General features: G+C 42.9%; 1 protein-coding gene across 1 annotated transcript; it reads right to left on the bottom strand.

Moving 5' to 3' along the window:
• Positions 1–20,789: 20,789 nt before the first annotated feature.
• LOC124607128 lies at positions 20,790–82,839 on the bottom strand. Its single transcript, XM_047139335.1, has 4 exons — positions 82,687–82,839; positions 75,313–75,592; positions 46,985–47,087; positions 20,790–21,445 (listed from the first exon to the last, which is right to left on the bottom strand). Exons 2-4 carry the CDS (start codon positions 75,516–75,518, stop codon positions 21,227–21,229), a joined length of 528 nt encoding a protein of 175 aa, XP_046995291.1. The 5' UTR covers positions 75,519–75,592; positions 82,687–82,839; the 3' UTR covers positions 20,790–21,226.
• Positions 82,840–107,775: the final 24,936 nt, after the last annotated feature.

Genomic DNA, 107,775 nt, shown 5'->3' with positions numbered 1-107,775 from the left:
TTGATGAAGAGGCTTACACAGAACAGACTACAGTGGAACGCTGTATCAACACAGTCTTCGGGTTGAAGACCACAACAAACAAATAGACGAATTGTATTCTTGTTAACGCAGTCCTGCAGCAGCCTTTGATTAACTAGATTTCCAGATTGTTTTATTTAATTTAGCAGCTGGAACGTATCACTTGTGAAGTATTTGTGTATACTTTCCTCTTACTGCAAACAGTCTTATGCTAGGAAAAAAGTTCGAGAGTCCGCGGATTCTAACGGTGCATAGAATATTGTATTTGGCTTTTTGTGCCAAGCTGTTTCGCAAGGATGCGATCAGGGATGTACAGTCATTTGGTAAAAGAAGCTGACTTATCAGAGGCTACATATCCTGCCTGTAAAGAATACTTTAGCAATGCTGTAAGGAATCATTGGCTAGCTGGTGTTATTACATGTTGTTCTAAATTAATCTAAATGTTGCAAATAAACAAAGTTTTTAAGGCAAAATGAAATAATTAATACTTTTTAGTATGTACCAATTATATCTTATGACATACCAGTAAATTGGTTTTTGTTTAAGCTATGTAGGTCAACATAGAACAGCGTAAATATTAACGTGTTCCATGTCACTGCCCTTCTCATTTCACATGCTGTTGAATGGCGATTAAAAGGTACATCGACCTATTGTAAAAAAACTATAGTTGGTTCCATATCTCAGTAGATAATGTTTCGCGTATTTACCGTATGACAAAAAACGTGACTCTTCGTGAGCTAATATTTGCAAAATACCACGTTTCGGTAACCTGAACCATTTACGAAATTTGATTCTTTTACAACCACGTGATTTACGACGAGCAGGGCGACCCGCAACGGGATACCGCGCAACCCGTACGCCGACTTATCATCCAATACCTCCAGAACGGTGATAGCTATCGTTTTGCTCTCAACTTTAAAAGAATTTCGATATGTTAGCTAAATTTCATACACAATAATGTGTTACCTAAAATGAAAACTTAAACCAACTTCCACTAGGGACAACACACACACGCACACACACACACACACACACACATGCTCGAGGGAGGACTCGAACCTCCAACGGGCGTAGCCGCGCGAACCGTGGCAAGGCGCCGCAGACCACGCGGCTATCCCGCGCGGCTTTAGTGGTTCACTCGAAAGTGATACAGCAAGTAACCATGACGAAAAATGAAAAGAAATTCAGTCCTTCGTCGGGCGAAGATATCAGACTGTAAGATGCGAAAGAATCAAATTTTTTGACCGAATAGTTTCTTTAAAATGGGATGATAAGTATTCCATAGCTTCGGCGCAAGTTCCTACGGCCAGGGGTTGTGTACCTGATGTCTCGGTCAACGCTTTCCGTGACTGGCGGACGTGGGCAAACCGTGACGCAGAGCCGGCTATGCCGCGCCAATGACGACGTTTCCATGGCAACCAACACACTGCCACTCGGTTTTGACGCGCGGCAACCCTAGTGGGAACCGGCCTAGGGATACAGCGTCACGGGAAGAAAACGAAGTTATGTACACTCGGTGTGCATCCCAGATGGAATTGTCCTCCAGATGAAAGAGGTCGTCCCAGTTGCAATTAAGGTCACAGGCTGCAGTGAGCTGCAGATCGTCGCTCATGTCGGCACCAACGGTGTTTGAAATAATTCTCAATTCTTCCCAGATACAGTGAGAAATGTTGAAGACAGCGAGTCCCACTCATGAGGTCTCTACGCAGTTGTCATTTGCAGCATCATTCCAAATCATCTGTGGATTCCTGGACCTAGGCCACACGGTAGAGACTTGTAAAATCGTCCTGAATAGACAGGAGTGCACTGTAACCAGTAAATGGGCACTAGGGTGGAAAAGTATGTGTTATATTCACGTGTGCTTTCTTTTATATTAGGTGAAACACTGAGACATCCAGTAGAAAAATCAGCACAAGATACACCAATTACTTTAACAGACCGGAGAAGTAGGAAAAGCGAAATCACAAAGCGCATATTTCTCGTAAAAAGCAGTCGTCCCCTCATCATGGCAACAACTGGGGGTTGCTTGGAACTCGAAGCAGAGAGTAGGTAAGTTTTCACCAACGCGCGGAAGACATACTAGGAAGATATATTCTCCATGAGGAGAAGGAGCAGGAGAAGGAGAAGGAGGAGGAAGAGCAGAAGTTTAACAGCGACATCCAGAAGTAATAGGACTATGGAGGACCAAAATGAATACAGTTGCAAACTTATGAGGGGTGTTCAGTAGGTAATGCAACAAATTTTTTTTCTGGAAGCAGATTAGTTTTATTCAGAATTCCAGTGCACCTTATTATTTCCAACTCTTTTGGATACAAAACCTTATTTTTCAACACAATTTCCGTTCAATGCGATGGCCTTACGCCATATTACTGTGAGGGTCTGTTTGCCCATGTGGTACCACTCTCTACTGGTCGACGTCGGGGCCAAGGTCTTGCTGCATCAATAACCTCCCCATCATCCATGTACGGCTTCCCACGGAGTGCATCCTTCATTGGACCAAACAGTTAGAAGTCAGAAGTTGCGAGATCCGGGCTGTAGAGTGGGTGAGGAAGAACATTGCAATGAAGTTTTGTGAGCTCTTCTCGAGTGTCCAGTCTTGGGTGAGGCCTCGCGTTATCATGAAGAAGGAGAAGTTGCATGTCATTCTCAATGGTCTTCTGAAGTAAGAGCGATTTCAGGTGCGCCACAGGGGAGTGTCGTAGGACCGTTGCTCGGAAGTTCACTGAGGCTATTTGCGGATGATGCTGTAGTATATCGAGAGGTTGTAACAATGAAAAATTGTACTGAAATGCAGGATATCTGCAACGAATTGACGCATGGTGCAGGGAATGGCAAATGAATCTCAATGTAGACACTTGTAATGTGCTACAAATACATAGAAAGAAAGAAACTTTATCATTTGGCTACAATGTAGCAGGTCAGCAACTGCAAACAGTTAATTCCATAAATTATCTGGGAGTAGGCATTAGGAATGATTTAAAATGGAATTACCATATAAAATTAATCGTCCGTAAGGCAGCGCCAGACTGAGATTCATTGGAAGAACCCTAAGGAAACGCAGTTCCAAAACAAAGGAAGTATGTTACAGTACGCTTGTTCGCCCACTGCTTGAATACTGATGACCGATGTGGGATCAGTACCAGATAGAGTTGATAGAAGAGATAGAGAAGATCCAACAGAGAGCGGTGCGCTTCGTTACAGGATCATTTAGTAATCGCGAAAGCGTTACGGAGATGGTAGATAAACTCCAGTGGAAGACTTTGCAAGAGAGACGCTCAGTAGCTCGGTACGGGCTTTCGTTGAAGTTCCGAGAACATACCTTCACCGAGGAGTCAAGCAGTATATTGCTCCCTCCTACGTATATCTCGCGAAGAGACCATGCGGATAAAATCAGAGAGATTAGAACCCACACAGAGGCATACCGACAATCTTTCTTTCCACGAACAATAAGAGACTGGAATAGAAGCGAGAACGGACAGAGATACTCAAGGTACCCTCAGCCACACACTGTCAGGTGGCTTGCGGAGTATGGATGTAGATGTAGATGTAGAAGTTCGTTTCCATTTTTGTGGTGACGAACACGCTGAAGTCATTTCTTCAGTTTCCTGAGGGTAGGACAATATACTTCAGAGCTGATCGTTGCACCATGAGGGAGGATACCAAACATAAGATCCCCTTTAGAGTCCCATGACTTTACCGGTTGAGGGTGCGGCTTTAAACGTTTTCTTCGGAGGAGAGATGGTGTGGCGCAACTCCATGGATTGCCGTTTTGTTTCCGATTCGAATTCATGTACCCATGTTTCATCGCCTGTGACGATGTTCGACAAAACACCGTCACGCTCAGCCTCGTAACGCGCAAGCAATTCCACACAGATGGTCCTTCGTAGCTCTTTATGGTCTTCTGTTAGGTGGCAAGAAACCAAGTGATGTACGAGTGTGTCCGCACTACCAACAGAGACGTCGAGTTGAGTAGCAGGGTATTTGATTGTAATCCGTCGATCACCTCGAATGAGTGTCCAGACGTTCCAACATTGCAGGAGTCACAGCTGTGTGTAGCCGGCCAGCACGCGGGAGATGGAATATGTTTCTCTTGCATAAATCATCCAATTTTTCTGAAACTGTAATTTTATCATACATCACATCCTCCGATTTCTGTCCAATTCGGACCTTTTTTTCTTTTCTTGTAGTGTAAGTTTAAAAGTGTTCATATGGTTTTGCTAATTTGGCAGCTCATCATGCCTGACAAGGATTTTTCTCTGTTCCCAACACCAGTCCTAAGCAACCAAGGACGCTCAACTCCCTCTCGACTCTGTTAAAGAGATTAATTAATGAAAACGCAGCACAACAATGTTGTCGTAGACATTCGGACTACGCCATGCACCCCACACCGACTACATCAGCACGAAAGCTTGAATCCTCCTCTGCACTTATGTTTTAGCTGACAGTAAGAATATAGAAATTGTAATTTCGTGCTGTGGGCGAATTCTGAGACTAATAACAGGAAATTTGTGAAAGTACAGCGCCAGCTTGAGGCAGAAGAGGGGACTCAGATTTCGACCATATCAGAACTAGGAGTCCCATTACTCTGTGTGGTAAATCGGTGGTACGTTCCAGTTGGAACTTCGAATTATTCGCTTTTGTGCCCTCAACACTTGTGAAAAATTCACTGATAAGACACAGTGTGTACAGTTTATTCAGCGGTTTCGCGGGTTTTACCAATTTCTTGATTGCTTTTCTGAGAACTTGTATTATTTACAATTGTGGATGCTGGTCGAGTTTTTGTTTCGTGCCGGCCGCGGTGGTCTAGCGGTTCTAGGAGCGCAGTCCGGAATCGCGCGACTGCTACGGCCGCAGGTTCGAATCCTGCCTCGGGCATGGATGTGTGTGATGTCCTTAGGTTAGTTAGGTTTAAGTAGTTCTAAGTTCTAGGGGACTGATGACCACAGTAGTTAAGTCCCATAGTGCTCAGAGCCATCAGACAATCCTAAGAAGTGCTCATACATAGAGTCGTGGACTGGTACAAACCTTCCATTCATTTTCTCGTGTATTGGTTTGGTGTTAGAAGTGAAGATATCAGACAGAAAGCAGAAATGTAAAAACCCGTGTTACACATGTATTCAACCATGAGGATACCACCGTATCAATGTTTAACACTTAAATGAATTAGACAATTAAGACTACTTAAAATGGACAACGCACCAGGCCCTAATGGAATTCCAGTTAGATTTCAAATGGAATACACCACGGAATTAGCTCTTTTTATAGCTGGTACTTATCTGGAACTCCTGCGCAATAAACAGTCCAGTATGACTAGAAAAATTGCAGGTGACTCCTGCTCACAAAAAGAATAAAAGTTCGGATACACAGAAAATCAAGACCAACATCACTGACATTCGTCTGTTGGAGGATCCTAGAGCTCATTATCAGCTCAAACGTTATGACCTTCTTGGATGAAATCAAGTTTCTATCAATAATTTAGCACGGATCCACGGAAAACTACTCATATGAAAATCAATCTGCTTCATTCGTACACGATATATTGCAGCTAATAGATGCAAGTGAAATAGTAAATAAATTCTGTCTTCCTAGGTTTCTGAAAGGTGTTCGACACTGAACCACACCACTGGAAACTATCAACTACAGATCATAAATAGCATCTTCGCAAATGTTGTTGTTGTGGTCTTCACAACAACATTTGCGAAGATGCTATGTATGATCTGTAGCTGATAGTTTCCAATGATGTGGTTCAGTGTCGAACACCGTTCCGAAACCTAGGAAGACAGAATTTATTTACCACTTCACTTTCATAGCATCTTCGCAAATAGTTTGCCTTTTTTATGAACATTTGACTAACAGGGCTAAGAATATGATATACTGGACTTGACAGATCAGGTCAGCAGCACTACAAGGTTATTCTCTCATATTACTGTTCTCTGCAAAAAAAGTATGGAGCCCATTCATAGAATTTGGGAAATTATCTTCAGCGGATAGCTCAGAACGTTTCTCTCCAGAATTAACATCCAGTTAGATCTATATACGGTACACACTGTCCCACCCTACATGTCAGTTAGCGTCAGTGCTGGTAATGTGTTCCCGCCGTGGCAGAGCATGTGCAAAACTGAAAAATAGCCAAGCGCAACCTCACAGCGACACAGAGAGTGACAATGTGTGATACCAGAGAGTAGTCTGTGGTGGTGTAAGGAAATGGCAACGACTTGGAGCGAGCGCTAGCTGCTGTGGGCAGCAGCGGCAGGACGAGATTTTGCATGTGGCCGTGGATGATGGGTAGTCTGGTCTTGTTTACGTCCTGGAATGGCTGACTGCGTGACGACAAGTGGCTGTTGGCTGCTGGAAGCCAGTGATAGCTCCATGACTTGGTAGCTAAAGGGTACGGACGATCCGCAGGAATCCATCGAGGAAGCACAACAAGTGGGCAGGCAAAATGGGGTCAGATGTATAGAGAAAGTGGCAAATTTAAGTGACCAGCAGAGGAGGCAGTGTGATGGAGTCTGGACCTGAGCTAGCAAGCGACTTATAACAAAACGAGGCATAGGTTCCTGTTCCAGGGAAGCGGACGGTGTCTGTTGCCTACACCACCAGAGAAGGTCGTTGACGAGACTCAAGTCAGGCAGAGACAGTGAGGCGAGCGTAACGCTGCTGTTGTGCGCTACGCCGGTGATGCTGACTACAAGCGGAGAAGTCGTGCCTGAGCTGCTGGCAGTCGCAAATTGAGCACAATTGTCATTGACGTTGTTTTTAGTATGAGAGCATAATTTATCGTCGTTTTTTCACGCCGCAGAGTGGACAAACGCAAGAAAGCAGGCCGGGCTAAAGACGCCTCAGCAAAGGGCCCATCAATGGCTCTGCTCAGTGAACTCACTGATCGACTACAAAGCAGTAAGAAGACCTGTTCCTCTTCTGTACATCCAGCACAAAGGTACAGGATGTACAGCACTATACGATCTGATGGCGGACTGCTGTAAGCACGAAGTCGGCGTCGAGCCCGTCGACTCACACATCATCTACATTTACATCCACGCTCCGCAAGCCACCTGACGGTGTGTGGCGGAGGGTACCTGGAGTACCTCTATCGGTTCTCCCTTCTATTCCAGTCTCGTATTGTTCGTGGAAACGATTGTCGGTATGCTTCTGTGTCGGCTCTAATCTCTCTGATTTTATTCCCATGGTCTCTTCGCGAGATATACGTAGGAGGGAGCAATATACTGCTTGACTCCTCGGTGAAGGCATGTTCTCGAAACTTCAACGAAAGCCCGTACCGAGCTACTGAGCGTCTCTCCTGCAGAGTCTTCCACTGGAGTTTATCTACCATCTCCGTAACGCTTTCGCAATTACTAAATGATCCTGTAACGAAGCACGCTGCTATGTTGGATCTTCTCTATCTCTTCTATCAACCCTATCTGGTACGGATCCCACACTGCTGAGCAGTAATCAAGCAGTGGGCGAACAAGCGTACTGTAACCTACTTCCTTTGTTTGTGGATTGCATTTCTTTAGGATTCTTCCAATGAATCTCAGTCTGGCATCTGCTTTACCAACGTTATATAATCATTCAATTTTAAATCACTCCTAATGCCTACTCCCAGATAATTTATGGAATTAACTGCTTCCAGTTGCTGACCTGCTATATTGTAGCTAAATGATAAAAGATCTTTCTTTCTATGTATTCGCAGCACATTACACTTGTCTACATTGAGATTCAATTGCCATTCCCTGCACCATGCGTCAATTCGCTGCAGATCCTCCTGCATTTCAGTACAATATTCCATTGTTACAACCTCTCGATTTACCACAGCATCATCCGCAAGAAGCCTCAGTGAACTTCCGATGTCACCCACAAGGTCGTTTATGTATATTGTGAATAGCAACGGTCCTACGACACTCCCCTGCGGCACACCTGAAATCAGTCTTACTTCGGAAGACTTCTCTCCATTGAGAATGATAGACCTGATGGCTGCGAATATCGGCACGCAAGGGGCGCTTAACGGCACTATGGCTACCCACACCGTCGCTGTGTCCCTGACGAAGAAGCCACAGCAGCGAAGGAAGCCCACCAAGGCGCTCCTCAGGAGGCTGCCCTTGCTTCTCGACGAAGCAACGGTCCAGAAAGGACTACGAAGTGCTCAAGCCGCGCAACAGGACGAACAAGAAGAAGCCATCCGTGTTTACCGTCGACCTACAAGCGGCAGACGGCCCTGACTGCATCTTCGAGCTGCCCTGTGAAGGGAGAAGCTCTATAGGCCGATCTGGTTCAAATGGCTCTAAGCACTATGGGACTTAACTTCTGAGGTCATCAGTCCCCTAGAACTTAGAAGTGTTGTTGTTGTTGTTGTGGTCTTCAGTCCTGAGACTGGTTTGATGCAGCTCTCCATGCTACGCTATCCTGTGCAAGCTTTTTCATCTCCCAATACTTACTGCAACCTACATCCTTCTGAATCTGCTTAATGTATTCATCTCTTGGTCTCCCTCTACGATTTTCACCCTCCACGCTGCCATCCAATGCTAAATTTGTGATCCCTTGATGCCTCAGAACATGCCGTACCAACCGGTCCCTTCTTCTTGTCAAGTTGTGCCACAAACTCCACTTCTCCCCAATTCTATTCAATACCTCCTCATTAGTTATGTGATCCACCCATCTAATATTCAGCATTCTTCTGTAGCACCACATTTCGAAAGCTTCTATTCCCTTCCTGTCCAAACTATTTATTGTCCGTGTTTCACTTCCATACATGGCTACACTCCGTACAAATACTTTCAGAAACGTCTTCCTGACACTTAAATCAATACTCGATGTTAACAAATTTCTCTTCTTCAGAAACGCTTTGCTTACCATTGCCAATCTACGTTTTATATCCTCTCTACTTCGACCATCATCAGTTATTTTCTCCCCAAATAGCAAAGCTCCTTTACTACTTTAAGTGTCTCATTTCCTAACCTAATTCCCTCAGCATCACCCGACTTAATTCGACTACATTCCATTATCCTCGTTTTGCTTTTGTTGATGTTCATCTTATACCCTCCTTTCAAGACACTGTCCATTCCATTCAACTCCTCTTCCAAGTCCTTTGCTGTCCCTGACAGAATTACAATGTCATCGGCGAACCTCAAAGTTTTTATTTCTTCTCCATGGATTTTAATTCCTACTCCGAATTTATCTTTTGTTTCGTTTACTGCTTGCTCAATATACAGATTGAATAACATCGGCGAGAGGCTACGACCCTGTCTCACTCTCTTCCAAACCACTGCTTCCCTTTCATGCCCCTCCACTCTTATATCTGCCATCTGGTTCCTGTACAAATTGTAAATAGCCTTTCGCTCCCTGTATTTTACCCCTGCCACCTTTAGAATTTGAAAGAGAGTATTCCAGTCAACATTGTCAAATGCTCTCTCTAAGTCTACAAATGTTGAAAAGTGCCGGCCGGAGTGGCAGTGCGGTTCTAGGCGCTACAGTCTGGAACCGAGCGACCGCTACGGTCGCAGGTTCGAATCCTGCCTCGGGCATGGATGTGTGTGATGTCCTTAGGTTAGTTAGGTTTAATTAGTTCTAAGTTCTAGGCGACTGATGACCTCAGAAGTTAAGTCGCATAGTGCTCAGAGCCAACTGAACTATTTTTTGTTAGAAAAGTAGGTTTGCCTTTCCTTAATCTTTCTTCTAAGATAAGGGGTAAGGTCGGTATTGCCTCACGTGTTCCAACAGTTCTACGGAATCCAAACTGATCTTCCCCGAGGTCGACTTCTACCAGTTTTTCCATTCGTCTGTAAAGAATTCGTGTTAGTATTTTGCAGCTGTGACTTACTAAACTGATAGTTCGGTAATTTTCACATCTGTCAACACCTGCTTTCTTTGGGATTCGAATTATTATATTCTTCTTGAAGTCTGAGGGTATTTCGCCTGTCTCATACATCTTGCTCACCAGGTGGTAGAGTTTTGTCAGGACTGGCTCTCCCAAAGCTGTCAGTAGTTCTAATGGAATGTTGTCTACTCCCGGGGCCTTGTTTCGACTCAGGTCTTTTAGTGTTCTGTCAAATTCTTCGCGCAATATCGTATCACCCATTTCATCTTCATCTACATCCTCTTCCATTTCCATAATATTGTCCTCAAGTACATCGCCCTTGTATAGACCCTCTATATACTCCTTCCACCTTTCTGCTTTCCCTTCTTTGCTTAGAACTGGGTTTCCATCTGAGCTCTTGATATTCATACAAGTGGTTCTCTTTTCTCCAAAGGTCTCTTTAATTTTCCTGTAGGCAGTATCTATCTTACCCCTAGTGAGATAAGCTTCTACATCCTTACATTTGTCCTCTAGCCATCCCTGCTTAGCAGTTTTGCACTTCCTGCCGATGTCATTTTTGAGACGTTTGTATTCCTTTTTGCCTGCTTCATTTACTGCATTTTTATATTTTCTCCTTTCATCGATTAAATTCAATATTTCTTCTGTTACCCAAGGATTTCTACCAGCCCTCGTCTTAGAACTACTTAAACGTAACTAATCTAAGGACATCACACACATCCATGCCCGAGGCAGGATTGGAGCCTGCGACCGTAGCGGTCGCGCGGTTCCAGACTGAAGGGCCTAGAACCACTCGGCCACAGCGGCCGACTAGCCCGACCTGGACCGAAAGCCCCAGTTCTTCTGGTGTCAGGATGAAGGCCGTATGGCCGCAATGCCGCGAGGTGTGTCAAACGCACAGGGGAGCATGACAGTCGCACCGGCGGTAGAGGTAGAGAGGAAACGCCAACGTGCGCCCTTTGTGTAGTACCACATGTAGCCAACTGACGAGGCTGGTCAGCCTTCACGAGCAGTAGCCAGATCCTAGGCGAAGTGACGACACCGGCCGCAGAGGTGCACCACCGTCCGACCAAACTGAAGACGACTCCACTAAACGAAGATTCACCGGTAGCTCCCGCTGCCAGCAGGTGGCCAGAATTTCCCGTCAATGTCGCAAACGGGGGAACGGGAGCAGCTGCCCGATCCTAGGAAGAGGCAGCAGCAGACGACGAACGACGTGAGAGCCGCAATGCTTGACATAGTTCCTGAGGTAACTGCGGCCCTCAAAACAGTTAAGAGGTACATAGCGGCCGTCCTTGCTGCAGAGAAGGTGGAGGGCTGCCGCCAGCCGTGGCAGCTGCTTGCAGAACTTGCTCCCTACCTCCGAGCGGAAGTAGGCGTGCCAGCGCCACGGAAGGAGAACAACGGTGCTGCCAAGCAGGCAGCCTTCCCCCCAGCAAACGCAGAAATGCGAGAAGCCGCCTGCGTGACCCCTGACGAGAAGAAGGAAGCAGACGAACGGGCGAAAGGTTAGCAGCTTCTGCCTCCCACTGAAGAGGCTCTCGCAGGCAAGAGTTAACATCGACGACCCTCAAAATGGTTAAAATGGCTCTGAGCACTATGGGACTTAACTTCTGAGGTCATCAGTCCCCTAGAACTTAGAACTACGTAAACCTAACTAACCTAAGGACATCACGCACATCCATGCCCGAGACAGGATTCGAGCCTGCGACCGTAGCGGTCGCGCGGTTCCAGACTGTAGCGCCTAGAACCGCTCGGCCACGAGGCTCTCACCAAACGGTTGGACCACGCAGTAGATTTTTTATTATTATTTGTCGTATGATGATACAAAGCTTGGATCAAATACATAATTTTAAGAGTATACAGTGTAAGAAATGACTAGCAAAATACATGTACAGAATCAAATGTTCAAAGTACACTACTGGCCTTTACAATTGCTACACCAAGAAGAAATGCAGATGATAAACGGGTATTCATTGGACAAATATATTATACTAGAACTGACATGTGATTGCATTTCGCAATTTCGCAATTTCGGTGCATAGATCCTGAGAAATCAGTACCCAGAACAACCACCTCTGGCCGTAATAACGGACTTGATACGCCTGGGCATTGAGTCAAACAGAGCTTGGATGGCGTGTACAGGTACAGCTGCCCATGCAGCTTCAACACGATACCACAGTTCATCAAGAGTAGTAACTGGCGTATTCTGACGAGCCACTTGCTCGGCCACCATTGACCAGACGTTTTCAATTGGTGAGAGATCTGGAGAATGTGCTGGCCAGGGCAGCAGTCGAACATTTTCTGTACCCAGAGAGGCCCGTACAGGACCTGCAACATGCGGTCGTGCATTATCCTGTTGAAATGTAGGGTTCCGCAGGGAATGAAGGGCAGAGCCACGGGTCGTAACACATCTGAAATGTAACGTCCACTGTTCAAAGTGCCGCCAATGCGAACAAGAGGTGACTGAGACATGTAACGAATGGCACCCCATACCATCAAGCCGGGTGATACGCCAGTATGGCGATGACGAATCCTCGCTTCCAATGTGCGTTCATCGCGATGTCGCCAAACACAGGTGCGACCATCATGACGCTGTAAACAGAAAAAATGACGTTTTACCACTCGTGCACCCAGGTTCGTCGTTGAGTACACCATCGCAGGCGCTCCAGTCCGTGATGCGGCGTCAAGGGTAACCGCAGCCACAGTCTCCGAGCTGATAGTCCGTACTGCTGCAAACGTCGTCGAACTGTTGGTGCAGATTGTTGTTTTCTTGCAAACGTCCCCATCTGTTGACTCAGGGATCGAGGCGTGGCTGCACGGTCCGTTACAGCCATGCGGATGAGATGCCTGTCATCTCGACTGCTAGTGATACGAGGCCGTTGGGATCCAGCACGGCGTCCCATATTACCCTCCTGAACCCACCGATTCCTTATTCTGCTAACAGTCATTGGATCTCGACGAAAGCGAGCAGCAATGTCGCGATGCGATAAACCGCAATCGCGATAGGCTGCAATCCGACCTTTGTCAAAGTCGGAAACGTGATGGTATGCATTTCTCCTCCTTACACGAGGCATCACAACAACGTTTCACCAGGCAGCACCGGTCAACTGCTGTTTGTGTATGAGAAATCGGTTGGAAACTTTCCTCATGTCAGTACGTTGTAGATGTCGCCACCGACGCCATCCTTGTGTGAATGCTCTGAGAAGCTAATCATTTGCGTATCACAGCATCTTCTTCCTGTCGGTTAAATATCGCGTCTGTAGCATGTCATCTTCGTGGTGTAGCAATTTTAATGGCCAGTAGTGTATTATGCTAAATTATCTACACATTACGCAAGTTCTTGTATTTATAAGTCCAATCTGTTGATCCAGTTGAGCCCTTCAGGTGATGCATGGTGGATGTCATTTATTGATCCTCCGAAGGCTCGTTTCGGGCATTCATCAACAAATTGATTAATTGTTTGAAGGGTGGCTCCACAGTCACAATCTGGAGATTGGGCAAGGTTACTCGCGTCCGTGACATACCCTAAGTCACACGTGACTCCTGGGTGGTGCCAAATGAGTAACGACAACAGGATGAGACCAAACTGCCCAAAAAGGCCTCCCGGTCATAGAATGCAATGAAGGCTACAGTGCTTGAGCCTCACCGCCTGACATGCTACTATGGCCCGCAGCTGTAAGAAGACGACGCTGGGGGACGAAGCTGCAGCCAATCTGGGCCTGCTGCTGCGCCAAATAACTGACACAACACTGCAGAGGGGGCCCACAGCAGCATATTGCACTCTCGCACAGATTCGGACTGATCTCTTTAAGTGAGCAGATGACTATGACAATGCTATCGAACTACATGATACCGACTACTGACTTAGCCTACCCTTGCGTGGTCTGTCGCAGATAGCAAGAATTCCGCTACTGCTGTTACTACCCTTCAAGATAGTCGTGGAGGTTTTTTTCCCCATGGCGCTTGCCATGGCACTTTCTCCCGTCTGCCCGCTATTCTTCAAACGTTTTTCTCCACTTTCTATACTGCGATAGACCAGCTTCAACGGGTAATCGTAGCCAGACCCAAAGACAACATCTCACTCCTGTATTCTGTGATGCCCATATTCAAAAAACTAGCAAACGCAGAGGTGATAGAACTTTTGTGATGCTCGCCATATTAGTGCGGGCTTGGAGGAATTCCACTCTTTTGAAGAGACTCAAGTAGAGTTTGACTGTTGTGTGTGCTCTCGAAAGGCGATGCACAAGAAGAGTGGCATAACGGTTGTGAAAGGCGGAGATACTTGTGCACAGACGACTGCTTCTGACAGCGTTTCAGATTTAGCTGTGCCAGTTGTTGCATTGTCATAGAGGCGGGGTCGCTGTAAGACTTACTATTGTTATCTGAAATAAGACTGACAAGGAGAAGGTACTAGGCGAATTGGACCCTGTATCTTATTTTATTGTCAGGTGTGCTTGACTGATTTACCTTTCTGATATATAAACTACCATGTTTTTGAGTTTCAGGTCCGATTTGTTTGGTGGCTTCGCCAGCTCTGGTTACGCTTCTTCTGTGTGCTCTAATTATCTTTATCATTTAATTATGTATTTATCGTTTAGCGGAATTTGTATTAGTTTCGGTCGTTTGTGCGTCTTCTGTAGCTGGTTTATTTGGTATTTTCTGTTCTAAGCTAGAGCACTGCAATATCAATGATTCTGTTATTCCTTTCAGCTTGTATGGTTATTATTGCGCCGCGCGGAGTGGCCGTGCGTTTTGAGGCGCCATGTCACGGATTGCCCGACCCCTCTCGCCGGGCCGACCGGTGTGGCCGAGCCCACGGTCGCAGGTTCGAATCCTGCCTCGGGCATGGATGTGTGTTATGTCCTTAGGTTAGTTAGGTTTAAGTATTTCTAAGTTTTAGGGGACTGATGACCTCAGAAGTTAAGTCCCATAGTGCTCAGAGCCATTTGAACCCTCCCGCCGGAGATTCGAGTCTTCTCTCGGGCATGGGTGTGTGTGTGTGTGTGTGTGTGTTGTTCTTAGAATAAGTTTAAGTAGTGCGTAAGTCTAGGGACCGATGACCTTAGCAGAAACTCACACACATTTTAACATTTTTTTGTTATTATTGCTCGGGTTGTCTATTGTTTTGTGCCCTCCTTGTTATTGTAAAGCTACGTGTATTTGAGGGGTTTTGAGGGGCATGTTATGTTAGATAAGACACAATGTGTATTTATTGGATTGTGTTTTAATTTTGCTCCTGTGCTCTGACTTGCTCAGTCATGTTGTTGATAAATGCGTCTAAAACATATTAAGTATTTACGCCAACAGAGCCCCTAGTCACTTTCCACTCCCACGTTTCCTCTGTCACAAAGTACTTGTTGTCGGTAGCGTAGGTTTTCACAGAGGTGTGACGTGGGCGATAAACACACAGGAAGAAGAAAACAGAAGCTTTTGAAATGTGCTGCAACAGACTAATGCTAAGGATTAGTTCAGTCAATCTGAAAACTAATCAGAAGGTGCTGGATAGAATTAGGGAAAAAATATATGTCACAACTGGATTAAAAGAAGGGATCGGTTGATAGGTCACATCCTGAAGAATCAACTGATCGTCGCTTTGTCAATGGAGAGAAGTGTGCGGGGTAAAAACTGTAGGGGGAGACCAAGGAACGATTACAAAAAGCGGACACAAATGCACCTCCAGAAAAGAAAAATTAGTACACTCTTTTAGAGATTTCCATTTCACTCAAGATGTATTGTTGCAACAGTGCATATGGAGTACATGAAAATAATTACATTTACAGATCAATAGCACAAGTGGTTCTGAGGTACCAGGTATCGACACACGGTGAAACACCCCTATTAGTATGCGTCGTAGTCTCCACGGGCGGCAGTGCAGGCACTGAGTCTGACATCCGCTCAATTGTACAGATGGCGAATACTGTTCTGGGATACATTACGCCATGCCTGTTCGACCCGTTCATGTAGTTCTGTAAGAGTTGTTGGTTGACGAGTCTCATGAGTCGTTTCTTGTCCCAACATATCCCACACGTATTCGATCGCAGCCAAGTCTGGAGGCTGTGCTGTCCAGGAAAGTTGCCGCTCGTCTTGCTGAGCTCGTTGAGTTTCACGGGCAGTTATGGGGAACATTAGTATGCAGGGTGATTCACGAAGATATGCAAATATTTTAATATATTGTTCTACAAGTGAAACTAAAGAAAAAAGTTCATACAAACATAGATCCGTAAATGTTTAGTTTTGGAGTTACGGCTAATAAAAGATTTTGCCTGAAATTTAGGAACTTCGCTAGCATGAAGCCACCACAAAACTGTACGAGATTAAAGTAAAGCATGATTTACATTTTTTGTTGTTGTTATTGATCAGGGGGATCTAATAAAACATGTCCCAGACGTGTATCTACAGTAGTTTGCCAGAGTATCCAGAGAAGCAAAGAAGTAATTTCGTAAATTTTTTAATTTATTAACTACTTGGCCCAATTCGTTTTTTAAATTCCAGGCAATTGCACAAAGTTTTCAACTGAAGTTGTAGGGAATTTAATTGTGGAAAAATGACGGTAATAACGTTAACTGGAACTGTATGAATGTGTCAGGTAATCTGCTTTTATTAATAGCATAGCACACGTGAATTCATGCTAAACCGGCGAAAACGAAGCTCAGTGTTAAGGAAGTTATACAGTGTACATAGCGTTTCTCAATACATTCACAGCAAATGTTCAAAAATCTCTCCACCGAGTTCAATGCATTTAGCTGCACGTGTATGTACAGATTTTGTTGCTCGTTTCAGTTTCACAGCGTTGTCCTTAATTTCGTTTGTTGCATTCATAATGCGAGCAAGTGATGCCTCACGTGTATTGACTTTGTCCTCATAAACTATGTCTTCCATCCATCCCCACACACAAAAATCCATTGCTGTCAAATCGGGCAATCTGGGTGGCCACAGACGTGTATCACCACGACCAATCCATTTCTGGGGAAAATGTTCATTTAAATGTATAGTAAAGGCGTTGGTGAAATGTGGAGGCGCGCCGTCATATTGAAACTACGTTTGCAATCGCGTAGCAAGTGGAACATCTTGGAGCAAGCGGGCCATTTCTTCTTGAAGGAATTGTAAGTACGTCTCGCCAGTTAGACGCCCTAGGAAAATGAATGGTCCAATAAAGTGTGTGTTGATTGTACCACAACACACATTTATGCTAAATCGTTGCTGGAAATTGCATTGCACTGTTGCATGTGGGTTTGCTTCAGACCACACGTACTCATTAAGTAAATTCTTCATACCTTCTCGAGTAAACAGTGCCTCATCAGTAAATGAAATGCATTTGTGTAACTGCCGATTAGTATTTAACCAGTTGCACAATTCCATGCGGAGGGCAGGATCTCCCGGATGTAAATGACGCACTTTTTGTTTATGGTAAGGATACAGGTTATTATACTCTAAGCCGTACGTTAGACTGTGAAATGCCTAATCCTTGAGAGATGCGTCATGTACTGGTATCCGGGCTGCGTTGAACAGCATCCATAATATCGTCATCATCAAATTCACGTATCGAGCGCTCGTACTGAATATGAACGCTAGGTGGATAACCTGTCTCCCGTAACATTCGAAATACTCCACTAATGGTTCGTGCAGTCCGAATCCTCCGAGTTGGATAACGTACGCGATATTCGTTAACTGCAGCCGTTGCATTATCATCACACTTGCCGTAAATAAACGCCATATCAGGGTATTCCTCTGACGTAAATTTGAAAGGCATCCCTATTCCATAATTAATCTACACTCTACAACAGTTACTATGTGGTTTCACTTAAATACACTGTTGTTATTATGTTCTTTCACTGAACAATACAGAAAACTAACTCGTTACAAGGTTAGGAAACGACTGAAACAACTCACCAACGGTTGCCAACAATGACATAAGCGTTTTTACATTCTTAATGGAAAGTAAACAAATTTGCTTGTATAATAATCTTTGCTTCTCTGGATGTTCTGGAAAACTACTGCACATACACGTCTGACACGTTTTATTAGATTCACCAGACCAATAAGAACGAAATAAATGGAAATCGTGCTTTATTTTAACCTCGTACAGTTTTTGTGATGGCTTCATATTAGCGAAGTTGCTAAATTTCAGGCAAAATCTTTTACCAATCGTAACTCCGAAACTAAACATTTGCGTTCCTATGTTTATATGTATTTTTTCCTTTAGTTCTACTTGTAGAATAACATATTAAAATATTTGCATATCTTCGTGCATCTCCTTGTATTGGAACAACACATCACATGCCTGTTGCGAAAACACAAAAGAACGGACCTAACAACATTCTGCACGTAGCGAGCGCTGTTAGCTTCTCCTTTAGAAACACCAAAGGTGAGCGAGACTTGTAACTTATCGCATGCCAGACCATAAGGCCTGGGGTGGGGCCACTGTATCTTGGATTAAAGCACTCTGCGAGACAGCGCTCACCAGTTCTACGTCGTGCGCACAAACTACCATCACTTGCGTGTAGGAAAACTCTACTTTCATTACTGAAGACCACTGCGCGCCATTTCACTTTCCACGTGATCCTCTGATGGCATCAGTTAAGCGTACACGTCGATGCTACAGCATGAATGGAAGACGGGTTGGAGGTGTGCGTGCCCGTAGTCCCATGCCTAATAACCAAATGGTTCAAATAGCTCTGAGCACTACAGGACTTAACATCTGAGGTCATCAATCCCCTAGAACTTAGAACTACTTAAACGTAACTAACCTAAGGCCATCACACTCATCCAATACCGAGGCAGGATTCGAACCTGCGACCGCAGCAGTCGCGCGGTTCCGGACTGAAGCGCCTAGAACCGCTCGGTCACAGCGGCCGGCACCTAATAACCGGTTCGCAACAGTTCGTGTTGACACGTCTCAAGTCCTCTTATCTGTGATATGGTAGCTGTACGGTCTGCCACTGCTGATCTTACAATTCGATTATCCTGGCGGGCGTCTGTGCTGCGTGGAACGTCAGAACATCGTCTGGAGGTGTGCGAATGTTCTCGTGATCAGCAATACCAGGATCGCTGCACAACTGACGCAGCACGTCTAACTTGTGTGGCAATTCTTTAGAAGGACCAACCTGCCATTCTGATGGCCACAATTTGATCTCTTTCATACACGCTAAGCTGGCTGTCGGAAGCACGAGTGGCATGGTTGCTTGCTTCGCACATTTGGACCATAGTGAGCCTTCTGGGTGTGAGGATTCCCTACAAAAAGGTTAGGCCAACATGGCGCTCTGGTAGCTATTCCACTACGCAGTCTGTTCGCGGACGACGTTGAAACCATTTTCACTACATCTACTATCCCCCGAGTGGCATATACCGTCATCGGATCTAAATCGATGTCGTCTATCGCAATGTACCAATATTTTCCGGCATTGTAGAGACAGGTTGAATTAGTTATGCAGAGATGAAGAAATTTTCATAAGAGGAGCATCAAATCAGACTTCGGATTGATAACGGCAACAAAAACAAGAGACTATTTGGATTGTGTTGTGTAATGTAACACTCAAGTCCGGAGATAGGAAACTTGTCCTATGTAAATATTACTGTAACAACATTAACCCATTTCTTCCCAGTCTTGCGAAAACGCGACACGAAGTTTTCAGTAATTTATTTTTCTCACCAAGATTGATACTAATAGTGAAATATAAAAAACAGAGAGAACTTGTGAATGCCTTTTCAAAGAGGTATGATGAGTTTTGTATAATAGGCTCACTTTGACTGCATTTTGAGAAAACAACACTGGGTTAACTGAAGTGGTCTGCACTCTGTCAAGCTTCTCGCATCTTCTGATGTGCTAGTGGTTGCATCTGCAGAGTGATGATGATAGTAACGCTTTGTGAAAATTCCGTGAGCTGAAAAAAAATGACAGATCAAAAATAAAATGAACAAAATTCAATTAGAGGAAGAAGGCAGAATTAAAATCAAACTACTTGGTATTTGGAAATTGCAAATAAATTTAATATCCAACTGAGCGTTGGAGAGTCTATTTACACTAATGTATAAATATAGAACCTGTTGTGCAGTTTTACTTTAGCGTGTGAGCGGAACACATTCTTAAGGACACAATAACCTAATTCGGATACATTAGAATACGAGGTACAGCTTAAGTTCTTTCCATGCTGATCAGATTAGCTCCATTAACAGCTGTAGTTTCACAGACAGAACAGCCGTTGACAATCAGCGGTTAAGGAGGGTAGGACGTCAAACGGGCCGACTTGAAGCAGGAGAGGCACCAAAGGACATTTTAATTTCCACTGTCTATACTTTTACAAATAAATTCATAAAACTTTAACAGCATGACCAGGAAGGATTCGGGATTCATACCGATAGCATTGGAAGCTCAAAAACGTAACAAAACACTTTTTTTTTACATGTGAAATTTCATCATTTTTTTCACCTACTACTGGCTGCATTTGTTGCTATAGGTACACTTCTCTTCCAAAGTAAGAGAGATTCTTCGATGACTTTTGCACAGCATACAAGCCATAGTTACAGGTGTATGAAACTCTAAAAGTTATTTAATTTATGAAAAAATGAATGAACTGTTACATTTTAAACTTCATGTTTAGAAAAAACTCAAGTTTTATAGTTAATTATCTCTATTTTTTCCACAGTTTTGTAATAGATTTGGAAAATTCTAGAGTTTCATATACCTGTAACTGCTGTTTGTATGCTATGAAAAATTCATCGAAGAATCTCTCTTACTTAGGAAGGAAAGTGTACCTATAGGAACAAATGCAGCCAGTAATAAGAGAAAAAATGATGAAATTTCACATGTAAAAAAAAGGTATTTTGCTACATTTTTGAACTTCCACTGCGATGAGTGTGAGTCCTCAACCGTTCCTGGTCATGGTGACAAAGTTTTATGAATTTATTTGTAAAAGTATAGACAGTAGAAATTAAAACGTCCTGTGGTGACTCTCCTGCTCCAAGTCGGCACGTTTGACGTCCTACCCCCCCTTAAAGAACAGGCAAGTAGATGTCCAGGGTGATGGTGATGGAATCTCTACTTCACTGGATCTCTGCAGCTAAAATTAAACAAGTATTAGCGCAAAGCGGCGACGTTAACTTCATATGCGCTCAGTAGCTCCGACTATGAGAATTCTGGTGTGAACATCACGGAAAGAGCCCATTCACTAGACACACAACGACATTGTAATTCATCGTTTGTTTTTTAATAGTCCCAGGATGTTTAGTAGAGATTTCGAGGCAGTGAGTAGCTGAAGCAAACTTCGCGACAGAGTGACAACAGAGGGACGTTAGTAATTGGCAGCACCACATAGCATTTAGCCCAGCATAGCGACTGCTTCAGTGAAGTCAGAACGGTTCTCTGGTTCGGCAGCGTTGGACTGGGCTGTCCGGAGGTGGTTAGAAGTAGGGCTGGAAGTGGACGTCCTGGAAGACGGTGACGGGCCCGGAGCGGGGGTGCAGGGCGGTGGCGAGGCAGCGGTAGAGGCCCACGTCGAGCGGCGAGGCGCGGTCCACCAGCAGGGCTGAGCCGCCGGGCAGCGGGCGCGGCCACAGGTGGCCCTGGCTGTGGATGCGGCTCGAGCTGCCCGACCTGTCCACTCTGGTCCACACCACGTTCTGCAACACGCAGTTACGTCCAATATGAAATACACACATCAAAAAAAGTTTTGCATCACCCCGGTTCCCAGAACTCTTAAAGATAGACGTTGACTGTGGATATTGTATCACAGACACAGTCCCTTTCACTGTTTAGAGATGTCACTAAACCCACCCAAAGATGCAAACGACCATGCATGAGCGGCGCTTATGAGATGGAGGGGGTCCGAAATCCGATCAATTCAAGTCGTTCCACCAGGAAGGACGTACACGGCTCGTTTGTAGTTCAACCATGCCTAGACGGTCAGTACCGCGGCTCTATCACGTCCGCATTGTTACTTTCTACCAGGAAGGTCTCTCAACAGGGGAAGTGTGCAGGCGTCTCGGAGTGAACGAAAGCGGTGTTGTTCGGACATCGAGGAGATACAGAGAGACGAACTGTCGATGACATGCCTCTCTCAGGCCGCCCGAGGGCTACTACTGCAATGGATGACCGCTACCTACGGATTATGGCTCGGAGGAACCCTGACAGCAACGCCACCATGTTGAATAACGCGTTTCGTGCAGCCACAGGACGTCGTGTTACGACTCAAACTGTGCGCAATAGGCTGCATGATGCGCAACTTCACTCCCGACGTCCATGGCGAGGTCCATCTTTGCAACGACGACACCATGCAGCGCGGTACAGATGGGCCCAACAACATGCCGAATGGACATCTCAGGGTTGGCATCACGTTTTCACCGATGAGTGTCGCATATGCCTTCAACCAGACAATCGTCGGAGATGTGTTTGGAGGCAACCCGGTCTGAACGCCTTAGACACATTGTCCAGCGAGTGAAGCAAAGTGGAGGTTCCCTGATGTTTTGGGGTGGCATTATGTGGGGCCGAAGTACACCACTGGAGGTCATGGAAATCACCGTAACAGCTGTACGACACGTGAATGCCGCCCTCCACCCGATAGTGCAACCATATCGGCAGCATATTGGCGAGGCATTCGTCTTCATGGACGAGAATTCGCGTCCCCATCGTGCACATCTTGTGGATGACTTCCATTAGGATAACGACATCGTTCGACTAGAGTGGCCAGCATGTTCTCCAGACATGAACCCTATTGAAAAGGTCTAGCTAGGATGGACTGAAAAAGGCTGTCTATGGACGACGTGACCCACCAACCACTTTGAGCGACCTACGCCGAACCGCCGTTGACAATCTGGACCAACAGTGCTTGATGAACTTGTGGACAGTATGCCACGACGAATACAGGCACGCATCAATGCAAGAAGACGTGCTGCTGGGTATTAGAGGTACTGGTGTGTATAGCAATCTGGATACCACCTCTGCAGGTCTCGCTGTATGGTGGTACAACATGCAATATGTGGTTTTCATGAGCAATAAAAAGGGCGGAAATGATGTTTATATTGATCTCTATTCCAATTTTCTGTATAGGTTTCGGAACTCTCAGCAGAGCGGTGACGCAAAACTTTTTTTGATGTGTGTATTACACGTCATTACTACACTGAAGCGCCAAAGGAACTGGTATAGGTGTGCGTATTCAAATACACAGATATGTAAACAGGCCGAATACGGCGGTGCTATCGGTAACGCATATCTAAGGTAACAAGTTTCTGGCGCAGTTCTTAGATCGGTTACTGTTGCTACAATGCCAGGTTTTCAAGGTTTAAGTGAGTTTGAACGTGGTGTTACAGTCGGCGCATGAGCGATGGGACACGGCATCTCCGAGGTAGCGATGAAGTGGGGATTTTCCCGAACGACCGTTTCACGAGTGTACCGTGAATATCAGGAATCTGCTAAAACATCAAATCTCCGACATCGCTGCGGCCGGAAAAAGATCCTGCAAGAACGAGACCAACGACGACTGAAGAGAATCGCTCAACGTGACAGAAATGCAACCCTACCGCAAACTGCTACAGCTTTCAAAGCTTGACCATCAACAAGTGTCAGTGTACGAACCATTCAGCGAAACGTCATCGATACTGGCTCTCGGAGCCGAAGACCCACTCGTGTATCCTTGACTACTGCACGACATAAAGCTTTACGCCTCGCCTGGGCCCGTCAACACCGACCTTGGACTGCTGATGACTGGAAATATGTTGCCTGATCGGACGAGTCTCGTTTCAAATTGTATCGAGCGGATGGACGTGTACGGGTATGCAGACAACCTCATGAATCCATGGACCCTCCATGTCGGCAGGGGACTGTTCAAGCTGGTGGAGGCTCTGTACTGGGTTGGGGCGTGTGCAGTTGGAGTGATATGGGACCCCTGACACTACTGTGACAGGTGACATGTACGTAAGTGTCCTGTCTGATCACCTGCATCCATTCGTGTCCATTATGCATTCCGACGAACTTGGGCAATTCCAGCAGGACAATGCGACACCCCACACGTCCAGAATTGCTACAGAGTGGCTCCAGGAACATTCTTCTGAGTTCAAACGCTTCCGCTGGTCACCAGACACCCTAGACATGAACATTATTGAGCATATCTGGTATGCCTTGCAACGCGCTGTTCAGACGAGATCTCTACCCCCTCATACTCTTACGGATTTATGGAAAGCGCTGCAGGATTCATGATGTCATTTCGCTCCAACACTACTTCAGACATTAGTCCATGCCATATCGTGTTGTGGCACTTCTGCGTGCTCGCGGGGTCCCTACACGATAGTAGGCAAGTGTAACAGTTTCCTTGGCTCTTCAGTGTATAACATCCCATGTTTACTTTAAAGACTCCAATGTAGGAAACGTAGTTTTATTGCGATATACGAGGTATGGCTAGGAAATAGCTGGACTGAGGCTGTCACAGAGTAAGTACGCATCCAGCAAAGATGAAAGACCGATAATTGTTAAGAGTGAAGTCTTCTCATCCGAATGCGGGATCTCTGGCGTCTGAAGACAAATCACTATGGCCGTGGCTTTCGTTTGTGTAAGAGGTGTTATTGTAATAATACAGCAACGAATTGGCGCTAAGTTTCACATGACACTTGCAAAACTGCTACTGAAACCTATCTGTTACTAAAAGAAGAATATGGAGAAGACTGATTATCACCTACGCGAGTTTTTGAGTGGTTTAAGCTTTTCCTAGGTGGCCGAGAAGACGTTGAAGATGACTCACGTCCAGGACACCCTTCAACACCAAAAGTGCGTGAAAATATCGAAAATGTAGGTTATTTGATTCGATCTGACCGTCGGCTGAGTGTCGATCGAATGCTGTAACTGAAGGAGCTGAGAAAGAATGCGTGAAGCAAATTTCACATAACCAGTTTAACATTGGAAAAGCGTGTGCGAAACTGGTGCCGAAAATTCTCGCAATCAAGCAAAAAGAAGCACTTGAAAATATTTGAATACCATTGAAAATCATCCTAATTTCTTGGAAAGAGTGATAACATGTGACGAATCTTCGTTTTTCAGTTATGATCCAGAAACTAAGCACCAATCCATGCGCTGTAAGGGTCCTAGTTCACCGAGAGCGAAAAAAGCTCGAATGAGCAAATCACGATCTAAAGCTATGTTGATTTTTTTTTCGATATTCATGCAGTTGTGTATCTTCACCGGGTTCCTGAAGGTCAAATTATTAATCAATATTACTACCTTGGAGTTCCTACTGAACTCCAGCTCAACTCCGCGAAAAAATAAGAAAAAAACTACCCGAATTGTGGAAGAATAAGTCATGGGTTCTGCATCAAGACGACGCACCGGCTTATACCGCATTCTATGTTAAGAGTTTTCTACTGTTGTTTCCTACTGTTGGATCACCCACCGTATTCGCATGACATAACACCAAGTGACTTTTAGCTATTTCCGTAGGTCAAATCTGTATTAAAAGGGAAAAGATTTCAGTCTCTTGAAGCAGTGAAAGAAAAGCATCATGTGTCATCATCGAGCTCACAGGGGAAGATTTCCAACACCGTTTCCATCAATGGAAAATTCACATGTAGCGTTGTAGGGATAGAAGAGGGGAGTTTGTTAATGGTGACAATAACTAAACATGTACGTTTTTGAAATAAAATGGTTTACAGCAACAGTCCTGTTGTTTTATAGCCACACCTGGTTTTTCAACATACTGCCCTCTGTGATTCTTAGCAAGGCAGCGATGTACATCTCTGATCGAACAGTTTTCATCCTCTCTTTGAACTCGCTGACGATTTCAGAGATTAGTTCTGGATAATTATTTGTAGCATATTGATGCTTCTTGCAATAATCTCGGCCGCCATTTTGTGGAAGAATAATTGGATTAGTTATTACTGCGACTTCTAATGAATTTAGCATATAAAACTAGCATATATGAGTGCATGCTGGCAATCGAAAATTTACAATGTGTGAAAGAATAATAAAAAATACAAAAAAGTTAACTAACTCTTTATCATTGAATAGTCACTACTAATCCCCACAGATTTTCGTGTTCGTAGAACAAGCTGCCGGACAAGGATGATGTTGGTGAAAAAGCAAACTGTTGCCGTATTTCGTAATTTCAACAGATACGCTCATAATAAGAACATCAAACGGACTTTATATTCAACACAACATTCAACGAGATACGAGACCGTACGCGGTGTTTAAAAAAATAAGTCTGCCTACTGTTATAGGAGACAGTATAGTGTGTTCATAAAAGAATTACCCAGTTATCAATTTTAATAGTACTTTCATTTGTGTGCCCATATTATCCATAGTTGTTTCGTGCTTTACACTTATTGAGCGTATTTGAATTCCGACTTTGCGACTACAGTCATTCATGGTAGGGTTTTACAAGTCAGGTTATCTTTGTACCATTTACTGCTTTTTTTCAAATGGCTCTGCTCTACCCAGTTGCATTATTTTGTACTAAAAGTAACAGTTTTATTACCGATATCATTTCTAGTTAGTATTTCAATTGTATTTCCAACTTTCTACAAGCTCTTAGGTTTGTGATTATCTGTTAATTGCGTTGGCTATGAAGAGAACTTCTGCTATAAACAGTGATCAAGGTGGTGTCAAATGTTTTTTTTATTCCAGTCTTTGATCACAATATAAATTCCTTTGGTGATGACCGGTTTCAGTCAGTAATGACCAGCTTCAGATCTGTTCTACACCATGTTCCTAATGTGATAAAGCCGTAATGGCATCATCAAAACATATAAATACACTCAGAAAAGCATCTCCACGTAGGACTAAAATATGGTGTAAAATAGGCCACATCGTCCACAAAGTCATTTTCCAACTGGCTCCCACACGGAGAGAGGACAGTTGTAAGTCTCAGGACTGTTGGATATGAAGTCCAGGTTTCCCCTCTCTAGTGGCGAAACGCCGGATCTTGACTGGCATTGGCAGTAGCTTGTGCAAAATTCTCTGCAAGCGTCCGAGCGATGTCTCTGGGTGTTATTTGGAGACACCCTTGTTTCAGCACTGCTGCTAATTGTAAACGACTGCGTTTACTAGAAATCCTCCTGATGGCTTCCCATAGTTTCGTATAACACGCGAAACGGTTGATTGAGTCCAGAAACGCTTGCCATGACCTTTTCTTGCTCTCCTTAATTATACGTCGAGCCCCTGCTATCGCGACCCGAAAGGCTTTAAGGTTGTCTGGTGTAGAGCAGCGTTTAAATCGTTGAAGAGCCGCACGCCTGTGCCGAATGGCTGAACTCATCTGTCCACCAAGGTACAGGTCGCCTCCTAAGATGACCTGAGGACTTTGGGATGGATAAGTCAGCAGCTTGATGCATCACTCGCATGATGTGGTCCACTCATTCCTGGACGTTGTTGCGATGTTCAAACACAGTCACCTGGCTGAACAGCGTCCAGTTACCCCTGCTTACCATTCATGTTGGTGGCTTCTCTTCAGGTTGTGCTCCAGTCAGTGGTGAATGCGAAGTGGCCACTAGAATGCACATCATCAATGACCTCCCATTGAACACAGTTGGCGAGGGCTGGAGAGCAGAAAGAGAGGTCAATGGCGGAGAATGACCCAGTAGCAGTGCACAGAGTTGGAGTACCTGTATTGAGGGTGCACAACTGGTGAGATGTCGTGAGGCTCTCCAAAACCCGACCCTGAGGCCAAGTAGATGTCGAGTCCCACAAGCCGTGATGGGCATTGAAGTCTCCCAGGCGCAGAAATGGTCGAGGGAGTTTTTCTATAAGACTTGTGAGAGTCTCACAGTCTGTTGCATCTTGCGGATGTAAATACAGCCAGCAAACAGTGATTCTCCGACAATAACTTCAACTGCAACTGCTTGCACGTCAGTAGCCAGGGGAAGAGCAGAAGAGTGGTGTGCGTTAGTGACAGCAACCCCTCCCTTGGCTCTTTCCGCCGATAGTTCATCCTTGTGGTACAGCATATGGCCCCATAGCACAGGGACGTCAATATCTTTAAAATGTGTTTCTTGTAAATGCAAGCACAAGGGGTGAGCCTATGCTGGGAGTTTCAGTTCCTCCTCCTGAACCCATTCATGTTCCACTGTAGTATGGGAGCCCTTTTATTGGTATGGTTTTCATCTACCCCTATCTTTGCACCGGGAAGGTGGAATGGGGGGGGGGGGGGGGGGAGAGACTGGAGGGACTGCATGGATCCTAAGCATCTAACGCCATTATGTCCTCCTCATCAGTCAGACGTGCCAGAATAATGTCTGACAGCACCTGGGACAGCTTTTGACCCGAACGTCATGATCCTTTCCCTACATCCTGTTCCTTCGAGGATAAGGGGAAAGGGGGCGTTGAGAGGCACTCTGCATTTCGTGTGTCTTGTTGATGGCCACTACGGAACTGGCGCTGGTGTTGGCCGCTGCTTTCATTGCTTTATCCTCACTCGCTTTGTCTTGAGATATACACAGTCAGGTGGGTAGTGGCACGATAGACGTCGTCATGTCGAGGCGTCCACGTTGGGAACAGATTTCTGTACCATGGAAGAATAAGAAGCGGCAAAGACAAGGGATTTCATCGCCTTCTTTTTTGGCTTCGGCAAAGGGGATCCACTTGGTCACTTTTATTTCCTGTATTTTGCGTTCCTCAGCAAAAACAGAACAGTCTCGGCTCCAGATTGGGTGGCTCCCAGAACGGTTGATGGAGGTCGCCGGCGATGGGCAGTCATCCCAGCCTCATGGGCTGCTTTTCTGCACTTTCCGCAGGTAGCTTCACCTCCGCAGCTTATGCTTGTATGGCCAAAACACTGGCATTTATAGCACTGCATAGGGCTTAGTATGTAAGGACCTTGCCATAATATGTTCAGGCAGCGTCGGAGAGATGAATGTGACCATGAAAGTTGCAGTTTTTTCAGTTTCTCCATCATTCCATCGTGCTCGTTGCTCCACATCAACTATCCGCCCATTCTTGCTTCAGTTCCACTATGTCCATGTCCATGATATTGCGGCACGTGACCACGCCCTTGCTGGAGTTAACAGAGGTAGCATCTCGACAACGATATCATATTCACCCAATCTGTGCGATTTCTGAAGAAGTTCAACCTGCAGTGATCAGTCAGTTTCGGCTAGCAAGGAACCATTATGTAAGTGTTCAATAAACTTTAACGTGCCAGCAAGTCCTTCCAAACCTTTATGGATATAGAAACGGGACACTTTTTAAAATGTCCCCTCCTTCCTCTTAATCAACCGAAACACATTGTTATTTATGACTCCGTGAGCCCTGTTACTTTAGTCAAAATTATTATTATTATCAGGATGGCTATCCTCTCTCTTTCTTTTAGATGAATGGATGTGAGTACTCGCAGGGGGTACAGCCATCACTCTAGGAGGAGAACAGGAAGATTTTGAGGATTCCATCTCGGTCCCACGAGCAGCTAAGGAAATAAGGGTCCACTCAGACACTTCAGATAGAACATACCCGAGTGCCGCAGTCTACGTTGTTGTCATTGGCCTCTAGTTATGTGCTTCGAGGTAGAACCGTGTGTGTTAGACCTAGAATTACAACTAGATGTCCTTGCATGTCTCCTTCTCTTTACCATGTAGTTATTTTAGTCGTATGTGACACATTTAGTGGTTATGCACCCGTCTTCAATTTCACATGGGTTTGCAATTACCCTCACTTGGGTTTCGCTGGACATGACTTGTGGCATTGTCAGTGTTTTTGTTGTAACAGCGTACGTATTGTCAACTCATAGATTGCCGTCACGTGTTCATAGCCGCACGTTAAATACACTCCTGGAAATGGAAAAAAGAACACATTGACACCGGTGTGTCAGACCCACCATACTTGCTCCGGACACTGCGAGAGGGCTGTACAAGCAATGATCACACGCACGGCACAGCGGACACACCAGGAACCGCGGTGTTGGCCGTCGAATGGCGCTAGCTGCGCAGCATTTGTGCACCGCCGCCGTCAGTGTCAGCCAGTTTGCCGTGGCATACGGAGCTCCATCGCAGTCTTTAACACTGGTAGCATGCCGCGACAGCGTGGACGTGAACCGTATGTGCAGTTGACGGACTTTGAGCGAGGGCGTATAGTGGGCATGCGGGAGGCCGGGTGGACGTACCGCCGAATTGCTCAACATGTGGGGCGTGAGGTCTCCACAGTACATCGATGTTGTCGCCAGTGGTCGGCGGAAGGTGCACGCGCCCGTCGACCTGGGACCGGACCGCAGCGACGCACGGATGCACGCCAAGACCGTAGGATCCTACGCAGTGCCGTAGGGGACCGCACCGCCACTTCCCAGCAAATTAGGGACACTGTTGGTCCTGGGGTATCGGCGAGGACCATTCGCAACCGTCTCCATGAAGCTGGGATACGGTCCCGCACACCGTTAGGCCGTCTTCCGCTCACGCCCCAACATCGTGCAGCCCGCCTCCAGTGGTGTCGCGTCAGGCGTGAATGGAGGGACGAATGGAGACGTGTCGTCTTCAGCGATGAGAGTCGCTTCTGCCTTGGTGCCAATGATGGTCGTATGCGTGTTTGGCGCCGTGCAGGTGAGCGCCACAATCAGGACTGCATACGACCGAGGCACACAGGGCCAACACCCGGCATCATGGTGTGGGGAGCGATCTCCTACACTGGCCGTACACCACTGGTGATCGTCGAGGGGACACTGAATAGTGCACGGTACATCCAAACCGTCATCGAACCCATCGTTCTACCATTCCTAGACCGACAAGGGAACTTGCTGTTCCAACAGGACAATGCACGTCCGCATGTATCCCGTGCCACCCATCGTGCTCTAGAAGGTGTAAGTCAACTACCCTGGCCAGCAAGATCTCCGGATCTGTCCCCCATTGAGCATGTTTGGGACTGGATGAAGCGTCGTCTCACGCGGTCTGCACGTCCAGCACGAAAGCTGGTCCAACTGAGGCGCCAGGTGGAAATGGCATGGCAAGCCGTTCCACAGGACTACATCCAGCATCTCTACGATCGTCTCCATGGGAGAATAGCAGCCTGCATTGCTGCGAAAGGTGGATATACACTGTACTAGTGCCGACATTGTGCATGCTCTGTTGCCTGTGTCTATGTGCCTGTGGTTCTGTCAGTGTGATCATGTGATGTATCTGACCCCAGGAATGTGTCAATAAAGTTTCCCCTTCCTGGGACAATGAATTCACGGTGTTCTTATTTCAATTTCCAGGAGTGTATATATGTTGGATTTATTTATGTAGCCTGTTGCGTAGTCTTGTCACTGGTCAATTAATAATGTGGTTTGTCTTTTAGGCGATATGTATGGCCAATATCTTTCTTTTGATATTTTGATTGCATGGATGTAATGGCTATTGGTTTCAATGTGGTTGGAAGACCAAGATGTGTACTGGATACGGTACATTTATTCATAAGTATATGTAATTTTAAATTCATTTTTTTTGTGTGTGTGTTCATTTGTGTTTAATGCATATGAGTACTTTTGAGTGGTTTGTTAGTCAGCAAGCTTTTCTGACACTTCATGAATAGATACTGTTGAGTTATCATTTATGGTGTACTGCATCCCTGAGTGCTAGTTAGATAGTTGTTGTCCTCGTATGTTATTATTTCACGGCAGTACATGATGTATGGATACTTTGGTACATGAATATCGTTCACCATGAATAGTTTCTTGTGGGGGTTTTTCAAATATTCTGCATATGTTACGATTATAGGTGGTGTCCTACATTTGGTCCTCTGACACGTCTTGGACGTTCATTTTATGTGTATGACATTAAGTATGCCCTTCAATAGTTTACACCTCAGCATTTTATACTTTGGCATGACACACAGATGTATTTATATTGTCATATTGACAGCTTACCATACTGACATTTAGATTTTTGTGAGGTTGTCTTTCAGCAAGGGCTACTTTCTCACAGATGTGTAGATGCTTTTCATCCTGAACATTACCTTGAGTTCTACATATTCAGTGTATGATATGACATAGGTGGTTCTCAACATTTGGTATCTTGACACGTTCTTGGACGTTCATTTTATATATATGACACAAATATGCCTACATTCGGTTTTCAGCTTAGCATTTTATAACTCTGATATGATGCTGTCCTTGTGTAAGGATACTAGCGCACAGATGCATGTTTCTTCGGTTTACTTATTTCTGAGGTTGTAGTTTCTTCCATACACTTACAATTTTCTACAATTATTTTTGTCGTTTAGTAGGTTATTTCAGGATTGTGCAGTAAAAATCATGGAATATTTAATTAATGAAGTTATTAATAAATAGCCTATTTGTATAATGTATAGAATGGGAATTCGTTATGGTATACCTGAGGTATGTGACAATGGATGTATCTGTTTGTTTTATCAAATGATTACTGAAAATTCACTTATAGTCTTGTCCTTGATTCTTATTCTGTTTTTAATCTGTCTCGGTAGTGGATAGTTGATAAGGTGATGATGGTATCATTACTGTTTATGCATACAGGCCTGAAGATGAGGCACTGAAGCACGGAATTTGGTACCCATTTAATAAATGACATCATAAGGACGGCTGTAGGTGTTCCATTTTATTACGTAACTGAACGGTAGAAGTTCCACAGCCCTCCAATCATAAGGATGGACATGCAAAAACATTTTCTATTTATCTTCAAAATCGCGTTAATCAAGGGAAACACACAGAAACAGAATGCGCCAGCATTACATGAAACTTTTTTTTACGTCAAATGTTCAAAAACACTCTTTTGTAATTGTTAGGTTCACCGCCAGTGTTTTTTGTTCCATATGAACGAAGGTAATGTTGACAGGTGGCTCACTCCACTGCTTGCCTTTACATGCGACCAATTTCATTGTTCCGCTAGCATAAAAATCGTAGTATCAACTGTTTACTACAGTGAAATGGAAGTGTACTCAAAAGAGGAGTCAGCAGATGCCATTTGCTGTGTGCTGACTAGCAGATTGTATTGGCTGTGGCGCTCTGCGTTTGTATCGGGAAAGATTTCCAGAACGACATTGCCCCTACAGAAGGACATTCGAAACAACTGATCATCGTCTTAGGGAGCGTAGGACTTTCAAGCTTACTACCCGCGACTCTAAGGTCGTTGACACCTCAACTCAAGGAAGAACCTCTTCGTGCAGTTGACGACGACAGCGTAAGGCAGTTAGCTGCAACCAGTAATATTTATCACATGACTGGAGAGTGCTACACAAGAACCTGCTGTATCTGCACAATGTATAGTGCGTTAGGGCACTATCAGCAGCTGATTTTCGTGCTCAGCTACACTTCTGTGAATGGTTCAATCAACAGTCTGTTAACCCTCACTTTAGAACAAATGTGTTGTTCACGGATGAGGCTTCGTTTCAATCTAGATGATTAATGTGTTCAAGAATTTTATTAACTGAGCTCTAACATGGAGAGCGGTTCTAGGCGCTACAGTCTGGAACCGCGCGACCGCTACGGTCGCAGGTTCAAATCCTGCCTCGGGCATGGATGTGTGTGATGTCCGTAGGTTAGTTAGGTTTAAGTAGTTCTAAGTTCTAGGGGACTGATGACCTCAGAAGTTAAGTCCCATAGTGCTCAGAGCCATTTCTAACATGGAAATAAATGTGTCCGGACCCATGTTTATATACTATATTTTCTTCTTCTACATTTGAAGAATGTTTCCCCAAAGTTTGGTCATACCTTTTTATTACACCCTGTTTATAGCATTTAAGTGATGGTTGTACATTCTTTGCTTTGCTTATGTTTGTATTAGTAAGCACAATAACATTTTACGGTAGCACCAGACAATGGGATAACAAATAATCAGTGGAGTAGTTACATATACAAAGGTAAGTCAATTATTATCCGCAATTTAGTTATATTTTTGTTTATTTTGGTAGTACTGTCGTTTAACGTTGATTACGCATGCTTTGTTTATTTGTTGTTATATCTTTGCAATTTTCAAGCTGCTAGGTTAGTTTCGTTATCGCTGCCGCGCTGTTAATCACGGCTGCTCCGCTGTCTATTTGCACCAAAGAAGAGCAACGTTCAGTGATCCGTTTTTTGTGATCGAAAGGCGTATCAGGGGCCGAAATTAATCGAAGACTTTCGGTACAGTACGGGAACAGTGTTTTGCCACGACGGAGTGTCTACGAATAGATTAAAAAATTCCGGAATGGTCGCACAAGTGTTACGTACGATGAAGCAGCCGGACGACCGTTTTCCGCCACAAATGAAGGAACCATTGAGCGTTCGCGTGAAATTATTCTCTTAAACAGACGATTAACTACTGACGAAGCGGCACATCGTCTGCAAATTAGTCACGGTTCTGCCTACGAAATTATCCACAACAGACTTGGGTTTCATAAATTTTGAGCAAGATGGGTCCCGTGGTCTAGGGGTAACGTCTTTGACTCATGATCAAAAACGTCTTCGGTGCCGGGTTCGATCCCCACCACTGCCTAAATTTTGATAAATAATCAGTATTGGCGGCCGAAGACTTCCGGGATAAGAAGTCAGCCTCATTCTACCAACGGCCTTGTCAAAGAGAACGGAGGAGCGGATAGAGGTTCAGGGCACTCTCTTGTCCTAGGGGTGGGAAATTGCCCCTAAAGGCGGAAGAATCAGCAATGATCAACGACATGAGGATGCAGAAGGCAATGGAAACCACTGCATTAAAGACACGTAACGTGTATCCACAGGACATGTGGCCTGTAATTGAAGAAGTGTCATGATGATCTCTCCATTGGCAAAAGATTCCGGAATAGTTTCCCATTCGGATCTCCGGAGGAGATTGCCAAGGGCGAGGTTACCATGAGAAAAAGATTGAACAATCAACGAAAGGATAACGTTCTACGAGTCGGGGCGTGGAATGTCAGAAGCTTGAACGTGAAAAGGGAAATGCAAAGGCTCAATCTAGATATAGTAGGGGTCAGTGAAGTGAAGTGGAAAGAAGACAAGGATTTCTGGTCAGATGAGTATCGGGTAATATCAACAGCAGCAGAAAATGGTATAACAGTTGTAGGATTCGTTATGAATAGGTAGGTAGGGCAGAGGGTGTGTTACTGTGAACAGTTCAGTGACCAGGTTGTTCTAATCAGAACCGACAGCAGACCAACACCGACAACGATAGTTCAGGTATACATGCCGACGTCGCAAGCTGAAGATGAACAGATAGAGAAAGTGTATGAGGATATTGGAAGGGTAATGCAGTATGTAAAGGGGGACGAAAATCTAATAGTCATGGGCGACTGGAATGCAGTTGTAGGGGAAGGAGTAGAGGAAAAGGTTACAGGAGAATATGGGCTTGGGACAAGGAATGAAAGAGGAGAAAGACTAATTGAGTTCTGTAACCAGTTTCAGCTAGTAATAGCGAATACCCTGTTCAAGAATCACAAGAGGAGCAGGTATACTTGGAAAAGGCCAGGGAAGATTTCAATTAGATTACATCATGGTCAGACAGAGATTCCGAAATCAGATACTGGATTGTAAGGAGTACCCAGGAGCAGATATAGACTCAGATCACAATATAGTAGTGATGAAGAGTAGGCTGAAGTTCAAGACATTAGTCAGGAAGAATCAATACGCAAAGAAGTGGGATACGGAAGTACTAAGGAACGACGAGATACGTTTGAAGTTCTCGAACGCTATAGATACAGCAATAAGGAATAGCGCAGTAGGCAGTACAGTTGAAGAGGAATGGACATCTCTAAAAAGGGCCATCACAGAAGTTGGGAAGGAAAACATAGGTACAAAGAAGGTAGCTGCGAAGAAACCATGGGTACCAGAAGAAATACTTCAGTTGATTGATGAAAGGAGGAAGTACAAACATGTTCCGGGAAAATCAGGAATACAGAAATACAAGTCGCTGAGGAATGAAATAAATAGGAAGTGCAGGGAAGCTAAGACGAAATGGCTGCAGGAAAAATGTGAGGACATCGAAAAAGATATGATTGTCGGAAGGACAGACTCAGCATACAGGAAAGTCAAAACAACCTTTGGTGACATTAAAAGCAACGGTGGTAACATTAAGACTGCAACGGGAATTCCACTGTTAAATGCAGAGGAGAGAGCAGATAGGTGGAAAGAATACATTGAAAGCCTCTATGAGGGTGAAGATTTGTCTGATGTGTTAGAAGAAGAAACAGGAGTCGATTTAGAAGAGATAGGGGATCCAGTATTAGAATCGGAATTTAAAAGAGCTTTGGAGGACTTACGGTCAAATAAGGCAGAAGGGATAGATAACATTCCATCAGAATTTCTAAAATCATTGGGGGAAGTGGCAACAAAACGACTATTCACGTTGGTGTGTAGAATATATGAGTCTGGCGACATACCATCTGACTTTCGGAAAAGCATCATCCACACAATTCCCAAGATGGCAAGAGCTGACAAGTGCGAGAAGCTGCTTACAAGAATAATATACAGAAGAATGGAAAAGAAAATTGAGAATGCGCTAGGTGACGATCAGTTTGGCTTTAGGAAAAGTAAAGGGACGAGAGAGGCAATTCTGACGTTACGGCTAATAATGGAAGCAAGGCTAAAGAAAAATCAAGACACTTTCTTAGGATTTGTCGACCTGGAAAAAGCGTTCGGCAATATAAAATGGTGCAAGCTGTTCGAGATTCTGAAAAAAGTAGGGGTAAGCTATAGGAAGAGACGGGTCATATACAATATGTACAACAACCAAGAGGGAATAATAAGAGTGGACGATCAAGAACGAAGTGCTCGCATTAAGAAGAATGTAAGACAAGGCTGTAGCCTTTCGCCCCTACTCTACATCGAGGAAGCAATGATGGAAATAAAAGAAAGGTTCAGGAGTGGAATTAAAATACAAGGTGAAAGGATATCAGTGACACGATTCGCTGATGACATTGCTATCCTGAGTGAAAGTGAAGAAGAATTAAATGATCTGCTGAACGGAATGAACAGTCTAATGAGTATACAGAATGGTTTGAGAGTAAATCGGAGAAAGACGAAGGTAATGAGAAGTAGTAGAAATGAGAACAGCGAGAAACTTAACATCAGGATTGATGGTCACGAAGTCAATGAAGTTAAAGAATTCTGCTACCTAGGCAGTAAAATAACCAATGACGGACGGAGCAAGGAGGACATCAAAAGTAGACTCGCTATGGCAAAAGAGGCATTTCTGGCCAAGAGAAGTCTACTAATATCAACCGGCCTTAATTTGAGGAAGAAATTTCTGAGGATGTACGTCTGGAGTACAGCATTGTATGGTAGTGAAACATGGACTGTGGGAAAACCGGAACAGAAGAGAATCGAAGCATTTGAGATGTGGTGCTATAGACGAATGTTGAAAATGAGGTGGACTGATAAGGTAAGGAATGAGGAGGTTCTACGCAGAATCGGAGAGGAAAGGAATATGTGGAAAACACTGATAAGGAGGAGGGACAGGATGATAGGACATCTGCTAAGACATGAGGGAATGAGTTCCATGGTACTAGAGGGAGCTGTAGAGGGCAAAAACTGTAGAGGAAGACTGAGACTGGAATACGTCAAGCAAATAATTGAGGACGTAGGTTGCAAGTGCTACTCTGAGATGAAGAGGTTAGCACAGGAAAGGAATTCGTGGCGGGCCGCATTAAACCAGTCAGTAGACTGATGACCAAGAAAAAAAAAGAATGGGTCCCAAAAACAACTCACACAGTTGCATAAGCAAACGCGCTTGGACATCTGCAAAAAACATTTGGATCGCTTTGGTAACGAAGGGGACAACTTCTTAGACAGGATCATTATTGGTGACGAAACATGGATCCATCATTACGAGCCGGAGAGTAAACGGCAGAGTACGGAATGGAAACATCCAAATTCGCCGTGCAAGAAAAAGTTCAAGACCCAACCGTCTGCAGGCAAAAGGGGAAAGGGGCACAACAATGAACAGTGTACGTTACAGTGAGATGCTTACTGCGAGGCTATAAAGCCTGGAATTCGAAGCAAACGCCGAGGATTGCTGGCAAAAGGTGTTGTATAGTTGCACGACAATGCCCGTCCGCATACTGCTGCCCACACTACTGAAACGCTTTGAAGTACTGGATCATCCTCCATATAGTCCCGATCTTGCCCCTTCTATCACTTGTTTGGTCCTCAAACAGGCATTAAAAGGCTCTCGATTTGCCAAGGACGAAGCAGTGAAAAAAGCGGTGCATTCTTGGCTCGCAGCTCAACCGAGAACCTTCTCTTTTATGATGGCATCAGGAAGCTTGTACAACTATGGACCAAGTGCGTTGAAACGCAAGAAGACTACGTCGAAAAATGATGTTCTTGTACGTTTCCTATTTGATTACAATAAAATTTTATAACTACTTTGAGGATAATAATTGACTTACCCACGTAGTAAAACGTACATTTAAACCGCATGTGTTAGTAGCTGTATTTTCGCAAGCTTTACTGTAGCGAAAATCATTGGAGACCAGATGAAGTTAAGTGCGTAGAAAGAAAACACTCGTGTGGGCCGATCCTTGTTTCTGGAGTTTATTTATCGTCGTGGAAGCATGGATGCCTTTACAAGAACGGACATCCATGCGGGCAACTTGAGCCCAGACACAGCAGTGTTGCCATTAATTCGCGTGACATTCACCGCCACGTTCAGTATTTGCAGGGAAATGTCAAAGATCTCGAGTGAGGTCTAGCATAGCGATGTTCCGACCTTTGCAATAGGTTGAGCCGTTCATCTATTACACGGGCCGCCGATCCTTTACTTGTTAATGGTCGATCCTTGTCCTATCATTTTCAGTGCAGTTCTTTGCCGCATATAATGAACTACGTAAATAATCCATAAGTACTATGAAAATGAATGTGTGTGTGTGTCTCTCTCTCTCTCTCTCTCTCTCTCTCTCTCTCTCTCTCTGTGTGTGTGTGTGTGTGTGTGTGTGGGTGTGTGTGTGTGTGTGTGTGTGTGTGTTTTCCGCGTCTTCTCCTTGCTTGAAAGTGGGTGTTCCATTTTCAATGTTTAAAGTTATATATAAAGGTGGTCGAAACATGATGACTATTGCTCACAGCGTAATTGAATGGCCGATGGTAGCATTGTGGCTACGTGACGCGCTAAGAAAAATATAAACGAGTAAGCGGACCAGAGACGAATGGTGCAAAAAAATGTTCAAATGTGTGTGAAATCTTATGGGACTTAACTGCTAAGGTCATCAGTCTCTAAGCTTACACACTACTTAACCTAAATTATCCTAAGGACAAACACACACACCCATGCCCGAGGGAGGACTCGAACCTCCGCCGGGACCATCCGCACAGTCCATGACTGCAGAGCCTTAGACCGCTCGGCTAATACCGCGCAGCACGAATGGTGCAATCATCCCAGCGACAATAAAGGGCGCAAATGGGGAAAACCACTGACAGCCTGCATTCGCCGAGGCAGATGGAAATCCGCCTTAAAATCCATCCACAGGCTGGCCGGCACACCGGACCTCGACGCTAATCCGCCGGGCAGATTCGAGCTGGGGACCGGCACGCCTTCCCGCTCGGGAAGCAGCGCGTTAGACCGCGCGGCTAGCGGGTCGGACCTCGACAAGGGAAGATTGTTATGGTGTGTCGCCTGGAAACGAGCATCTCGAAAAGGCCGAAGCTGATTGATTGTTCGCGTGCCACTGACTGAGCTTCTGTGGACAGTCGCTGAAGGACGGTGAATCACGAGAAAGCGACTTGATGATGGACGCCCATGCCTCGTCACGGAACATAGAGTTCGGATGCTTGCCTGCTCTATAAAGCAGCATTGGTAGCGATCTAACGACAAGTGTTATGGTCATACAGTTCAGTGCACACTGTCAACTTCGGACCAGATGACTCCTACGTGTTTTCTTGTCGACCCAACGACACTGACAATTATGACTGCAGTTGGTACGGGACCATTGAGATTGGGTCATGTATAAATGGAAAGGTGTTGCCTGGTGAGATGGATTAGGGTTCTTGTTTCACGACGTTGATAATTGTTTCTAGATACGCCGTCATTCAAGCGAATGGCTGCTGCACAGCCCCACGGACGGAAACCTCGGTTTCCACGAGACCTTTGGTTGTAATCAAAGGTGTCATAATAGCAGTGTACTACGTGACATTATTATAAGACCATCTGCGTCTCTTCATGCTTGATGTCTTCCCAAACGGCGACGCCATCTTGCAGCAGATAGCCCATGTTTGAAATACAGAATCGTGCTGCAGTGATTTGAGGAATATGTTAGTGAATTCACATTGTTGTCATGCCCACCGGACAAGCCTGATCTGAACTCAATGAAACACATTTGAGGCGCTTTCTGGCGTGTCCACAAAGCACGGTCCCGTAATTTATGGGTATTGCGCGACCAGTCGTAGATATCTGGTGTCACATACTTCCGTAAGCCTACCAAGGAATTTTCAAATCCATGCTACGGAGTGTAGCAGCTGCACTGCGTTCCAAAGATTATTGTCATTAAGTATAAGGGGGCGTTTAAAAAGAAACGAGCCGGAGGCATAATTACAGAAACCAATACCTGTATGTTAGAAGTATTGACCCTGGCTGTTGAGACACTTGTCTCCCTGTGACACAAGGCGGTGAATGGCTGTCTCATAAAAATCCCGGGGCTGCGATATTAACTAGTTCCGCACGTACAGCTGGACGTCGCAGTCCGAGGTGAATCATTTGCCCCTAAGAGCCTTTTTAAGGGGACCAAAAATTGCGTAATCACAGGGAGAGAGGTCCGGACTGTATGTAGGGTGGCCGAGAACCTCCCATTTGAATTTCTGCAGGAGTGACGCGACTGTGTTGGCCGTATGAAGCTTTGCATTGTCGTGGAGCAGAGTCGCCCCACGGGTGAGATTGCCTGGTCGTTTTGATTGGATCGCTTGGCGAAGGGTGGTCAAGGCTTGCGACTAACGCTGGGCATTCACTGATGCCCGAGCTGAATCAGAATCTTGCTCAAAGAAGGGGGCCATCTTGGTCGGCATAACCTTTCCTGTACTCGTGTGGATGGCCTTGGGTTTTTTTGGTGGTGGTGACCCTGGATGCTTCCACTGTCGTTTTGATTCTGGTTCAAAGTGATGACACCATGACATTTCCGGCCACCACTCGTGCCAGGAACGCATTTCCTTCCTGAGCATAGCGCTGCAGATGAGCAAGACAGTGGGCCATTCGACATGCTTCCTGGTGTGGTTGAAGACTGTGGAGCACGCATTGGGCACACACTTTGCGCATATGCAGTCGTTCCTTCATGATGGTGTGAACACTTCCGACGCTCAATCCGACTAAGGCGACTATGGCTTTCACTGTCACTCGGCGGTCCTGGGTAATTAATGCATCCACCAGCTGGACGATGTCATCGGTAATGCAGTGTGGTGCTCCAGACCGTGCATCATCGGCTAACGACACCCGTCCTTCCCTGAAGGGCTTGTGCCACGCCTTGACCCTTACAAGGAACATTCAGTGTTCGCCGTACACTTGTGACATTCGTCGATGAATGTCTATTCCTCCTACTCCTCCCGCTCTCAGAAAACGAACAACACCTCTTTGCTCTTCTGTTGACATCTCCATGTCACTGTTTGCAATGCGACTGCTAGCTCTGTATAGTCACGTGACTTGCACGCGTGCCCTCGAGCGACGGGTTGTGAACTTCCACGCTCTGATCGGAACCACACCTCGTTACACACGCCACGATATTACCCTCCTGTCACCAGTTTGCTCATTCCTGACTCCGGCTAGTTTCTTTTTGAACGCCCCTTATAGATAGTCATAATGTTTTGCCTCGTCAATGTACGGGGGGAGGGGGGTGGTAAAAAAGTAACGTGAATTTTTTTTTAATTTCGCGAGCTTCAAACATCCGATTTTCAATTATTTTTTATCTTGTTGGTACACATGTTCCTGATGTATGCTTGCATTTTCAGCTGCTTTTAGTTTATTGTTGCCAGTCGAAAAGTTCATACTTGTTTTCGAGTGCTCAGAGAAATTTTACTTTCGAGAAAGATGTATCAAAGAATCTGCATTAAATAAAGTGCAGCAGTGCATTCGAAATGTTGGCTGTAGCTTCTGGCGAATCTGCTATGAGTAAGACAAGAGTTTACGAGTGGTGTAAACGTTTCAGAGAGGGTCGAGAAAACTTCGAAGACGACGACCGTCTTGGGCGTCCCAACACATCCATTACTGACGCCAATGTTGAAGAATTAAAGAAAATGGTCCTCGAAAATCACTGAATCACCATCAGAGAGGTTGCTGACGATTCCATCATAACCTTTAGCTTATTCCAAGCAATTTTTCAGACGTTTTGACATGAAACGTGTAGCAGCGAAATTTGTTCCGAAACTGTTGAATTTCTGTCAAAACCGATGTGGCATAGGCATCACTCGGGAAATGCTTAATGAGGTCGATAACGATCCAGAACTTCTAAAGACGGTTATAACAGGTGACGAAACACGGGTAGATGGGTATGATGTCGTCCCACTGGAAACTCCCTGAAGAGCCAAGACCGAAAAAATTCGAGAAGTTCGATCGCATGTGAAGGATCTCCTCAGTATTTTCTTCGATTATAATGGATTTTGCATCATGAGTTCCTGCCTGAGTAGGCTCAATAAGGAATACTACCTGGGAGTTACGCGCCGTTTGCGTGGAGCAATGCGAAGAAAACGTCCAGAATTGTTGCAACACTACTCGTGGAAATTGCATCCTAATAATGTTCTCGCCCACATTTCAATTCTTATTCGTGATTTTCTGGCAAAAACAATACCGTTACGTTACCTCAGCCACCGTATTCGTCGCACATGACCCCCTGAAACTTCTTTTAATTCCCGAGGTTGAAAAGAATCATGAAAGGACGTCGTTTTGCCACCATTGAGGGGATAAAAACAGAATCGCTGAAGGAGCTGAAGACCAAAACAAGAGGGAGTTCCAGAAGGGCTTCCACGATTGGAAAAGACGCTGGTACAAGTGCATTAAATCTAAGGAGGATTGTTCTGAAAGGGACAAAGCTGATGTTGATGAATAAATAAATATTCTTTAAGAAAAACAAGAATTCCCGTTACTTTTTGATGACACCTCATATGTTCAATTTATTGTTATTTTTACGTTGTTTATTGACAACTGGTGATTCGGAAGGGTGTTAAGTGTTCACACTTTTCAATGTTTGGTGAAGCAATGAATCATTAAAAAATTGTGAGCAGTAAACTGTTTGGCCACGGTCAATGTGTAGATCATTATCGATGAAATTTGTCAAAGCATAAGCACACAGATCACGCCCTCAGAGTGATATCTTTAGGAATTCAAAAAGTTTCGTATCTTTTGCTTAGTGATATCACGCCTGCGTGTTTCAAAACGTTAACTTGAAAGATGTACGTTTATTTGAGGACATCTTTTGTTAGAGTATATTCTATCAATTAGGTACGGCATTTTAACATTTTTATTTGCCATCTTCATCATATTCTACGCGAACCACTGTCTATACGAAGTGATCTGTAGGGTATGTGTTCTATTTTATCCTAACTTTCCCTCTGAAATCAATAGCCTCTGTTTCATGGACACTCTCTGGCTTGCTTTAAATCCACTCTGTTAGTTTGGCTATGGGATAAGATGAATTTTCTGCTGTCCCCGAGCTTAGAACATGAAGTCTGAATTGTTGGAATGCTCAGGACGACAGCGGAGGTGAGGACTGGAGAACAAGGAGAGAATTAGTGGCAGATGACCCTATCCCGCTCTGTCTTGCAGTACGTGACTTGGAGCGCGTAGGTGGAATGAGATTTTCCGTCGAATTCATGAGCGAGTGTTTTCTTTGGTTGCTGGAAGTTTGTGGTAGAAGCTTCGACATCTTGCTAGAAAATCTGTAAGTTAAAACGGGCGAACAAGGGATCTGCAGATCGTGATTTTAAAACGATCAGATTGGACCGTTGTATTGCACCCGGAACCTAAGCCGTTGACTGGCCGGAACGTGCGTCAAAAAAGTGTGTCCTTCTGGGGTGTTGAGGAACGAACGGTCGGTAGTGGAGACGGAAGGAGCTGCGGTTTCGACGCGTTGGAGGTGCTATACCACGAGGCAATAACGGTGAGACGCAGTGCAACTGTTTGCTGGCGTACTGTTACTTAGGTCGCAATTACAGCATGTTAGTAGTCACAATTCTGTGTACCAAATTCTTTCCTAATTGCTGAAATCTTTGCCACATGTGTCTTAAGCTAAATTCTTTACACCGCCCTGTTTCAGGCTGACCAATTTGTTCGTTCTCTCTTTTCAATAACAGTGATTAACGCCAGTTTTTCTCTCGCTCTGCAAGTCGGTTAACGAAATTGTAAGTTTATCAAAAACGCGAATCTCTGTGAATGAGTAAAAGTAACTATCTCTCTTGTTCTTTGCCCTTAGCAACACTTTTCTGTTGCACCATGTTGGATCACGCAAAAGCTTGTAAAATCCTTTCTCTTGTTCCCATAGAGGTACCCCGCATGCCGACCACTTTGCCTGATACGTTACTGTCAGGTCTTCATTTGGTGAGGAACAGTACCATTTAAGAACATTGACTGATACGCAATTCAAATTTCCATCATGTAAAAGTAACCGGTTAATACATCCAAAGGTTTTAATTCCATGTTTTACCATATCATTTTCATATGGATCAGACAATAGATTAGAAAATACATGAAGTACGGCTAAACGGTGCATTTGTCTCCATAAGGCGATACTGTGATGCTTCTGTCCGTTGCATTAGATCAAAGAAATTGTTTTGATTGTTTTAAGGGCAGAAATTCAATTTACACTCATGCTCATAAATTAAGGATAATGCTGGTACATGGTGAAACAACGCTCTGGTGGGCAGTGTGCGGGTTTACATCACCTTGGGGTATGTCTATGCGGTGCATTTGACCTGCGGTCGTCGCACGGAGGCACTGGCAGCAATCCACATATGCAGAGGTGTGTTGGTGCATGTCAATGTAAGGTGCAGCGAGTAAGTGTGCAGAAGTTTTCAGACGTGCTAACGGTAACTGTGTGTTGAAAATGGCTCAAAAACACATATTGATGACGTTATGAGGGGTAGAATACTAGGGCGATTCGAGGCTGGTCAAACACAGCAGGTCGTAGCACGGGCCCTCCGTGTGCCTCTGTGGTGTGCGTACTGTAAGACCTCCGGTACACACACCATCAGATTATTTGACTTGTCGCTCTAACGAAGTAGGCGAGTGTCAGCAATAGGTCTCGTGGTCTTGTCGTGGCGTGTTTATCTTCTGCCGTTAGGTCAGACGATAGAAATGCCACTTGCACGCTTAGAGTAGCAGATTAACGGTGACCAACTCTAAACAGAACTTGATTAATTTTCACACACATTTATTAAAATAATAACAATCATAAACCTGACTTAACTTGATTCTGGATGCTATTTACAATTGACAATCTGAAGTTCCTTTGGTCTTGGTACGTTAATCTTATTCTCACATATCTCTGATACTCGACAAAGTGTCTATACATTTCTCTTCATGGCTATGTACAGGAATATGACAATCTTATTAGGCGCAGACTGAAACTTGACTGCAGACTAATGCAAGCTAACGCAGACTGATGCAGACTGACTAATCGGAGGTCTGTACACTCGAGCGTTCAGGTATCACTGCGCGAGTGTGATCCGCGAGGAGAAAAGGTTCTACGTTAGCAGCAATCTCATTGGCTGCGTTACATGTTAATACGCAGATCGGCGGGAGCAGAATTTGGTCCGTCTCTATGACAGTGCCATCTCGTAGAGCGGAGACGGACGAGCGCTGCGCCTGCGCTGCTCTGGTTAGCGGGACGCGCTCTAGTGGGAAAGTTGTGTACGCGTTGACTACGCGGAACTATGTACACAACAGCCTCAAAGTGTGATCTCAAAATCATGGCAACGATTTCAGCAGACTGAAACTTGTCCAGGTGCTACAGTACGGGACGTCCACGGTGTGCAACACCGCAAGAAGACCGATATCTCACCATCAGTGTCCGCAGACGGCAGACGGCCACGGAGTACTGCAGGTAGCCTTTCTCGGAACATTACCGCAGCCACTGGAACAGTTGTCTCCAGACACACAGTCCACAGACAACTGAACAGACATGGTTTATTCGCCCGGAGACCTTTAAGGTGCATTCCACTGACCCCTGGTCACAGAAAAGCCTGTAAAGCCTGGTGTCAAGAACACAGTACATGGTCATTGGAACAGTGGTCCCAGGTTTTGTTCACGGGCGAGTCCAGGTATAGTCTGAACAGTGATTCTCGCCGGGTTTTCATCTGGCGTGAAGTAGTTACCAGGTACCAACCCCTTAATATCCTTGAAAGAGACCTGTATGGAGGTCGTGGTTTGATGGTGTGGGGTGGGATTATGTCTTTGACAGAGGAACTGTAACAGGTCAGGTGTATCGGGACGTCATTTTGCACCAGCATGTCCCCTTTTTCAGGGGTGCAGTGGGTCCCATTTTTCTCCTGATAGATGATAACGCACGGCCCCACCGAACTGCGATCGTGGAGGAGTAACTTGAAACAGAAGATATTAGGCGAATGGAGTGGCCTGCCTTTTCTCCAGATCTAAACCCCATCGAGCACGTCTGGGATGCTCTCGGTCGACATATCACTGGACGTCTTCAAACCCCAAGGATACTTCAGGAGCTCCGACAGGCAATGGTGCAATAATGGGAGGCTATACCCAAGCAGCTGCTGGACCACCTGATCCAGAGTATACCAACCCGTTGAGCGGCCTGTGTACGTGTGCATGGTGATCATATCCCATATTGATGTTGGGGTACATGCGCAGGAAACAGTGGCGTTTTGTAGCACATGTGGTTCTGGTCGGTTTTCTTAACTTATCACCAATACCGTGGACTTACAGATCTGTGTCGTGTGTGTTCCCTATGTGCCTATGCTATTAGAGCCAGTTTTGTGTAGTGCCACATTGTGTGGCACAACATTCTGCAATTATCCTTAATTTATGAGCATGAGTGTACTTTAATCAACCACATTGTGGCCAATGCACTTACGGTATACGACACCATCATCAGTGGATGTGTTAGAAGAGCAATAGGAACTAGTGATTAAGTGTGTTACTGTCACACTTTTGCCTATTTCCAACCAAAAATACGGATTAAGGTCACTAGTTTATCATCGGGTCACTCCACGCTACCAAACATAAAATCGCAGCCGGCACCTTACACGCTTTTAATTAAGTTTTTTCGCGATATTAAACTGATCCCTGTAAAAGTTACCTGCAGCTGAATACATAAGCAATTAAGTAACCAATCAGGGAAGCACTCACCGAGAGCAGCGGCACTGGGAACAGGCAGTGCAGCTCCGCGGCGCCTCCAGGCAGCGCCCGCCAGCCGCCGTTTCCCATCCGCACGCGTGACTTGGCTGCCCACCTGCACACACACACCACATTTGCCGCCTCAACAGAGATGCAAGGGGACGTTTTCTCCCTGCGTTCTTCGTTCACACGACTGCACCTAATAGCCTTCCGCAGCTTGTGCTACATCACTCCGCAGTCCTTTGTTCTGTTCTCGATTCGGTAGTTGCGATCTGTACCAGTTGTGATGATACAGCTTAAAACAATAAAAAAATCTAGACAGGAGGGATTTAAAGACATTAGCTGCCAGCGGGAATTGATTTGTAGCAATCGGGAAAAAGTTGAAAATTTGTTCCAGGCAGGGATTCGAACCTGGATCTGCTGCTGACTATGCAGATGCGCTGATCAGTATGTCATCTGGACACAGTGGTCGCCACAGCCACAAGGACTGTTCTAGCGGTCCTCCAGTCAGACCCAAATTCTCATCTCATGTACCGCTGTAGTGCCCCTACTCATTAGCCTCATTACACATGGCATCTCACCGATTCCCATAAGAGTTCAAGCTTGTTGTCATCTGCATTTAAGGGATCACTGGCCATCAGCTCCTTGATTATACATGTGACGACTGTTCTTTAGACACTTAAATAATTTAGGCGATGACAGCAAATGATCCCTTCAGTGCAGATGCACACCAAGCTCGAATTCTTAAGGAAATCGGCGAAATGACGCGAGTAATGAAGCTAATGGGCAGGGGCATTACATCAGTAATGTGTGGTAAAAGTTGAAAGTTTGAGTCTGATGGGAGGCGTGCTACAGTAGTTGTGTGGGTGTGGTGAGACCTGTGTCTGGAAGGTGTAGTGGCGCCGGCCGCTGTGGTCGAGCAGTTCTAGGCGCTTCAGTCCGGAACCAAGTGGCTGCTACGGTCGCAGGTTCGAATCCTGCCTCGGACATCGATGTGTTGAAACACGTATGTAACATAGCAGCGATGGTGAGGCACGTTAAAATCTTTGACCAGAGAGCCTATTATCGTGGTTAGTATGCGCTTGACCGCGCGAGTGTTACGAGCAGTCTGTTAGTAGTAGTCGTGCAGTACAGTTGCGAGCAGTTCTCTGTCAGTAGTCGTTGCGACTAGTAGTCGTCATGCAGAGCGGTCGGTCAGTAGTAGCAGCCCAGTGCGGTTGTGTGATGTAGTCTGTCGGCAACACTGGTCAAGATGCTGAATGAGGTATACTGTTACTTAAGATAATCATCGGATAATGTAAAGTTTATTTACTGTAATTAATTTTCAACAAGTGCCCCCAATAATAATTTTGATTTCAAAAGCAATTTTACATAAAAATTTTATTTAATTGAAGTAACTATTTCGTTCCACTTCCCTTAAAGTAAAGTTTCAGTTTTCAGTTAAATTACAAAAAAAAAAAGGAATATTATTATTTGCAATGCAGTTCCTCCAAGCCGTGCGCAAGAATAAGAGCAGAAATTTGACTAGCAGTTACAATGAGGTAAGAATTTAATTTTGATTTTTGCACAGGGCCAAAGACCGATATTTCGGTTTAATTGAATTATCATTATTACTGAGATTGTTTTATCACTGAATTGACTTTCATTTTTTTTTTTTTTTTGAAGAACTTATACTTGGGTCAGATTGCGATTATCAGTTTTATTGTCATTAAATTTAATTGCTAGGGAGGTTACGTTTGGGTCTCATTCATTTATTATTTCTGTCTTTAAAATTTCAGTGGAGAGGTTACACTTAGCGCTATGTCCATTAGCACTCTTAAATAATATTCTGTCTTTTAAAATTTTTGTGGGGAGGTTACACTTGGCGACACCCAGTCCAGGATCGTATTTCGTTGAGAATCTTTTGAACAACAGTCAGATATCTGCTCTTATTTGCTTAAACATAATTAGGATTTGGCGCAACGCTTTTATTAACTTGTGACTTTCTTTCTACAGGTCAACGGCAATTCGTTGCTCTGTTGTATTTGTGTTGCTTTTGCATTGTGCTTATTTGTTTTGTGATTAATTGTGACTATTGCAAAAATGCCGCGAAAGACTGTGAATAGTGTATCGCGAAGTATTGTGAATGAAATTACCGACTTAAACAACGTGACCGATAGTAATTGTGATACGCAGCGTAATGATGACAATCCTGCGTTCACTAACCATCAGTGCATTCCAACCATTAATGATGACTTTTATCTTAGTGATGAACAAACGAACTCAATTGTCTCCTCTGTTAATTTGACGACAATTGATGACGCGGGACGCTCTATTGTAATGAGCGCTGTCGAGCTTAACACACCCGATTTAGAAAATTCACGTGACGAACAGACAAATATTTTTAATGAAAATGAACAGGATACCCAAAGTAGGACGGATTTATATAATTCCGAAATAGTGTCAGACACTGTACATCCGACTGACAAACCTTTTTGTAAATTACAGAATGACCAAATGGTCACACAGAACGTGATAATGGCAGATACACCGTCAAACAGTACAGAGAATAGAGCAGGTAATGCTACTGAGGCTCAAATTATAGCATTTTTGCAACAAATGTTTAAACAACTTAATGAAAAACTTGATGAACGGAACAAACAATTTCGCGAAATAATTAATGAAAGTTTCAAACTGACGAAAGAAAAACAAGACAACCTTAACGAACGGAACAGACAAGTTAGTGAACAGAATACAGCTGTTACCGTGCAATGCCAGGACATTAAAGAACAATTACGTGTGAATACTAAGACTTGTGCTAATAACAGTAATGAAAAGGTTGGCACTGTTGCACAAGAATTAAATAGTACACGTGTAAGCACAACAGAATTACATAAAGACGAAGTTAATGCAGTCACTGAACAATGTTCAGCAAACGCAACACAGATACACGAAATTAATGCAGTCACTGAACAATGCCCTAAAAACGCAGTACAGATTCGCGACGAAGTTAATTTAGAGTCAGTGGAAGTTTCACACACTGTGAATACGGAAATTGTTAATAAAAGTGAACGACACAACAACCAAATTGACGAAAGTATTAAAGTAACAGAGTTTAAAACTATTTCAGTCACCAATACGTCACAGAATCCGCCACATTGCGAACATTTGTCTGACTCACGCAGCGTGTATAATGTGAACAATTTACAGAGACTACGCGAATTAAAATCCGAAAAGCTACGCGAATTAAAATCTGAAAAGCTACGCGACTTGAAGTACGAAATGACACAGACGAACAGATTCACATACAAACCCGATCGTGTTTACAAATTCAATGACGAGAACGTAGATTACGAGCAATTTTTATCCGCAAGAAAATGTAAAGAATTTAATAATGACAGCGTACAGGTACACGCTTTGCACTGTATACGACAATTTATCTTTGTACTTTCACCGCTATTACCTGTAATGCAGAAACTAGCTTTGAACCAGAGGCGACAATTTGCTATTGTATTTTCATCAGCATTACGTATTATGCAGAAACTGGAATTAGCAAGAATACAGCGATTTACTTTTGGAATTTTACCGCTATTGCTTGCAACGCAAAAGCTAAAACTTATTTGCAGTGCGTAAATGACCTCAGGGGATTCATTACGCTTTAATGAATATGTGCCGTAGCGAGCATAGGGCCCCGAGCTGTAGTAGTGCTGTTTCATCTTTAGTTTTCTGCACTGCTGCCTTCTCTTCTACTATCCTTTATATCTATCAAAACTGCTCTTTAACTATTGCTCTACCTAGTATTAAGAAACGAGTAATGAAAACCGGATATGACAAATATTTTACCGAATGTGACAATTTTCAGTAGGCACTCCCGTAATGACAACTACCGCCGTAATTTTAATTACAGATAAAATCGTGATCATCAGTATGTGTAAAATTATTAGTAACAGGAACCACATTTTAGTAACAATAGATGTTTTTCACTACAATAGCATGAAAGTCAGCCGCTTAGCATACGTAACCAACAATGCAGTCTACAAGGTCAACCAAACTTTAATGTTTCGCCGCGTACACGTATAGTCCCAGCTCCAACAAATAGTAACGCATGGCAGCAAAGAAATAACTACGTGCAGACAACGCACCATTTCAACTCGTATCGCAATGAGCCGTATAGAAATTACTATCAGGACAGACGTAAAAAGAATGATGAGCACAATTTTCAGCGTACATTTAATAGCAATCGATCTTATGAGCAGCAACAACATCAGCAACAACATATTATGATGAGTGAAACAGACAATAGGTAACATCTATAGCGTGACACGTCAGTAAGAAATAACAGAGCAGTTCAAATAGTGGATATGCCACAGCATCCTCCCGTAAATAATAGCACGTACGACAGAATTTGACCAGACACAGTACAGATTGCATATTCCAGTAACGTAAGCACTACTTTAGACACGCAGAATGTTATTCACGAAAATGTAATTACTTTTGACGACATACGAGACACTCTTTTACAGGAAAGATCATTTATTCAGAAAACTATTTCACATCCTGTTATCGAAATTAAAATTGGTTCATCGAAATTCTCAGCAGTAATCGATTCCGGATCACCTATATCAGTAATAAATGAGGAGACTTTCAACGAGTGCAACAAAGAGAATACGTATCCGACATTACCATTAGGCAAAACAAAAGTGAAAGGAGCAGTACCGAGTAAAGGGGCAGACGTTAATTTGCAGACGCATTTATCATTTTGTATTGCAGGTCATACTTTTCACTCTAATTTTTGGATTGTTCCTTTATTGACAACAGACGTAATTTTAGGTACTAATTTCCTCGTACAACACGATGCAGTGGTTGATTTTCAAAATTCTTATTTAATGTTAAAGGATGAAAATATACAATTTGCTATAGAATTTCAGTACTCACTATCTGCGGAAGAACAAACAATTAACCGCACAGAGGTCATTTCCGCAACACGCAACATAGACGGTAATTCTGCATTGTTCACGGATACATACGTACATAACTATAATATTCCAGACGAAACTGACTACGACGTAATGCAGATGATTTCCGATAAGGTTAAACAAAGCAGTGCAAATACAGACGACGAACGAACTCAGTTACACAAAATTCGTTTACAGCAAGCTCCAGTTTTCGACAACATTCCTGGTACTATGTCCGGTTTTATGTATGAATTTCAAGTCAAACAGCACGATACATTTAAAGCTAAGCATTATCCTATTCCGTATATTCATAGAGAACAAGTTAAAAAAGAATTGCAGGATATGCTCGATCAAGGAATTATAGAACCGGCAGTTAGTCCGTACATAAACCCGCTGCATATTGTTAAGAAAAAAGATGGCTCACTTCGCCTTGTACTTGATTCACGTCACATTAATGACATTATTATTAATGAAACAGATCGACCACAGACATTAGAGGAACTTCTACAGAAATTTCATGGTACTGCTATTTATTCTACACTAGATTTGAAATCGGGATTTTGGCAAATTCAACTTCATCCGAATTGTAGAAAATATACAGCTTTTCTTTGTTTTGGCGACTGTTATCAGTTTTGCAAATTACCGTTCGGCTTAACTATTTCTTCAGCAGCCTTTATTCGCGGTTTGAACACAATACTTCCGACAGAACTTAAGGACAGAATTACGACGTATGTAGACGACATTCTTATCGCAGAAGCTAACTGGTCTGAACACAATCTGATTCTTGAACAACTGTTGCAAACTTTTCATGCACAAGGACTTACAGTTAACCTTAGTAAATCGCATTTTGGCAAAACTTCTATAAAATTTCTTGGACACGTAATTTCAGCAGAAGGTATTGCATCTGATCCGGAAAAACTTCAGGCTCTACGTGACATTAGTGTTCCTACGACGAAGAAACAACTACGCAGTTTTTTGGGCTTAATTAACTTTTTTCGTAAATTTATTCATCACTCTGCTTTAGACACACCCAGATTATGCCAATTAACAGGTAAAAACAGTATTTGGTCTTGGGATAAGCAAGCACATTCTGAATTCATGAACCTGAAAAATGCTTTGTTGAATGCTCCACTTTTATCGCACCCAGATCTTACCAGAAATTTTTCCATTGCCACTGACAGTTCCAACACCGCTTTAGGCGTACACATTTTCCAGGAAATTGAAGAAGATGGTTCTACAGTAATTAAAAACATCGCATTTGCAAGTCGCATTTTGTCACCTGCAGAACGAAATTATTCTGTTACAGAACTTGAAACATTATGTGTTGTATGGGCTTTCACGAGATTTAGGCACTTTCTTTACGGCAGACATACCACCGTTTACACAGACCACAGAGCGATACAATTTTTGCTTTCAGCTAAATTTACTCACGACAGATTAAGTAGATGGAAACTTTATTTACAGGAATTTAATTTTACAATAGTTCACATTCCCGGCACACAAAATGTTATAGCAGACGCACTATCGCGTTCTCTCGGCAACAATCAGCAAGACGTAGCAACCAACTTCTGCAAAACAAATTTCAGTGTCATGTACATTCAGCAAGTTGCATTTGAAAACTTTATTTCATCGTCATTACAGGACATAGCACAAGAACAAAATAAAGACAATGTGTGGAAAGAAATTAAACACCTTTGGCAAGATAGGAAAAATGTTACGATTAGAAACCATTACACTGTACGCAATGACATTCTGTTTCGCCGCTCTCATCCTGACAGCAACAATTGGTTATTATGCATTCCTGACGAACTGGTCAACAAATTAATCTGGTACACTCATTTAAGTTACGCACATTACGGAGCACGAAAATGTTTTCTTATACTGAGACAGAACTGTTATTTTACCAACATGGAGAAACGTATACGACGAGTTTTAGCGTCTTGTAAAATTTGCCAGAAAGCTAAATCAGACACCACTTCACATATTCCTCCATTATATCCCATTATACCTGTTAAATTAAGACATATGGCCGCTGTAGACATTTTTGGTCCGATTCCGAGAACTAACAGAGGTTTTTGCTACATCTTTGTCGCTGTTGAGCTCACTTCAAAATTTGTTACTTTCACTCCGTTACGTAAAGCTACTGCTAAAACTGTTTCGAAAGCATTTGTAAAACATTTTCTATTCCATGTAGGGCATGTGATGAAAGTAATTTCTGACAATGGATCTCAATTTCGTAGTAGCGTATGGACACGCATGTTGCGAGCCAGAAACATTTCTCCGATTTATATATCCAAGTACCATGCTTCTTCGAACCCCTGTGAAAGATTAATGAAAGAAATTGGTAAACTGTGTAGAATATACTGCCACAAAAGACATATTGATTGGGATACACACATACTCTCATTCCAAGATGTAATTAATTCCATTCCAAATGAATCCACTATGCTATCTCCGTCTGTTATATTGAAAAACGTTGAACCACCAAACGAAATTAAAGAATTAGTAAACTTCCCTAAATGTCGTCTACTAAGACACCACGAAATAATTGACATTGCGCTGAACAACATCAAACGTGCCGCAGACCGCCGGAGAAGACAGCAAAAACAGGTTTGTACACGCCGCGACTTTCACGTTGGACAGAAGATATTAGTACGTACACACTATTTATCCAGCAAATTAAAAGGTAAGTGCAGTAAATTTGAACTTCTATACGCAGGTCCATATCGGATTCGCAGCATCCCTCACCCCAATGTTGTACACGTCGAAACTTTGAGAACTAGAAAATCGAAAGGCAATCACCATATCTCAAACATTAAACCGTTTATTGAGTGAAGACACTTTATGATTCAACACACTATGATGCCATTTACTTATGCAATTATATTCACATGACTAATTACTGATGATTATCGTATTTTTTCTTGGCAAGTGCCCGGCAAGGTAAGGTTAGCAGGTCGCTTTTCTTGTCGTTACACATCAGACCGTGCACATTTTCCATTTTTTTTTGTGTGTGTATGATTGTTTTCAAGTTTTGTTTGTATGCACTGTGAAATAGTTAAGATATAACACACACCAGTCGACTTTGACATTTTTTGCCTTATGACATCTCAACATCGTGACTGTTTTACATTTTTTGCTGCTGCATTGTGATATTCTCTGTACATTTTGCATCTGAATACTGTCAATGTCTGTGACATATTACGTTTTCTGTCATGTTATGCTGTATGCTTAATTATGTTTCCATAAACCAGTCATTATTTAGTGGGTATATGATTTAAATGCAAGACATTAATCTTTGTTCATCAATTTCAGAAAGAAATGATGCGTGTAAGAAATAAATCCAACAGAAATGGGAATTTCACCTACGGAATAAACGAAAGAAGATGCAATAACTTTATGAGGAAGAGTAAATGGATCAGGATTAACAAGCATTAACAAGAATATACTATACTCATCGTAGAATAGCAGTCTTAACTAATTTTTTCTTTCAGAATACAAGGTGATTGATGCAGGCTGTCAGACAGAACTACACATCTTAGTTTTAGTGATGAAATATGCTAGAGATAAGGAATAGTTGTATAATGAGTAATGAAGTGATTTTTTGCAGATGATAATAAATGCTGACGAATAATGATGAAGGATATGGTATTATGAATAACGAAGTTTTTCTTTACAGGTGATGAATAATGAAGTTTTTCTTTACAGATGAGGATAATGTTGAAGTTATGTATTTATGCTATGTAGTTATTTAAGTATTTGTTGCAGTTTGCTTTGACAGCAGGTGTTATATTGCATAGTAGGATGACGGAAAGTTTTGGAAAGGACAGCTATGGAACACATTTTTATACACATTTCACTACCTGTTAATTCGAATTTCACTACTTTCCAGCATAGTATGCGTTTCTTCTTTCAGGTCAATAATCCATTTTGTATTTTTTCCAGGAGAAGCTTTTCATGATACTTACTAAACCTGTTACTTATTATATCTGTTCTAGTACTTGCATTTTTATTTTTTTTACCCATTTGTGTTTATCATTTATAAATGTGATCACATATACTGCCTTGTTACATAACCTTGCTACAGCTGACTCATGACGAATGACGTTACCTATCCTCATTTGCAGCAATAGGTCAAAAGCAAATAGTGTTATGCCTCAGCAATTAATTATCGATCCCAACGCAATGCATTGCTAACAAAAAAAAAAAAATGTATTACCAGTCCCAAGTAGTGATACCAGTTTGAGAAAGTTCTGAGTAATACTGATTAGCTCTGAATAGTATGTCACTTCGGTAATGACTTCTTAATGATACAAAAAAAATATATAAAATAATGCTTTGTAACTGGCCAAGGACTGCCACTGTTTATTGTAATGAGACTACTTATAATGCCCATGATTATTAATGCTATGACTCTAATTAACTGATTTTTAATAATGACTTCGTAATGATATGAATAATACTGAATGAGGAACAATGTTTTATTCTATTCAATACTTGCTGGCCACTGAGTGCCAATAATTAGTGTCACTCAATGAATTGTTATTAATTATGCCATTAATTAGGTCTTGTTTTCAATGCCATGCTTTATAATTGGAAAAGAATGCGACTGTTTAATAATGCTTTGTAATTAGGAGAAGGCTAATGATTCTTAATTATGCTTTGTAACTGGAAAAGAATGCGACTGTTTAATAACACTTTGTAATTAGGAGAAGGTTAATGATTCTTACTATATTAGAATGACAAATGATTAATTAACTGTAATTAGGAGAAGGCTAATGATTCTTACTATATTGGAATGACAAATGATTACTGAACTGTAATTAGAAGAAGGCTAATGATTCTTAATTATGCTTTGTAACTGGAAAAGAATGCGACTGTTTAATAATGCTTTGTAATTAGAAGGCTAATGATTCTTACTATATTGAAATGACAAATGATTAATTAACTATGCTTTATAATTGGAAATGAATGTGATTGTTTAATAATGCTTTGTAATTAGGATAAAGCTAATGATTATTACTATTGGAATGACAAATGATTAATTAATTATGCTATGCTTTATAATTGGGAAAGAATGTGATTGTTTAATAATGATTTGTAATTAGGAGAAGGCTAATGATTCTTAATATATTGGAATGACAAATGATTAATTAACTATGCTATGCTTTGTAACTGGAAAAGAATGCGATTATTTCATAATGCTTTGTAACTAGGAAAAGAAGGCTACTGATTCTATGTAAAACAATTAATGAACATTTTTCTGTAATACTACATACTTGGTACAGAAATGTTCAATAACTGGGCTATGAATGCCGCAAACTACTAATGCAGACTGTAATTGTCAATATTATGTGACTTAATGTCCTTCACCTCATGAGCTAACTACCCTGAATAACTGCAATGTCCATTTGTCCTGTTTATCCTCGTGATCATGGAGCACTATATTTGGTTTTGCACTAATTCTACGTTGGTGTGCCTTGTAAGAGCGTGGTGTTGACACGACATGCTGTCCACCACTGTGAGCGATGAAGACGTTATTATGGTCCCACTGTTTGGTGTACCTAATGTACTGCCAAAATGAAAACATGGAATATTACTACGACAATTCAGTGTCTTGGCTACGCTGATAAATTCTGATGGAAAAAGAACTTCAAGTTGTGTCACTTGGTGTTGTACTTCTGTGGAAAGATATGGACTTTCAGAACAGCTGTGTGCAATCTAAAGTGCTACAACCATGATACAATCCTTCCCTTTCCTATCCTAATTCTTGTCACATAGTGAAAATCATTTTTGCTAACATCATTTATGTTCATGGCTATACATTTTTTTCGATTCGCTGAACTCCAGTGCGAGTACATTTATGTCACTTGTCGATATGATTTTTTTTTGCTATTATGTTTATTTATTGCGAAAATGCCTAAGACATTTTTTCGATTTGTTCTGACGTACAGTATATGTACACTCTTGTCTTTTATATTGTATATACATTTTTTTATTTTGATGATATGTTCTGAACTACAGTGCATGTGCACTTATGTTAGGTGTTAATATGTTTTCTACTGAACTTCAGTGCCTGTGCACTTTTCTCATTTTTCAATATGATTTGTACTCATTCTGTATGTTCAATACTTCAGTGTATGATTTTTTTGCCATTCTGTTTATGCTAAAGAATTTTTTCAGTGCCTGTGCACTTCGTTTTCTGTCAAATAATTTGTATATACAGTTTTCTGATTTACTACTATGTTTTGTACTCACATTTTGTCTTTGTCTGATATATTTTGTACTCGGTGCGTGTGCACAACATTTAATTTATGTACTAAATTTGAATATTCTGTAAATTGTAAAAATTTCTTGTGATGGCAAGTCCAAATGACTCACCATCGCTGCCAAATTTTTGCCCCCCCAGTGGAGGGTTATGAAACACGTATGTAACATAGCAGCGATGGTGAGGCACGTTAAAATCTTTGACCAGAGAGCCTATTATCGTGGTTAGTATGCGCTTGACCGCGCGAGTGTTACGAGCAGTCTGTTAGTAGTAGTCGTGCAGTACAGTTGCGAGCAGTTCTCTGTCAGTAGTCGTTGCGACTAGTAGTCGTCATGCAGAGCGGTCGGTCAGTAGTAGCAGCCCAGTGCGGTTGTGTGATGTAGTCTGTCGGCAACACTGGTCAAGATGCTGAATGAGGTATACTGTTACTTAAGATAATCATCGGATAATGTAAAGCTTATTTACTGTAATTAATTTTCAACAAGTGCCCCCAATAATAATTTTGATTTCAAAAGCAATTTTACATAAAAATTTTATTTAATTGAAGTAACTATTTCGTTCCATTTCCCTTAAAGTAAAGTTTCAGTTTTCAGTTAAATTACAAAAAAAAAAAGGAATATTATTATTTGCAATGCAGTTCCTCCAAGCCGTGCGCAAGAATAAGAGCAGAAATTTGACTAGCAGTTACAATGAGGTAAGAATTTAATTTTGATTTTTGCACAGGGCCAAAGACCGATATTTCGGTTTAATTGAATTATCATTATTACTGAGATTGTTTTATCACTGAATTGACTTTCATTTTTTTTTTTTTTTGAAGAACTTATACTTGGGTCAGATTGCGATTATCAGTTTTATTGTCATTAAATTTAATTGCTAGGGAGGTTACGTTTGGGTCTCATTCATTTATTATTTCTGTCTTTAAAATTTCAGTGGAGAAGTTACACTTAGCGCTATGTCCATTAGCACTCTTAAATAATTATCTGTCTTTTAAAATTTTTGTGGGGAGGTTACAGTGTGTTATGTCCTTAGGTTAGTTAGGTTTAAGTAGTTCTAAGTCTAGGGGACTGATGACCTCAGATGTTAAGTCCCATAGTGCTTAGAGTCATTTGAACCATTTTTTTCCGGCACGGTAGCTCAGCGTGTTCGGTCACAGGGTTGGCTGCCCTCTGTAATAAAAAACTGAGTCAACAGCTCAACACTGAACTTGAATGGGTGTCGTGGGACATCCGCACCGAACAAATGCAACGAACAACATTGAACAAAATGAGAACAAAAATAAAAAAAAAGAACGTGGTCAGCACATCTGCCTTCTAAGCATGAGACCCGGGTTCGAATCCCAGTCGGGCACAGATTTTCAACTTACCTCATTGATCTAAATAATTGCCCACTGGCAGCTAATGTCTTTAATTCCTTTGCGTCTCGATTCATAGTGGCTGTAGGACGAAATTGGTGACTATTCTTTCGGACATGTCCAAAAGAAAAGACACGACATATATAAAAAGTGCAACTCCTCAGTGAATTTAACTAGTGCCTGTTTGTATAGGCATGAGAGTACAAAGGACAGATAGACATACCTGATATGTGGTGTTAAACCGCTATACTCATAGCAAGCACTCTCTAATATGGTAAAGGAAAACCATATAATAGACACTACATGAACTAGAGCTAACATGATCATGAACAGGGTTTTTGCACTAGAACTGTATTAAATAGAGAAATCAAGAGTAGAACGGACATCAGAAACCCTTTATAATAGAACACAGTGTAACGGTCACTTGAAATCTTTGTAATTAGTAACATGCTGTCTGTATGTAATGAAAGATGAAGATGTACAGAATGTTTCAAAATCTTTGTGACAAGCGTCTATGGAGGTAGATCACGTCATGGCGTACAACTTTTGTTAGAGACTTCCCAGCTGCCTAGCGGCACTGCAGTGTAGACATCGTTTACAAAAATTACTAGACTTATTCGGAAAGTAAGGTCCGATCGATCGCGAAATGGAAACCACGGTGAAAATCCGATGAAGCTGTGTACAGACGTATTGGACGTGTCTCTAGTATGCCCGTTAATCGCATCACGTCGCTCTTTTCAGTTCTGAGAGCACAGAGAGGACGTAAATATGGCTAGAACAACAGTATGAAGTATGAAGCGCTGTGAGAGGTTTCGCCTGATTTCATGCAGCCTGCGTAGCGTAACTGACAAGCAGTTCCTCCTTTTGACAATTCCTGACAGCACTGTGCAGGGGCAGTGCGGATACTGCTGCAGCGTTTTCGATGGGAAGTGTTTGATCACCACTGTATAGCCCGGACTTGTCTTCCTCTGATTGTCATCTCTGCTCAGATGACTCGCTGGCTACGAAGACAACACTCTTGCGCAGACAAGTTACAAGGTCAGCATAGAGAAGTGGCGGGAAGCACTCTCCAATACCATCCTCATAGAAGGCAGCTTCTATGAGGATGGTATTGGAGAGCTGGCACAGTGCTCCGACAAATGTCTCAGTCGGATCGGTTACTATCTAGAGAAGTAGCTGGAACGTGTAACAGACGGTTGCAAATAAAACTTGATTTTCATTGTCGTTTCCGTTTCGCGACCGATCGGACCTTACTTTCCGAACAACCTTCGCAACTGTGCCCCTGAGAAGCGGAAGGTGCAGGTACTCTGCAGCGTTCGTATGCAGTGTGTGTTGCCTATCATCCAGTCACCCCCTCCGCGTGAAAGACTGTAGGCGTCTCTAAACTCAAATTATTGATTCGCTTATAAAATATCTTTCTCCTCTTAAAGACACTCATTCTTACAGTTCTGTTGTTGGAAATCACTCTAGCAGTTTACTGGGGCAAGGAGTATGCAGCAAACTTGGTTGGTAGTCCCTGCTAGTGCCATCAACCGTCGTCGTCCCGGGGCCTACGAATACTAAAAGGATCGTTAACGTCACTGCGAAGCGACAGCGAACACTTAGTCTCTGACAGAAGTTGTTCCCTATGCCGTGATCTGTCACCCTAGACCTTTGTCGCAAAGACTTTGAAACGCCGAGTATAGATCGCTCGAAGCGGGGAATGCCGTCCCGCCTTCCTTTTTTTAGAATTTTCAAAGTGGTATTTAAAATGCAAACATTTTCTAGTACAGAAATCTATGGTCCGCAGTGAAACGGTTAACTACCTAAATTAACCATAGTGCAGGCCAGTGAAAATTGTTACTGACCTAATACAAGATTTTTGTTAATGTGCGAGGGTTGGAATTTTAATAGTGGTAACTATTTATTTACAGCTCGTACAAAATAGATAAGTGTTTCAAAGTTTTACTAACCGTCAAAGTAGTCGCCAGCACTGTGTACAATCCGGTGTCAGCGATGTAGAAGTCGTAGGATACTCTTAGCAGTGCCAGTTGTGTTGACAGTTTGAGCGGCGCGGTCTATTGCTCGACGAATTTGTAGCAGTTCTGAAGTGAATGCTGTGAAGTGTTTCCTCCAATTTAAAAATCGTGTTGAACTCACGAGGGCTTAAGTCAGGGGAGAGCAGTAGGTGATATAGCACTTAGCAGCCCCATCTGTCAAACAAATCAGTAACAACTTGCACTGTACGTGCTTGAGCATTGTCCTGCAAAATGATGGTCAGGTCCTGCAGAAATTGTCATCACTTCTGTCTCTAAGCTGCTCGTGGGTAGTGTTCCAAAAATGAACAGCATAGACACAGAAGTGATGGCCTATTTTACATCATATTTTAGTTCTACGTGACGGTGCTTTGCTGAGTGTATTTATATGTTTTGACGATGTCATTACGGCTTTAGGTTGTGTTCCAAAAGGGAAGTGCATAGAAACAGAAGTGATGGCACTTTCTGCAGGACCTAACCATCATTTTGCAGGACAATCCTCAAGTATGTACAGTAAAAGCTGTTACTGATTTGTTTGCCGGCCGGGTGGCCGAGCGGTTCTAGGCGCTACAGTCTGGAACCGCGCGACCGCTACGGTCTCAGGTTCGAATCCTGCCTCGGGCATGGATGTGTGTGATGTCCTTAGGTTAGTTAGGTTTAAGTAGTTCTAAGTTCTAGGGGACTGATGACCTCAGAAGTTAAGTCCCATAGTGCTCAGAGTCATTTGAGCCATTTTTTTTTAAACTGATTTGTTTCACTGATGGGGCTGCTAAGTGCCGTACCACCTACAGCACTCCCCTGACTTAAGCCCCCGTGAGTTCAACTCTATTTCTAAACTGAAGGAAACACTTCACGACGTTTGCTTCAGAACTGCTACAAATTCGTCGGGCAATAGACCGCGCCGCTCGAACTGTCAACACAACTGGCACTGCTAAGAGTATCCTACGACTTCCACATCGCTGGCAACGGGTTATACACAAAGCTGGTGACTACTTCGAAGGTCAGTAAAACTTTGAAACACGTATCTACTTTGTGCGAGCTGTAAATAAATAGTTGCCACTATTAAAGTTCCAACCCTCTTATAAAGGCCAGTCAAGTGAAAAACAAACGCCAGCCACAACGGGACCATGGAATGGTTTCATTCAAAAGTAATCACCATACACGTTAAGAGATTTATACGACTGGGAGAGGAGACAATCAATTCCTGTTTAGCAGAACGCGGTCGGCCACTGACAGTTCCACAACCACACCCACTCCGGCATTTCTTCGTCCGGCTGAAACCGACGTCCATGCAAGTCGTTATTCAGGTCGCCAAAGACGTTAAAATCACACGGTGAAATATCTGGGCTGTACGGAAGTTGTTCCAGTGTTTCCCAACAAAATCATTGAAGCGTAGCCTTCGTCCGATTGCCAGTGTGGGAGAGGCCGTTATCGTGCAACAGGATGCTTCTTCTGCTCGTCGAGTTCCTCGAGCGTAGAAGCACAATCAATGCGTAGGGCTACGAAGCACTTTGCAGAAACTGCGACGCGCCGTAAAGTCAAAACGACCAGGAATGCTATCGGACGGAATCATCTCTAGCACGATAATGCCCGCCCCAACTACGTCAATCGTACGAAGGCTACGCTTCACTTGTTGGGAAACACCGCAACATCCTCAATACAGCCTGGATCTTTCATCGTGTGATTTTCACATCTCTGTCGACCTGAAGAAAGACATGTGTTGACGTCGGTTTCAGTCGGGCGAGGAAGTGCAAGAGTGTGTGTGCCTGTGGATCCATCAGCGGCCGACAGCTTTCTACGAAACAGGAACGGATCGTCCCGCCTCCCAGTAGAGCCCTCCACCAACTTGTAGTGTCACAGGTCGATTTTACTTTGCAATGGTTACAACATCAATGGTCTGGATTTACCATGTAATGTACCTGATCCGGACGAGTTCAAATGGTTCAAATGGCTCTGAGCACTATGGGACTTAACATCTGTGGTCATCAGTCCCCTAGAACTTAGAACTACTTGAACCTAACTAACCTAAGGACATCACACACATCCATGCCCGAGGCAGCATTCGAACCTGCGACCGCAGCAGCCGCGCGGTTCGATCCGGACGAGTATCGTGTGCCACGGACATCAAAACATTACGGAACTTGTTGTGACAAACGTGCACCAGCCTTCTGGACATTCATCAAGTGATGGTCACAAACAGCGATGTGATATTAAAATAAAAGAACATTCTTTTTATCTGTGTGATGAAAATTAACATGACCAGAGACTATTGCTTTATTGAAAGCTCTCCTGTTTTTGTTTCATCTAGCGGTAGGCCGCCATTGTAGTGCTGTCTCATAATTAACTAAGTTTTATCTGTATTTTTGAAAAATATAATAGAAATTGTTATTAGAAAGTGTATATTATTGTCTTTGTTGTCACCTCTCATAATCGCAACCGTTAATTCTCATTAACCAAGTTTTTACAGAACTTTGTAGTGCAGGGAGCTCATCTTCCCTAGCAGGATTTAGTCGGCCATTACGCTGACGATTCATGTTATTACATGTAAAAGCGAGAGACTTCTCAATTTTGATCTTTCATTAATTTCAAAGTTAAAGACAGTAGTGATAGATTTCATTAACCAAAATTCACAGCACTGAATGAGTTCAGTATGTTTCGAATTTGGCCGCCTAACGGCAGATGAGATTCTCTCCAGTTTTTCCTTGCAAATAATAAACAAAAAATATTGAAAATATTTTCATTCAATAAGTTCCGCAATATCTCAGTTAATCTTTATGTAGTTTGGTACATGAATAACCAGGATCACCTGAGACCCATATTAATAATTACAGTTTGCGTAAGAATAAACATATTTTCTTTTCTAAATAGCAGCGCTCACGCAAACTATTTATTAGAAGGCGGTGAGTCACGCGTTGTGTTTAAAAAAAATATTGTATCGTACGTACTTTAGTGGCAGCCGACGTCCGTACGAGTGTTATCGCGGTATAAGTTAATTAAAAGTCTCATGTTAGCTCACAATGTTTAAAGCCACCTTATATATATATATATATATATATATATATATATATATATATATATATATATATATGCCGTGATAAAGTGCCCACACACATATACAACTATACCATGATACCTGACATATCTTTCACTTGTTCAAATTAACATCCTTGAGTAAAAGAAACACAAAAGTCAATCCAGAAATTCTGACAAACAGGCTTCGGTTATCAGTGTGAATCACTTTCCAATAGTGACATCAGTTCTTTGCTGTCTGTCTCAACATCGTCTTGAAATGCGTCTGAATACGCACACAATTTTGATATGTTTGTCAGCAATATTTTAAATTGCAGTGACACTATAGCTGCCTACTGTACTTCCAAAGACAAGGGTATTCTTTTGAGAATGTCGTGCGTTTCCGGGCAACAGTGTTATTAGATACGCGGCTTTCAGCGTGCTTCCTGGGCTGAAAAGCCAATTTCCTAGCTCCTTTTCAATGTTATCCGGCTGAGTAAGAGATTGGAAAAACCGCATTCAATTTCCCTTCTATTCGGCGTCACGTGCGGAAAGCGGATTTCGTTTCACGTGAATGCAGTGTTTCTCGGAGGACTGTTGCGGTCAATGTTTCATTAAGCTAGTGGATCGACGAAAATGGAGTTTAGATCATCAGATCAACGTTTTTAATAAAAATCATTGACGGTGTGGCAGTACAGTTGTCATTTAAGTGTTTACTTACATGAAACGAACGATACGAACATTTGAAAGGACAGTCTTACGACGTTGTGGTTTCCGGATGAATAGTTGGAAGTCAGTGCTGTTTATAGTAGTTCAGGTAAACAGAAATTTGGACGTACATTGGTTTTGATTCATAAAATAGAGAACATCGAGCAGTTGCTTTTTTTGTTTGCATTTTGCTTGTTCTTTTCCTGCTATCCCTGACTGACACAGCAAGAGTGTAACCCAGGTTATGGGAAAAAGAATTGCTGCTGGCAGCTTACACAACACGAGCAATAGTGCACGAATAAGACGTGGCTGACGAATAAAGTAAGTAAAGTTACTACTCGTACATTCATTTGTTATTAACTATAACTTAATAAACGTTCGTCTTTTGTCGTTGCTCTAGTCAATATCCATAACTCGCGCCACCAGAGTCGTGTGGTCGACATCGAGTCGCACGTTCGATTATATCGTTAGGAGCCCACGTGTTCGACAGGCAATCATTCTTGGAAATTACCAAAAAGAATTGCTGCTGGCAGCTTACACAAAACGGGTCAACAGAAACCTTCGATCTTACTCGTCGGCTTTGACCCGTGACGTAAGCGTGTTGTGGTGTGTGACGTCATTACGGCGCGGAGTTTGTTTTGCGATTGTAGCGTGTTTGTAGATGTCTTGTTTTTGTTTGTGGTGCTCTCTGGTGGTGTGTTCATGGTTTTCGTTTGTTTTAATTTAATGCTCATTGCTGTACGTTGGGTGAGTTTGTTATTGAGTGTATTTGGTTGTGGTTTTTTGTTCAGGAATGGATATGAAAGACACCGTTAGAAGTTATCAAGATCTTACAACTATTCGGTTTAATCGCCGAAGTTGTTGATCGGACGCTTCTGTATTTCCCGCGTGCGTGCGTGTGTACATTTGTGTGTGATTGTGGTGGCCAATCTAGTTTGTGGGGGCTGGAACTTTTTTGAGGTAAGTTCCTTTTTTTTTGTTTTTGATGTATGTTTTGTGTCAACAGAAACATCCGATCTCACGCGTCGGCTTTGACCCGTGACGTTAGGGACCTACACATTGATCTGTAGCGTAGCCCTGAATACGAGGTTAGGTTGGGAGGTTTTTTTTTGGCGGGGGGGGGGGGGGGTCAGGGGGGGGCGCAGCCCCCCCCCCCCCTGCCTGGCCTCGAGTACCACTTGTTTATTATTATCTTTGTTCGATCGTAATTTATGTGATTGGGAGCTGTTGTAGATGTATGTAGGTGTAAGGGAAGTGTTGGTTTTTTAGGCTGGTGTTGGGGGATGTGATCGGTAGGTTCTGTTGAGCTATATAGGTCAACGGAAGTGTTCGATCGTAATTTATGTGATTGGGAGCTGTTGTAGATGTATGTAGGTGTAAGGGAAGTGTTCGTTTTTTTTTTTTTTTTTTTTTTGTATTGGAGGATGTGATCGGTAGGTTCTGTTGAGCTATATAGGTCAACGGAAGTGTTCGATCGTAATTTATGTGATTGGGAGCTGTTGTAGATGTATGTAGGTGTAAGGGAAGTGTTCGTTTTTTTTTTTTTTTTGTATTGGAGGATGTGATCGGTAGGTTCTGTTGAGCTATATAGGTCAACGGAAGTGTTCGATCGTAATTTATGTGATTGGGAGCTGTTGTAGATGTATGTAGGTGTAAGGGAAGTGTTCGTTTTTTTTTTTTGTATTGGAGGATGTGATCGGTAGGTTCTGTTGAGCTATATAGGTCAAGGGAAGTGTCCGATTCTGGATAGGAATGTGTTTTTTGGTATTTGGTCAGTTTTGTGATGTTGATTTATTTCGTTGTTTTGCGTGGTTTTGTATGGCGGTCGGTGGCTACATTTGTGTATATTTAGTTTGTCCCCACCCAAAAACCCCCAATTTCCCACGCTTGTCCCGTTAGAGTCATTAGGCTTTTTGTGAAACTTGTGTATTTCAGTGTTTATAATACGTATGCGATGTTTTTATATCCGCCATATTGGATAATACGTATGCGATGTTTTTATATCCGCCATATTGGAATTGTCGTTTATAGTCGTTTCCGCTACATTTGTGACGTCATGGGTCAAAGCCGACGGGTAAGTTCGGACGCTTCTGTATTTCCAAAAATCATTGACGGTGTGGCAGTACAGTTGTCATTTAAGTGTTTACTTACATGAAACGAACGATCCGAACATTTGAAAGGACAGTCTTACGACGTTGTGGTTTCCGGATGAATAGTTGGAAGTCAGTGCTGTTTATAGTAGTTCAGGTAAACAGAAATTTGGACGTACATTGGTTTTGATTCATAAAATAGAGAACATCGAGCAGTTGCTTTTTTTGTTTGCATTTTGCTTGTTCTTTTCCTGCTATCCCTGACTGACATAGCAAGAGTGTACCCAGGTTATGGGAAAAAGAATTGCTGCTGGCAGCTTACACAACACGAGCAATAGTGCACGAATAAGACGTGGCTGACGAATAAAGTAAGTAAAGTTACTACTCGTACATTCATTTGTTATTAACTATAACTTAATAAACGTTCGTCTTTTGTCGTTGCTCTAGTCAATATCCATAACTCGCGCCACCAGAGTCATGTGGTTGACATCGAGTCGCACGTTCGATTATATCGTTAGGAGCCCACGTGTTCGACAGGCAATCATTCTTGGAAATTACCAAGACCTCAGTGCGTTCCGATACATTTTCACGTGAGCAAGATACCAGGTATCTTTCAGCATTTCTAAAAAATTGAAAACTGTTTGTGATAGTACCAATAAAGTTAAAAATCAAAAGTATAGCTTTTAGTTATTTGCTCGCTTATTCGTAGCTTCATTATTTTAGTTAATATCACAGAAGTAAAAGATTTACCACTTCTTATAAGAACAGTTAGCAGCCTGTTTTGCTAGTTAAGAATTTTAAACACAGTTGAACACTATAAGGAGCTCAACAGTCACGAACCCTAGAAGGAGATACACGTTACTTTTCTGTTTAAGGCACCACATGCTACCAGCAAGCATAGTTATTCTAGGTCATGTCAGGAAAGTAGCTGACAATTATATTGTCTTCAAAAATCAAATTAATTCCTAGAGAATTTGCCTAAAATTGCCTTCAGCTACGCTGATACTAACATACTGCAATGTTCCACAGTCCAAAATCCAATGGCTATTTCCGAAGAAAATACGTAATTTAGAACATAAAATATTTTTCTAACATCAAACCGATTGACGTATGGTACAAAAACATTCAGTAATAGTTTCTGAAGATTTAAGCACCCCACTGTTGATTCAGAACATCTTAACTCGATAAATAGCAGACGAAGGAAAGCTCCCTGCGACACAATTACAAAAATTGTCTCTGAAAATTACCTACAACAAATGGTTCAGTAAGCAACCCATGAATGATTTGTTGGCAACAAACAGATCCGATCTCTTTCCGGATTTCCGCATGCAGACTGGGATGTGTGATCAGTATACAGTACATTTGCAGAAATAGTGGACACCAAGGTACAAAGGACTAGAAATGGAAACAGAAAAGTCTCCATTTTCAGTAAATTTACGGAAAATATTTTTCACCAAGTAAGGAAAATTAGAAAAATATTTTCACAGGATGAGTACATCAATGTAACAGTTCTGAGAACAAACAAAGAAAAGTTATTGTTGGAAGAGTACGGAGTGGGATGCAAAGCGGAAAGGCTTGCCCTCAATCAGCAGAGCTAAATAAATCTACGTTCTAGCAGCATTTGCTGTAACACTCATGTTAGCTCCAGAGAGATTGCGAGTACTTCCATAACAAATCAGTCTAGCCATTTTCACATTTTACACACAAAGAGGTCCCCTTTGCATCATGCGTCATTTCAGCGTGAATTTTGTTCGTGGGATGATGGAAAACGCGTGGATTTCTGTCATTCGGTTCTAATGCGAAACTTGAACAAAAAGATCTTCTTTACAGAATTCTCTTTACCGATACGGAATAGATCACCGACCATACACATGTCAAAATAAGTAATTACTTAAATAAAAATCTTTTTAACGTAACACGTTTTTAAAACGTATTAAAAGTACAAAATAGTTTCTCCTCGCCCCATACGGATGCCTAACCCCATATAGATAGTCCTGAAATTTGTACTAGTGAATTTTTAATAGCTATGAAATTACCTGTAGAATTTAAAACGAAAACCGTGGGGCCGTGCAACATATAATAGTAAGGAGGTGAAGTACTCACGCATCAACTATGTACTGCATGCACCCCACGTTTTTTGTTCTAAATTCTACAAGTATTTTCGTATCTATTAAAATATAATAAGCACAAACTTTCAGGACTGTCTGTATCGAGTTAGGAATCTGTATGGAGTTAGGAGAAATTATTTTATACTTTCCAGCTCAAAAAATGGTTCAAATGGCTCTAAGCACTTTTTATTTCACTTGCCACCCTGATTTTACGATCCACCATCTAATTGCTTAAGATGGGTCTTTATTGACCACTTAGCCGCTGCGATCGGTATATGGGCGCTGATATGGCTGAACCTCCACACCAGTTCCCACATCCGATCGCACCGTTGCCCGTGTCCCGCCACGTGGAGGCGGGTCATAGTTGATCGTGTTTTGTTTTTGTCTCATTTATTTTGTTTTCTTTTACTTGGTTATCTTTGTTTGCACTACGGGACTTAACATCTCAGGTCATCAGTCCCCTAGACTTAGAACTACTTAAACCTAACTAACCTAAGGACATCACACACACCCATGCCCGAGGCAGGATTCGAACCTGCGGCAGTAGCAGCAGCGCAGTTCCGGACTGAAGCGCCTATAACCGCTCGGCCACAGAGGCCAGGTTTCCAGTTCGTTTTAAGAAAATGTTACATTAAAAAGTTTATATAAATTATTATTTTCTGCTTTTTACTTCTGTGTGTGTCAAAATTTTCAGTCTATTTCAAACATTTATCTTGAAGGTATAAATTAGAGCGAATTGAGTCCCCACGGGGACTTACCAACAACTGTTTTTACTAAGAAACACTCGCAAGCGATACAGTAAAAGGGATAAATAGCACCGCCACACACCAGACAGGAGGGCAGGTTAATATTGCATTGCCGTCGAGTTCTGAGCTGTAATGAAAGTTACAGTGGAGAACAAAGTACCTTTCGCCGCACACCAGACAAGAAAGCGAGTTAATAGTGCATTGTCATTCAGTTCTGAGTTGTATTGAAAGTTTCAAGTCCGTAGCTCATCAGAAAGTTAGTTTAAAATGAATTGAAAAATTTGTCTGAACAAGCAGATGAGAAAGCGACGTAATAAAAACGTGTTAAAAATATGTGTTACTCGGCTGCTGAAGGTCGAAGGAATTTGAACATCGGAGGCAGTAACGAGAGAACGATTATTGAGGGTTCGTCGCAGACTACATTTATGAGTCAAAACATTATGACCTATGTGGGATGGATTTAAGTTATTGGTAGGCTTGCAGAGGTATGTGGCACCAGATATCAATGCACGATGCACCGATCACGCAATTTCCCGTAAATTAAGGGTCGTTGGTTTGTGGCCGTGGAGCTGGCTACCAATAGCGTCCCAGAAGTGTTTCGTTGAGTTCACGTGAGACGAATTTGCAGACGAAGACATCAACGTGGGTTTTGCTATGATGCTCCTTAAACCACTCTACACGAATCTGGTCTTGTGACGAGGATGGTTACCCGCTTGAAACATCGCCGTCGGGAAGACATCAAGCATGAAATCATGTAGGTGGTCCTCAATAATGTTCGCAATTACCACCAAATGTCCCACGGAAGTCAAAGCTTTTGTCCACTGTAGCATAATACTACCCTCCTCGGCCTGAATCTGTGGCGTGGCCCGTATTTAGAACTGTTGTTCGCCTTGGTGACGGCGGATGCAGACACGACCATCGACCTGGTGTCATGATAATCAACAGCCATCCGTCTAGGAGACAGGTTCTTCTTTATCCGCTGGGCAATCACTGTGTTCCAGTCCCCACCGCAGCTGTAAATGATGAAGTCGTAGAGGCAATATGGGCACAAGTAAGGGTCGTCTGCTGCGGGGCACTACTATCTTCAACGATCTGTACTGAACGTTTTGCTCCGAAACACTTGTGACTGGATCACCACAGTACGAGGGGCGTTCAATAAGTGCTGCAACACATTTTTTCTCGGCCATTTTCAGTTAGGCGCTTCTGTCTGGAACCGCGCGACCGCTACGGTCGCAGGTTCGAACCCTGCCTTGAGCATGGATGTGTGTGATGTCCTTAGGTTAGTTAGGTTTAAGCAGTTCTAAGTTCTAGGGGACTGATGACCTGAGATGTTAAGTCCCATGGTGCTCAGAGCCATTTAACCAGTTTTTTCCACCAGCTGTGTCTGCGCTGGGTTCCTCACCGCCTAACAGAAGACCATCACGAGCAGCAAAGGACCATCTGTACGGAATTGCTTGCCGTTACTAGGCTGATCACGACAATGTTTTGTCGAAAATCGTCGCAGACGATGAAACATGGTTCATCCATGAAGTGGCCACACCACCTCTCCTCCGAAGAAAAAATTCAAAGCCGCACCTCAGCCTGTAAAGTAACGGCAACGGTCTTCTGGGACTCTGAAGGGGTTATTCTGTTTACTGTCCTCCCTCATGGTGCGTCGATCAACTTTGAAGTGTATTGTGCTACCCCCAGGAAATTGGAAAAACGACGTCAGCTTATTCGTCTCCACAAAAATGCAAACGAACTTCTTCTCCTCCACAACAGCGCAAGGGCTCACACGAGTCAGCGGCACATGAAAGGAACTCAGAAAACTTCATTGGACTGTTCTTCCCATTCCACACTACAGCCCGGATCTCGAACCTTCCGGCTTCCATTTGTTTGGCCCAGTGAACGATGCACTCCGCAGGAAGCAGTAAGTGAATGAGTGGGGATTATTGATGCAGCAAGACGTTGGCTTCGACGTCGACCAATAAAGTGGCGATAAAGTGCGGGCATACAGGACCTCCTGTGAAGGTGGCGTAAGACAGTTGCATTGAACGGAGATTGTGTTGAAAAATAGGGTTTTGTACCAAAAAGACAAGGGAATAATATGGTGTATTGGAGTCCTCAACAAAACTAACATGCTTTCGGGAAAAAGTGTTGGATTACTTACTTAACGCCGCTCCTGTTCTATCGTCTGATTTGCCACAGCTCGCCACCTGTAGTGCTTCACACATGGGGCGAACCTCCCAGTTTTGTGGTGAGACGTGGACGTCCAGCAACTTGTCTCCTCGTGCTTTCATCGTCCTTCAATCACTCTCCATAGATTCTCACGACAGTAGCACGCGAACAGCCGATCAGCTTCTCTGTTTCCGAGATGCTCGTTCTCAAGCTCAGGGCTATAAGAATACGCCATTCATCAGAGTAGCTTATATCAGTATATTTCTGAATTTGTCGCCCTTAACGTCACTATATTGATTCCGCCACTGCTCCTTGCTCCACTTGCATACTTCCCTTACCGCGTCACGTGCCCACAATCCCACTTGCAAGCAACCAATGTCGTTTCAAATGCTTTCTAGAAATATGGAATCTGCCTGTTACCCTTCATCCCTTTCACGCAGGAGGGTCGTACAAACATACCGCCGTTTGAGTCTCGTACAGATTCCCGTATGGAGGACATAGTGATAGACATCCCTGGGATTGTGAAGCAGCTGATTGGGTTGAAAATAAATAAATCGCCAGGTCCTGATGGTATTCCAATTCGGTTTTACAGAGAGTACTCTACTGCATTGGCTCCTTACTTAGCTGGTCATTGCGAAATGGTTCAAATGGCTCTGAGCACTATGGGACTTAACTTCTGAGGTCATCAGTTCCCTAGAACTACTTAAACCTAACCAACCTAAGGACATCACACACATCCATGCCCAAGGCAGGATTCGAACCTGCGACCGTAGCTGTCGCGCGATTCCAGACTCTAGCGCCTAGAACCGCTCGGCCACTCGGACCGGCCTGGTCATTACGTCTTGTCTCATCAATGTAGGTATAAATTCTTTTATTAGATAGAGAGAGCAGTCTTATTAGATTGCTCGCTGTTGATGCTAGTGTCAACAGGAAAAGTGTGGTGGTTCGATGTTCACAACGTAGCTCACACACATACCGAAAAGGCTTATCCCAGCCCAGAGCGCATTTTTAGCGATCTCAGTTATGAGAAACGTACTTTCTTCACAAAATGTTTAATGTTCCTCTGATAGCTGTTAATTAAAAATTCTCCATACCTTTAACAAAAATTGGTAGGCCTGTTTTTACAGCCACAGGTAAACAGTCTAGTAAACTAGAAGCAAAAAATAATTGGGTTGCGATGTTACGAGACGAGCCGTTTTAAATAAAGAAGAAGAGTCAAAGAACTCGGATTTTCGATACGATGTATACAAATCAGCGCAACCTCTGCCCTGAAATACTATGTGATCAAAAGTATCCGGTCACCTGGCTGAAAATGACTTACAAGTTTGACTTACAAGTTCGTGGCGCCCTCTGTCTGTAATGCTGGAATTCAGTATGGTGTTGGCTCACCCTTAGCCTTGATCACAGCTGCCACTCTCGCAGGCATACGTTCAGTCAGGAGCTGGAAGGTTTGTTGGGGAATGGCAGCCCATTCTTCACGGAGTGATGCACTGAGGAGAGGTACCGTTGTTGGTCAGTGAGGCCGGACACGAAGTCGGCGTTCCAAAACATCCTAAAGGTGTTCTATAGAATTCAGGTCAGAACTCTGTGCGGGCCAGTCCATTACAGGGATGTTATTGTCTTGTAACCACCATGCCACAGGCCGTGCATTATGAGCAGGTGCTCGATCGTGTTTAAAGATGCAATCGCCATCCCCGAATTGCTCTTCAACAGTGGGAAGCAAGAAGGTGCTTAAAACATCAATGTTAGGCCTGTGCTGTAATAGTGCCACGCAAAACAAAATGGTTCAAATGGCTCTGAGTACTATGGGACTTAACATCTGAGGTCATCAGTCCCCTAGAACTTAGAACTACTTAAACCTAACTAACCTAAGGACATCACACACATCCATGCCCGAGGCAGGATTCGAACCTGCGACCGTAGCGGTCGCGCATTTCCAGACTGAAGCGCGTAGAACCGCCACGCAAAACAAGGGGTGCAAGCCCCCTCCATGAAAAACACAACCACATCATAACACCACCACCTTAGAATTTTACGTTGGTACCACACACACTGGCAGATGACGTTCACCGGGCATTCGCCATACCCACACCCTGCTATCGGATCGCCACGTTGTGTACCGTGATCCATCACTCCACACAACGTTTTTCCACTGTTCAATCGTCCAATGTTTACGCTCCTTACACCAAGCGAGGCGAGGCGTCGTTTGTCATTTACCGGCGTGATGTGTGGCTTATGAGCAGCCGCTCGACCATGAAATCCAAGTTTTCTCGATGTTTAGGAGTGTGGAAATCTCGCGTAGAGATGTATGACCCAAGTGACACCCAATCACCCGACCACGTTCTAAGTCCGTGAGCTCCGCGGAGCGCCCCATTCTGCTCTCTTACGATGTCTAATGACTACTGAGGTCGCTGACATGGAGTGCCTGGCAGGTGGGTGGCAGCCCGATGCACCGAATATGCGAAACGTATTTTTTGGGGGTGTCCGGATACTTTTGATCACATAGTATATATACCCCCCCCCCCCGTTAGTCATATATTGACGTAAGAATATATATGATGTAACGCGTATATAAGTGCAGATATTTCTATTGGTAACTGAGAACAGTGTACTGAACAAAATTGCATCACCATTTACGTAATTTGCAGAATAAAAACTATAGCCACTACAAGTCGAAAGTTTTTAGGTTGGGTAGTACCTCCAAGCACATGTGGCAAATGTGACGCGTTTGTGGGAAGACTGTTCGACGCAGGGAAACAACAACCAAACACTGATGTGTGTACGTTAGGAAATTACCTAACGAAAAGAAACAAAATATTTTTTGTTTAGCCTACGTTATTTCACTAGTGTCCTTACGAAGCGTCCACTACTAAAGTGAGACTGGATCGACCCCTGAACCGGTACTGGTATAATGAGCTACTACTGACTTGACTGAAGGCTTGTGGCTGACTGACCTGTCAGGACGACTGGTGACGATTCTGTTGTGGCTCGTCGGCAGGCAGTCGCGCCGGGACCACGCAGCGTCGCGGCAACGGTCGTAGCGGCCACCGGCGTCCTCATAAGTGTAGGCGGCGTCGTCATAAGTGTAGCCGGCGCGGTCGCCGTCGTAGCGTGCGAAGGCGGGCGCCGCCAGCAGAGCCAGCACGAGCAGCAGCCGCATGGTGTCGCGGGCAGGCACCGGTGGGGGCGTTCCTCTGGATCCTTCGCTGACCCAAGTATCGACGGACCTCGCCACTGAAATACGTACACGAATTTGGCGTCGACTGCATACCTAGTATCAGAAAAAAAACCGAAGAATTTAAGCCAGAATGGAACTGCTTCCACTACGCCCTGAACACCTTCAACTGTTCCACTGTCAGCCATCTTGTTTTTACACCTTCAATTGCTCCACTGCCAGCCATGTTTGTTTTTACAGCTGGTAAACAGTGAAACAGTGATATTGACAGTGACAGTGGCAACACAATATATAGTGTTTGACAGCGATAAAGATGAATAAAAAGAAAACATTATGTAAATAGAAACACACACACACACATAGAATTAAATAATTTGAGGTATAGAAATAAAAAGTTTTCAAATCGTAATTTTGGCTTAAACAATTTATCTACTCTAAGGTATAAGCGATTGCAGATGACAAACTGTGGAACAAAACGGTCACTGTGGAAACACAACACATCAGAAAAACCACACCATGTGCTAAAAGGTATGAATTCATAATTTATGTGTTTTTTTTTTTCAAATATATGTAATTACGATTTAAAAACTAATAGCGACATGTATACAAACAGCAAAGAACACTCTTTATCTTTAACAGATGAAAAATAAAAGCTCATTTAAGATGCTGCAACTGCAGTGAAACATGTTTGGATTAAAGAACAAAATTGTGTTTTGATAAAGGTGGACCCTATCCAAATAAATATAGAACAAGTGTGCTGTCTGTTCAAAGTTGTGCCTCTGTATCATTGTGCCAAGTAAAACGCGTAACACAGATAGAGAAATAAAACATAAATAAATACGAATTCAAATTACATACATTTTCCAAAGTGAGTTTTTCAGATAGTAGCGGCATGTGCGCTAATCTGAAACTTCAGGACACACTGAAACTGTGCGCCCTACCTGCACTCTGCTAGAAGCTTATTTCTCTTTGAAAGAATGGTTCAGTGGATATGAGCTCTCAATGAACCACCATAAATCTTCATTTTTGCCAGTACCTTTTCTGATTTCCACTGCATATTGCCCAGAAATGGCTTAGACACAACCTAGAGGATTGTTTCCAGAATAGTCTTTCACTGCGCAGCGGAGCCGCTGTTTTGAAGCTCCTTTAGAAATGCAGCAATCAATCAACAAACTACATCAGCAGAACACCAGTACGGATCATTAAGAAGATCGCGGCACTTCTTTCCAGTATCCTTGTTCAGCTGGACGAGTGTTACTCTACTGTCGATATCGACATAGACTTCGTCAAGGCGTTTCCGTCTGCCTTTAAATGTGGAGTAAAACAAATGTCAGAATCTGCATTTTTCTAAAACATTCATCTAACATTCCAACATTAAAAAAGCAAAAGTTCGTTATTGAAATCAACAGTACAGCGATGAAATCTGTATTCACGCTCTTAAGTTCCAGCTTTTCGAATCTCTTTGCGTTTATACAGGTTGCCCTCAAACTACGATTCGAGAATCTGTTATCTCTTCATTATGAAAAGACGGAGATGAGGGAGCTATTCCTGTAAGAAGAACGGCAGTTCAGTTAAAGTGCTTATCTGATACATTTCCGCGTTATAATAACTATAACATGTTTCCACAGAGCACTGTAACAAGCGTCTTTAGTAAAGTACAGAAGATCCATGGAGACAGAAACCGAGCAGCAGTTCGAAAATCTTCAAATGGTTCAAATGGCTCTGAGAACTATGTGACTTAACATCTGAGGTCATCAGTCCCCTAGAACTTAGAACTACTTAAACCTAACTAACTTAAGGACATCACACACGTCCATGCCCGAGGCAGGATTCGAACCTGCGATCGCAGCAATCGCGCCGTTCCGGACTGAAGCGCCTAGAACCGCTGGATCACAACGGCCGGCCGAAAATCTTCCTCCTGCTCCAAAGATACCTGATTTTCCGATTCGTTGACTACTCCAAGTCCTGTAACAGCAAAACCGTACATCGGTAGCTGATCTCTTAAAGGAAAGAGTTCATCTAAGAACTACTGAGATATGTACAGAAAATTTAGTTGAAGTCTTATCTGATCAGCGTTAAACGCCAAATTAAAGAATAATCAATAAAAATTTTCCGTTTTTTTCAGCAAAAGGTATTCCGAACGCTGCGGAGAACTTCGAAATTATTAGTGACTTTTATTCGGAAAAATTCTGCCTGCTGCCCGTCCAGTAACAAAAAACAACTGAATGAATTATGTAGTGATTATACGAGTGGATTATACTATTGTATGCTACTAAACGACGTCAAACTTAGTAGTTAAACGTAAAACCTAAAGAAAAAGATTTAGTTACATATATGTCATGTTTATTATAATATATATTAAAAATGTTTAATGTAATAATGCATGTATTGAAGACAAACTTTCGAAACTTTAAATGTGCCTCATTTTCCATTTCGATCACCTATGTTAACCACCGCCCCTTGGGTAGAGGAGCTGAACACAACCTCTGCTGAAGGACGCAGCGGGAGAACGCTCGTTTCGCTTCAACGGCGCGACAAATCGGACATCGGCAGTTCAAGGAATGAAGCCCCTTTCTTTAGTATCTTACGTGCGGAAGTGACCAAGTAACCTGAAAAGGGCTCGCGGATACGAATCTTTCCTGACGTTAGTGTGTTAGCAACGTCTTCTTTTTTTCTGCAGGTAATGTGTTTCGAACTTGCTGGCAAATAGCATAGACAGTTGAACGATTACAAGTGAAAAGCAATACACTGTTGTCCTCTGGCAAAAAGTCTGATATTCTGTCGGAGATCTTGCTATGCTGTTTAGGATTTTAGGTGCGTTGCGTGTAAGACTCGAAAAATCATTGATTGTTCACGAAATAAGCCATTTATTCATGATAATCTGTAGTTATTTCAATTATTACCCGATACCGAATCTTGAAAGCTGGAATATTTTCACTTTGGCTCGGTGGCTAAGTAGGTAACTCAAAGTTCACAAATCAAAATGCCGATCACAAGATTTGTCTCGACAATCGCTGGTTTCACCTTTCGAATGACTTGTGTGAGTAAAAAATACCAAATTGGACCATGATTTTGAAATCTGCTTTAAACTACAGGTCCCATTATAACTGAACGGACAAGTCAGTTGAATAGCAGGAGATAGGAAAGGGCATACCACAACCGAAACGGCCATGCCTAGTATCATACTGTTATAGAATACATTCCTTTTATTTCCGTCAATGATCACATGGCTTTTTTGTCTTTAGACTACGGGTTTTGGTCAGCGATGAACATCTTCAGATCTGCAGCAAAACACGGCACAATCAAATACAGCTAGTGGACAGTCTACATGTCAAAACAATCAAATATGCCATAATGAAAAGTATTATTTTCACAGATTTGAAAACATGTGCTGAAAATATGGCGAGAAATACCTGTTTTTCAACATGTCTTAATATAATGAAGGCATAGTGGCATCGTCAAGAAATACACACAAATCAGCGTGGCTTCGTAGCACTTATTTAAAATATGGTGTAAACTACGCCACAGTGGCAAGAGAGTCATCCTGTTAACAGCGCTACTATTCGAACCAAAGTGTCATAATCACACATCGCCTTTTTCCTTTTTAATTTAACTTTATTCGTTTTCTAATTTGTTACATTTTATCACTGTAGCAACTTATACACCTTAGGAGCTCACTACAGATTTCACGTAATGTATTTTTCATTTTACTGCATTTTGTACAATTATAAAATTAAAGACACAAACATACATAAGTGTACCTCAGATTGACTTGAACACTAGCTCTTTTAAGAGGATGACTCTGCCGGCCCTGTGGCCTAGTTTACACCATATTTTAAATAAGTGCTACGAAGCTAAGCTGATTTTATGTGCAATTCTCAACGACGCCTCTGTGATCATTATATGTCTTAGGACACTTCGTAAAACAGGTATTTCTCATCATATTTTAAGCGCATGTTTCCACATCTATGGAAACAATACTTTTCATTGTGGCATATTTTATTGTTTTGAAATGTAAACTGTCCACTAGTTGTATTTGATTGTCACATGTTTTGCTGCAGATCTGAAGATGGTCATCGCAGACCGAAACCGGTAGTCTAAGGAACAAAAAGTTTTGAGATCACTGACAGAAACAAAAGAAATTTATTCTACACTTCCTCGATCACTGCCTTACTCACCTACTATACTGCAGCATGTGAAACATACTGTTGTGCTGTGTTCAAACCGACCTTCTGTTTGAGAATAGCTTCAGTTAATTACTCATTAAAAGTTCTCGTGATAATTTGCATTACTTGCGATTTTTCCTGCAGCGTAATTACTATTATCAAAATGAAAGCCTAAATTACCCGATCGTTGCGTTTTCTTAATGTCCATTGATACCAGCCGTATTTCGCTTCATGTCCGCAAAACACGGGGACACTTCAGTCCCTTTAGTGTTTTCCCTTCACATAGCAGTCTGTGTTTCCAAAAGGGCAGTTTTCGATTCGTTGTATGTGATTATTTTGCTTGTATACATTTTAATTCTAAATGGTCTTTTTCTGTTCTTGTATTCGAGATGCACTTGCACATATACCGCCAGTAAATCTGAAGCACTGCTTTGGCTAAATGAAGCAAGCCGGCCGGAGTGGTCGAGTGGTTCTAGGCGCTTCAGTCTGGAACCGCGCGACCGCTACGGTCGCAGGTTCGAATCCTGCCTCGGGCATGGATGTGTGTGATGCCCTTAGGTTAGTTAGGTTTAAGAAGTTCTAGGGGACTGATGACGTCAGATGTTAAGTCCCATAGTGCTCATAGCCATTTGAATCATTTAAATGAAGCAAAATGCGACAGGAGTAAATAGAAACAAACAACGACCATTCGCCAGTTACTTTCCCTTACCGTTACGGTTATCAAAAATAGCTAAAAGGCCGAAAAACGATGGCACACTGACATCCAAAGGAAGATGACATCAGCAGTTCGCACTTTTTAGACCACATCCGGCTACAATGCAAGTGAGTTGCCCGAGTGCACAGACTTGTTACTTGCTGAAGACGGTTCAGGATATTTAAACTTCTGGTGATATCATCTTTTTATTTTTAGAACAACTTCATCTACAGCAGTGTTATAGACTTGTCGACGACAATTATGTACCCTGTAAGTATTAATGGTTTGATCACGTATATCTATGTGGCCTTACACCTTCTACTAGTGTCTGGCGAGGTCTGTCCACCAAGGGTGTCATGCCGTGTCCTGTTAGCACGAATCGCCAATTCAGTCACCTGTCTGGAAAGAAGTGTCGGAAGTACGCGGTTTGTTTGCGTACACCAATGTCGAACAGCTTCGAAGACTTCGGCAGCGCCATCATCTACAGCAAGGACCGCATGGGCCCTAAGGCAAGTATCAATAATGCCCAAGATCACAAGATCGGTAAAAAAAATCCATAAAATTCTATTTACGTAAAGTTACAATAAATTGCATATTTTCGATTTGAAACTCCCGCCACACAACGCTGTTTCCTCATTGGTCCATCCGGTTCTTAACATTGTCGCCCGTGCTATATTTCAACCCCCAGAATCTAATTCTTGCAACCGGCCGATCAGCTGCTCACTCGTCTGTTATCTTACGGCTATTTCAGTCGCAACTGCAAAACTAGAGATTTAGAGACGTATAATGAAATTAATTTATGGAAATACATGAAAATTCTGCGTTATTTCTGTTCAGTTGTGATTAAGAAACTTTTTCATCGTCGTTATTTTCTATACCAATCGGTAAAAGTACCAATGTTTGCTATCTAACAGTATCTAAATACTGTTGTAATAACTTTAATTTGATATGATATCCAATGCGACAAAACAGAATCACATTTTAACATGAACGTGTTTGTAATGTGCTTTCACGAGCTCTCTGATATTTCTATAGAAGCAGATGATAAGCACAAAGAAATGAGCTTTAATTCAATTGAATTTCTTCAATCGACAGCCCACAGACTAGCTTCCCATGGGATTGAATCATCGTCAATTCCAGCAATTCCTTGGAAATTTCAATCCTGAGCGTGGTGGTATCGTATATTTTACAGAAGTAACATGGCTCAGTCGAGGCCAGATGTTAAAAACATTTCGTAGCATAATTAATGAAAACAAATCATTCATGATATAAAAAGCAAAATCTATGCCAGAATTTGACGATGCCAACTGGGTGGGAGATTTAGCATGTTTGGTCGATTTGACTAGTCATTTAGGGTAACTCAAAGAGGCGTCTTCAAGATAGAAGCCTACTTATTAGTAACAAGTTTCAAACGGTAAACAGATTCCAAATGAAACTAAAATTATGGAAATCACAAGTAAATGCAAACATTTTTTTCATTTCAATAGGTTGGCCAAATATAATCCAAAAGACGGGATGAAATAAACAACTAAACTTTTCGATTTGATGCAACAATTGAAAATCTAATTCAGAGTTTTCGAAAAAATAATCAAAATTTTTGTATTTATGCAATATCTTTTACAGACAATATAGATACGTTGCCAGAATTCATAGATGGAATGCATAGTTGAAGTCTGACATTCAAGTAAAAGGAAAATTTGATCGTGTATCTTCGTTGGACCTTTACGAATCATACCTGCCCAGAGACAAATATCGCTTCCTGCAAAGTCATGCGTTATATATGTAATCTTTTTTGCAAGTCGGGAGAGCGGTGTGCTGACCACATACCCCCCCCCCCCCCCCCATTTCCGCATCCAGTGACGCCTGTGGGCTGAGGATGATACGGCGGCCGATCGGTACCGTTGTGCCTTCATGTCCTGTTCCGAGTTGTTTTTTAGTTTTTCGTTTTTGGAAGTACGTACGTTTGTAAACAGATATTTGCAGAATAAAGCATACAAAGAGTAAAAGCTGAACCAAAATTTCAGATTAACACCTTGAGAACACCCTGGGAAGGGCAACCACTTCGATCTAACCTGATACTGATCCATTAATCTCACAAATTCATGTAAATTACTTACATGTAGTTCCTATACACCCACGACCATCCCTTATCGTTAGTATTAAGTACTCGTATATTACGTGCGGCCCAAAAATGCTCGTCTTCTTCAAAAGTGGCCGAGGTAGGCTAAAATGTTGGACAACCCTGGTCTACAGCCTTCTAGTTAATCAGAAGTGTGAAGATCATTCTGAGTACCTTGCGATCGTGGTTTCCGGAATTCACCCTGATATCTGTTACATAAGCCGAGGAGCAGCGTCGCCTTCTGTAACGAGGGACTCGGGGTCCAGAGAGCCTGGCGCCAACGTACCCCAGCGGCGAAGAGCGGTCGTTGGCTGGTGGCGCCGTAGACCCAGCTGCAACTGCGGCCGCGTCGCGTCGTGCCGCTTCTTATTGGAGGCGGGGGGAGGGGGGAGGCTGGCCACGGACGCACACTTCGACGACCTCCTGGGCTAAAAGCCTTCGCGTGTACAGCACTGGCTTATTGCTCTGTACCCTTACACAAGCTAGTGCTTTTGACGAGTGTCCCAGAAAATAGGGAATAAATCGCGTAGAAATTGAGGTATCCGAGCGCGAGGAAAAAGGAAATCCGCGTTCCTCTGAGCCAGCGTACACGGCGGCGAGGACAGATTCGAGGAAGAGGGGCGGTCATGACGCTGCGGCAATTGGGAATGCCGCTGTTTTCAGAAAGCCATAGATTGAGGTGAAGCGGCGACTGCAACACATCACTCAGGTTTTGCAGCATCGGGGTTCAGAGGCTCGTCCTTCCTTCGTGTTCGTGCGTCTGCTTCATAAATTGCTCCGGCTGCAAATTGGGATTGACTTTTCGAAAGTTGTCCGCAGCTCGTGGTCGTGCGGTAGCGTTCTCGCTTCCCACGCCCGGGTTCCCGGGTTCGATTCCCGGCGGGGTCAGGGATTTTCTCTGCCTTGTTATGACTGGGTGTTGTGTGATGTCCTTAGGTTAGTTAGGTTTAAGTAGTTCTAAGTTCTAGGGGACTGATGACCATAGATGTTAAGTCCCATAGAGCTCAGAGCCATTTGAACCATTTTTTTCGAAAGTTACGGGTGCCGTAACTGACCGAGGAAGAATGGGCAGAGGTTTGGCGTCTTTCAGTCTCCACGTACAAACAGGAAACTGACTGACTCATCATCGTCCTGCCCAAACCGCTAATGACACAAACTTGATATTTGGAGACGGTGTTGATCTTATATTCTGGGCTCCGTTTAAGATGGGAGTTTTCGAAATTCCACCCATAGGGTGATGAAATAGAGTACGAAAGGTTATTTGAAAATATGAAGCAATTAAGGCGCTCAGTCCGGAACCGCGCGACTGCTACGGTCGCAGGTTCGCATCCTGCCTCGGGCATGGATGTGTGTGATGTCCTTAGGTTAGTTAGGTTTAAGTAGTTCTAAATTCTAGGGGACTGATGACCACAGATGTTAAGTCCCATAGTGCTCAGAGCCATTTGAACCAATTAAGGCAATTTTGAAGCTAGACTTAGGAAAGTTGAAATTTGGTTTCTCAGTAGGAAACAAATAAAAACGTGTTTCGGATCTTTGGAAATTTATCTCCTATGGAGGTGAAATAGTGGGCGACTTTTTTTAAAATAAATAATTATTAAAGAACCACTAAAGAATTTACTAAGATACACCTATGAAAATTAGCATTTGACTTCACGGCTAGAAATAAAAAATACCTGCTTCAGTTGTTTTGTATATTCAGCCCTTAAGGGGGTGAAACAAGACGTGACTGATTCACTGACTTGTGATCGCCCAGGCCCAATAGCTAAGGGTAAAAACTTAAAATTTGCAGAGGATGTTGATCTTACATTGCAGGCATTATATAGTAACAGATTTTTCGAAATTCCTCCCCTAATAGGAGTTGAAAGGTTTTTTTCAAAATATGTCGTTAATAAGACAATTTTGAAGCTACTTGCAGAATTACGAAAATTGGTATTTGGTTTCTCAGTCAGAAATTAAAAAATATGTGCTTCAGCATTTTTGGAAATTCAAATACTAAGGGGTAAAATAATGAATTAAATGTTTTTGAAAACAGATCACTGTTAACAAACTACTAAAGCATTTTTATAGCTGCATCTGTGAAAACTGGTATTTGACTTCTCCCTTATAAATACAATAATACGTGTTTCAGTGTTTTTGGAAATTCAACCCATAAGTGGACGAACATTTTTATGAACATTTTTGATCTATTAAAACATTTATAAAGCTAAATCTGTGAAAATGTTATTTGACTCTAAAGAAATATGTGTCAGAGGACAAAAGTTTCTATGGAAATATCACCGCATGAACTCAAAAGACAGGATTAACTGAGATCTCCGACTCCGGCTACCACACTCGCTTTCTGGTCATAAGAATATTCGGAAAACATCATGCTTCTATCGGCTTAATTAGCGTGAAAAATTTAGAAGATGTTGCAGTTTTTGAATATCATAAAAATTCGATTAAAGAAAAACAAATTCAAATAAAGAACAACAAAAAAAACCTGTGCAAACTATACAGTATACGCGAAGGAAGCAGTGGGCGCTAAGCTCGTCTATCATAAAGGTCAAAACCACGCTGGCGTGCAACCAGTAATTAGAAGAACCCCCTGGTTTCGAACATTTCAAGCGAGCGGCAAGCCGAAACCCAGGCGCACCACCATAGACCAACACCTTCCCACTTACTTCTTATAAGCATCAAAGACAATCCTTTCTGCAACTGTCAGAAGAAAGACGCCGTTTACTTATAGTTTTTTCAAAGCACAACAAAACTGTTTACTGCAAAACCTTGTGAAACTGAAGGTGGCCCTTGCAACAAGTGCTCCTGTTTTACCTTGTCACGGATATTCTCAGATATACAAAGCGCTTTTTTTGTTTTTTGCGGGACTGTAACGCAAGTACATGAAATTTAAGGCTATATTGTGTTTGTATCAGCGCTCTAATTTGGAAGTGTACGCTTCCCAACCTCCGCTGAGTTCTCTTGCTTATATTCTATTTTGTCTATGGTTGGTATGTCAAGATTCCGTAAGTATAGCTATTGAAGCTATGTAGAAACTGTTAAATAATTTTAAAATCATTGTTCAAGCTAAGCTCACCGGACAAAAAATTAGTCACTCCAGTGCGCACGCACAGGTAGCGCAGCGATCGAGCTAAGTGCTCAACCGCACGCGCACTGCCTCTACCTGGTCGTAAGGAAGTAGTCATCAATGTGACATTTATGTTTCAAGCGGACATGGCTGAAAGAAAGGACGTCGCAGAGTGGCAAAAAGGGGAATCGTGTTTGGTCGTGCCCATGGCCACACGGTGAGTGAAGTTGCTGGATTGGTTGACGTTTCGTGGGCGGACTGTTCAATGTATCTACAAGCAGTAGTGTAACACACGTGGCTTCGAAACACGAATTTTGAATTGTGGTCGGAAAAAGATCCCAACTGAGAGGGACCGGAGAAGCGTTTCACGGCTTGTGAATCAAAATCGATTCCAAACCCGACAGAAATTGCTACAGGCAATGATTGAAGGTCCATCCCAACCTGTCAGCGAGAGAACATTGGGACGGGAACTGCATGCAATGAACATGTGGAATCGGTCACCTCGCAAGAGGCCATTGCTCGCACAGGCACATAAAGCTGCGAGTATTCAATGGGCTAGAAACTATACAAACGTGGACAGTAGCTGATTTGTGGAACTTAATGTAGCCTGAATAATCACGTTTTTGCCTATATTCAAATGACGCACGTAGTCGAGTGCATCGAAGGTCAAATGGAGCATTTTATCCTGAATGTGTACGAGATCAGGTGCAAGCCGGAAGTTGGTCTGTGATATTTTGGGGGTGTTTTTCCTGACCTGGACCCCACTGAAAATGCGTGGGACATGTTCAAAGAGTTGGTAAAACGCCGGCGGCAGTATCCCCGCAGTCTGATGGAACTGCTTGATCAGATCCTCAGCGAGTGACTTAACTTGGCATCGACTTACCTAGACAACCTTGTGGTCTCACTCCATTACAGAATCCAGGCTGTTATCAAGTCCAGGGCGGACTTACAGGGTATTAAATGACGCCCATAATGACTTCTCAAGGTGTGTCAACTGTTTTGGTCAGTGAGCTTATTTACACAGTGATTTCTCACTATGTATGATTCTATATCTATAATTGGCACTATGGTTCAATAAAACCAAGCCTAAAAAAAAGAAGTTCCTTCCCAACTGCTCTCCACTCCAAACTTATGCTCCGTTTGTAATGAGTTCGTATTCGATTCAACGTTAAGCCCTCAGATGCCGTAATAGCCATGGGTCAAAGATGGTTTTCTTTTCATTCTGAGATATTGTTCCGTTACTAATAGTCGCGATAACGGTGGGGCAAACAAAACAAAAATTATTGCGCACCCATTACTGCGAAAGTGTATCCAGATGCACCATATTGTTCAGAAGTAATCATTCGAGAGTTTGCGATTGTCCAATAGACTGACGAGTACGTCGAAAAATTGCAGATATTCGTTTGTAGCGAATGTGTGAATCTGCAGCAGAAATTTCGCTCTAATAAAACTACCCAGCAGGTTACCACTTGTGCCTTTGGAGCACATCAACTGAATTTTCTGCACTCTCCCCTCTGCTAGTCTCAAAGCTCGATTGGAGGACTGAAGTTTCGAGGGGGGATCGAATAGTGCTACGACGTTTGAGCCAATACCGCTTAAGAATAGCAACTGATCGCCTTCCCCAAGGGAAAGAGGTCAGCTTTACCTATGAGCTTTAACGCTTCATGCAGAAGCTTGGTTGAATATCTCAATGCTTTACTGGAAATGATCCTTTAGGAGGAATAACGCCATTGCCCTCCTCCTATATCTGAACTGATTTTCCAGCCAGTTACAAGCGGACTTAACTCCGAACCATGTAGTAACTTGGAATTTTCACATTACTGTTTTTCTAGGGGTTAAAGAAGAGATTAATGAGACAAATATCCTACGACTGGCTGGGATCAGATCTCAGACGTTTGGATTTGTAGTCGGTCACTGAACTGCAGAACTACTGAGCCACACATAGATCATAAGAATACGAAAGTACTAATTCCCGTATAGACGAGCCGCTGTGATTAATACTCCGGAAAGATATCCGGGAGGAGTAAGGTTCAAATCCTCGCCCAAACACTCCGGTATTCGATGATTTCCTTAAAGCGTGCCATATCAGTTCTTAAATAGTTGCGTCAAAAAGTCCGCTAATGCTCTTAGTCAAGCAGTATGTTAACCACTAACGTCTCAGAGTTTGCGTTTAAGATAATACAGAAATGTTTCAATGGGGACAGGAAAATATGTTAGAAATTTTTGTTGAATATGCCTCCCGCAGTATTACGAGGGCAATCACGTTCGACCTAAACCGTCTCTGTTACAAAATATCCACCAACGTCTTTTCCCAGTTAACTGCACAGTTACCGAAAAAACGCTATGATTACGGGAAACTAAATTATTTTCAGACTTGTCGGCCTCATTCGTCCCCTTATTCTTCACGTCATGTATTAGGGAAATTGCCTATTAAAGCTCTCTTGTATGGTCTTCCTACATCTCTCCTTCCAGTGGATTTGCAACTGAAATCCTTTACCGCGATTCTTTTCCCACCCATACGGTCTACACGTTCCTTCCATTTTTTCCTATTTTCCTTTACTTTTTCGTTTAGGTTGCATTTTCCTAAATCTTGCCTTATGTACTCTTTTCGACTTTTGTGCATCCTTGCACCCTTCTTAAATGCCTCATTTCATGAGCCTGCGTTCTGCTTTCTTGGTGTGTTGTTGTTGCCCATGCTTCACTTCCACAAGCAAGAGTTAGTACTGCTGTGGTTTTGTAAAACTTCAGCTGGGTTTTTTTCCTGGCTTTATTCTGCAATCTTTTTACGATCGTTCCACGTTAATTATTGGTCTACGTCATGGTTATATTTGTACATGATGTCGCATCCTAGATAATTAAAATGTTTCTTCCTTCAAGATTTTATTATTGAAGACCGTTTTAGATCTTACCGGTTGCATGCCCTGAAATGCCATCACTTTCATTTTATCTACGGACAATTTTAGGTTATAATATGAGGCAATTTACTGCAATTTATAGACCCCCATCTGAAGATCATCTTCATTCTCTGAAATCGGAGTTACGTCATCTGCACATAAATTGCGTTTATTCTAGTGTCACGATTTAAACAAACTCCTTTACTCAACGTTTTCCGTTTACTTATAACTTCATCTGTGTATTATTGAAGAGTGACGCAGAAACGCAGAATCCTTGTAGCACCTCTTTGTTTGTATTCATTATGTCTGTGATTGAAGTGTCGCAGAAATACAGAATCCTTGTAGCACCCCTTTGTTTGTATTCATTGTGTTTCTGACCGAAGAGTGTCGCAGAAATACAGAATCCTTGTAGCACCCATATGTTTGTATTCATTGTGTTTGCGACTGAAGAGTGTGGCAGAAATACAGAATCCTTGTAGTACCGCTTTGTTTGTATTCATTGTGTTTGTGATTATATTTCCCATGTCTACCACAATGTCGGTTTTTGTGTATGGACAGCCTGTTAACTATTTAGGAGTTTGTCAAAATCCGATTATGTTGCATTTTACCGTTTCACCATTTCTATGCTTAGTATATGTGTCGTTTTTGAGAGGTATGCATTTTAAACCAACAGATGTTATAATGTTTTCTTCCAGCTGATGATGATTGAAACAACCGAAACCAGTAGAATAAATATAATTTATAAAGCAGATTGGCAAATAAAAAAAATGCCGTTTTACAAATGCCAAAAGAATTTGGCGGAAAAATTTGGAATAGAGGTGCTGATGATATGGAGCTATACGAATACTATTTCAGTACAAAATAATTACTAAGGAACGGGCGTTGCATATAACATATATCACTGTTTCACGAACTTGAACTGCACCATTACGCCCTGACAAGTTTTATCCTGCTAGAACATCTCAGTGGCAGTCGTTTAGTAGGTTGCTACAGACGTGATCTTGCGCTCCGCCGAAAGGCGTCCACATTCTCTTGCTGACATCCGGTGATCAGTTAATACATCAACCTTTGAAATAAAAATGTAGCTCGAGGGGCGAGGAATTAAAACTAGGTACTTACTCGCAGGTACAGAATCTGTACCCGACTTTTAGGAGTCATACATAGCCTAATCAGTTACATATGACAAAAGTTGAAAAGCAAGGAAAAATGCCCTGTCGAAAAAAAATGCAAAAATACTTCAACATGTTGGACTCAAAAATTCTTGTAAGTTCTCGTAAGTGAGATGAGTAGGATTCAAACTCGCTGCTGGCCAGACAGTTTTTTCCCAAGCGTCCCCAAAACCACTTCAGGCGAGTGTCGAAATTGTTTCGCAAACAAGGACATTACCCACCAAATTATCTGCTCTATCTCTAGTAACGTTCCTTGATGGGATGTTAAAATCCGATCTATCTTCATTTGCAACAAAGTTACAGAGACCAAGTAAAATATGGAAACTTATCAAATAGGCATAGCTCAGAATCAAAGCACTTACTTACAAATACTCTGGACTTTTAGTTTAAATATTTCATGTTCAGTAATGTAACGACCCGCCAGGTAAGCCAAGGTCGCTGGATTCGGTTAGGTGCACCATCCCTGGTTCGAATCCGTCTGGGGGATTAACGATGAGGGCCGGTGTGCTGGCCAGCATCCAGCCACCCTCTGACACTAACGTCGTCAAATCCATAGTAACAAGAGCGACCCCATGTTGAAGTGGGAGAAAGGCCCAAAGAAAATTAATAATGTTCAGTAATTAACATGAATTTATCACCATAAGAATTCCTCTAGTTACAAAAACTGAGTGCGATAGCGCCCTGGTAGAGAAATGGCTTTATTTTGATGATTTTACACAGTCGATAATTTATTTTAGTATTCTTCCTATGTCTTAACTTATACTTCTGTAAGACTCTGCCATGTCTAATTACTAACGTCGTCAAATCCATAGTAACAAGACCGACCCCATGTTGAAGTGGGAGAAAGGCCCAAAGAAAATGAATAATGTTCAGTAATTAACATGAATTTATCACCATAATTCCTCTAGTTACAAAAACTGAGTGCGATAGCGCCCTGGTAGAGAAATGGCTTTATTTTGATGATTTTACACCGTCGATAACAATTTATTTTAGTATTCTTCCTATGTCTTAACTTATACTTCTGTAAGACTCTGCCATGTCTAATGACTAACGTCGTCAAATCCATAGTAACAAGACCGACCCCATGTTGAAGTGGGAGAAAGGCTCAAAGAAAATGAATAATGTTCAGTAATTAACATGAATTTATCACCATAAGAATTCCTCTAGTTACAAAAACTGAGTGCGATAGCGCCCTGGTAGAGAAATGGCTTTATTTTGATGATTTTACACCGTCGATAACAATTTCTTTTAGTATTCTTCCTATGTCTTAATTTATACTTCTGTAAGACTCTGCCATGTCTAATGATTTTGCAGAGATTTGGAGTCAGAATATCAACCCTATTTATTCTAGTTATACAAGTTCGAAGGTGCCACGAACTTCTTTGCAAACATTTTCAATGAAAAAAAAAAAACGCCATATGTTTAGTGTAGTAGATAAGTCGTCTACTTCCTTTTGTATTGGTTCAAATGGGTCTGAGCACTATGGGACTTAACTTCTAAGGTCATCAGTCCCCTAGAACTTAGAACTAGTTAAACCTAACTAACGTAAGGACATCACACACAGCCATGCCTGAGGCAGGATTCGAACCTGCGACTGTAGAGGTCGCGCGGTTCCAGACTGTAGCGCCTAGAACCGCTCGGCCACCCCAGCCGGCTTCCTTTTCTATTCTTTCACGTGTAGCCTACCTTCAATTCGGCAACTACAATGGATTTAAAGATCTCCAGATACTGCTGATACTGGAGTTAGAAGGTCATAACATTCGCTTCCACACAGATGATGACTTGCTGTGAAAATTTTAACGAGATGAGCATTCTTATTATTCGATGGAATTGACGACATACACACACAAAAGAAATGAGGTTGAATCCTTGCTCTCTTCCTCTTTCGCTTTTCCCATTCTATCCCCCTCTCCTCAGTCTACTGACGGACTGCCCTCAATAGAAAGAGCGCAGAAAGGCAAGTATTCGCACTATGGCAAGAAAAATTCGCAGCCACTGAAGCCGAGCAAGCGTACTCTCTGCCTATTTGGCGCCGGGAGCCATCAGCAAAACGCTGCCAAAAGTGGACGTGCTGTCGAGTTCCCACAGTCTTTCACAAAAACGCCGCACTCCTCCGGCTGCTGACTTTCCGTGCCGACGGGCCGCGATAGGATGGCGGTTTTGCCCCTCCGTTAACGGCAGTCTCGAAGAATGTGTCCCACATACAGGCTCCACGCGACGCAAGGAATATACCAGTATGGACACAGCGGTCCAGAAACAATGTAACTGATTGTAAACTGTGTGGCACACTGCAGTTTCCGAAATTTTCTGAACGAACTTTTTAGACTCTGATCACAGGAGCGTAAAACGTGCAAGTGCTTACTGACATAAATCGTGCAGAGTCTGTATGCGGCACTGCGTAGCATCCGAGCAAAGCAGTGGTTCCCAACATTCCTGAGAACGTCACCACTGAGTGTAATAAGGGGATCAGCCAGTAGCCGCACCCCGTCCCCCAACAGCATCAACATTATGTAAGTTTACAGGTTTTCGTGGCCGTTCTCACTGAAGTTAAAATCGTCTGGGTTGTTAGGTCGCATCATGTTTCTTCAAACAATCGACGCCTCGACCTCTCTAATACGGAACTATATACAAGTCGTAGAAGGCTTTTTCATGGAGTATTTAAGGCTATGTGATATATACATCTCAATCTTACCGTCACAGATGCGTGGTATCGACAGTAGATTGAGCTCAGTCTACAGTGGACAACAGAAGGTCCTGTTTAAGATCCCAGATTTTCCCAGCATAGGGGTCGGAACGTCGATTGTTTGAAGAAACGTGGCGCACCCTAACAATCCTTGAGAGTTTAACTTCAATCATCAACATAAGCACCGAACTAAAAATTAAAATGAAAAGTAATGTTCTTTGAACACTTCTTTTTAATATGAGGAACGATATATGAAATTTGGTTTTTGTAGGTGCTTTATTAAATCACGAACTAATGAGACAACAGGTACTACTTATTTCTAACAGACTTATTTACAGAATTTAAAATCAGTCCTGTTAGTACGTGCATACTCTACTTACAAGGGAACCTCCCCATCGCACCCCCCTCAGATTTAGTTATAAGTTGGCACAGTGGATAGGCCTTGAAAAACTGAACACAGATCAATCGAGAGAACAGGAAGAATTGTGTGGAACTATGAAAAAATAAGCAAAATATACAAACTGAGTAGTCCATGTGCAAGATAGGCAACATAAAGGACAATGTAAGCTCAGGAGCGCCGTGGTTCTGTGGTTAGCGTGAGCAGCTGTGGAACGGGAGGTCCTTGGTTCAAGTCTTCCCTCGCGTGAAAAGTTTTTTTTTTATTTTCGCAAAGTTATGATCTGTCCGTTCGTTCATTGACGTCTCTGTTCACTGTAATAAGTTTAGTGTCTGTGTTTTGCGACCGCACCGCAAAACCGTGCGATTAGTAGACGAAAGGACGTGCCTCTCTAATGGGAACCGAAAACATTTGATCGCAAGGTCGTAGGTCAACCGATTCCTCCACAGGAAAATATTCATTGACCTTGTTATTGAAGACGCGAGCTATATTTGCTGGATTCATATTGCCCACGGAATACATCTCACGTATTTAATGCACTCTCGTCCAAAGTAGCGAACAGTCAACTGCCGGCCAGGGAGCCTCGTTAGCAGGAATATCTCTCTTCCGTGCGCTGTAGTCGACTGGCATCGTGTGTTTCGATGTTTGTTTAGGCGTAGCGTCCCCATACTACGACGCAGTTACCTCGCATCGGACGGACGGACGGACAGATAATAATTGTCTGAAAATAAAAAATTATACTTTTCACTCGAGGGAAGACTTGAATCAAAGACTTCTCATTCCGCACCTGCTCACGCTAACCACGAGACCACGGCGCTCCTGACCTCACACTGTCCTTGATGTTGCCTATCTTGCGCATGGACTACTCAGTTTGTATATTTTGCTTATTTTTTTCATAGTTCCACACAACTTCTTCCTGTTTTCTCGATTGATCTGTGTTCAGTTTTTCAAGGCCTATCCACTGCGCCAACTTATAACTAAATCTGAGGGGGGTGGGATGGGGAGGTTCCCTTGTTAGTGTTTGTATATCACTTGATTGCTGGACTCCTTACTTCTGAAATGGTGGAAATTAGAAGACTTCAAGCTGCCAATGCTTTTTATCTGACAACTCCCACTAATAATAATACTGTGTGGGCTCTACAGCAATATAGTAGCCATTACATAGATACTGTTCTATTTTGCTAACAGCTTGTTTATTCTTGCGAAGTGAATAATAAAGCAATTTCTGGTATACTATGGGAACTATCTACAAGTTGTAGAAGGCTTTTTAATGGAGTATTTAAGGCTATGTGATATATACATCTCAATCTTACCGTCACAGATGCGTGGTAGGAAGTACGTAAATAGTGGGTGGATTACATGAGGACTATGTTGTTCAAACATTCGCTGCACCAGCTGTAGCCTACACCAAATTGTGGCACACGTTAGTAATAGTATTTGAAAAAAACCTATTTATTTAAAATAGAGATATTAGTAACGATGTAAAAAAAATTAATTTCAGTTACCGAAATGCAGTTGAATCCTTTTGTTTTTTACACTTCAGAAAATGCATTTTACCACTCACCGAGTAACGAATTATGTTGGGAACTACTAGCGCACAATGTTTTCCTCCCCTGCAGTCAGTGATTTTCTACTGGAAATACGTAATGGACGTCTATAAAACGAAGCACGCTATATCTGCATAACGGCGTATAAAAAATACCTGAAAAAGAAAGGTGTTTGTAGTAAATCATTCGTTGCCAAGCGACTTCCCAGGTATCCGAACGAACTAAATTGAGTTCCACCTGATTTTTATTTTTAATCTCTTTCCGTGCATTGTCAACACTAACGATAGGGGCTGATTTTTACTCCCAGTCATACTTTCCATCACATTATTTCAAGTTCTAACACGTCATTCCCAGCTACTGGTGACAACGATTTGATAGTTAACATCTCTTCGCGTGAACTCAGCAATAATGGTTTACTGGCAGTCTGCACAGACCTTTTCGTCGCGTTATTTGCAATTCAAACGTGCGTATATCTCGCTATTGGTGAAAGAAACCAATATTTAACGACTGTGCGCTGCTAGAAAACAATGGTGATAGGTGCCTGGTTCGAATCCCGTTACAGCAAAAATTTTACGTCTTGTCATTTAAAGTTCAAACATTTCGCTACTTGTGAAAAAATTCATTAACCAACATTTCATTGTGCTTAGATAACAATTGTAATCCCCGCCCAACAGAAAGCTTTTACGTCGCCTCACTTGAAGTTTAAACGTGAGCACACTTCGTTACTTGTGAATGAAACCGTATCTGACACCTATTGTGGTTAGTTAACAGGGACTTTAGTTGCTGGATAGCAATCCCCACCCCGTAGAACAATTTTCGGCCTGTAATTTCAAGTTCAGACTTGCTGATACCGGCCATAAATTAGATATTTCACGTCTCTTTACGAATAGCCAGGAAAGACGATCGGTGCTGATATTGGCCAAAAATTAGAGATTTCACGTCTCTTTACGAATAGTCAGCAATGACGATCGGTGCTGTGTTCGAGTCTCGGTCAGGACCGAAAACTTTGCTTTGTTAGCATTTACTATAGGTGCTGGATTTGAACCCACATCCAGAATGAAACAGTCGTCGGGCCATTTAAAGATCAAACATGTACACAACTAGCGTCTCATGAACCCCTTAGATATTTAATGTAACGTCGTGCTAGATAACAAGGGTGATAGGTGACTTTTAAAGCCGGCCGGAGTGGCCGAGCGGCTCTAGGCGCTACAGTATGGAAGCGCGCGACTGCTACGGTCGCAGGTTCGAATCCTGCCTCGGGCATGGATGTGTGTGATGTCCTTAGGTTAGTTAGGTTTAAGTAGTTCTTAGTTCTAGGGGATTGATGACCTCAGAAGTTACGTCCCATAGTGCTCATAACCATTTTTTGACTTTTAAACTGCACGTAGATCCACGTGCTATATTGCATCCAGTAAATTACTAATAATCCGCTGTTGATGTTGAGGTTTCCACAGATCGCTTGACGATGTTATTCGCGGTTTTTTTTTCTAACTTGTTGGTTTTGGTATTTCAGTTTCAATTTGAAGCCCTCAGGAGATCCTCATAACTTGAAAACTGCACTCCTTTCAGCTTAATTTTTACATGTGGGAACAGTGCAAAGTCACAAGGAGCAAGGTCTGGACTGTAACGAGGGTGCTCAAGAAGTATCAGTCCTGTACCCCAGCGGTGAGCTGGAGCGTCGTCGTCATGGAGGAACCAAGTGTCCACTCTTGACGTCGGTCGCAGGTTCTTCAAAGACTGGATGACTTTGGGCAGGCACTGCCCAGTGTACCACTTACCTGTGACTGTCTTCCGTGTGTGCAAAACAACACGCTCCACAGTTCCATTTGAAGAAACAGCTACTGTTTTCTTCTTTACTGATCGGAATTTTCTGACAGCTACGGGTGTGTCGTCATCTTCGAAGACCCAAGCTTTGTTTTGAGTCTCAGTCGGTACGTCTTAATAGTACAGCCATATCTCGAGACCTGTCACGATGTTATTGACATACTGAGATTGTCCCTTAGAAACTTCTTTAACATCTCCCAGCACCAAGTCACACGTCATGTCATCTGCTCTTCCATCAGCCTATGTGGCGCCCAGAGGCAACAATGTTTCTTTACTTGCAAATCACCATGCAGAATCGAACGAATTGCTGGTGCATTTAGCCCTAAGGTATCCTCCATTTGCTTATAGGTCGCTCACCTGCCTTCGTCGAGAATTTTCCTTACAGCATCAATGTTTTCCTCCGTCCCGTCCTCTCAGCGTCCACCAGAGTGTAATTTCCTCTTTGGGGTTCTCTGTGCCACCTGAATATAGTTGTGTGATGTGGGCACATATCACCGAGTGCAGGAGTCAGTTCTTCAAAGCACTGATTACATTTAAACCAGGCGCGAAGCTGTACCACAAAACTGCCCAAATCTCATTTCGTGACCACGACGCCATAGCAAACACTTCAAACTAACACTGCTGCGCCCGCAGACGTGGCACAGCGCCTATAATGCAAGTATTCTCAGAACACAGCAACAATCAGCCTCATGCGACTTATTTGCATCCTACTGCAAAACTTTCCTAAAACCCTTTGTATATGAGAAGTAATCCGTTTAGAAATTTATGTTCCCAGATTAATTTGCTACACGTCAACCGAAGTGAAGAACCACGTTCTTCTACATTTCTCTCACCCCTTGGAAAAAGGTGGTTTAATTAATTTTAAGATGTGGGACTCGTAGCATTATATTATCCAAGACAGATAATTTTCTATCATATCACAGAGAATTCCTGTTATCGCACAGGTAGGAGATAAATACATAAGACACTTCATTAACCAGTTCATGAGAACTACTTATCAAGCGAACGATAGCTAACTGGTGGATGGACCCTTTTACAGAACAACTATGTATCGAACTACCATAGAACTTTTGAATTCCAGATATCTTTTCAAAATCTCCTATTGCAAAAGAATTAAGTTTTTATTACTGATTATTGAATGATTATGCGGTACTGTTATGGATATTAGTTTTATCATATACTAATGACAGTGGTAACATTTTTGAAGTATCGTTTATTGCAATAAATTCCAGTTTACAAGCGTTAAGTACTGTCTCATCTCTAATGGTATGTTTCCTTATGTTTGCAGTATTGTAGTGTTACATTTGAACTGACTGACTTACAGAGCAGAATTCGCTAGTGGTCCCTTAAAGGCAACCATTTTGCAGAGGCAAACGACTATTCCGAAAAGAGGGCCTGCAAGAGTGTAGTGGCATGAGTTTTCTGCAAATCAGGCGGAACGCAATGCAGGTCTTTCGGATATTTCCGAGTACGATAATACCGTTGCGGCAATGTTTGCAGAATATTTTAACTGCTTCCTTATGAGTGGTCCAGTATTTGATGAACTACCGTACAGCACAACAGTGAAGTCTCACTGACGGGACCGGATATTTCTGCAGCATAAAAAATTTTGTAATTTAATTACAACAGAACAACCTGTACTAAAGGAACTATCAGTTCCCTGTCATATACTAAACAACACTTGTATGCTTTCGCTTTATATTAAGACCTTTTTTTAAAGATTGTTGCAAGCGCCTGTTGAGTTAAAGAGTGCTCCTGTCCATAATAACGGATTTAAGGTACTTCATGCAGTCGTGGTTTTAGTTTATGACGGTGAACTAATAGCTCCATCAGGACAGGTTACTCTGCAACTATGCCATTCGGAACCTTACACGACTTATTGTAGTGCAATCAGATTACAAATGCTTCGTAAACGTAGGATTACAGCATAATTGTAAATTGTTGCTTAACATATCTGAATATGGGCGACATGAAAAATAGCATTCAACAGACAGAAATAAAACCTTTTTTGTTTGATTCCTTGAACAGTTTTATTTATCGCTTTGCAATGTGCTTCAACGAATTCCTTTACCTTCTAAACAATGAACATCATCATGGAATTGTAATCAGACATAAAACTCCAATATAACTTTTCGACACATTCGTCCATACTTCTGCGTATCTTTTTCCCCTATTAACAGATTGCTAAACATCAATGCCGCAATCAACACGAAACCTGCGAGTGAACTTCTAACGGACAAGAAGAAGATTGCCGGTCCACCAAAGCCAGAGATGACTCAGCGCCTTACGTAGCGAAAGACGCAGGCGGTTTGCAATGACGTTCCGTTTTGACAAACACCTCGTGATCATTCAGCGGAATTTGAAACGTAGTTAAATTACTCAGTTAACTACAGTGCGCTGCTGTAGTCGTGCCTTTAGAGGTCTTGTGAATTTGAAATTAGTTTGACAGATAGTTTAGAAATGTACATCTCATAGAAATCGGAGTTACTAGGTACTGTGCACGCAGCTGGCCGATTTGAAGTAACTACCTCGACATTTGCCTGGTACAACATAGGGACTGGTATAGGGCAAATTAAAGTAAAAATTCAGTATTTTTGTTGCTTTATTGAGTGAATTTGTGCTTTTAGAATAACATCTCGATGTTTAATTTTCTAAATTTGCGTTAGAAATATGTAAAAAAATGTTATTTCGGCAACTTTAGTCTGCCACAAACCCCTTTTCCCCTACTGTCGTCCACGCATTCCACACACTGAACATTTTTGTTGAACTAATTTTCTTGCCACTTAATCGAAAAGGAAAGCAGACGTTTTTTACGGCTGTGACAAAGAAAGTGGCTGCTCAGTTCTCATTCATCTGTTTACAGATGTATTTTATCATGAATAGAATGTGAGATACAAACTGATTTCCATTTTAGTTAGCAGCTATTTGCTTGTTCTGCCCAAAATAGATTGTAAGAATTTCTAACATTCAAAAAGTCGAGAAAATGTTGAATTTTGTGTATAAAGAGCAGGCAAAGTTCACATAAGAATATTACCAACGTTGCTCCTACATGTGAAGAGAAAAATATGAGAAGAAATTGACGACGTAGACAAAGCCAAAGATGAATTTAGTAGTGGATTTAGGTTTATTAATTTTGAAATTCTTGTCCATATGGTGAATGCATTTCTGTATCTCTGTGTTCGGAAGCCGGGTCGATGGGCTAAGATCATGGCTGCCACTGACCTTCGACCCTCACGAATCGGCAAAATAATGCTAACACATATGAAAAACCGATGTTGTTGTTGTTGTTGTTGTGGCCTTGAGTCCGAAGACTGGTTTGATGCAGCTCTCCAAACTAATGTATCTTGTGCAAGCCTCTTCATCTCTGCACAACTACAGCCATTCCCTTAAGTCTGGTTACTGTGGTCAAGCTTTTGGCCTTTCTCTACAATTTTTACAGTCCACGCTTTCTCCGTTACCAACTTAACGATTCCCTAATGGCTCAAGATGTGTGCTATTAACCAACCCCGTTCTTTAGTTACGTTGTGCAATGAATTTTTTTCCCCATTTCGATTCAATACTTCTTGATTAGTTATTCGAAGTACTCGTCTATTCTTCAACATTCTCCAATAGCACTACATTCAAAAGCTTCTGTTCTCTTCTTGTTTGCACTGTCCATTGTCACGTACAACGCTACACTCCAGATACCTTCAGCAAAGCCTTCCTATTCTGAGATTTAAATTCGATGTTAATAAATTTCTGTTTTTCAGAAACGCTTTTCTTGCTACTGTCAATCTCGATTTTATATCCTCTCTACTTCAGCCATCGTCAGTTATTTCGCTTCGCAAAAAATGGTTCAAATGGCTCTGAGCACTATGGGACTTAACTTCTGAGGTCATCAGTCCCCTAGAACTTAGAACTGCTTAAACCTAACTAACCTAAGGACATCACACACATCCATGCCCGAGGCAGGATTCGAACCTGCGACCGTAGCGGTCGCGCGGTTCCAGACTGAAGCGCCTAGAACCGCTCGGCCACTCCGGCCGGCTCGCTTCGCAAATAGCGGAACTCATTTACGACTTTTAGGATCTCACTCCATCATCCATCGACTGATTTAATTCGACTAAATTTCATCTCTCTTGTTTTACTTATGCTCACATTCATCTCGTAAACTCTTTCCAAGAGACTGACCATTCCGTTCAGCTGCTCTTCCAAGTCTTTGCCATCTCTGACAGAATAAAAATATCGTCAACAAAACTCGAAGTTCAAATTCCTTCTCCCTGAACCTTCATTCCTTCTCCAAATTTCTCCTAGTTTTCCTTTAATTACTGTCAATATACACAATGAATAACAGCAGGGACACACTACTGCCCCATCTCTCTCATGCTCTTCAACTCCTATAATAATTTGCAGTCCTGTTCCTGTATAAATTGCAAGCTTCATACTTCAGAGTATACTCTAGTCAAAAGCTTTCTCTAAATGTACATACGCAGTATATGTACATTTGCCTCTCTTCAAACAGTCTTCTAATGTATGTTGCAGGGTCAGAATACCCCTGTATGTACCTAAATTTCTCCAGAATCAAAAACGATTGTGATCCATTTTGGCTGTTACCAAATTCTCGTGTAATTGTATCAAAGTTTTGCAATCATTATGCCTTAAATTGATGGTTTGCAATATTTGCACCTGTTACTACCTACCTACTTTGAAGTTGGAATTATTATATTCTACAAATAATGGACAATCCAGGATGGAATGTAACAATATAATGAAAAGGATAGTTGCTACTCACCATAAAGCAGAGATGTTGAGTTGCAGAAACGCACAACAAAAAGACTGTCGGAAAGTTAGCTTTGGCCAACAAGGCCTTTGTCAAAAATAGACAACATACACACACGCACACTATCACGCAAACGCAATCCACACACATACATGACCACAGTCTGTGCCAGTTGGAGCCAACTGCGAGCCGCAGGTCATTATAGAAGAGGCAACAGGGTGGGGTAAGGAGGAGGCTGTGACAGTGAGGGGGAGGGACAGTAGGGTAGGGGTGGGGGGACGGTAAAGTGCTGTTGGGAGCGTGCAGAGACGAGATGGAGAGTGGGGCAGCTAGGTGCAGTCGGAAGGCTAGACAGAGTGCGAGGGGGATTTACCCGAAATTACTTCTCCTTTGAAGGCATTACCTAAAAACAAATCCAGGGTACGGCTATGAGCAATTGCATGGCGCCATTCTATGCCAACCTATTCATGAGCCATCTAGAGGAATCCTTCCTGAACACCTAGAATCCCAAACCCCTCACCTGGTTCAGATTCAATGATATCTTCGAGATCTTGCTCGAGAGTGAGGACACCGTTTCCACATTCCTTCAGAACCTCAAAATATTCTCCCCCATTCGCTTCACACCGTCCTACTCAACCCATCAAGCCACCTTCCTCGATGTTGACCTCCACCTCAAAGATAGTTATATGAATACCTTCGTCTATATAAAACCTACCACCTGTCAGCAATACCTCCATTACGACAGCTGCCACCCATTCCATACTAAGAGATCCATTCAATATGGCCAGCCACCCATGGCCATCACATCTGTAGTGACAATAGGTCTCTTCCGAAATATACTGAGGGTCTCACTGAGGCCTTTACAGATCGTAGTTAACCTCCCAACCTTGTACAGAAACAGATCTCCTGTACCTTATCTTTCCAGTCACCCGACACCTGCCAAAGCCCCATCGCCTGGCAATGGAGGAGCATTCCACTCGTGACTCAATACAACCCGGAACTGGAAAAACTGAATTACATTCTCCACCTCTCGTCGTCCCCTGAAATGAGAAGTGCCCTACCCACTATCCTTCCCATTCCTCCAACGGTGGTATTCCGCCACCCACCAAATCTACACAGTATCCTCATCCACCCATACACAACCCTGCTCCCAACCCCTTGCCTCATGGCTCACATCCCACTAATAGATCTAGATGTAAGACTTGTCGCAAACATCCTCCCACCACCATCTACTCCATTCCTGTCACAAACATTACCTATCCCACCAAAGGCAAGGCTACCTGTGAAACCAGTCATGTAATCTAAAACTGCAACCACTGTGGTGCATTTTACGTGGGCATGACAACCAAAAATCTGTCTGTTCACATGAATGGCCACCCTGTTGCTGAGCATGCCACCCAACACGATGCACTTTATTTCAATGACTGCTTCACAGCCTGTACCATCTGGATCCTTCCTAACAACACCGCCTTTTCTGAATTGCACAGGTGAAAACTCTCCCTGCAATATATTCTACATTCCCATAACAATCCTGGCTTCAACCTTCGTTAGTCATTGTCCTTACCCCTTCCTTTTTCGCATTCCAGCACTATACAGCCCTCTATTCCACTTACATATCCAGCCTTTTACCTCTCTCCTTTTTCGCTAAGTCCCTCCTCTCTCTTCCGCCCTCCATCTAGCCTCCCGACTGCACATAGCTGCCCCACTCTCCTCCTTGCCCCTGCACACTCTCACGCTCATTGTTGGAGCAGCATCTTAATGTCCCACATTACTTCCACCAATATCATTAATCCTATACCTTCATATTGATCACTCTCCCTGCGTTAACCTCGCGTATTTTCGCGTGTTATTTCCCGCACATTTCCTGTGCCACACGGGCTTGTATCTCATCCTACCAACCCCTCCCACACCCCCCACTCCCTCTCCTCTCTATTCCACTACGCCCTACCAATTTCACCTAATCTAGTCACTTCTGCCGTCCTCCTTTTGACACTTATCCACCCACAGACGTGCAACCCCCATTATAAATATTTTTATTTCTCATTTGATCTCATTATGACTTCACGCCAATTTCAATTGGTTTTCGTCTTTCACTATCGGTCCACTCCCTCGGATTTCAACTTGTTCCCCCTTATTTCATCCATTTCTTTTCGTAATTTTTCCCACGTGTTCAAGTGGGTTTTTGCGATTCTTTTGGACGTAATTCTGCGTTATTTATGTGTTTTTCCACCACCATGTATCCTTGCTCCTTCCATCTGCATCAATACGGAACAGTTTCCTTGTCTCTAGCCAGGACCCAATCCAATTGTTCCTGCATTGTTGCTTGCCTCCCCCCCCCCCTCCAAATGGCTTTACTATCAAATTACTCATCTCCAAGTGTCACCCTTCCTTCCACAAAGACCTCCATCTGTTCAGATTCCGCTAATCCTTAGCCCTCACCGACATAGTCCCAAAAACCATATCAGTCAGGCCCAAATCTCCACGCAATACCTTCTCTCCATCTGTAAAATTCTCCTCCTATGCAGTCTCAAATTCCTGGATCCCATAACACACATTAGAACTCTTGCCCTCCAGGAACTAGAGCAACAAGCACAATGCCCCCTCAAAAAACTCTCTCACTTCCTAGTTCTGCCTTGGACTACCACTGTCTACCACCACTACAACAACTCCCAAACCTCCCCCAAGTCCCTTCATAGCTGACAAACCCTGTCTTACAGACCTACTACATTTACTCCACCCTCCGAAACTCACTCCCATCACCACACAGAATCCAGAACCTAAACAGGCCCAAATCCCTCAACATGCAAACTAATCTTACATCTGCATAAAGATCCACAGTCCACCAACTAAAAACGGATCCCGATCTTATAATCCTACCTGTTGACAAAGGCTCCACCAATGTTGTTTTGAACCACAAGGATTACTTGGCAGAAGGACTCCTCCAGTTGTCAGATTCATCCACCTGCAAACGCTCACATGGTAATCCCATTCCGGAAATCCAGCAGGATAGCCAGTCTCCTCTCTCCCCCGCCCTCTGTGTAGACCCCCATCTGCACCTAGCTGCCCCACTCTCCGCCTCGTCCCTGCAAGCTCCCAGCAGCACTTTACCCCCCAACCCTACCCCGCTATACCTCCCCCTCCCCACCCCCACCTTCCCTCCACCCGGTTTCCTCTCCCATAATGCCCCTCCGCTTGCAGTTGGCTCCAGCTGGCAGAGACTGTGGTCATGTGTGTGAGAGCTGCGTTTGCGTGAGTGTGTGCATGTGTCTACAATGCCTATTTTTGACAAAGGCTTTGTTGACCAGAAGCTATCGTTCTGAGTCTTTTTGTTGTGCCTTTCCGTGACTCAGCATCTCCACTTTATGGTGAGTAGCAACTCTTCTTTTCGTTATATTGTTGTAATTATTAGATTCTTCTTGAAGTGTGAGGGTATCTCGCATAGCTAATAATCTTGGACACCAGGTGGCACAATTTTGTCATGGCTGCCTTTCCCAACAATTCGGATGGAATGTCGTCTCCTCTGAATGCATTGTGTCAATGTAGATCTTTTGGTGCACTGTCAATTCTTTTCGCAGCATCATATGTCTCCTCCCATGTTCATCTGCTTCCCTTCCATTTCTATAATATCGCCTTCAAGTCCATTTCCACTTCATGTGTCTTCCATGTAATTCTTCCACTTTTCAGCTTTCCCTTCTATGCTTAGTACTGTTTTCCCATGTGAGCTCTTAAAATCTTTTTCCAAAGGTCTTTTTAATTTTCCTATTGTGTGCAAGGATGGATGACCAAGTTTCAGTTAATAAGGGTCAAGAATTGACGAAACCATGACAACAGCAGCTGCAACTTCAAACACAACCAGTGCCGGTTTAAGTCTAAAGTGACACAAGCCGCCGCTTGGGGACGCCAAGCTAAGAAGGACGCCAGTGGCACCACAGCTGTTAATATTTCTGTACAAGACTTGTCACAATTAGGAGCAGCCACTTGGGGCGAGAAGCGGACAGGGGCGGCAGGAGTCCCCAAGTGCAAGATTTGCATTCATTGCGTATCGCAATTAGTACTGAGAACTAACACAGTTGGAAGTGTACGAGGGAAAATGGAGGAACAGGGGGCCGCCAAACGGTAAGTGCTTTTGTGGAAAAATGTTCTCGATTCAGCCCTGGACCTCACAGCGAGCGCAGCAGCACACTCAGTTATAAGCAATCTCGGAATAAAATGCCGAGCAGGCTGAACACCGGCTGCTCATCACGCCAGCCCAACAACCGATGCCAACCCAACAACTGACGCCTGCGCAACAATCGACGCCAGTTCCGATATACAGGGTGTCCACAATGAGATTCCAACATTTGAACTCATAAAATCTGAGAGGAAACACAATTTATTGACGAACAAATACGGGGAAATCATACAGCAGCTCATCAAGTTTTCATACACAGGTGGACGGTTCAGTACACTTGAACATGGGCGCCACGGGTAGCGCCAAGAATATCAAGTCTATAATCGATTTCGTGCCATGTGTTGCGGAGCATCTGTTCTGTGACAGAGTTGATGACAATTCTTATGCGCTGTTTCACGTCTCGAACGTCCTTTACTGGTGTAGCGTGTACCCGGTCTTTCACATAACCCCACACGAAAAAATCGACGGGGGTTATGTCGAGCGAACGTGGCGGTCGAGGAATTGGACCTCCACGGCCAATCCATCGTTGCGGGAATATTTCATTTAAAAATTTTCGGACATCAAGGCTCCAATGGGGTGGTGCACCGTCCTATTGAAACATCACATTTGGCTGCAGGTCTGTTATCTGTGGCACGGCAAATTCAACATGTCCAGGTAGATGGCTCCATCTACAGTCGGCTCCTGAAAGAAAAACGGCCCAACAATGCGATTTATCAGCAAACCACGCCACAAATTAACTTTCGGATTGTCGCACATGTGTTCCCTAGGTGTATGTGGATTTTCGGACCCCCAGATGCGCACATTGTGGCGATTGGCAGCCCCTGACACGTGAAAGGTTGCCTCGTCAGTAAACATCACGCGTGATAAAAATGTCTCGTCCGCGGCAATGCGATCTAACATGACACATGCAAATTCTTCTCGCTTTGGTCGATCATCAGGCTTGATTTCTTGCACAACCCGCACTTTATATGTGTATAAACGTAATCGTGCACTTTGTGCACTGTTGAACGTTTCATACGAAGTTCTCGTGCTGCCTGTCGCCCTGACTTCTGTGGACTTTGTTCGAACGACCGCCGCACTTGTTCCACATGATGTTCGCTGATCCCAGGCTTACCACCACCATGCCATTTCGCAACACTCCCAGTAGCCAAAAACTGATCACACCACTTCTTTATAGTGTTGAACGACAGGGGCGCTTTGTTGTAAACTCGACGAAAGTTTCTCTGCACTTGGGTCGCCGATTTTGTGTCTGTATACCACCAGACCACTTGTGCACGCTCCTTCATATCCTCCATTTTGCTAAAAAAATTGATTGCAGCTCCACTACTGCCACTTGGCGTACCAAATTTGCACACTACAAACTTGTTGAGTTGCTCTGTGTGCCACTTCACGATTCAAAGGTCCACCATCTGAAATGAGAAAGATATAGGATATTAAAATGTTGGAGTCTCATTGTGGACACCCTTTACTGTATCCGCCACACGCAGATGGCAGTAGCATCACACAACTCGGCTGTCGACAATCACCCGACGTTGAGATGACTCCGCCGAGCCGAAACTCGTCGTGTGGCCTACTCACCCCCCCCCCCCCCCGCCCCCTTCCCCACCTCCCCCGCCTTCAACCTGTTCAGCGATCAGAGCAGAGACACTTTCAACCTTGTGGCCTACAGGTCAGTTATTGCGCTCCAATAGATGGCGAACAATATTGAACATATGACCTCATTGCCTCTGCTCGTGTAGTAGCCTCATTACGCCATCTCGCGGTTGTCGGAGAAGCCTGCAGCAGCGATCGATTTCGTTGTCCGAAAACAGGTTTATTACCATGCAAAGCGAAGTGATGACCGTTATGCTTACGGTCGAGAAGAAGTTGTCTGGTCAGAAGGAGAACGAGAAATTATGGGGTAAGGTTGGCAGATGAAATGAAAGTAAGAAAATAGAAATAGGATACGTATCACTAACAAGAGATAGATTCAAGATAGCTTTGAGAAATATAACAATATCGTTGCTTCCTGTGCTGTGTAGAAACATGTTTTAAGAAAAACGAATCAGTCGCTATGATGCTGTCTAAAAAATTTTAAAAATAGACGTATGTTTTGTGAAATGATTTCTCTAAATTTAAGAAAAAAATAGATGAGAGAAACACTTGACGTGCCGATGAATGATGCTCGAAAACATGTACAGCAAAGAGCTGTCGATTGAAAATTTAAAATTTAATGTTTAACTTGAATTTTAAAGAGAAATAACCTGTAGTACTGTTTAAAATGCCAAGTTAAACATTGAACTTTAAATTTTCAATCGGCAGCTCGTTTGCTGTACATGATTTCGAGCATCATTCAATGGCGCATCATCTGTTTCTCTCATCTAGTTTATTTGTTACTTTTGGATAAATAATTTCGTAAAACACTTTGTCGTTTCTTTTCAGTTTTCATTTTCAAGTTTTGTTCAGAAAGCATGAAACATAATATATATCTAAATATCGATTGGTATACCATTATTATTGTGAAACTTGATCACTTGCTTGTCAGTTTGATATTCCCATTTGTTCATTTCCAACCCTTCGTTTGGCTATGAAAATTCAGAAAAAAATTATCCTTCAAATCACTCAGTAAGGTATTTCTTAATTGTCCTGATCACTTTCAACGAATTAATCCTCTTTTCTCTCTCTCTCTCTCTCTCTTTTCTGGGGGGGGGGGGGGGGAGGGGAACTTAACCACACGTTGGTCGGTTTGATATATAGTTTCTCTATTTCCCATGCTAAG

This window comes from Schistocerca americana, chromosome 3, assembly GCF_021461395.2.
Source record: "Schistocerca americana isolate TAMUIC-IGC-003095 chromosome 3, iqSchAmer2.1, whole genome shotgun sequence".
Lineage (NCBI taxonomy): Eukaryota > Metazoa > Arthropoda > Insecta > Orthoptera > Acrididae > Schistocerca > Schistocerca americana.
Note: the sequence above shows the minus strand (reverse complement) of the source record. Positions and strands in the feature narration are given on the sequence as shown.

Excerpts from the sequence above, each read along its gene's own strand:
- LOC124607128 (XM_047139335.1), bottom strand. The coding sequence starts at position 75,518 with ATGCGGCTGCTGCTCGTGCTGGCTCTGCTGGCGGCGCCCGCCTTCGCA. Across the intron at positions 47,088-75,312 it reads GTCACCAGTCGTCCTGACAG|GTGGGCAGCCAAGTCACGCG; the intron begins GTCAGTCAGCCA and ends GTGTGTGTGCAG. Across the intron at positions 21,446-46,984 it reads TCCCAGTGCCGCTGCTCTCG|AACGTGGTGTGGACCAGAGT; the intron begins GTGAGTGCTTCC and ends TGCGTGTTGCAG.